The 144,179-nt window shown below is 41.4% G+C and overlaps 1 protein-coding gene across 1 annotated transcript; it reads right to left on the bottom strand.

Moving 5' to 3' along the window:
- Positions 1-29,058: 29,058 nt before the first annotated feature.
- Positions 29,059-135,044, bottom strand: adgrb1a (adhesion G protein-coupled receptor B1a). Its single transcript, XM_053432781.1, has 32 exons — positions 134,309-135,044; positions 103,583-103,741; positions 102,749-102,853; positions 99,961-100,128; positions 99,351-99,515; positions 98,738-98,902; positions 98,134-98,298; positions 97,914-98,015; positions 97,675-97,781; positions 96,512-96,706; positions 96,126-96,194; positions 94,003-94,111; positions 88,532-88,675; positions 82,021-82,096; positions 75,316-75,418; positions 75,131-75,174; positions 66,279-66,405; positions 52,966-53,069; positions 51,925-52,027; positions 51,253-51,403; positions 51,093-51,162; positions 50,741-50,807; positions 48,841-48,926; positions 47,084-47,143; positions 41,325-41,423; positions 37,583-37,754; positions 36,041-36,136; positions 35,878-35,917; positions 33,990-34,639; positions 32,267-32,302; positions 31,886-32,044; positions 29,059-29,878 (listed from the first exon to the last, which is right to left on the bottom strand). The coding sequence occupies exons 1-32, from the start codon at positions 135,042-135,044 to the stop codon at positions 29,684-29,686; spliced, it is 4,827 nt and encodes a 1,608-aa protein (XP_053288756.1). The 3' UTR covers positions 29,059-29,683.
- Positions 135,045-144,179: the final 9,135 nt, after the last annotated feature.

Here is a 144,179-nt window from a genome sequence, read left to right as displayed (position 1 = left end):
GGGAACTCTGACTCCTCTTATTCGCCCTGAGCGGGGCTGCTGCTAGGGCCGTGGAAGAGGCCGGACGCTCGGGTCGAGTGTCTATGTGGACTATAGCTCTCGGTGCGGCGGCAGCTTTTACGGCTTTCACAACCGCGGCGGACACTACCGTGCGGGGGGGTACGCTCCCTTTGTTCGATGAATGGAGAAACAAGAGCCATTCCCAGTTGCTTTAGGAACACCCTCCGCTTGCCCAGCATCTGGTCTGGGTTGATCTCTCTCCATATCACAAAGGCTTGGTAGGAGGAGATGTCGATAATGTTGTGAAAGACAACCAGGGGCCAGCGCGCGGTCATCCTCCTGCAGGTGTTTGTTCCGATCACCTTGTCTAGGTTGTCCACGCCACCTTTGCTGCGGTTGTAGTCCAGGACGATGACAGGTTTCCCGTCCGGGCAGTCAGTGATGTCAGCCTTTGTGTGCAGCGTGCTCAGGAGCAACACACCAGAGTGGTGGTGGGCGTGAATGCAAACTTGGATGAGAACACCTCTTCCCCTGACCGTGAGCAGCTCAGACTTGTTTTTCCGAACTGTGCTGACCACGGTGATCATCCTCTCCCGCAGCTGCCGTGCGAGTTCGTAGGAGGTGAAGTAATTGTCGCATGTGCTGTTACGACTGTGTAGTCCCTCCGTTACATCAAGCACTACCTGCAACCCCACGTTCCGTTCTGGGCGTCCGTTGCCTCACTTTCCGAAGTACACTTGAATCTTCCGAGCGTAGCTGGATTTTGCATCGCAGGTCACCCACGACTTGATCCCGTATTTCACCGGCTTGCTGGGCATGTACTGACGGAAAGGAGATTTGTACATGACATAACACAATAATAATAATCTAATATAAAGACTAACCTCTGAACAGAACCAGTTGCTCATCCACGGTCACTTCAGGTCCCGGGTTGTAGACACGGTAGCCGCGCCACCAACGTGTCCCAGACTTCTCGCCAATTTGTCCGTGGCTCGTCTCCAGCGTTTCGTCTCGCGGTCGTCGAAGCGCAGCAGCCTGGAGTAAGTGTGGAATTGTTTTAGGGGCATCGTGGCACGAAATATCGCTCGGCCATTCTCGGAGTGCCACAGGCTGGCGGCGGCCTCCCCCCAGGACCTGTGCAAGCACGCTAAGATCAGCAGCTCTACGTAGGCGCGCAGTTCGGTCTCATCCATTCCTTTCCGTTTGTCACCGTATTTTTCGACGACCCTCCCGGTTCGTCATCTCCAGATGATGTTCTCTACCGTCGGTGCAGAATGGGTAATAAAAGGGTGCATCCACTGGTCGTTGCCCAGCACAGCCGCAGTGGAACCATCCATCACACTGTGTGCAAGCAATCTGGAAGTAGAGAAAATAATCTGTATGGCAGTACCATAAGTAAGACATGCATTAACTGAAAGTGCTTAAAATCTGCCTTACCCATTGCACGTCATATGAAAGTGTGTGGTTCATATGCCGAGTGTGTGTCATATGAACCACACAATCTGCATAGGTCGGACAAATCATCTGTTCATGAAACGATTTTTTCCCTTATAATTGGAACAAGAAACGAGTGGAAAACACAGGGATGCGTAATCGGTCCAAACATTTATTTCTGCACTTGTTGATTCAAAGCACCTTCACTTACTTTACACACAATAACCCCGCATGAGGTTGCATCCTCTTGACGAGCGTGTTAAACGGTTTCACCGGATTAGCGGGAGCAGTGTTGTGGCCCCGCTGCCTCATGAAAGCCCTGTGCAGCATAGTAGTAATAATTAATACCACGTAAAAAAAAAAAAAAATGAATCCCCTCCACACCGTGGCCCCCCTTATCTGGTCACTGCACTGCATTTTTTTTTAATGCGTCCTCATGTGCCCCAAAAGGATCCACATACAGACTGCCTCTGTTTAGGGTACATCACCTGGACAAATTAGAAAAGGCAACAAGGAATTATTCCTCATCCAGGTCACTGATGACTTTCAGCATGGTTACCTGAAGAGAGAAGAGGAGACGTGATAAGACAACACTATCAACAGTTTGTGGGGGGCGACATGTTCTGATGGAGCAGACAATACCTGAGCACAGGAATATAAATAAAGACTTCAGTATCCTACCTCATGCTAACAGAGTCTCAGATCTCAGGATGCTTTCAGACACATTCAGATCTGTATCGTAGCATCGACCACTTGTGATTGGATAACTCAGGATGGATGTTGATCACCTGGTGTGAGCTGTGACTTAGTGATGCTCAAACCCTTCATTCCACCCACAGTTATTCTCTGGTGTTCTCTCACTCTTAAGGCCTTTTTATGCTTCTCCGTTATGACGGACAAGGACAAAGCACGAATGGAGATCGGTACAAAGACGCACAGATGACCGCAAACTGATGGAGAGAAATATCGGCTGTGGTCGGTCTAGATGTGCCAGAGTGCATTAAGAGATGGAGGATTCGGGACAAATTTGTCCGGTAAAGAAGACCCCAAAAGGCAGCAGTGGCGATGCAGGGGGGCAGAAGGTCCCTGCCTTCTATAAGTTTTATTTTGTGGTTGTCCCCACACATAAAACATCGTGAGACCAAGTCAAACTACGACTATAAGGTAAATAATTTATTTTTTAACAGCCTCATTGTGCTCGAGCATACTGCCGATAAAATTGTCATTGTAGGCTTCAACATTTTGCAAAACGGAATACGGGAGAAATGCTGGCAAATGAGCCGCATTGATGTTTTGCAATTGCTAAAAGACCAAACTGTTGGTGGGCGAGTTGGCCCACTATCAATGCTATTAGAAATTAGCAATACCCGCCAGCTCGTTCAGGCTTTGGTCATGAACACAAAATGCACGGAACAAAGACCAACTGCCTGTTCTTAAAGTGCTTACATTGTTGATGAGCTGAATGCAGTTATGTTACTTTCATCATTGTAGCCAAATGCAATTTGTATATAATATATATTTATTATTAATATATATTTGTATTTGCAATAATGGGTCAGGTAAACTTCCTGATGCATAACAACCAGCCCGACAATGTCCTGAATATTTCAAGTTACTGTAATTTGTAAATAGTTAGTACAGTATATAGTTAGTTAGTGTTTACCTATTTTGCTCCTTGGTTTTTATATCACTTATTTGCACCTTGTTCTATTACTTATTTTGTATATACATTTGTTATAAATAAAACACTAAATTCAACAGTTTTAGCAACGGATTTTTTTCTTTTATTTACATGGCTAAAATACAGCATTAAGTCATTTTTCACATCTATAGTTGTTCATACAGCCTGCAGTTTGAACAATAGGGCTGGCCATATGCAAAGACACTATGCGGCTTCGTAAATAGTTACTTACATGGCTAAAAGTCAGCATAACAGGTCATCAGGTATGAAAGAATATGCTGATCGAGGCTTTAACAGGGCTTTGGCCAGGTTCGTATGGATGCAAATACCTTTGTCTGCACACATCTCGTCGTGGCTGTAGACAACTATCAGGTCCTAATAACTCCAGCTCTGAGGTACACTAAAGCCAGGAACCATGTCTGATGACTCTCTACATAGACAAAAGGCCAGGAGCCAAACTGATATTATGCAGCTTCTTTGCAAATTGTAATTGTTTGTGTCTTGCACCATGTTTGTATGCAAACTAAGGACAAAATAACACACAAACAGGTTTTTAGACAGTTGAGATGTTTTATTTACAATGTACAATGCCAGCGTATCAGGTACGATCATCAGGTCAAGATCGGGGACCAAGTGTGCCACGCGAGTCTGTCGTTCGGCCATGGAACTGCTCCCTCAGGCGTCAGAAAGAACTGCATCAGGTTGTTCCCCACATATAGCAGCTCTGGTAGAACGGCTCCTTGACATCTGAGGTGCCTGTGACAGATTGGTGTCGCCAGCCACTACTCTGCGCCACTCACCAGGCTGTACATACCTGGCATCGCAGGTTGCCATCAGGACAATAGAGTGACTACCTTTTATAATTGAAGAAGTCACTCCCGGCATGAGGTGGTGCCTTGATCCTGACATGCTTCCCGTCGAGGCTGCCAACGCAGTTCGGGAAGTTCCAGAGGCGCCAAAAACTCGATGCTACCGATGTCCACTGGCTGGATGAAGGACAGGGCAGGTAATCTGGCTGCAAAGCTTTCCACAACGCCTTGCACACCTCGTTCAGAATGTGGGTCAACGTGCTGGATGCCAGTTTGTAGCTCGCCGCTACAGCCTGTTGGTTTCCACCAGAGGCCAAAAGTCGTAGCGCCACAGCGAGTCTCTGGGCGTCTTCAACCGGCATCCCTTGTGTGCTCTGGTGCCGAATGTGTGGCTCCACACGACGAAGAAGGTCATCGAATCTGCCAGCTGACATGCGGAAATACGCAGAGTGCATTTCTTCGTCAACATCCCTCAGGTCGAACAAGAGACTCATATTCTCCCGTCCTCTGCCTCGACTGATTTAGTGGACGTACAGACCACCTCAGTCTCCTGTTTCTGTCGTCTCACAAAATGCTTTACAAGCAAGTCCTCTGTCCTTTTAAGGAGCTCCAGATCCCACTCCATCAACAGCCTTGGTCCGTTAGTTGCCATGGTTCAATGTGTGTCAGGGTAGACGGTAAATAAACAAACGTGGACTTCTTCTTCTTATAACTACATCACGAGTACGTTACTGGTCTGGCGGTGAATTGATTTCAGTAACCAGTCATCGCAGAAGCATAAACGAAAAAGGGTCCGTCCATCCGTAACGTACACGGAGGCGCATAAATAGGCCTTTAGTCTCCAACAACTTATTGAATCTCAGCAGGTCCTCTCACTGCAGATCCAAATATTAAAAGTATTAAAACCATTTAATGTATAAAAAAGTACAAACAAATATTTGTACAATGTATATAGAAAACCACCAATAAATAAATAATTCAGTCCTTTCGGAAAACAGCAGCATATGAGGCATGAGAAGAATTTACGAATTCTTTTCAGCAGCTTTCTTTCCGCCCGAGGAAGCTTTGGATGCAGCGGTGATGCCTGAGGCCTCGTCAGAACTCCAGGAGACTTCCTCACAGGTGGCTTCATCTCCGATGGACGACAAGACCGAGGTATCTCTGGAGTTGATCATCAGGTCAGACCCTTTGGAGACTTCCTCACTGGTGTCATTGAAAAGTGGCGTCTGTGGACACTATTGTCAGGTCACAGGCTATGAGATGCATATTCTCCCATCCTCGGCCTCGATTGATTTAGTGGACGTACAGACCGCCTCCTCTTCTGTTGTGGTTCTCTTCTCATAAAATGCGTTACAAGCAGGTCCTCTTCCATGTCAAGCAGCTCTAGCTCCATCAACCTTCTTTGTCTGTTAGTTGCCTACGTTCACGAGGAGGAAAGTCGGGAGGAGGTAAATAAACAATGTCCTACTTCTACATACAAAGACCTCATGAGGTAGGCTTATCTAAGCTCGTCTTCGACAAAAAAAAACGTTGCGCCACCTACTGTTCTGATGGTGAATTGTTTTCAGCACCCACAGCCTTCGGAGAACCATAAATGAAAAAGAGTCCGTCGTATCCGTCTGTCCGTAACGGAGTAGCATATTTCAGCCTTTAGGCACGTGGAGGGTTGACATGCAGGGCTTTGTCAGAGTCCACAGCTCACTCTGCAGGATTGGCAGATGGAAAAGGTGGCACTGTTACGTCCCCCAAGCTATCTAGGGTAGAGGGACAAACAATTAGAAAATAAAACCGGGCAATTAAACAAGGAAGCAATAAGATTAGGTTTTAACAAGGAAATAAGGATTAAGTCATCTTTCAGTTAACAAAAAACACCCTTCCTACACAGGAAGGGGGAAATGAACACACCAACCAATACTATAATACAGCACACAGCACAAAGCCTGCCCAAACTGCACATCCATCCAGCAAGTCCACACAGCACGTCTCTTCACTACGTCTGCTCCCGAACTGCTGCCTCCCGCTCTCACCGGCACAGCTGAGGGTCTTTATTGGCCACACCCTGATGCCAGAGTGGCCTTAGCTGTGCCAGTGGAGGTGCATCTGGAGCTCCCACCTGGAGGAGATATGAGAGGGGGATAGAGAGAAAACACGGCACGTAAAAAGCACAAAAAGGATTCTTTGCATAAATGAAGGAGCAGAGTCACTAGGGCTGCTCGTAAGCATTGCTTTCTTCAAATGTAGATGATTAATCTAAACACTGGTCGGCACTTTTCTGCGTATAGCAATACATCATTTCGCCCGGATTACATTTCCCATTAACGTAGTGATATGTTAATTTTTTTTGTATGTGGCAAGTTGCAAGTATGAACAAATCAGAAAGATGTTCAGAGACAACGATGCATTTGCTTTCTACCAAAATATCTTGCAGACCAATATTTATTTTTAGTCAGCATAGCTCTTAAAAATCATACTTTGATACTACATTATGTGAGGAATACTTGAATGTGGAGCTAATGTTCTACATGGTGGTTCATCTATAACTATAAATCATTTAACGACCCGATCATATATTTTGTGTGAATTCTTCCTCTGGAACAAGAGCCTTGGTTTTGGAAGTAATACTTGGATAGGAAGATGCATTTGTAATTGTCCTTATTCTCAAAACGTGCTAAATATTTTACAATTTTGATTTGTTGCTCATTTAATAATTTTCTGGTTAAACTATGTACTTACACAAAAACATGGTAGGATATTTATATTAGGTATATGTGTATAATTTTTTACACTTAGAGTTGGATGCTGGATGATGAAACGGACACCTACAGGAATTATAAGTGCCATACCAAAAGGCAGGGGTCTTCAACGTTTTTCAGGCCAAGGACCCCCAAACTGGTGGAGAGATGGCGCAGGGACCCCCTACTATATATATTGTATACAATTGTGTTTTATATTAAACTGGGCCTAGTGCCATATATAAACATAGCTACCCTGTTATTGTGCATTCAATACTAAGCTATTCAAATATTACACGGGTTCATATATTCATGTATTTAATTTAAACATGTGCACGGTACAGGATGGCTATGCCACTGCCATTTATAAACATAACTCTTGCATACAAGTATGAGCTATTAAAGATTCATGTTTTTATTTTAAACATGCTGCTAAAAAGTTTAATCTGGATGATGTTTTCCTACACGTGGCATCTATTGCACTTCTGTCCGTCCTGGGAGAGGGATCCCTCACATGTGGCTCTCTCTGAGGTTTCTACGTATTTTTACCCTGTTAAAAGGGTTTTTAGTAGTTTTTCCTTACTCTTGCTGAGGGTTAAGGACAGAGGATGTCACATCCTGTTAAAGCCCTATGAGACGAATTGTAATTTGTGAATATGGGCTATAAAAATAAAATTTGATGGATTGATTGATTGATGTAGAAGAGACAGTGAATCCTCAAGCCATCTATGGATGCCACACATACTCCCACATTAGTGAGATGTCGGACCCTTATGGGTAGCACACAACTTATCTAACCTTGGACGGATGGAGGTTGTCAGGCAGAGGGTCATATCAGCCTCACAATATGTCCGATGCATGTTAATGTGTATTTAAACACATTTAAATTTGTGGGGGGAAAATTGGTTCGTAAAAAAAAAAAAAAAAATTAAAATAATAAAATGGGCTTGGTTAAAAAGGAGAATTATCCAAAGTCTAGACAACTGAGACCTGCTTAGCAGAAGGAAAAACCAAGGCACAAAAAACCAAAGCAGTTCTATGGTCTTTCAAAACTTATCTGACAGCTCAGCACCGAATAAAGTCTTAAGCCAAGAAGCCGAGAGGACAACTAAACTGTATTGGGGGATTATTCTGAGTTTTGCTGAAAGTGGAGTTCTACTCAGTGGTCCATATGGTCACAATTAAAGCAAACACTATATCCACACTAACACAGCATTTCACTATTTTCAAAAACCTATAGTTTATCCTCCAACCTTTCCAGATTGGATTAATTAGAACAAAACAATAATGTTGTGTGTCTCCACAGATCTGCATCAGCTTTCTAACCCTCTGTGATCACACATCTCGGGTGTTGTCTTTGTTTTGCTGTAGTAATTTTGTTTTAGTTAAATGAACTGATTTACATGAAAATGTATTTCAGTTCATTGTGGAAGTAAGGATTTGTTTCCTTTTTATTCTATTTATCTGTCAGTAACAGTTTAGTCTGCACAGACATCCTGGACATATACTTGTATCTACCCCAGTGTTGTGTTTGATGGGCTACATGTATGATATGTGAGTCTTGTGTTTTTTAATTTCTGTTGAAACAATGCAATACCCTCCCATCGCTATCAAATGTGCTCCCTGTACATTATCTCTGCCCCCAAATGTGGTTTCCTGGGAGCAGGTCATGGTCAAGCATTACAATATGCCGTCTCAGCAGCATCACTCTTTTTATGGTACAATGTTTATTTAAGACCGGTAGGTAAACAGCTGACAACATTAATATAGCAACACATATAGATGACAACTAATGAGCTACCATACATAAGACCAGAGCAAACAGGGCTCTTTTGAAGATATAATTGAAATTTGTCAATGAAAAGCTCAGTGTTAGAATTAAGTAACTAAAAGCCAATGCTGTAATTTTAAATGCAATTTGATGGATTGTGTGTGTGTGAAATTGTTCTAAAAGCCATATGCTACATGCACTAAATTGTTCTTTGATGGTAGCTTTCCTGCAAACCTTTAAACCCTGTTTGAGGACATCCTCTAATCTAAAGCCCAGACAGGATAAAAAAAAAAAACAATCTCCTCAGCAGAGAAGACATCATGATATACCAGGTCTCTCTGGTGAAGATATTTCTTTCAATGTGTTTCTCTTTTTTTTTAACTCGACACCATTTTGAACAGTCCGATTCTTGATCATAGATCGGCTGAATGTTAAGTATGAAATCAATGTTCACATAATACTGGTAATGTGCAATCCTTTTTTGCCGACAAACCAAAGACCATTGCTCTCTGAGGCTCTGACACTTTGCACATTTGCAGGCAGGGAGACCCGTTGGGACTGGCTAGTGCAAATATGTGGCTTATTGGTAAATGTACAGTATTGGTGGTTAGGTAGATGGTAGTTCACCAACCATTCCTGAGAGCAGTCACTACCTTAACCCCCTTTTTTGCTGTGTCACTTTGTGGAGGGCTTTGCAAGAGAGGGGAAGGTTTGTTATTTCTTGATCGTAAAAGTCAGCTGAAACTTTTATAAGAAAATACAAGTTGTCTGATCTCGATGCATCTCTTTGCCTCTTGCAGCTGAGATGTGTCGTGAAATATATGAGATGCTAATCGGTTACGGCAAATGGAGGTTGCCCAGAGCCCACCCATGCTGCCTCCAATAAACCGATATAAACCTTTTTGTAAGGGGTAAAGAAACAGATATAAAAATAAAAAGGTTCTTGCTGACGTTATCTGGTTTTCCCTTAGCTTTCAATGTCCACTTTTACCAGAGATCCTTGACATCACCATCACTTGTGTAGATATCAGTTTAACATAAACTGAACATAAACGCTGTTCTATACATCCAAGATACAGATGCTGCATTGTTGTAATAAAGGTAAATCATACAGGACTGATTTCTCTCCGATGTCTTTATAGCAACTCAACCTGGGGCTACACTCTCTGCCTCTCCTTATCCCTCCACAACAAATATTGTTTGATTTCTCATTATTTTCTGTGTTTGAATCTAGATGATAGTCGAGGACTGTCACCAAGATCTACACTCACAGACGTTGCTATTTTCAGCGGCATCTTATTGATTCTGTTTGTTTAACCCGCATGCGAGTCCTGAACATGATTACGCCTGGGGAGAAATGCACAAATATATGGGGAGAAACAGAGCGAGAGAAAAAGCACATATGTCCATTAATAATCAGACGTGTAGCGCAGAAGAAGCATGCCTTTTATTTCAGTGTAATTGGTGATATAGGCGGCTCCTGCAGATTAGATTAACAGTAATTAGCCTCCGCATGTGGAGTGAACGCAGCCAGCGTCTCCGAATTGCATTATTAAGCCTCCCTCATATCAACACTGGTAAACCACAACAAAAACACCAACATGCTCTCCTCACCAGCAACACTGCTCAGCATTATTAGGAGGCAGTGAAATCTCAAGCTACCGGTATACAGTGTGTTTGGGGAGTGGAGTAGCTGGTGGATAGGAAATAAAAGCTAGACATATGGCAGCAGATCTACTACTAGTTTGAGCTGTTCTCTGCCATTGGAAGTGTAGTTGTAGAGATAAGCTCATGGCTATTGCAGCACAGGCCAGTAGCCCCCTGTCTGACTGCCTTATCTGCTACTGCTATAATAACCCAGCAACACCGTCAGCCTTGACCTCGATAAGGGTGTCAACATACATCTGTGTGTGAGTTAACTCCTAGAGAACAGTAGGAAATCTAACCCATAAACATATACAAAAATAGCTTTTAGTCTTGACAAATGCAGGGAACACGGAATGTGTGTCACATTTAGTGAACATGAAGGGGCCTTAATTACAATCAAGCAACATAGTTTATCAACAAATGTTGGATAACATCTTGGGTCTTAATGTTAAAGAAAGTGAAAGAACCATTCCTGGACCCAGAGAAAAATATGATCGGTTCAACCCTGATACAATCTCCAACAACTTTCGTGAAGATCTGTCCTGTAGCTTTTTCGGCCCGAGCACATAACCTACTTGGTGGAGGTACACTACCGTTCAAAAGTTTGGGGTCACCCACCTCCCACAAGTTGGATTGGCTAGATGGGCACTTCTTGCGTACCATATGGTCAAGCTGACTCACAACAGCTCAACAGGGTTGAGATCTGGTGAATGCACTGGCCACTCCATTACAGACGGCATACCATCTGCCTGCTTATTCCCTAAATAGTTCTTGCATAATTTTGAGGTGTGCTTTGGATCATTCTCCTGTTGTAGGAGGAAATTGGCTCCAATCAAGCGCTGTCCACAGGGTATGGCATGGCGTGATAGCCTTCCTTATTTAAAATCCCTTTTACCTTGTACAAATCTCCCACTTTACCAGCACCAAAGCAGCCCCAGACCATCACATGACCTCCACCATGCTGGACAGATGGCGTCGGGACTCTTCCAGCTTCTTTTCACCTGTTCTGCGTCTCAAATGTTCTTCTATGTGATCCAAACACCTCAAACTTTGATTCGCCTGTCCTTAACACTTTTCCAATGTCTGTGTTCTTTTGCCCATATCAATCTTCTCTTTTTATTGGCCAGTCTCAGATATGGCTTTTTCTTTGCCACTCTGCCTAGAAGGCCAGTCTCCCGGAGTCACCTCATCACTGAAGACGTTGACACTGGCGTTTTGCATGTACCCTTTAAAGAAGCTGCCTGTTGAGGACTTGTGAGGCATCTATTTCTCAAACTAGAGACCCTAATATACTTGTCTTCTTGCTGAGTTGTGCACCGGGGCCTCCCACTTCTCTTTCTACTCTGGTTAGTTTGTGCAGTTCTCTGAAGGGAGTAGTACACACCGTTGTTGAAAATTTCCATTTTCTTGCAATTTCTCGCATGGAATTGCCTTTATGTCTAAGAACAAGAATAGACTGGCGAGTTTCACATGAAAGTTCTCATTTTCTGGCCATTTTGAGAGTACAATCGAACCCACAAATGCCATGCTCCAGATACTCAACTAGCTCAGAGGAAGGCCAGTTTTATAGCTTCTCTCACCAGCTAAACATTTTTCAGCTTTGCTAACATAATTGCACAAGGGTTTTCTAATCATCCATTAGTCTTCTAAGGCGATTAGTAAACACAATGTACCATTAGAACACTGGAGTAATAGTTGCTGGAAATGGGCCTCTATACACCTATGTAGATATTTCATTAAAAACCAGACGTTTCCACCTAGAATAGTCATTTACCACATTAACAATGTATAGAGTGTATTTCTGATTAATTTTATGTTATCATCTTTGAAAAACAAGGTAATTTCTAAGTGACTCCAAACTTTTGAACAGAAGTGTATATTAGAGATGAGACGGATACTCGGCTGAAACGAGTATCCGGTATGGATAAAGCACTTTTGTCGAGCACGAGTATTATACGAGTAATACGAGTCAATATCTGTGCTCGGACTGAATGAAAATCCTCACACAGCGTCACAGCGCTCCTCCCCTTCACACACCGCTCTGCTCACTCACTCACAGAACAGCTCTCTGTCTCTCAGTGACTCAGGTTCGCGGGTCTTTTCCGTTAACGTTTAGGGTTTCTTCAGCTTGAAGTTTGTTTTTATTTCAGTTTGTACTTACTTATTAACCAGTAGAGTTCTGTTAAACGTGGGTTCGTTCAGACGTGGTGCTGGTAGAAAGCGACTCGCGTTGCGTCTCTCCCTTTCGGAGATTTTTTTTTTTAAACAGTTTGTTAAGTTATCCTTACTCACTTGGCGTAAAAAGTATGAGCAGAGCGTCTGTTTCAAAAATACTTTATTCTCTGTACACCGGCTCTGTTCATCCGTTAAATGCTCAGGTAACAAGGGGACCAACTGACAACACACGTGATACAAAACAGAAACCGTAACACCTCTAACAAACGGGCAATAGTGCTACCGTAAAACAATAAGAGCGTTCTCTATACTGATAATTTAACAGTTCTTTTTTTTTTCTCTCTCTCTCGTTTTTTTTTTTAAACCGTCAGTTGGCTCTAACCAGCTTTATTTTACTTCACGCACTGAGTGTCTGACACTTTCTAGGTAGTAGTGGTATAAAAAAATATTACATTTAACTTCATAATTGCAACAGCATGTTTTGTATTAATTGTTGCAAAACTTGTTCTGTAAATAGTTTGTTTGTTATTCTGATCTGAAGTTCAATGCTGATGATGTCCTGTAATAATTTTCTAATCAGCAATAAATATAACAATTTCTGATCAACCCATATCAATTGCATGCTTTCAAGACAACCCGGCATACTTCCGGGTTAAATCACACCCACTTCCAGGTTAGGCCCCGCCCACTCAGAGTACAGATACAGATAATTCATATGGTATACAGATAATGCTGTACTCGCTCATCCCTAGTGTATATCAATTATTTATTCCATGATCCTTCCGAAATCCAAAACTGCAACTAGCATAAATGATGAAATTGCATATATTATCATATCTTACTGTGCTAAGAAAGAGCCAGACCTGCTGTCAAAACTGGAGGCTCCAGGTGTGCCGTGCATAGGATACCTTAGGCTCGACACCATTAAATGGTGTGCCTTTGGGGCACCACCCTTCAAAGGAAGGGAAAGCCAAATATGGAACTGTGATTAATAATTCATCAAAATTACCATATAGGTAGTTAGTAAAGTTGAAGGATATGGAGTTTTTGACAGTCTAGAGGTTAGCAAAATTCACACAATAATGAAGACAACATTTTTCAAAGAAAAACATTTATTATAAAGATAATAAGTTTAAAAAACACAAACTACTAAAGGTGTACTACCTATATTGATTTGATTCATTTACTTAAGCCTCGGAAAACCCATTGAGGAATAAGACCCTCATTTAAAATGGTGCCGATGGTAAAATGAAGAGTTAATACATTCAAAAAAATAAGAATGAAATAAATATATATATATATACACAGTAATTCAAGGGAAATTAGTTAAAAATGTCCCAAGTTGCTCTGCCGGAGGGACAGCTCGGGAATGTAATTACATGTCTATTTTAAATCCACTTGCAGTCAAGAAGGTTGGTTGTTATTTTTGTCAAGGAACACCCCTGTCTAGCATGTTCATTGTTGTATATGGAGTTGAAAATCTAAATGCAACATAGCTTTTTTTTAAACAAAATTCCACATTAAAAACCTCTGTACTTAATGCTATTATTCAAAATGTTTAGGTATGCATTTATGTTTATATAACTGCATTCATTTTATATATTTGCTAGTGCGCTGTAGAGAAAGGTCGCACTGACAATGGCGGGACATCGCAAACTGCTGTGTGCTGGCGTTCACGGAGACCTGGCTGGATCCTATGGTGCCTGACTCCGCCGTCACTCCGGCCGGTTTTTCCATCTACCGGCAGGACAGAACCTCCGAGTCGGGTAAGAGCAGAGGTGGAGGGGTGTGCTTGATTAACTCTCTCTCACCAGACCTGGAGCTGCCATCGATAAAAGTGCGCCCTTTTTACCTTCCCCGTGAGTTCAGCTCCATTATAATCACAGGTGTTTACATTCCACTGCAGGCAGACAAAACGTGCACGTTAGACGATCTGTACGGAGTTATTAATGGACTTGAGGATGCACACCCTGATGCAGTCTATTGTTGTTGGTAACTTCAATAGTGCTTATATGAGGAAAGTTCTGCCTAAATATCATCAGCATATTAACTTTCCCACCCGGGGTGACCAGACTCTTGACTTGTTACTCGCAAATAAGGAACAGCTACAAACCCTGGTGAAGACAGCGTATTATCGGCTACCATCTCCAACACAAGATGCCTGAGAAAAGCATGGAAGATCATAAAGGACCACAGCCACCCAGGCTGTGGACTTCTCACACTGTTGCTGTCTGGGAGACGTTTCCGGAGCATCTGAGCACAGACTACCAGACTCACAAAAAGCTTTTTCCCCCAGGCCGTAAGGCTTCTGAACAATCAACACTGACCTGCTGAACAGTTACAATGTACATTCTGCTCCCCTACTCATACAAATACACTTGCTTCACATATGTTCATTTTATTTAATTTAGCCTCCTTCATTTGACTGTTATATGTTGTATGATATATAGTTTGTAATTTTTCTATTTTGTAAAGTCGTCTACTGCCATGTCACAAAAATTTCACTGCTCCGATGACGCCGTCATTGGTGCATGTGACAAACTTTGATTTGATTTATTTTTAGCAAAAGAAGTAGTCTACAGACTCTGCAAGACAGCCCCCTGGACATCGGCTGAGAGGAAGATGAGGAGAAAGCAGGCCCATCAACACTGGCTTCAAGGTGTTAAGGTGTGAGTTAGGTTTGGACCCCAAAGCAGACAGACGGGTAGATTGTAGAAGAATGAACAGTTTTTTGTAGGTAAGGTAGGTGCAGGTTGCTGGCTGGGAGGTCCTGGACGAGACCGAGATGAGGCGCCAAGCGGAGAGACACACGGAGATTCTGTGTAGAGGGAAATGCACAGGTTAGAAGGAATCCAAAAGATGTTTAAGGTCGAGTTTCTGCAGCGCACTTGCTACCATCGTAGACGGAATAATCTGGCAGTGAAGTGGAGAAAAAACCAGGCCTTTATGGAGGGGATGATGAGATTGGGCGCAGGTGTGTCTCGTCCGCAGCAGCAGGAGCAAGCAACGCCCCCTGCCACACACAACCTGAAACTAATAAAACCACACAAACAACAAAACACAATCCTCACACAAGGCCTGCCACTCACATCCTGACCCTCCTCTCCGTATCTCAGAGGTTGAGCAGAGAACTGCGTCAACCCCACAACAACCCAGAGTGCAGGCCTTGTCGTCGGGGTCAGCCACTAACCCCAGTAAGCCTAGCAGAAGGGAGAAAAGGCGGGGATCTTCATCTGCCGTGGCTACTGAGCAACAGCTCATACACATACTGCCTGCCACCCCATGTACCTAACGATGAGGAGGAAATGTACTTTTTCCCCCTCAGCCTGGTCCCCAAGCTGAAACGGCTGCCCATTAGGGCAGAGGCACAAATACATATCCTCCAGTACCTCACAGAATAAGCAGAAAAAGATGACCAACGCACCCAAAATCCACCTTCTACTTCTTCATCAGCAACCCAACAATGGCAGCATCATCATACCATCCAGCCATACCCGTCTATTTCACACTACCAGCAAGGTCACACTCCACCCCGACAACATATCAAGGGCCTTCACAACCCCCTACACTGCACCAACACCAGCAAGGACAAGCCCATCCCCCAATGCCGCAACAACAGCATGGAGGTGTGAAAAGGTCCATGCTTGAAGAACTGGAGGTCCGCAAATTGTTGGAGTAGAGTCCCATTATTATCCCTTTTTTTCATATTGATTGATAAAAATCTAACAAAGACATAACCAACATATGTATGTACATGTCTTTTTTTCATTTCTGTGTAATTTTATGTAACATTTTTGTTATTAAAGCTTCATATTTTAAGTGTGATTGTATATATCAATATTTGGTTCAACTGCTTAATCATAATTTGATGATTCCCTTTGTAACGTGAGGGAAAGCGGGGATATTGAGAAGTTGCCCAAACGCCACCTGGGGAGTTTCACCTCCAGGAAATACTAATATATGTTAAGTGCAGCAGCACAGGTTCGTAAAATCCCAGGGGCAAGAGACGTGTTTAAACTAATAGAAGATCACTTTAATATACATCAAATGTACACAAAAACACAACACACCAAACATTAGTTAACACATGAAATAAAACACTTGAAAATGGGACAGGGCTAGGACTTAGCGCGGCGACGAGAACCAAAGAAAAGGGGGAGGGATTAATAAACAAAACAGGTTGTGAAGAACCCCCACCACCAGGAATTGGGTCACCGCCCTTGGCCACAATAAAAAGAAAGTTAAAACAAGTTAAAAAAACAAGCAGCAAAATAACACATACAAAACTATCTAAACACAATATAACTGGGTTTAAAGGGTAACTTTAACATATGGGCGTCCCTCCGACATGTTCTCTCCAAGCGCCGTGAAGGTGTAGCGCGGAGTGTAGAACAAAGATATTTGTAACCATGGAGCAGAGCCAAGTAGTGTCTCTCTTACTCCTGGCCTTTGTATCGGTCACTCAGATACTTGAACTGTAGTTGAGGTCTTGTGATATTAATAACAGTATAAAACCAGAGCTTCAGCAAAGGCCCTAACTCCAGTGGTTCCAGAACAGCAGGTCCACGTCGTGAGACACGGGGGCTGATGGTAGCCGATGAAGGGCTAGGGCCTCACCCTATCAAACAATTTCAGTGATTGACCATAACAAATACACAATTTAGGACTTATGGGACCATACGCACCACCGTGTCAGGCCAAGCAGCGTCTCAGTAAAGGCCTGCGTCCTCCAAATCGCCCCTGTCAGAGGCAAGGCTAACGTCACTTTGCACCACTCCTCTTCTCCACCTTAATTGTGTTGGACAGAGCAGATGGCGTCATGGAGGCTGGAAGGGTGGACGGAGTGAGCGAGACTGGTAAAGACGAAGCTGGATTTGTTGTTGTTGATGAAGAGATGGATGGCTCGGGGGAGGCCTCAGGTGATTAGGAAGTGGATTGCGATCGTCCTTTGTCGATAGTTGGGGGCTGTTCATTATAACAAAAGAACATGTATTTGGTCTGTTAAAAACATGGGAATCGCATATGGCTACAATGTTGAAAGTAACATAACTGCATTCCTTACATCAACAACAGACAGTTGCCATTTGTCCATATATTTAGAGTCTATGACCAGCATTCTTTTATGGAATAGATTACTAATGACAATGGCGAGATGGAAAACGTTTGTAGCCAATACTCGCCCACAGTTCTTTAGTGATATGAAAACAGCCTGTAGCTACAATGGCAAAGGTTACAGGCAATTGCATTACATCTACAATAAGGCTCTTTTCCACCATTTATCCCGCTGCAATATGTTGAAGCATCCTCCAACCAACCATGTGAACTCTCCCACTCTGATTACACTGCTAACGTAGTAGCTCGAACACACGGAGGCTGTTCAAAAGCCAAGAACTATATATTTACCTTGTCGTAGTTGGACGACGTCGCCCGGTGTTTAATGTGTGGTCCCAACCACGATAGATATAAATACAAGGCAGGGACTTTCTTGTCCCCTGCATCGCCACTGCTGCTCCTCATTGCCTTCCTCTGGCGGACAAATTTGTCCCTGATCCTCGGCTCCTAAATAAGCATACTGTCTCGATGCCCCATGATACACCTGGATCAAGAAAACCAAGGAAACCACCAACTTACAAATTGGTACTGTGACGACCCCTTCCATCCTCACACTAGGTGTCCCTGTTCTTCCTTCCCCAGATCTGTAGGGGGAGTCAACGTCAGCGACAATCAGAGCACACCTCGGCCTGGTGTGCTCTGCACTTTTTAAAAGGCTGGCCAGATTCGTCTCGCGCTCTCTTTCGCACTACCTATGGGACGAGGTTGGCTCTCCTGGACGCCAGCACCCTTCTCTGTTTTGTTTTTGGAGTCTTTGGTTGTTGCTTATAGTTTATTCTGTTAAATAAATATCCTGAAATAGTAACAGTTCACCCTTGTTGTCTCCCTCCTTGTCACAGTCGTGAGCCGGGCTGTGACAGTACACACTAACCAGATTAAACCTTACGAACCCTCCTCTCTCCCAAGAGGGGATGCTGCCTCTGCACCTAAAGGGGGGGGGAGATCAGCAAAACTAATCACACCATCCATAGCTGCATGCCTCAACTCACCCAATCATCGTGCGCCAACACCTTCATCCCATGCTCAACAGTAACCAAGGTATGTTTGTTTCAGGATGATACTCTTTTGGATAATTGTAATTTTCCTCAGTCTACAAATGGCTCTTCCTGCTTAGGTGGTTGAACAAAGCCCACCAACCGGCATTGTCCTTCAGAACACACACTTGACTGAGGGGAGATTAAGTGGAATCCAAACTCATGACACAGTGGAACATGCCAAGCAGACCACTGTGTATATTCTCGAACAGCTCCAAAAGTTCCTTCTCACTGACAAAAGAATACCAAAGATGTTCCTTGGGTGTATAATCCTGGCAGCATTAGTTATTGGGTTCCTTTTCTCTTTTGGCCTATCAGCAGCCACTTCGGACAGTCTCAATACACTCCAGTGACATGAGCGAACTGGACGAGGAAATGCCGGAAATCCAACAAAGATTTAACCTCCAACAAGAGCAATTGCAGGACCTGTGTAAAACTGTAAACCTCCACTCCACTCCCCTAAACAATACCTTGCATGCCTTACAGACTCTGTAAGTAATTGTTAGGGATGACATAACATATTTGCAGGTAGCATAAATACCTCATCTGTTAGGAGCCTGAGTGATGGTAGGATCCCAGCCTATGTAATTTCCTTGGAACTCAAAGAGAATCCTGAAGTCTACTACCAATTATCTGTGGTTGCAAGCCAACGCCCCAGAACAAAAGCACCAAGGAAGCACACACTAGAGTAGAGCAAGCCGGTAACAGATGGCTGGTTAATACACGTGCAGGTCTATGGAAATAGGCGAGAACCAGTTTTGCGCCAAGACAAAGCATAATACAGACTTTATTTTATGCCTCAAAAGAAGCTGTGGACATTTTTTGAATTTTTTTTTTCTTTCCTGTAATTGGTTTTATCGATGGCTCTCAAACTACAGGGTTGATCAAAGAGTTGTTTCTGAAACGCAATACATTTTATTATAATGCTTGCAATGCATTTTCTCATATGATGTGTGTAATGTCTGATTGCATTATCAGAATCCTGGCATATCTATGCTCCCTGTGGTGTTGATAATGGATCATGACAGTGGTTGCTACTTTACATTCCAACTTCCCAGATCTTCATCTATCAGGACAAGTGCTTTGTGCTTGCATTAAACAACATATCTGGGGAATTTCATTACAGATCAAATGTCCAATAATGATGACAAGTATAGGCAAGAAAGCTCTACATGTGGGCAGACCATGTTAAGACCAAAGTCACAGCTGTGTTGTGCGGGTGGACCCAAAAGTGCAGAAGCAAAGTCCTAAAATTCACAAACAGAAAAGAATCTGGAACCAGATAAGATTGCCAAAGGCTAAGCTGAAATTTTTTTGGGGAAAAACACTAGGAACTGAGACAATGTAAATACACTAAAAACATGAAAGCAAAGACCATGACGAAGACGGGTCAAAGACGAACATCAACGACAATGGAGGCAGTGATGGTTGGACACAGGTGAAACGCATGAGTAACAGGTGCAATCTATCACGGGGGGGGGGGGGGAACAGGACAAAGACAGGTAGTTAAGCTATAGACACACAAGGAGTAAAAACTTCAAAATAAAACAGGAAGCTGAAATGTCAGGGAGAAGCAACTAAACACAACTAAAAGTCCATAAACCAAAGATTCCATAAAAAAATAACCGAAATACTCGCCATGACAGTAAGTCTCTTAGGAGCATATTGATTTTGTTTCCTATACTACCCCTTTCTAGTCAAATTAAAAAAGTCAAGCATGAATAAGCTTCAGGTTTAACATGACTGTATAATAACCATCTTCATTATACGGGAGAGCGTGGCCTAGGGGATAGAGCGGGTGTTCTGCAACAAGAAGGTTGCTGGTTCGAATCCCATCTCGTTCCCATCTGCATGCCTAAGTGTCCTTGGCAAGATACTGAATCCCTAAAATGGCCCCTCAGAAATGTTGAATGTACTAAAAATGTAAGTTGCTTTGGACAAAAGAGTCAGCTAAATGACATGTAATGTAATGCAATACCATTACCAAACGATCATCGATGACATACTGGTTGTACCAGTTAGTTGTACAACCTGTGACTGCAACACAAAATACTTTGGGTTCTAAGTGAGCCAGAAACCGTGATACCAGCTTTTAATCCTTAAATTTCATTGAAAACATCTAAGTATTCGTTAGTAGCAAAGATACTTGAACAATTTCAGTGCCAGATAAATATGAATTGATTTTATTTGAGCAAAATACTAATATCAACATGCTCACATTGGAAATGCTTATATGCCGATATTCCTCTGTGGAATCAGGTATGTTTGCAAAAAAATTAAATCATGGCTATGCATCCACAGCCCATAGATCCTTTCTTATAGCACCACTGCTCTTATCGTACTATGTTATACAATGTGCATTTCACCTTGCAGTTGAATGCTACAGCTGAAGCCCTAGCTGGCTCTAAACTTTTGGATTTGCAGTGAATAGCAAAAGTCCGACGATAGCATGTGTCTCTGCTGTGTTCGTACTTCCTCATCTTGAGTTTCAGAAGTCCTGTCTAATCAGTTTGCGGCAGGAGATGCTCATAACTGCCGAAACATGGGACTCATAAAATGGAAGCTGCAAAAACAGATGTCCTCATGAATTAGTAAGGCACCCATGAAAAATTTACAGATGACCTAGGACATAAAGCCAGGGGGCATATGCTCATTTAATTCTTCCCTCGACATGCATAATAATGCCTCCAGTAATTGTTTTCAGTGTCTGCCCCTGTCCAGCTGCAGCAGGGCTTTTTTTGAATGTGGCAAATTTATAGTGACAGAAAAATGTGTCCATCAACTAAACAACAGGCTCTTGGACAATTGGCTCCATCAGATTTACAGCTTAATGTCTGAAAATTGTTTTACAATTTTTTGAAAAATGATACGTTTTAGATCCATGGCCACGGTGAGCTCCAGATATGTCTCATCAGGTTACCCGAAGCAGACTTTCCCTGTTGGGCACCAGTGACAGATTTTAGTATGGGCACAGGGGCGGCATCTTGTTGGGTGCAGCATGAGAATAGTGATATGAGTGAAGACTTTTTAATATATTCATTCACACAACACATCAATGATGTCATCATGTTATGCTAATTAAGAGAGCAGCTTTAAATTTGGTGACACATTTACCTCTGCCCTTGATGTTGATCTGAGGTTTGCTTTGCTTTGTTGCATTTCCAGGAAAGATAAGAAGACTTAAAAGACAGGCATGCATTCACAAGTGCTGGTTTCTGTCATGTCAACAACATTTATAGAATCGCTTCCAAATTGCCAAGTTGTCCTCAAGGTGAAAGCACAATGTTGGTTGTCATTTTATTGCTTTCGAACGAGCTGAATTACAGAGCTTTTACTTTCAAAAACTGTGGAGATTACTTTTAACTCTCTCTTTCTATATATATAAAAAAATTAATTAACCACACACGTGAACAGTAATAAAAACAAATTGTTTCATTTAATGAAAAACATTGACAATAAACCGGGGAGGTTAATCACAGTTTTCTAACTTCACTCTACACCATAGACTGTTAATAAAAAGCTCTGCACAAAACGTCCAGCACACAAACAAGAAAAAGTGACGGTATATTGAAGAACTGTTTGAGGAGGAATCTACGGTGGCCCTGAGAGCTCAACGAACAGCAACTTAAGAAAACATATGCAAGTTGACAAAACACAAGCAAAGTAAGAAAACATCTTTATCAATTTCACAACACAACACAACACATTACAGAAACGCGAAGCAAATAGATAAACGCCCTGCAAATAGACAAACGCGCTGCAAATAGAGGAGAAAACACAACGGAAGTGTTTCCAGAGGACAGCTAAAAGTGATGGACACTGCTGCCACAAAAACGTCCAATACACCATACAAATTCGGTTCCACACAGGGTTCGGCCACCCGCGGCTCTGGAGCCGAATGCGGCTCTTCAGCCCCTCTGCAGTGGCTGTACAGTTCAGTGTTGTGCATATGTTTAGCAAACGCTGAACTTAACGAATCAGTTTTCATATTATTAACGTGAACGTTACGATGAACGTGAGTGAACGTCACGTTAATTTTTTTAATCATCATCGTATCAGGCCATCATGAAATACCAGGAGTGTGTGTGTGAGTGTGTAGCGAGCGCTCCGGTCCCGGGCATAGACTGTATAGGTCCTGGGTCCCGGGGCTCCGACCCCGCCCACTCGCTCTTTTGATAGTAAAGGTTTCCTACCCCTGCACACTATGGACAATATATTGCCTCACAAACAGGGGCTTGCTTGTTAGCACTGTTTATTCAGTTTAACAGGAGAAGATCGGACCATCTTCCGTGATCAGATGGGTCTCTCCAAGTGACTGGGCGGGGTCGGAGCGCCGGGACACACACACACACACGCCCGCTCTTGGTATTTCATGATGGCCTGATACGATGATGATTTAAAAAATGTACGTGACGTTCACTCACGTTCATCATTACGTTCACGTTAATAATATGAAAACTGATTCGTTAAGTTCAGCGTTTGCGAAAACATATGCACAACACTGAACTGTACAGCCACTGCAGAGGGGCTGAAGAGCCGCATTCGGCTCCAGAGCCGCGGGTGGCCGAACCCTGTGTGGAACCGAATTTGTATGGTGTATTGGACGTTTTTGTGGCAGCAGTGTCCATCACTTTTAGCTGTCCTCTGGAAACACTTCCGTTGTGTTTTCCCCTCTACTTGCAGCGCATTTGTCTATTTGCAGGGCGTTTCTGTAATGTGTTGTGTTGTGAAATTGATGAAGATGTTTTCTTACTTTGCTTGTGTTTTGTAAACTTGCATGTGTTTTCTTAAGTTGCTGTTCGTTGAGCTCTCAGGGCCACTGTAGGAATCATTCATGACGAGGAGTAATTCAGAAGTAGCAGCAAAGCATTAACACATGCAGGCCAACATGTGAATTACAAAGAGCAGTGCACTCGTGCATCATACAGTGCATTCTCCAGAGTGAACCTAAAGTTGAAATAGTGTAGGTTCCTGCTACATTAGGTGTTGCCAGGATCACATTTCACCATGATGACACACACACAGAGACTCAGAAGGTGAAAACAATGCCAACCCTGCTGTCATGGCTGGTAAACATCTCTCTGAAACACATTCAACTGGGGATGATGTGTCCACACGCTGCACTCATTAGCCCAGAGCTCAAACAGGGCTAATTCCAACGATGCTCAAGCTGTGTGGCTTTCAAGAGGGCGTTATAAAAAAAGAGTTCACCCTCACCTATAGAAAAACAAACAAAAAAACTATGCCATGGGCACTCAGTGAGACTCCTGACTACAAATTTGCACAAATTCCTGTTTTTAAATGTGTATACTTGGAATTGTTTTATAACTGTGTTTGTAAATTTGTCTGTTAGAAAAGATCTGTCGGCCCAGTGGTCCGGAGCAATTTGGGATTCACTAACTTGATCAAGGCACTTCAGAAAGCAGAGAAATTGGGGATTTAACCACTTTTCGACTTTCTGCTGACGACCCTCCCTACTTCCCGAGCCACAGCTGCCCTGTGTATGAGTATGTGTGTCAGGGTCTATAGAAATTGAATAAGAAACAAAAGCAGCCGAAACTGAGCATTTGTTAATATCACACATTCAGACATGTTTGGACCCATGCAGCTCTCAAACAAATCAAATAAACAATGGCATGAAAGTAGCTGTGAATAAACACATCTGAGTTTCTTTTTTTTACGTCATACTTCATCATCATGTCATCATGCATCCGTGACTCCTCTGGAAAAGAAGCCAGAGACCTTTACAGATTTTGCAGCACTTTGTTTGGAATAGTAATGCCCGTCATGACGGCTGTGTCAAACACCCCCCCGTATTCTCTTACCACTCATGAACTCCTGACTCATGGTGTAATCACTGCATGAACTGCAGTGACTTCACTTGATTTTCCTCACCTCGGAGGCTCATTCTGGGCAGCGGTGCCGTCACTGCTGTGGTGATGTAGCGTGATGAGAGATTGGCCTGTAACATTATTACTTTCCATCCAAACACATTAACCTCATGTCGTTAATTAGACCATTAAAAGGCATTAGCCTCACTGGTGCCATGTCGTACCAAGGCCTGACAATAGCCATTAATGGACTGCTAGTGCGATTACATTCGCTGACACTTGTGTCCGATCTTTTCAGCTGCTCATCGGACTTGGGCGTGTTCCGGCAGCTGCAGGCGATGGAGGAGGACGAGCTGGAAGCTGATGACCAGCAGCTGCTGTGCAGTCCTCCGACCTGAACCTCCACACAGGCTGCCACCATCAAAATGCCAATGAGCTCTCAAAGGGACATAAAGTGCTCTGTGTCTTCATCAGGACAGGAACAGACTTTATGTAGTGTATTTTTATATTTATATATATATTTGCTTTGGTAATTTAATGTATATTTATGGCTACTTTTAAACAGTGTATACATGAATTTATACTGCCCACCACTTCCTTCTGCTCCATAATTCACAGAAAATACTTTTTTAGTATTTATTCAAAAGAAAACTGCCCATTTTTTCCTCAGCTGGGAAATTATTCTGCTCCAATTGCACTGCTCCAGAAACATAAACTAAAAACTATTTTACAATATACTTTGTATGTTTATAGTCTACAGTAGCCTAGTTCCTCCAACTCTATGCCACAAGCACTTTGTTTGTTTTAAGAAATGGGCTTTTTACACTGCACCACGTTGTTGGCAAAGCATGTTGTGTTCACTGCAACTATAAAATAACACTGGCTCATGAGATTGTTTCATAATTCAAAACCTTGAACGACTTTGGTAACTGAGTCACTCAACAGCAAATGGTGCACCAATTGCAATGGCTGATCATGGTGGTGGATCATGATCATGGTGGCAGCTAATCATGGACTATGATTTCCACAACACTGCTTATAAAACACACTGAATACTCACATATTATTCAATTACTGGCCATGACTCCTTGAATGGTTTTTCATTGCTGCTCCCTTTATCTAAATCAATACCGTTCTCGTGTATACCTACTTTAAACATTGCACACATCTCCTTTATGTTGAAAACTGTTTCTTCTTATCAATGTTGTAAATATTGTAATTTTGTTCATGCGCTAAGGGGGATCCCTCACATCTTGCTCTCTCTCAGTTTTCTATGTTTTTTTTACATCCATGTTAAAAGTTTTTTTTTTTTTTAGGTTTACCTCACTCTTGTTGAGGCTTAAGAGCAGAGCATGTCACACCATGTTAGGCCATGAGAGACAAATGTTATTTTTGAATATGGGCTTGCTACAAATATAAATTGATGACTCAATGTAACAGTTTATATCAACACATTATCCAGGAAAATGACATCCACAAACTCACTGTTATATCAAATAATTTCACACGTATTGCATTTCAGTGTATTAAATTACCTGACTCAAATATAATAAATAAAAAATTAGCAACACATTAACAAGTATCTCCTGTGGTAATAGTAACATGATCCGCTCTTTGGTGGTATATTTATTGGTCTGTGATTATGTTCCTTTATTGTGGTGAATGGGGCTGTGTGTCGTTGTGTTGTAATTAACTCTGGTACCATGATGCAGAAATGAACCGGTAACATTTATGGTAAAAAAAGTCAGTAACAAAAGTGAAAGGTGGAGTGAACAGATGACCAAAAAGAAATCCATGCGGGTCCTGGTGTCATGACATTTTAGTGCCTTCATGAAGATATTGTTTACTTTAAATTAATTAGGACTTTTTAAACTATGCCATTGTAGTGTTGCTTTGTGATCCATTATTAAAATCCGGCGTCATTCCCTGAATAATTTACGGCTGCTGACAACACCTTTTTGTCCAGGGTTAGACCAAATCGATTTTCAGTTAAGGGGTGCGTGTAGTTTGGCTATTCACACTTCTAGACACAAATTTCTAATGATACAGTCGTCATGTAAGTTTTACTACTATTAGTATTTCAGCTGCTGTCTCACAACAGAGGAAAAGCTGGGACCTGGGACATGACAGCCCTGCTGCTAAGCCTCCAGCGTCCATGTCGCGACAACTGACTAATGAATCCTGGCTCAACATGCGATGTCATAAGAGAGACAGACAATTTAAAAAAAGACCCACTGTGTTGATCTCTTGCCAGACTTCCTCCTGTGTAATGGCAGAATCAGTGTGTAGGCGTTGTACATGTGTACTTAACTGGATTTTACCAGTTACCATGCATAGCCTCTCGGTGCCATGGCCTGAATGACTTAGAATCTTCACACATAACACTCTGTTGTTTAGTATTTTGGGTGTTAACAGATTTGCTCACCTTTGCTCTGCTTATTTGATCAGTAATGAATAAAATAGAAAATGCAACAAACAGATGTCATTACAAACAGTTAAATTGTAAGAATTAAACAAGTGAATGTTATTGAAGTTTTTCCTTTTCCAAAGTTAATGGTGTGTTCATTTAAATCATCACCTAATGAATAATTAACGGCAAAACAGAACTCCAGTACAGTTAAAGAAGATAAATATACAATCCTGTTCTACATCTATAGTGCATACACCCTCGGCAGAGCAGTGTCAGACCTACAATAAAACCACAAAATTAGCTGTGTTACGAACCGGTGCTGCTGACCACCAGGCCAATTCTCGATGAGGCTCATTTGTCATCAGTAGAATTCAAAACAATGCCTGTCACACACTTACTGACTTCATTTGTTGTTATTTGGACAATACGGCTGAGCAGCTTTCAACAAATGTGCCTTTTATATCAATGGCTGTCTCAACAGGCCATTTTTCTGATGTTGTATTTTCCTACAATGAACCTTCTATAAAAGCTGAACCTGAAGCTCTTAATTGAAAGTGCAGGATGATAAGAGTCAGCACTGATCTAAATGTCTCAGTATGACCTCAAGTCAAGGTCGTTCCACAGACCTCTCAGTGAATAGATGTAACTCAAACATAAATGTTGAATAAACAGTTATTTTAGAGTAATAAACTTGTTTTTTGAGAGATGAGAGAACTTGTGTATTGATATCAGCAGACACAGTCATTCTGCTTCACATGTTGGACTTGTGTGTTAGAATCCCGTCATGGCAACTAGTGAGCTGTGGTGACCTCTAGAGCTTATGGTGCTGGTCTGGCAAAGCTCACTGGTCCAGTGCACAAGTTCCCGAGCACTCACGTTTTCTGCTGGCACGATCGTCATAACCAGAACCAATCCCAGTTTGGGACACACAACATAGCTAGCTTTCATGCGCGTGCCACGCTATAGGGAAATAATATGCCCAACCAGTTTGATGTCAAACATGACTTGAATTTGCATTAACGTGACCTTCACTTGTCTATTTGATTAAATGCAGTTTAATTGGCTGGTGCCTGAGCTGCCAGGAGAGATGTTGAGGTTTTCTCAACTTTTCTACCACAACTGAACCAAAATGCAGCGGGTGTGACTAAAACCAGAGTTGATCATGTTTGTATTCCACTTGAGAAAACAAGAGAACCGATGCTTCATTATATAGATATGTTTTTTATTAGAAATAAGACACATTCATTTTGTGCTCTGAAAACTGTACATTAACAAAGAGTCAACCCCAGGAAAAACAAAAAAGGGGAGTGAGGGGAGGTGGGGCTATGTGTGGCAAGGTGGGTCACACATCAGGGGGTCTGAGGTTGGTTGGTCGGGGGTCGGGGGTCAGGGTTTACTCCGACAAAATACAGATCTGAGGGAGTGACTGGTGGTGATATCAAAACACAGTTACATTGCGATACAGAACACTCCTATAGTCCAGTAACCTGAAGGGACAGGGGGGGGATGAGAGGATCAGTATCAGAATAATTATGTTCATATTTATAGTAATGATAACAACTATCCCCAAGCACAGTAAGAAAGATATTTATAGGCTAAAATCCATTCTGTAGAACTCTGAAATAATTACAATGCTGTACATCAGGACTCCAAATGAGCCTTGTGCTTTCTCTGTGTGCAACCACCATCCCTCGCATAAACTCTGCCTTGAATTTAGCATCACTTTTAATCATCAAACCATAAATATTTATAGATCTATGGATCATTTACAGACGGGTGACAAATTGAAGGAAAAATGAGGTGGCGACAATTTCCCCGACCTCAGGGTGGGCGGGGTCAATATGGCCTTGATAATGACCAGGTGTTAGAGAGCACCATTCACACTAAATTAGGGAATATTCTTTGGAAGAGTGGTGTTCCATCCCTGCAACACAGTTTGAGAAACTTCCAGACACAGAATCTACGTCAACTTATCCTTTAATTTGGCCCCGTCTGTACCTTCTACTGCTCAACAAACATATACACACTCGCACACAAGCACCTTTTTTCCTTAGCATCTTTGAAACACTGTCCTATTTTGCACTGCCGTACCAAGCCTGCTTATACATCAAGAAACAGGATGCACTGATGTCCATGTTGTCCCTCCGTGTGTGGCTGAGGTTGAGGTTGACGTTGAGGGCCGCTTAGAGCGCAGGGCCCAGCGGCCTGCTCTCTGGCGACTATGAGGTCTCTGTTGACGAGTAGGAAACCTGCCAATTCTACTCAAGACGATGTCTAAGATTTTTTTTTTCTCCATCCACCCCTTTGCCTGTTGCTGCCTTGCCCTGCAGGGATCGGGGGTTGGCGGGGGATAAAGTCTTAGAGCCAAAATAAATGGCGAGAGCTGTAGGAGGGGAGGCAACAGCATTGAGGGGCACATGGATGTATGTTTGGCAGTCTGCCTCCTCAAACCTCTGTTCAATTTTCCCTTTCGAGATCGATGGCAAAGAAATGGATCCAGAGGCATCTTTAGCCAAGTACGACTTGAGCGTTCATCAGGAGAAAGAGAGAGCGGTAGAAACAGCAATAGTCTCAACAGTGAAAAAAAGAGACATAATCATGATTATTACACTGTAACCATTTAATGCAGGGGTAAACATTGCATGATTACCTTTGCTCTGCTGTCTATTACATGATGCAGATACAGCAGCTGAATCAGCGGCTTTGGCAACCTGTCTCCCATGTAAGCCAGCATGGTATCTGAGACCATTTTCGAGAAGATGACGAGTATTGTTTTGACAGAAACACAGTCCAAACGTCAAATGAAACAATAGAGAAAGACACTGTGTTCCCAGTGTCTCTTTTTAATTGGTTGAATTGATTTTCTGATATTGTGATGCTTCTCTCTCCTCCTCACCCTTCTTCCCCCTCACGTTCCTCGCCGGCAGCTTCATCCAGCCTTTGCGTATAAGTTCAGAGCAGGGCAGTGTATGTGGTGTCTGCTTGTTTGTCGGAGAGCAGTGAAAGAAAAAAAAAAAAGAGTTGTACGTATGAGGCCATTATCAGGGTCACACCTCTGTCTGCAGGTCCATGATCTCCTGACCCACTAGAGGAATGGTGGCGCTGGTCTTCTCCCACTCCACGGTCTGCAGCTCCAGAGGAGAGGCTGCCACTGTCTCCAGGTCCTTCCTCACCCAGGATGGGGGTGAGTGGGTCTTCCTGATGCCCTCCCACGCCCTCTTACTTGGGGTCTGCTGCTTGTCCTGATGAGAGGAGGATATAGTGAAAAGGCTTGTTTGTCTTAGATCAAAACTGTGATGTATCTCAGTTGTTTTGGCGGAACTACTTTACCTCATGCTTCCTTAAGAGAAAACAAATTTCAGTTTCTTGCCAAGAACGTTAAAATCGTTGCCACTCTCTGTGTTGAGCGCGGATTTGTAGCCTGGCTTAGTTTAATGCATGGAAGCTAACCTCTGTCTAAAGTCCAAATGATGCATTTATCAGAACTTTAAAAGTGCACAATTTAACAGGTTTAATTTGGATATCAATTGAAATGTACAAAACAATTTATTCAATTTGTGGTGATCAACACGAATTCTCGGTTCCAGCTGTTGAGCTAACTCTTGGCAAGAAAGTGGAAACAAATACTTTATACTAGTAAACAGTTTGACAAACCCAAATAATATAACGTAAAACTTGTTCACTCTATAAAATTGAATATGCAAAAAGCTAGCATGCCAATAAAGATTGGGATAAAAATATGATTGTGGTTGATGAGCTCATTTTCAAAACACACCACGTAAGGTTGACCTTAAGCCAGAGAATACCCTGACTCCAAAGCTGAGAAACAAACGGAGATCGAGGGATTTTGCAGCAGGAGGAAATGGGAACTGCTGCCTTGGGATGACTGCAGCTACAGAGCCATGTGTTGGTTTCCCCTTGTTTATAGTGGAAAAAAGAAAACTACACAAATCCGTTTTTAGCAAGAAATCACCTTAACCATGTTGCATATTTGGAATCTTAGTGGGAGGGGATAGTCCTGTTCAATCCTGCAACAAGGTCAGCAGAGTGGCATTCTGTGCTTTTTTGAGGTTTGGACAGGATTAAAACTCACTGGTAAAATCAATATCAAAATCGCTAGTTTCATTCATCTTTGACATTTATATTGCAAAATGATTGAGTATGTTGGCTAGTGTAATATATATCTTCAGCCATTCATAATTTCAACGTAAATTTAAAAATAAAAAATTTGCTATTGCCTCATCACGCTGTGTAGAATAATTATAATTAAATAATATATTATATTATAGACAGCCCTGTGCTGGCAATGCTGGTTCACTTTGAGCTTCTGGACCCACGTCAGTGTACCTGCGCTAACTCTGGAGCATCATTCCAACCGGGTTTGGCACAAGTGTGGCAACCAGACTTGGGTTGAGTAATCTCTTCTGGCCTGATGGCTTTGGGCCATCATTGGGCAAAACCACCTTGGCTACCTAGGTAACCACATTATGTGTTTTTAAAGGAGGTAATCCTTCTGAACTCACTCAAATAGAAAAGTCCCAACATTGAAAATTTAAGTAAGTGAAAGTATAACACTCATCTTTGCCTATGCACAAGATATGTTATACAATCTTAAAGGACCAGAAAGCCATGCTGTCCTTTAACACTGGTGCGCATGAGTCTGTCATGTAAAAGGGCGTCTTGAGTTATAGCCTGTTCGGCATCTGAATAGAAAATATATCAATAACATGGTCAACTTATTCGCTCAAACTTAACATAGGCTCATGTTGATGGTTAATGAAGCATGATTGGCTGGAAGAATATGTGAGAAGATATGCCTAAATGCAGATGTAGGAGCCCTATTTTCTTGCCCTGATTATGTTGGGCGGTGAAATACCCTTGACTGATTAATACGACTCATTCTGTGTCACAAAATCATCATACATTATGAGATATTGTTGATTATACCTTGCAAAGTGGGCAAAATTATAAACAAGTACGATAATGATTGTACACCTGGCAATGCTGATTTCAAGGTTTGTTTGGCTTAGTTTGGTATTGCCGTATGTATGACTAACCACAGTTAAGGCTCTAGATTCTCCCCACATCTAATTTCTTCTAGCACTGGCATTGTAAGCAGATGCAATTTCCAAATGGCTGCATCTATTTAACAACCTACTCAAGTTTTGTGATTTGTGCTAAGTAAAAAAGGGGGAACAATATTCGAAATAGGGGAGGGGGGCAGAACAGAATAAAGTCAAACTAGTTACACTCATGTTGGTCTTGTCACTGCTGGCAGAGGACACGCTCCATCTTTTGGCAGCTTTGGCGTCAACAGGTGGAGATTCTCTATCCTTGTCTGCACTGTGAATCTTCCTGTTCAGGTCCTGAAACATGTCCTGGTGGCGTTTCCGGGTGTGCATTATTTTCTACACAGGGACATTGCACGTTACGCACAAGGCAAACAGCACAGCCTACCATCAATCCTGCTTTACCCCCTTCACATGAAATGTCTTTAATCTCAACACTACAGTCCCGCCCAAAATTCTTGAATAATGAATATATGCAAACATCTAGAGGTCGGAATAGCTTAGAGACATCAGCTTTTTGGTCTAAAAAAGCTCTGTAGGAATCAAAAAGACTAAAATTACCTCAAAGTCAAGCTCTGCATAGCGTGATTTTCGTCTCTAGGGGGGAGATGAGACAGAGAGATTAAAGATGTGTCTTGAGTTCCTTATTTTTTAAGTGTTTCATTATGTATCCCCGCATCAGCCACTCAAGAAATGGTGTTTCTGGGACTCAGAGAAGAGGAGTGAGTCATATGGGTGGAAACAAGGTTTGCTGCTGGTCATTCTGACCCTGTTGGCACAAGTTTGCAGTTAACAGATTGTGACCGAATGACCTTTAAGTCCTCCGTCACAGAGTGATGAAAGAAAACCTGACCTTCAGGCTGCTTGGTAGCTGTGTCAGCTGCCGCCTCACACGGCATTATGGGATTTTGTTTTGCCCCGAAGTGAAAAGACACCAGCAGGCAGATGTCCAGGCTGCTGTGTGCTGATCACTGAGTCATCTCAACTTGCCATTGCTGTCTGAGCAAGGAGCTGAGTGAAAACTAACCTTTTTAAAGATGCTGTCCTTACATGGGGCCAGAAAATGCTGGGATGCTTTTCATGATCTAGTCTTTGCCATGAATGTAATAAGTTTTCTTGTATTTAGCATCAGAGAGGGGATGACCTCGGCATACAAGAGAAGTCGGACAGCAGTTCCCTGAGGGGACCTGTCTCAAATAACGGACAACTATTCAGTTTATCTGTGGCTCAGTTGATCAACTCTGATCAGACTTAAGCCTGTGGCTCCATACATGCCATATATATATATATATATATGACCGTAGCGCAAGGTTTTAAAATCCTACTATGTCGCTAATGTTTATTGTATGTATGGCTGTAGTCCATGCAAACTAATAGATGATGAACAAAAAAAGATTGATGTCCCTGTATCGAGAGAATGATGAGAAGAGTGATGTTTACCAACGTGATGCTACTGTAAATTCTCAAACAAAAGCAAGTTAAAAACACAAGGAATTATCTGAAATATATCTTGCATAGTAAATTCAGCATAGCATCATTCCATACAGCGCCAATTCCATCAGTAGAACAACAGAGTCTTGAGACACTTACTTGCTGTTACTGTTAAAAAGAAATACCTTTTTTTCCTTTCACTAATTTATTCCGATCAGTTTCACCATTACAGCCACTAACTGTGAAAGGTGCTTCACTCTAAATGCCTTCCAGTAAAGCATCATTTGTGATGATAAAGGAAGTTCGCAGCTGTTGAAACAAGAGGCATTAAGAGATGATGTATCTCCCTGCCACAAACAAAATATCAAAAGGCACCACCTCACCAACCTATTAAAATAAATTAATGTTTCACAACAACCTCTTTCTTACATTATGAATAAAAGTGCTACTCACAAGAGATTGCAATACATTAGTGAAAAAAGGGATGTGTTGAGCAGTGGGGCCTGTTGTTGTACTGATGGGATTGGTGCATTGAAGATTCATATTGTCTTAAATCTAGGCATTGTCAGCAAAAGGTATTAATATATAATTTCTACAACAGTTCAGAGAACAGGGAGATGTCTCACTAGAATATATTAAATAAATATCCTCATAATGTGGGAAATTACAAATTAAAAAACAAGTAAAGGCCTGGTTCTGAATACAGTTGCGACAAAAATATTTGAGAATTTATGGTAATTAGTAGCAGTACAAAACAAAACTTTACATGCATGTTATATTTTAAATAATAGGTATGAGGCTGACGATGCATTACTATAACAACAATATGCTAATTCTGTGAGTGGTGTCTTACCTCCAGTGAGCTCATGGACAGCGTGGAGATGGTTTCACTCTTAGACATCACACCAAAGTGTCCGGAGTCTCCCCCGTCACACATGATGTTTACCACCTGGGGGTCTCTGGGCTGCAGGTTGTGTGCAGGTGAGTCTCTGTCAGAGCATGACACACTGACCTGGTCGGCAGGCAGGGTCTTCAGCCCAAAGCCAGGCATTGGCTCCCCGCTGGCAGAGTTGGCCAGGTGGACGAGCCTGGTCTGAGGCAGCTGCTCAATGCCGATGTTATACTTGGCCGCCTGCTCCTCTTTCCCCTTGGCTGCCTTCAGAGTGCCCGTATTGTTGGTCGGTAGAATGACGTATCCCGGACCTTTGCCCTCAGAGCTGCTGCCCTCGCCGTTCCCTCGAGGCAGCTCTCCGTCCAGCTGCTTGAAGAGTTCGCCGTCACAGATGTAGATGGATTTGGCGCCTGGTAGCTCTGTACTGATCCCCTTAGCCGCGCCTTTTTCCCTGCGCAGCGTCAGAGTGTGACAGTTGTAGTCGGCCACGTTCTGGAGGTGAACCTTAGCCATGCTGGCTGGCATGGTGTTGAAGTTAGAACCCTTCTGAAGGGTGAGGGTCCCAGCCGAGGCTTTCTCCTCCCCCTGGAGAGACGAGCGCTTCATAGTGCCTGGTGGCAACAGAATGACAGAAAACCCATCAGAGATGAACTGTTGGGCCGTGGCTGGACACCTGCTTGAGGGTATGAGTGTCTGTGCAATTAGATGTGGTTCCCTACTGACCCCAGGACTTTTCTAACTGTGATTTATACTGTATCATTTCAGTAAATTCAACACATTTAAAACTAGATTTTGATAGTGGTCTTCTATGCAAAACAGGGTGTAGTTATTACGCAGCATCCAAATAATGTTTTGCAACTGTCTTTCATCCGGTACTACACTGTTGTATTGGTGCAAATGTTCAGATTAGCCCAAATCATCTGAACACAGTTAATTGTATGGCCTCAGTTGTCCCTTGGATCTGATCTTCCAGGGCATCTTCAAGCTTTATCATGTCAATAGTAATAGAATTATAAGAAGATAAAATGTTTAAATTAATATGGATAAAAATAACCATATATGAGTCCCTGGATTTACGCAATTTTAACAAAAATGTAATGAAGCATCGTGAGAGCTCAACCAGTGAATCGCTAAAGCAACACACACACACACACACACACACACACACACACACACTAAGAGGTTCATCACAGTATATTTGAGTCTAATATCATTATTGGATTCATGCATCTCTAGTGGATGTCTGCCATTGTGCCCATCTTGTCCTTGTGACCCAGCATGCATATCCCATATAAGATATGCATGCTGCTAGTGCCCCTTCCTTCCCATAAACAATCTCCTTTTTTCTGCCTTTTCTCAATCGGGGCCTGTCTGTGTCTCAATAGCTTTTCTTCTCCAGATGCTCTTCTTGATATCCTGTCTCAAGAGATAATCAGATTTTCCCTCCCAGCAGATATCAGAGCAGAGCCAGTATCTGATGTGGCACTGTCGGGTGGGACTTAATTATACAGCTGCAGTGTAGGAGACTGTGACAGCCCTATTTATCTGCTTATAACTGCTCAGCACATGCTCATCCCTCTCCCATCAGCCTGGACTAAACTGTGTTGTGCAGCAGTAATGGGCTGTATCTCTTGTCAAAACAAGTCCTTGGTGAAAGGAGGCTGCTGTGATGCTGATTGTAAGACACTGAGGGAGAACTTGTCTCACATCGGTTACGACAGCGCTGGCGAATTTGAAGTGGTGAAAAGAGGCACAAAGAGGCATCTGTAGCTCTTTAAACAGCGGTCCCAAAAGTCGAATCAAATCCACACACAAACACAGAATCAAAGTCACTCAACCCACAGCTTACCTGATCTGCAAGCTATATCCACGTCTTTCTCAAAGTCAGTCTGAGGAGAGAAAACAGTAATTATTGTGAAAACTGTACACATCCTGTCAATAATTAATAATAGTGGTTTAATAATAAAAGCTGAAAATAACCACAAAAAAATAAAGCATATCCACATCCTTACCATGAGCTGAGCATGGCCATTCTGGAAAGATCCTCCTGAATCTCCATTTGCATCCTCCTGCCGGTCGACTACACGACACTTCACCGCCTCCTGAACCTGCAACAAACCATGACATCTTAGTACTGGTTGGCAAATGAGTACTGATGTAACTTCTTTAATTAATACATCAGTTGGAAAACACTGGTGCAAAATGTGTTAGATCGAACAAACTAATTTATAGTGGTGGGGCCTGTGACTTAAATGTCCTGGTGGAGGTCAAAGTCCAGCAGAACTGATTATATAATCATTAAAGTCATAAGGGTTCTCCACATTGGGAGTTATCATAGCCCCCACAGCAGTCCCATTCAATACATGTTGAGATCACATACTTCACAGACCACAATCATGACCATGTGGCTTTCAGGGGAAATTGGAGTGAATCCTTAAGTATCAGGATACAATTTAACGCAGTTTAACTTTGCTGTTCTCATGTTTAAAGTTGCAATTCAAAGATGTTTCACATCAATAGTTTTCCACCAGTTCAGGGGGATATCTTACCAGGAAGAGCGAGGTACAGTTAAAGAAAAACTGCTACATAGACAGGAATAAATAAGTGAATGATAACAGCAGGGTGATAAAGAGGACATGACTATTTTACTAATGGAGGAATTTTTATCAACGTGTATATATAGACCTTGACAGTAAAAGACAAAGTCTCATGAGGATAAAACTGCTGATGGCAGCACTACAGATAAAAACGGGTCTTGAGGATCATTAAACTAAAATTAGTTTGTCTTATTAGGAGCCTGAATGCTAGGAATGTCACAGCCACTCAAACCTTCAATGATCTTGTGGGCAGAATTCACATTTTAGCATGTGTAGGTGGTGCCGGAGCTCACATCACGTTCTTGTGATCCATTGAGATTAATGGCTAAATAGACTATTGGCGAGGGATTAATCCAAAAAACAAACAATAAGATGCACTTTTTAGGGCTAAGGACACTCTGGCCAATGGCACATCATGACCATATTGATTTAGGGATCATTTGGGCTGTTAGTAAAGCCAGAGGCAAGGTCTAGGATTTAACAAAATCCTTAGTAATAATCCCTTAAGGATCCTACCCCATCTTCAAATTCCATCAGTCAAGATATCTTGTTCTAGACGAAGGTAATGTTGGGTGAGAGGCGGGGTACACCTCAGACAGGTTGAGAGGGCTAATATTACGGATACAAACAACCATCCACCATAACAATTACATCTAAAGGAAAATTAATCTCCAACTCCGGAGATTCTGTTCCAAGTCAGAATCAATAACCTTCACACAGAAACCCCCCGGTCTGTCGGCAGGTTCGGAACCGGAACCTTCTTGGAGTGACGTGAGAAATTTAACTTTGCAGGCATAACGACTATTCAAATGCTGCTTGAGTCATTACAGGTAGAAGGGACCTGCACCAGTTTTATGGAAACTTCAGCAAAATACCATCATTACACAAAGAGCATTTACAGTCCCATACTGAATCAAGAAGAAGTAAATACATAGGGTCAGTGGTGCAGTGAAGTACCTCTCTGCGCAGGATGCAGTGCACCATGACAATGACAAAGCCTTCCAGTGAATCAAAGACGGCAAAAAGGATCTGGAAGAGCGCAGAGCGCCGATCGGTGATCGCGAGGACAGCCGACATCCAAGTGAGGGCCAGAAGGGGCAAAACCACACAGGAGCTCCACAATGACGCCCTGCAGGAGGGGAGGGGAATTACAGTCAAGGACAGCAGAAGTAAATCTTTGACAACATGACACAGGGAAAAGCCTAAATGTTTCCTAACAAGTTTGCAGAAAAAACATTTAATGTTTTCCATTAGCTATGATTAGTATTTTTCTAACATTCTATGGCAGTCTTCAACTAAATTCCTGTCCAGAGGTTAAACTGGTTTTTTTCTTGTTAATCAAAAAATGCTTTACACAATCTCAAACCAACATCCTACGTACCCTTGATAACTGCACACACTATTAGCATGTGTTAGCAGCCTAACCATGCATAAATACATAACATCACAACAAGTAATTATGTTACTCTCACATACAAAAACATACATCCATTATCTGCAGATATATGCTCATAATTCACATATATTACATGCATGTATGTTTTAAGATGGTTCAGTCAAACCATAGAGGGTCTAGTGCCACAGAAAAGAGAGGAGGAGCGAGGGTGAGCAGTGGGGGGGAAAAAAATAAGTGTAATGAGGCTGAAACAGAATACAAAGACAAACAGAGGAGGCAGAGCAGAGAGGGACAGAGAGAGAGAGAGAGAGAGAGAGCCTAGAGAAGTGTTGTTCCCCCTGCCCATGTTGTTGGTCTCACTTTGCTGTTCTGACACTATTTTTTCTGACTCATTCTCTCATCAAGCCTTTTCAACAGGGGTTAAATAGATTTACAGAGGTGGAATAAGCACAGAGGACATTTACTCAAATTTTATTGTGGCCCTGCAAAAATAAAGCAATACTTCCTTATAAGTAATTGGTTTTACTTTGTCTTGTAAGTGTGAAGTAGCTGTCCATGAAACCTACTGGAAGGAAGTTTATGGAGCGTGAGATGCCACAGTGTTAAAATCCACGTGTCGTGTTTTTGCCTCACGCTTGACAGAGAATGTAAAATTGAAAACAAAGACTAAATAAAAGTGTTCTCTATTTAAAGTCAAAGTAAGAGCATGTTAATGACTGACATTAAATGACTGCTGCGGGGTGTATATTAATGTGAAGGTCAAAGGGAATCATCAATAATATTTCCCAGTTTCAAACTAAGGCCTTTTGATAAAAACACCATGATGTGGCTGATCTAAGAACAGGTGCTTCACGCTTCAAAAGGGACACGTGAAATGCTTATGACGTTTGTTTTGTTAAAACACAATTTTTGACAAACTGTTAAGCTTGTTAAGAGATCAGTAAATTATTGTTGCTAAAATGACAGGATATGTTTGAAGCTTATTGACTATATTTCCCATGCTTCAAAGAAAAAATATCATCGTTATGAAATAGTCTATTTATCTGTTTTATTCAAAGGCTACTTTGCATAATACACCTCATGTTCTACTGCAAATGTAGCTTGTATCGATGAATTAGTCTGCAAAGTAAAATGTAAAAAAGATCCATTAAGTAAAAGAAAAAGCTAAATAAAATGAAAAGTATCAGCATTAAAAACTATCAACTTACTTTCCACCTCTGGTATTAAATCGGGCTATCGTAGCATTGAATGGGTTTGCTGATGCTGGCCACCGTTTTTTCTCCCTGCCCACAGTGGCACTAACTCTACCACAACAATTGGTTTGTTTTGGTATGAAATTGATCACGGATAAAAATGCTGGAAATTGTCACAACAAATCAGAGAAAATAGCAATCCAGTTATTTTCAGTCTGGACCTGGTTCCTGAATTACGTCATTCGTCAGAGCACTGTTCTCTCAAATAATCACTTTCTGTTAGCAGTAATGAGAATATTACTGACTCCGCTATTTTCCCACGACATTACAAATTTGCGATCTCAATGCAAGCGTGAAACCAGTCATGACATGTAGCATGTGATCCACTGATGTTGGCCAGTAGAAAAAAAAATACTAATTAAAGCCTGTATTCAGAGGCTGACATTAATAACGTCATGACCCATGATGAGAGCAGAAGTCACATTATTAATAAAAAGGTATGATTGCTGTATTGAGACCAACCAATTCTATTTAAGAAGAGATTCAAGGTTGGTTAAAATGTAAGGGCGATGGTGGGGCCAGAGGAATGTTTTATATATTTTTATTTGAATGTTTAATAATGCTGGCTTTTGTGTTTAGCTATACTGATATACATTTAGGGGAATCTCTACATTGGAAATGGGTAAATGCCAGGAGAGAAACAGGATCGGGGCGCAAAGAAACGTAGTCACAGGATGAGGTTGGTGCCAACACAAGTCATGGACACGAGATGGAAGCAGAAGAAACATTATTGGAACATTCTAAAATGTTGCCTGGTGATTTTAGATCTGCCAATAATCATCCAGACTTAACTAGAAAATGTATATTATCCCCCAAAAAAGTAAAACTAAATCTGGACTAAAGGAGCAGAATCAGGTAAGACGTTTCATATAGTATACGTACAGTATACATCCTTGTGCAATCATTCTACCATCTGCACTTAACTCAAGTAAGTTTCTATACAAACAATATTTCTGCAGTCAATTTCTATTGCGATTTTTAAAATTCTCTTATCAATCAGTCTGATGTTCTTATCTTAACTTAGATATTGGAGATTATATAAAGATTATCATTTAAAATAATGCAGAACTACACAGGAGTTAAACAGTTTGTAGAGTCAAGTTTACAGGGACTGAAAGTGATTTGTATATCTATCTAATAGTGTTTACTATTATATTTAGATCTAGCAATCTCCTTAAGAAATAAACCTTAGTCATTATAGAAAGAAATGTGCATGTCTATAACAGGATTCAGAATAAAAAGTGATGGGGCTACATACATGGTACTGCCATACCCAACCAACATGTGAAATATTTACTGCAGTGCTATGTAGCTGATGCAGATTGTAATACACATTTCTGTATATTTCTGTATATGTATACAGCCTTCATGAACTAAGGAGTACTCAATGATGTGTGTGCAGTGCATCACCAAAGTCAAATAACAGAGTTTGATGTGTATTCTCTGTTGAGTCAAAGCTTTGCAAAACATGAAGTAGCTATTTAGATGTTGTAGATTGCAGCAGAGCAACACTCTAGAGGTAAAAGCAGGAACAATTAACCTATTCTCTACAATCAGATTCTATCAGCGCTGTAGTTAGAAGTAGAAAATGAAGGCCCAGGCTGAAAATAACAGATCTAATCAATCTAGGCACTCTGATCACAGCCACACACACACACACACACACACAGACACACACACACACACACACACACACACACACAGTGCTTGATGTCCTCTCTGCATACATAGCCAATGCCTACTCAACATCTGTTCTACTGAGCTCTGTCACTCTGATGATCTCTTCAGAGAAACACCCGCAATCAAACTTCAATCATGAACCCCATTTGCATTATTAATTACATATATACAGTTAAAAGTTTCTTTAGAGGAGAAGCACATAAGCTTCAGGCGTCTCTCATTCTGAATGAAGTACCCCCTGTCAGGGCATCAGGGAGAACAAAAAAAATGACAAGAGGAATAAATCAAGAAAGGGAGAAGAAGGGAGGCGTACAGTAGAGGAGAGAACAGAGGTAAGAAGAGTTAAGGAAAAATAATTAGCGGGACTAACATGGCGTTACTGGTAGCTGTGGTGGAAACGTCAGCCGAAGAGATAACTCCGCACTTGGCACATTTGAGCGTCATATTGTACAGTGGCACTGTCATCTGACTGCAAAGTCAAATTAACACGCTGTAACATACACAAACAGATACAAATGCACCTATACACAGACACGCATAGATGCGCGTGCGCAGACGAGCACGCACAAACAGTCACGCAAACAGTGTGTCACAGTTGTCTCGCACAATCTCTCTCTCAGGGCTACCGTCCAGCTCGGAGTTCGGTGTGTGTGGTCTTGGGTTTGGCTGAGTGTGATTCAGGGCACAGGGTAGATAAGGCTAAGATGATGTCTGACTCTGGAACAGGTAGATTTCATCCATTCAAACTTTTATCTGTTTTTGATAAGAAAAGATTTCATGCCGATGCCTAATTTCATCTATTTCATGAGCCTGATGAAGATTTACATCTCTGCTGCCCTGATTATAATGATGTGCCAGATGTGCCCCACCCCTGGTCATGTATATCTGTGCTACCTGCTCATTGTAAGTTATGCGAAGCTCAAATGCAAATATTTACATTCTCACAAACACAATTTTGTCTTATTTATATATAGCTCTGAGGACACTCCTTTATACCATGCGTTCCCTAGACCCTTACCATAACCTAACCATCACAAGAAACTGTCTGTCACCAAACCTTACTCTTACCTAACTTAAATCTAACTATAAACTGAAACTTGTACACACACACACAAACACACACCAGGCCATAACAGTCAGCGTTTACTAAGGAAAACAACCTTATTCGGTTCTAATGAACGTGTTACATTAACATCAGTACATTAGGTGCTAAGTAAACCATCTTCCCTCAACCAGCCTCTCCCATAGAGCTGCAAAGTTATTACAGAATCCTTTTTAGATTAAAACATTTAATCACGGAGCTTAGTATTCAGTTGCGAGCACTGCTAACAATGAGTGCAAGGAAAAGATTACACTTTCATTATCTCACAGTAACCCTCCGGACTCTGAATGAATTCAGCATCAGTTTTGTTTCCAACTGTTCCAACAAAGTTTCCAGCTGCGATTTACAAGTGTGGCTGACATGTTCTTTTCCAAAGGGGACCTGTTGGGAGAAATGCTGCTGGAACTGGTTGTTCCCCAATATAATAACTTTTCAATTCTAAGATCCTTATGCTAACTCTCTTTATCTAGATCCATCTGCTAAGTCGCTTGAATAGCAGTCGGTATGTGGCCGGCATATGGGACTGACACCAAAAACTGATGTTTACTATTGATTTTCTAGAACACTGAAATATATACGTTTCAAGATTCCATTATAGCTGCAGTACTCGCAATATCTCAGCATGACGCCCCGAAGTCTGCCCCTGGTCTGTTATTCTCACAAATGACAATAAGCTGCAAAATAGACCTAATGATGATGACTGAAAGCCGTTATTAGGGTTTTAATGAGTTCTCTGTAGAATATATTAACTTTCATTATGCATTTCAATAAGTATACATCTGTAGAAAAAAGTAGATAATACCAGGTTTGCCCTGACACCACTTCAGTCCTTACGTCAATTATTTTCCCTTCCAACACCCAATCATCCGGAAATCCATCCTTTAACTCTTCCCACACCATCAGCGTTCCATTTATAGCTTCACGTAGTTTGTCTTTGTCACGTGTACGACGCTGGAGTTATTGACAAGTAATAAACTAATCTGTTACAGTATGGCCTCCTGCTGAATAGCAAATAAAGCTGAAGAGAAGAAGGAATCAATGTTTGTAGCCTCTGGACGCCTGGATTAAAAAAATCACACGATGGAAGAAATTCAATTTCAAGTAGAAGGGCAATACAACTGCTAAATGTACACCGTAGGCAGTGATATTAAAAAGCAATCAACACTTCTGAAATACAACACCATTTCCTTGTACCTAAGGATCAGGAGGCAAAAGGTGGGTGGTGGGTTGGGAGGGGAGAGATGCATTAAGCTTAATAAATAATAAATATCTATAATGGACGAGCGTCATATTGGTACAATGTAGTCCTTAAGTCAAACATCAAACTTCTGTTCATGTCACAAGATGTTCTGCAGCACAGGGAATGCAAGGAACTGGAAGCTACAACAACCCATCTCATCTAAAAGCTTAATGTCTGATTAGCCTACTGTTACAACCTGTAAATACACAGGCGTGATGATTGTAATAATTTAAAAGTTTATTAAGGAGGAAACAAATGCCAACATGAATTGGAATTAGGTCTCTCTTGGCTGTTGTAATTGTCTTTGTGTATTAGCCTCTAAATGTAGGGGTAAAGGAGACACCAACCAGGGGGAGACCCAGCAGTGAGCCCTGTCTCAGGGGTGAGAGCTGACCTGCCTGGTGCAGATGCTGCCGCATTCTAAATTAGGTGTTGCATAAATTAATTAGCTACATTAAACATGTTTTGCATTTGAAACACAGAAGTGAATGGGTGGAAGGTGTTTGCACATCTTCAAAAGGGAAACAAGTCATTCATATTAATTGGTTGGTCACTCTCACAGACAAAAACAGCTACATCACCACAGGGCCGGCACAAATCATATAAGACCTCATTTCAAACCAGTGATATCCCGTTTAGATTACAAACTATCAACAAGCCAGAGCAGCCACGACATATCGCATCTTCAAGCTGGATTTGCATTCTTAACTTGACCCCTGATAAAGCTTGAGAGAGATTGTGACTGCATACTGTGAGCAGTATGTGGAGTGAAAGATACGACCCAAGGTCATTTGGCCTCGTTCACCAACCACTCTAAAGAAACTTACGCAGTTTTTATGAAGATCCTGACATTCACCGATGTTTTCTTATCTGGGAGTTGTTCTGATACATAAGAACAAGATCTACGCACACTGAAGAGCACTCTTCCGCAGACTTGACAACAGAAATGCTTGAGTAAAATAATCAGTTATGGTCCGTTCCCGATGGGTCGGTCAGGCTCAGGTCGAGTATCCACAGATGCTCATCTGAGGGTTCACCTGCACTGCTGTGTTTCCAATGAGGTGCTGCTCCGGATCTGACAACTTTGTGCAGCTTCCTTTTCTCTTCCCTTCCCCCTCTCTCTTCTGTGTTTCACAATATTTATTTTGAATCCAAATCTGAGATCTAACTAATGTATTACTAGGGTTTTACCTCAATTATGCAGATTTCAACAGATACATTGAATGCAATTACATTTTGTTGTCGTTGCTTGTGGTATTTTATGTTGACTGCTGACACTACAAAATATAATACATTTTTTAAAGTTTGTGTCCGATACGCTGCCATCTTATTATTTTTCGTTAAATCACTCCCGGGTTCTTTGATGTTCCTCTCAGCTTCTGTGATTACTGCGTTCACACAGCAGTGCAAACTCATACCCTTTTATGAGCATTAACGGGGGGGGTTACATATGCTAATTGGTCAAAACGGACACGCGCTTTCAACTTACAAACACATGTTGTTGGTGTTAAAGACACAAAGTTTGACAATGTAGAAAAAATAAATCTGAAATATGGTGTGTAAGTGGTTAATTTACTATAGAGTAGTCTTCTCTTTAATTCCATCTCCCAGAGTGAGTTTAAGCGGTTGAGCTGCATTGTGGATAATGAAGGCCATCAGTTTTGATCCTTCCATTTCTAAACTGTGCACCGTTATGGCAGTGCAATCTTATTCCCTCTGCAGGGGAAGCCCACATGATGGTGGCCCCATGTTGTTTGTGGCTGATAATGACCAGACCCCATGGGCCCTGTCAGCAGGCGCTTATCTGGCATATCTGCGGCAGTTCTGGCCCTCATTTCCTGATACATCTAATGACAAATGCTTTTTGCCTTGGGGGGCCCAACCAGGACATATGTCCCCAAAAATGCCACTTGATGCAGCAGGCTCACCATCAGAGAAAAGCTGAGGAGCTCAGATACAGTATCTGATAGGAAACTAAGGTAGAACAGCTACATGAGTTGGTTGAGCATCTAATCAATATTCTCAGTGTGGACAAACAAGCCCAGCAGAAGAGACACAGGAAACTGAGTGGTCTACATAGCCTGTGTGCCTTGGCATCCTCCTAGGACAGGATGTAGTTGATACAAGTGGCAGAACATGGTTACATGAGTTTACACCTGGCAGTGTATCACTTATTACATCTGATAAACAAGACTCATTGGAGTATTCTCCACTTCACTTGTTTTGTACAATGGACAGGATTGTTGTAGCCACTAGTCATTCTTTTTCAATGACGTACTGTAGCAGCCACATTCACAGGTGAAGAGGTGACAGCTGAAGTCCAGCTCTGAGACAGACAAGAGGTGAGCAGATGATGGAGGGCTTGTGTCAATCTTAAATCAAAATGTGTGAGAAAAACTCAAGGTCCACTGAGCTGTTTTCTTACTATTACACAGCGAGCGTTTACACCTCATGAACACAAAATTACTATCAGGCCCATTCAAACCGGCTCCTTCAGATTTTCTTGTATACATTTATTAATATTAAATATTATTTATACTGTAGCCTGGCGGCCTTTACTGAGATGTGCACCCATATTGCCCAGTATGGCCAGCTAATCATCATATTGCAGTCAATACTTTATCAACAGTCAATGTCAAACCACTATACTGTAAAGTATAATAAGTTGGCTTCGATATAAAATAAAGTATGGAAAATGCATGCATTAAACATTTTAAGTAAATTTAAGTTAAATGAAGGTGCTGAGTTGAAATAAGTTATTTTAACTCCTTATATTTTACAGGGCTCTATCCATCTTCCATTAATTGTTACTAAAGACAAGATAATAATTGTCTTGTTATCACATGATGAGATAATGATATCACGCCCTGACATTAAAACCTAGACTGTCCAAGCGCCGCAATTGCCATAAAGGTTAGTGAGAAAGGTAGACTAGGGACAGATGCACCTCAACTTAACAGGACTGTTATTTTACGACATCAAGGAGAGAACGCAAGTTTACTTTTTATCCGCCATTCATTGACTTCATTCACCTAAGATGTGAGGGAACAAGGGCTCTTTTTGTCAGTAACCTGTGACAAAAATCGATGTCGTATGCCTTAGAAAAGACGCAGTCCACACCGGCTTTTTAGAGTGAGCGTCACTTTTGCCAGGTTCACAAACATTATTCCACACGAATGGCTTCTCTGGCTGGCCATCATGAACCTTATACTCAGATTCCTTTGTCACAAACAATGTTATCAGGATCAAGAACTGGTTTCTAGGCTCCAGTCCAAACTGCAGCTGTTTAAGTTTAAATATAAGAAGGAATTATCTCATTAGCAACACCACCTTCCCATTTCAAATTCACTTGAAAGAAATGCAAATTAATCCATGCAACAATCTCACCAGTGCTAAATGTCAGACAATCTGACATAAATACCAGTTACTGCATCAGTGGCAGAGTACGCACCATATTGACTACCCACTAACCTCAAACACACACACACATTTCCACACCATTCAAATGATCAGAAAAGATTAATATTACTGCAACTAGCATTGTTATTGTTAAAAAAGTCGCAGTTTTACTAAAAGCGTACCAGGAATGGTCAGAATCTGAGGCACTAGTGTGTTATGTCTATCCAGCTAACAGGAGGTTTTGGTCAATAGTGAAATAGTGAGGTAAATAAGCAAGGGAAAAAGTAAGCCAATCAGAGTTGCTTGCTAGAGGATTCAGCAGTTTTGGTGATGGGCAGGGCTGGTAGCCATACGTTAAGAAGAGGGTGGGATGGGCAGGTATTTTTACCCAATCACTGATGACATGGGAGGGGGCTTCTGAGACTGAAGTTTTCCTGATTGGAGAGCCCTGAGTGAGAGAGAGGGGATTCTGTGCAAACTCAAACATGACATTTCAGACAGCAAAAAACAAATACAGTAGAACACAGAAATCATTGGAGAAAGCAAACATTTTTTCAGAGAGAGAAAGAAAATAACATTTGAATGCACCAACAATGCCAATGGAGACAAAACAGCCTGCGGGGTAAAGGGAAGCAGGGTGCAGGTGTGCTCTGTGCTCACTATTTCAGAAAGGGGATACTGACAAGCCAATGACATCATTAGGCTCAGGGAAAAATTGTATTTACCTAAAATCAACCATGTTATCAAAGCATTATTAACTGAGAACATTTAAAGGTGCATTGAAATTGTTTGACATCTTGTTTACTGCAAACGGTCAGATGAGCCCATTCAGTGTTTAGAAGAGCGCACAGTGGCAGAAAGCCAGTGAAAAAACAGCCTTACTCAAAGGCTTAGTGTTAGCAAGCAAGCAAGTCAAATTTGTACCAGGGTTTTCTAATGTTCGAGGTAGAACAGGTTTAAGACCACAGGTATCAGAGTATTTTTAAGATGCTGTGTTGAGCCAGAGGTTATTGGTCAAAGAATAACAACAAAAACTGCTGCAAAACACACTAACACTGGGTGTGAGTATCTCACAATTAAAATACACTGGCCCTGGCTCTCACGTGTTGCCTACTTGACAACGGACTACTTCACTAAAGCAAGCCTTTTGGGGGTTAAACCTGCATGATGGTTGCCCCACATTGTGGTTTCAGCCCCTCTGGACACAGGCCTGCTGTTACACCTTACAGACATTTCCCCTACCGGGTCTAGAAACACTTTTTCCAATTTTAGTTCATGTCAACAGTTTAGCCTGGGTTGATTTGCCCTGGCAGATCCTATCAACAATGCTATAAAAAAAACAACTGAACACACTCTCCAGCAATAATGTGCATTTTGTGGAGGTATAGAGCAAAGGTATTTAACACTAAATGCAATATAGTTGGAATACTTTTTGCAGGGTTTTTTTGTGCATCACCTGCTCACAACTGAAGCTTAATGTGCACACTGTCAAATGTCTGACTTGCTCTGAATCAAAGGAGGCTTTGTTAGGGTAACTCTGACTTTATCTCTTTAACTTTGCCGATATCTGAACGTCTTATAGAAAATAAATAGGATGTTTTTTTCTAGTTCTTTCTTGAATCTTACCCTGCTTCCCTTTACAAGAAACAACCAAAGAAGAGAAAAAAGACATGGATGGATTTACAGAGCTTTACATCGATAGCAACACCTGCAAAGAGCAGCTGGAGGAAAATGCAACATGTTTGAAACTTAAAAGAAAGCAATGAGATGAGTCATTATCTTGCTCAGTCAGTGGAGGACCAATAACCAGACTCCCTCCCCCACATATTCTCTCTACCCTCCATTTATCTCTAACTCAGGAGCATCGGTCATAGTCTTCGCTATATGAGAAAACACATTGTCTTTTGGTCTTTTATCTTATTTCTGATTAATTCAGTCACATTTCTCTTATCTTCTTTCTTTTCCCCTCATTCTGCTGGTGATACAAATTAGGTGTCATCTTCAGCCAATTTGGCAAAGTCTACAATAATGCCCTAGGATATATACAGGTAAAAAGCCAATAGCTTTGCTTGTCCCTCCCACTAGCTGAGTTTTCAGACTGGTTATAGGTCACTGTGTAGGATGGATGTGTGGTATAAGGCATACCCCGCCCTCTCCTTTAGTTTCATATCAGTAATGCCGTCTTTGGACACCAGTTTGTTAAAAACGAGAATCCCAATAACCATGTTAACCTGCCAAAGAGAAGAGGCACAGGATTAAAGCAGGGCAAAAACAGTTTCATCACTTCACAACATGCAGCAGTACTCTGAGGATGATGCTGATAATGATAATGACATGCACGCACACACACACACACACACACACACACTGCACTTACTGTAGGTTCTGCATTGTAAATAAAAGGAATGTATCATCTTAAATGTTAGACAAAAACTATCAGCCACGCGATGAAGCATGAGAAGTAAAGAATAGTGGAAAAGATGAGATGCTAACATGTACATTAATTTTTCAATATAGACAGCGTGCTGAAAAAAAGGGATCATACATTAAATATGAGCTGTGTGAAATCAAAGGCAGGGGGAGGGGGGAAACACCTGACTGTAGTAATTCCGACAATTTTAGTTCTTTGAGCATTTATTTAAATCTCTTGTGCAAGACACTATGATGCTTTTTAAAGTGAGCTGGGCCTCCAGTATGGCTGCCAATTGGAGCAGTAGCTCTTTATTAGAGGAGCAGCATGTGTAAACACAACATCCAAAACCAAGCTGTTCAGTTGTAGGTGGGAACACAGCACTAGGAAGTGCATCACTGAAACTGTATCGAATGGATTTGATCAGAGAAACCAGGACATAGTGTCATTGCATGGTGTACTCTGCCAGCGTTCACACATGAGCTTTACCTCTTGTGTAGGTTGTATATGAGGGAGCTGAGGTAAAGGTTTGGGAATGTTATGTAATTTGATGAATTTTTAACCAAAGGGAAGATATTAGACCTCCTGCTGCAAACAGACATTAGTAATAATCTTTAAAAGTTAATATTCAGCTACATTTAATTCAAGGAACATAAAGAATAGAGATAATTTAAACGGTGATTTTATGATCTGTAATTTAAAAGTTTTGCATACGACTGTATATTAATTTATCCCTAAAAGACTGTTCTTGTTCTAATTTAAATAGTCGCTAGTTTGACCCTGGTTGTGGAAAACATAAATTACATGTGTAAATAGTAATTAGATGTTAGGCAGAGAGGATGGGACGTGAAAAGGAGATAAAAAAAGAGGGAAAAGGAAGCAGGAAAGAAAGTAAAGTTAGGAAAAAAACGAAATAGAAAATTGGATAGGAAAAAAGCAGGGAGAAAATATGGGATAAATAAGGAAAAGGAAGCAAGGGGGAGAAGACAAAAATTAAGTGGGGATGGAAAAGAAAAGGAAATATGGACTCTTAAAAAGGCAGGCCAGAGGAAAAGGTAGTTAATAGGGAAAAGAGTGAGGCAGACTTGGGGAAGGGAAATCTTGATTAAGGAATCAGTAAAGCAACAAAAGAGCAAATGAGGAAAGGAGGCAGAAAAGAAGAGCGAGAATTGGAAAAGGAAAAGAATAGTTAAATAGCTGAATGTGGAGCAGCGAAGGAAAAGAGCCAGTAAACAAGGAAAGGAGAAGGTAAGGTAAGGAAATGAAAAGAATAAAATAGAAGACAAAGAGGGTAATTCATTTTGTAATGGACTTATTTTTTGGACATTACGCAGGAACCTGTGGAAGACAACATATTTTTAAGAATTGATTTAACAGTGCCTAATATCTGACGTGTCTTTATCTGATACTGTGATTTATTTAACAAGGTTTTTATTTATCATTGCTTATTTTTATTGATGTTGTTACCAACATGATATTCTAAGTTAAGAGAATCTCTGTATATTTAGAATCTTGTATAGGCAGACGAGATGGGCTGTAAAAACTGTTACATGAGCTTGTGGCCTTATTTGATTCAGTGTGGAGGTGTTAAAAACAAACCATGACGAGCGGACTAAAGACGAAAAAGGGAAATACCAAGACAACAGCTGCAGCAGGTCCAACAAATGCATAAAGAAGACCTCCTTCCAGAGACAGCCAGCAGCTACGAGAGAGGAGCAGGGAAATACAGGCGTATGGAGAAATTAAGATGATGGAGAGAAAAGGTAGAGGAGGGGGGAGGACCGTGGAGGGATTTAAAGAGGGAGTATAGAATGAGGTGAGAGGTAGAGGACCATATGCATGACATAAATGGGGATGGTAAAAGATAGATGAGACAAAGAAAGAGAGGTTAATCATCCTGCAACCCCCGACCATACGTGATATCCCTGCATTAATACTTAAAGAGAAGGAGGAACAAAATGGTAGATTTATAGAAATGTGTGCTTACTAGCTTGGTGTTCCATATCCCTTTGCCTTTGTGAATCCAACTGAGATCGCCACTACTAGTGCAGGGAGACCTGGGGGGAGGAAAAAAACGGACCTCAACACAGGGCAAACGACAGAGAGCATATCTGAGCCACACAGCCAACAGCACACAGACCGCTCACCCCAGCCGAGACACAGGAATCGCTTCCGTATGATACGATTCCTGAGGCGACCCGTCACCGCCATGTACGACTGCCACGCCTCTGTCAGAACCCAGCAGAACGAGGACAGGAAGAAGAAATGAAGGAAGGCGGCTATCAGGGTGCATAACACCTGAAACGACAGAGGAAGAAAAGAGAAGAACAATGATATATGATATCACTTATGATATAATCAGGAAACGTGCATCACTATAGAGAAACATCCAAGATTATAGCTGCTTTCAGACATGCACTGAACGACGGAGATCATCCGAGCATTGTCCAGATATTTGCATGTGTGAATGCAAATATCTGAATGAGAACTCCAGACTTGCTGTTGACTGTTGACTTTTTGCAAGAGACTGGCCGTAGACAGAAGGTCTGGAGGAGCTGACGCGAGTAGCAAGGGATCCTCTGCAGGATTCACCGCAAGTGGCTGGGTTTGTTGATGATGGCTCTAACACGCCGCAGCCGCAAAAATGAAGAAGTCAAAAAGTAAACAAATATTTAAGGATGAAAAAGTGGAGCCATACACGCACACAGAAGAGACCAATTAGATGTCTAGAGAGCTTAAGCCGGTGTCGATGTCCTGACCCAATTCTCCGGACATCCTCCAGAGGTCATGCCTGAAAAAAGCTTCTGACTGGCTCTTACCTTATTCCGTGTCTGCGTCTGTCCAATGAGAATAAGGGCATTGGAGGATATGATGGAGAGGCAGAAGTTGATGAGTATGACTGAGCGCTCAGACCGGATGTACCTGCAGGAAAACCAAACAAGAAAGAGCGCTTACTATGAGTGAATTTGACAGAACATTAAGCTCTCACTTAAAATATTGTTTCTGATATCTTTTGTCAATTTGAAAGAGCAACATTCTGCATCTGACTCTCTTTTCTTAAGAGTCACACATATCTTTGTCAGGGAAGACGTCCATGTGTGTTTTCTTCAGCCTGACCAAGACCTGACAGACATACAGCCACACCACCCTGATGGACATCCACCATTTTTATATTTTATTTTTTACCGTTAAAAAATTTAATTGCTGTCATGACTTTCCTAGTTTTTTATGGATCGTGTACAGCCTGGAGGGCGAAGGTCGTGCAGTTTTTTTTATTGTTTGCTCAACTGTTTTGCACATGTAGACCTAAATATATATACAGTACTTATGTATGTGTAGATGCGTTGTTTTGCACTTTCCAAGGAAAAATAAAATCCTCAGCTCACAGTTGTATAATCAGGAAATGTGGGGGAAATGCAGCCTATAATGTGCACTTTACTTCACTTGTCTAACTTTAAAAAGTATGTTGCTTTACACAACATTGTTTTTTAACTGTATCACAATAAAGTAAAACTAAAACAACTAATTTCAGAATCAAACTTGTTCACACAGAGTGTCCACACGAATGAGTAGCCTTCACAAATTTTTCATTGTTCAGAATTGTTGCTGAAATCCAGAGGAAAAACAAAATCACTTATTGTTTGTGACGAGAGAACAAAGAGGATTTGTTTGATTTAAGTGTGTTCCCGACAGTTAAACTACTTCAGCAGCGGAGCAATTGTTTTGTATTGAAGCTTCTTGTTTTCTTGGAGCACAATAATGTTCTCTTGTCCTTTTAGACTTTCAGTCAGTCAATTCATGCTGATGGCAGAGCTTTGTCTTGCTCTCCACACAGCGCGATGCAGGCTGTATTGTCTCACCTCCACACAGACACATAGATGATGATGAGGAGCAGCAATGTGAGTGAAGACACTCCACACCCCACAATCAGCGTCACGGACGGGAGATGCGTCTTGTCCATGTTCTGAAAATCACACAGCGAGAACACAAAGGATGAACACGTTTTCAGAGGTTACACGTCCAAACATCATGACACAATCAGGATTCACTGGCTGATCAGATTTGATCAACTAACTGCGCGCAGAGAGCAAAATGTACATATCGACATTTTCATGGAAATAAACCCTAAAGAGAAAACAAATTAGAAAAATATCACAACAAAACAAAGTCACAGAGGAGCAATGGCAGAGCCTCACAGATCCGTGATGTGTTTGACACGAGCTGTCGACAGACGAATGCAATAGCAGTAGAAGTCCCTGGGGTTGCTGAGGGCTCACCTCCTAACTGGGTCATTGGTGCAGTGGACTATTTGTTCCCATTACACCTCTTCAGTCTCTAAGGCCGTTTGAGTTGGTTCCGGACTTTCAGCAGAGGTTACCTTTCACACATGAATAAGGGCGGCAGGAGATTCTCCGTTCAGACGCATTCACAACAACACAAATCTCCAGAGCTTCCAGTTGAGGGGTGGTGCAGCAGGCAGACGCAGGATGTAACGTATAAAATATTGTTCATATCAACACTGGGGTCAGCCCTTATCACTGAAACCTTTCTTGACATCTTCTTCGGTCTCTTCTAAGTGTATGGCACAACTTTTTCTTTTAGAGATTTGAGTTATTATTCATTTTTGTGCCTTCTGCATGTTACAAACATTATCAGAACCCCCACTCGCTCACTGCGAATCCTGCGGAGGATTTCCAGTTATTTTCTGAAGACTCTTTGCAAATTTAATACAAGAGTTTGACCCGGACACTCTACAGAAACTGTTGAAGCTTTCAGTCGGACATGTGCAATCACACATACGCCCCTCCAGAGAATTGAATCCAGAAAGGGATCAACTTCTCCTGGATTTCTACCGACTTTATACAAGGAGGCCAGGCAGAGAAAGTCCATTCAAACTGTGGTCACATTTGTCACCACACATTCATCTCCTCCGGAAAGAAAACCTAGGAACTGCAGAGTCCAGTGAATGTCTGAAAGCAGCTTAAATTACTTAATTTCCATCAGATACTTCCATGGAGTTTGTGTCTACATATCTTAACTGGATTAATAAATACTGTAGTGTAGGTGGCTTGCAATAATAGTGCACATCTAACCAAATTTTTTGAATTTCAAATGTGTTGGTACATTTCCTCCAAAGCTCCATGTATAAGCCGTTTCTGATGTGATGCCACTATATCGTCAGCACAACTTTGCCTTGTCCAGGACAGCTTGTGCATGGCTATACCTAGGGCTTTGTTGGGGTTAGGCAAAATAAAACCTCGGTTAAGGGGAGAGAAAGATGATGGATTGAGACAAAGCCAATGCCAGTTGGGTACATTTGTGGTTTAAAGAAACTAACATTGACTGTCGGTAGGAAACAAGTTGAACATAATCTCCTCTCTCTGGATGTTGCAGCTCTATGATGAGTATATGACATAGCTGCCCTATTTAAATGCTTTGTAGGAATTTGTTGCCATTGTTCATTGGAGAACGGTTTTAACAATTGTAGTTTCTAAGTTATATGTCAACGTTTGTGTGTGTGTAGAACACGAGCAGATTGAAATGGTTACTGCACCAGGCTGCTGTACTAACCAATGGAGACTGATGCATGTAATATTTCTCATGACAGTATATTTTTTAAACTGTTGATATAGCAACAGCATGAGCTACCCACATATAATAAAGTTGAGAATATTACATTTTGAAGAAGATTCCATTGAGCAGCAGAGCCTGTGTGCTGAACCTTTACTACAAATGCCATTACTGCTCCCCTACTTTACACATTGATACACTTCCTTTAATGTTAGACTCTGTCTCTTCTCAAATAGTGTTATTTTGTTGACATGCCCTATTACACACGACATCAATAGCACTTCTGTTCGTCCTTGCGACCAGTTAAAAGGTTTTTTTGGGGTCATTTTTTCTCACTCTTGTTGAGTGTCAAGGGCAACGGCTGTTGCATCTTGCTAGGCCCTATTCTTTAAATTGTGATGGGCTATCCAAATACAATTTGATTGATTTAGTATAATTTTTTTTACTGGCACCCAGGTAGAATAAAGAATGCAATGGTGTTAATAACCAGATGTAAGGCCATGTGATATTATTCTACTGTATATGTATCCAGCCACAGATCCTTACTTGATAGCAGGTGGAGAAAAGTCATAGAAGCCATGTGTCTGCCTGAGTAACTTAACACAACCATGATGATACTGTGATTCACTGGCCTGTCTGCTCTGCTCCCAATGTGCCTCACATGCTCACTTTGCTGCAGGGACACAGACGTGAACTGGAGCAAAGTGCACAGAAAGTGAGGGTGGGTTTAGTCAGAGGTGTGATCAGTTGCACCTGTATACAGACTCAGCAGTGATGTCATGGTGAACTGATTCCTGACTCCTTCCAGTTCACGTCCTTGTCCCTACAGCAAAGTGAGCAGTAACCCAGGAGCACACAAAAAATGTCCACAACACATGATTAACAGTGTGAGGACAGCTCTCTGTATTATGGTTGTTGAACGGTTCTTTGTCTGCAGACTCGTTGCTCATAATCTGTCGTCCATGTGAGCGTTCATTTCATTATGGACATGAGCTTTTTACAATTCTACAGGAGAGACTGATGGTCTGACAAGAAACTCACAGATAGATGATTGGAGACATGGGTCGCCCCAGCTGTCTCGACCACAAGCGTCTAGAAGGGTGTTTGTTGTCAGTGTGTGTGTTCGAAAGAGCAAGTGTAAAGGTCAGCAGGTCAGCAGGACTACTCCATACACACACCAGAGGAGGCACGGCACAAGCTGGGAAGAAAATTCCCTGGGGTTGATTTCAGTAGAGAAAGATGCTAAGAATAAAAATGATGTGAAGAATACACACACACACACACACACACACACACACACACATATCTGGAATGGAATGTCGACATTGACAGGCCGGCTGTTGGACTCCGTTGTAAGGCAAGGTGACTTCAAGGTGATTCATGAATAAACGACAATACCTCAAATCGGTGTCAACACACACACACACTAACACACAAATACACAAACACACACGCTGACTTGTGCCGAGTCAATTTCCTGACATGAACATGCACATAATATAAGACGGACTTGCTCTCCCATCCTGACAAGTGACAGCCAACCACCATCCCCATACCTTCAGTAGCATACATTGTCTTGGTTGCCGTGGCAACACTGTATTATGGCATCAGCAGCTGCAGCAGGGAGCACTGCTGTGATATTTCAGTGTGCCAGTACTGGTCTTTAAATACTACTTTTCATCTAGACACACATTTAAAAGTTCAAATGAACTTATTCATATCAGCCTTTATCCTAATAAGAGATCAGAAGAGATGAAAAACTTTCCGCAGATCTTATCAAGACACACTCGATGGCAGTTTAAGTAACGTAGCAGTCAACACTATAAAAAGAGGCGACACAATGAAGAAGCCATTCAAAGAGAATACTGGAGAGTTCTGACAGAGTGCGTGACCTTGCCATGATTGTCTGACATTACTTCTCATAGACGCCTTTGATACAAACAACAGCATTGCATGAGTAGACACAGGCTCCTCATTCTGCACAGCACATCAGAGCCGCTGCAACAGAAGCCTCCAGTAGTGTTGTCACAAAACTCTGACCTAGCTCTGCATTATCTATTAATCATGGGCCAGTCAAATATCAATCAAATTTTACCATATTCATATTCACCAATTACAATTCGTCTCATAAGGCTTTAACATGGTGTGACATCCTCTGTCCTTAACCCTCAGCAAGAGTAAGGAAAAACTACTAAAAACCCTTTTAACAGGGTAAAAATACGTAGAAACCTCAGAGAGAGCCACATGTGAGGGATCCCTCTCCCAGGATGGACAGAAGTGCAATGGATGTCAAGTGTAGGAAAACATCATCAAGATTAAAGGTTTTAGCAGCATTGATGAGGGTAAACATTTTGAAGGATAACTTCAATACTATATGTCAAGCAGTCCTGCTGCAATCATAGTCTATGGTCAGCAGCCCTTGTCCAATGCCGCCAATTATGATCCACTACCATACGATGCCAAAGCGACAAGGGTCCGCCATTACCATTACGATCAGCCCGCACAAGACCATGAACGGGAAGGATTTGTTCCAAAATGATTTTGGGGTTGACAATGACCTCAAATCAGCCACAGTCATCCAGAATTTCCTCAGTAACAAGAAGAGCAGGGAGCCCTGCAACAGATGATGTGGCCCTCACAGAGCTGAGTTCTCAACATGACAAAGTCAGTGTGGGATCACATGAAGAGATAGTGGGAAACACTGGATCTACAGAAGAACAGTGGCAAGTGCTAAAAATGCTACAACAAATATTTACATGATTCAGGTTTTCTCTGTTACACAAAACCCCTTAAGGATCACTATGTGCACAATGTGAATTTGGAAACCGTTCAGAGCTCATACAGAGAGCTGTGTGTGAAAATGCTTTCTTATGCTATCTTACTCCTAGTGTTCTCAAAGTTAAGTCGTGAGATTTTCAACACACAAAAAGCTGTTTTCAAGATTTGTTGTTCTACATGTTTGACTTGCCTGCCACTCACATTCTGTCCATTAAAACGTCTGTAATGTGTGTCATAAATTATAGAGGGATGGACAGGTCATTAGAGAGCATATGCACATAATAGTTTCATCATATAATCCTTAAATCACATCTGTATTCACAGCCAAAATGACCTTTGATTATTATATCTGTCCACAACACTGGCTTATGTGCTGTATGTACATGGTTATAAACCAGTTTGATTGGTTCCAATCTATAAACGGTTTTACCCACAGACACACTACTAGATGAATTTATCTATCAGTAAAACCCATCCGTGTGTGATGGTGCCTTTTACAAGTAGGCTTATTTCTATTAATAGCACTAAAAGTCTGCTGTTTTTGGTGAAAGGTAGATTCTCATTGGTTTCTTCTGCTCCTGGTAGTAAACATTACTGGTTACATAATTTCTCTATTCCTCGACTTTGTCTGCACTGTGTTTAAGAAGCAAAAATGCTTAGTGCAGATTCCATGATTTCAAATTAGGTATTACATGAATATATATTTAAAATAGCTAATTTTGTCCTGTTCAGCAGATAAGAACAGCCACTAACTACTGAAGCAAAGCAGGTGACTAAAAACAAACTGTATTGTATGTCATCACACGTAAACTAGCTAATATATCATACTATATATTATATAATCAAAACTCGAAGAACTTGAGTTCTCGAAAAGAAGAACCTCGAAAACTCGGAAGACTCATCATAAACCATAATACTGCATCAAAACAAATTCTTGGAAGCGACTCACCTGCACGGTTCTATGTTTCTGTAACAAAGTCAAAGCAGACAGTTCTCACCTCAGGGGAATGCAGCATAGAAACGCTGCTCCTCATGTCTCCACCAAATAACAGAAAAAACAATAATAGAGTTGTGAGAAAACTTTCTTTGACATTTAGACATACTTCGTATTATGCTGCACTAACTTTCCGGCCATGGCAACAGTAAATAAGGAGCTAGCTTCACCTCGCTTAAAAAAAAGAAAGAAAGTTAGCCTCTGTTTTAACTTCTTCTTTTACTCTGCTTTGCTTTGAAGATTTAACATGTAAACTGTGTATAAATAGCAGGTTCACCACTTGTCAGTAATGTCACTAAAATGTATCCTCTGGGGACCATTAATATGTGCCACACGTTTCATGACAGTCCAGAAACGTCATTCCTAATCTGAAATGGCAACGTCATGATAGCACAAGAGGAGGAGTCAATTGGTCACCACAGTCAGGCGTGTTTATCATCTGGGGAACAGGAACCACTGAACCAAACTTCATGGCTGAAGATGAAAAGTTTCAGTCTTGACCAAAGACATTTCATAAAATAAAAAAACTAATGTGGCCCTACACAACCGTTCACCCTTGATGCTGGTGTGTGGTGTCACAAACATATGAAGACAGTTTAGGTGTGGAGAAGGGACAGGAAGAAATCAGCTCTGCAGTTGGTTTAGGTGAAAGGTTGGTGGACACGAGGGTCCCCTCCCTCCCTCCCTCCCTCCCTCCCTGCAGGAGATAATTGGCTGAGTTTATAGCCTGTCTTGTCTCCAGGTTTGATGTGTGCCGGGGCCAAGTTAATTAAATCCCTCTGATTAATCTGCACTGCAGCAAGTTCCTTCTCTTAACGCGAAGGGGGAGGGAAAAAAGAAAAGATTAGGAGGGCAGTGGATTGGAAAGGCGTCTGCTGAGACGGACAATTTTGTACTTCCTCCTCAGCCAATGACAAAGCTCCACGGTTAGTCTCTCACAGTGTACAATCCAAAAGACTACCATCCAAAATAAAGTGACCAGGCTGCATTATTCCACATGAGTAGAGGCAGCAATGCTTCAAGTACCACCACAGAGGAGCAGCATGGGAGGTAACCTCCTCCAGCTATCACAATAAGCTTCTGCCAGTATTACCAGCAAACAAACAGGACTACATGGATATAAAGGTTTATGTAAAGGTTGATTGATCATTTGTGTTTCAATAGTCAAATTACATAGGACTGAAAAATGGGAATAAAAAGAGGAAATATGTGAATCACTTCTGATATCTGGGACTAGCTGGTTATTGATCATGTATGTACAGAAAGTTGACTGATGATAGAGATGAAATCATTTATCAACAAACTGGTTGCTTATGAATCTACAGTTTGTTGACATGTGTCAAACAAAACTGACAGATATAAACAAACATCCCATTGGGCTCTGTACAATTGTGAATGTGATTTTGTTGTTGTTGTGATTTGTCTTCACACACATACAGCTCATCTGGAGGATGTCTGCAGTCACTCCAGAGTGCAGTGCCGGTCTCAAAGCAGCTTTAGTTACATGCAGGTAGGGTTTCTTCACAAGGAGAAGAGTGACAGTGCACTAATTCCTGGAACACTGAGAAATCACTGCTCCTGGCACATAAGCAGACCTGCACCTGATCCCCATAAATAACACAACTTGATGTTTTTTACTCTCTTGAACGAAGAAAATAGAAAATGCTAACTAGTGAGCCATAGAGCTTATTACTGGCAAGTAATTTTCTTTGGAGCCAGGCCTAACGTTTTCCCCTGTTTCCAGTCTTTGTGCTAAGCTAAGCTCTACAGCTCACACGGACAAGACAGAGACTGTTCCTTGAAGACTTTTTCAGAAAAGGCAGATGAAACAAAATGAAGAGTATGTGAAAAAGATACATTTCAGGTTACATAAGCTTCTCTTCTACAGAGCATAGGGCTTTACATTTGAAAATCACAAAAAACTAATATTATAATGCATACATTTTTTATTCCATTGTATCATATATCTGTGTTTGGTTCCACTTCAAAGGTGGAGCACAGATGACTTATACAGCGTCGGATCTTAGTGTGCTGACACTCAAGTCACCTGAAACCCTGCAGACTGCAGTGTCTATGTATTTGTGTCTGTTACAATGTGGACTAATTGACCAAAAAATCCTCGTCACTGCATCTACAGGCTCCTGACGCCACATTCAAACTGACGAGAAGCCTTACGCTGTCTTGCACCAGCAAAATGATCCAAACACAGGCATTTTCTTTCATCCACCTTCCCTCCAACACACAAAGGTCTAGCAGTGGCAGTCTACCGGGCTCAGGCTTCGGTGTGTGTGTGGTGCCTTTGGCTGCGGTGCATTTTCTCTGTTTTTCCTTCTAAAAAGCCTGCAGCAGAGTTGGACTGAGCAAAATGGACACGAGAGGTGGCAGTGAGGGAGTAAATGATGTAGTAAGCACAGGGAGAGAGGGAGAGCTAAAATATAATGCGGTCTCCGAGCATGAAAAATGGTGTGATGAAATGACTGAAATATAGAAGAGAGAGATAGAAGGAGGAGAGGAGTGATGGGGGAAGATGGAGAGGAAAAGAGAGGTTGGGGTGTTTGTCATGCTGGGGCTGTAGGAGGCTAGCTGCAGACAGAGCGGCTGGGCCATTTAGAAGCTACTGTTTGTTGCAGTAGGCGTAATTAGCATGGCAGCCATGGCTGTCTCACAAAATAATAGAATGTGGGGGAAGGGATAGCAGCACGAGGAGGGGCGAATTGCCTTTTCCTCCATTTCTGGCAGAAGAAGCCGTCACAATTTAGCTTCCCCCAGGGTGCATGGAGCCCCCAGGCTGCAGCAGAGCTGAACAGGCTGTCGTCTGCACAGGTGGAGGCTTGGCGACAAGGAGGACAGCAAACCGAGGTAGCCACATTATTGGTTCAGCAGCCATGCTCCAGGCCCTGTGACGCTTCACTACAGTTGGCAAAGCAGTGCTTTAAGCTAAATGCTAATGCACGCGTGGCAACATGCTCACAATGAAAATTTCATCTCCTATTTACCATCAGTGGTTCTACATGGATTTGTGCAGATCTAAGGAGCCCCTCTGGTGATATTTGGGCTTGGGGGGGGGGGGGGGGGGGGGTATTGCCTGGCCAATAATAACACATGGGAACAAGATAATAAGTCGTGGCCACAAAATAATAATGCATGGGAAGGATATAAATAAGCTGTGTCCACAAGATAAATAAGTCAGTAAAAGTAACAACATTGACCTGTTAGTGGCCCTGGGTGAAAACTTCAAACAAAGTCATTAACAGTCATCCTCACTATGGATATACATATTTCATATTTCATGACAATACATCGAATAGCTGTCCAGACATGTCAGTTACTACACAAATGTCTACATGATGGTGTCCATGAAAAGGAATCTGGAAAATGAAATTTTTTGCCAAATAATTATAATAATATGAAGGTTAAAAGATAACACAAATAATCATTACAGACAAACAACAGAAAATTATCTTTAGTCCCAACCTCATGCACAACATCCAATGGAAGGACCAGGGCATATAATCTGGGCCTGTATATCCTGTATACATTGGGTACGGAGAGTATTCAGACCCCTTTAAATGTTTCACTCTTTGTTTCATTGCAGCCATTTGCTAAATTCAAAAAAGTTCATTTTATTTCTCATTAATGTACACTCAGCACCTATCTTGACAAAACAAATCTGAAATGTAGAAATTTGGGCAAATTTATTAAAAGAAAAACTGAAATATCACATGGTCATAAGTATTCAGACCCTTTGCTGTGCCACTCATATTTAATTCACATGCTGTCCATTTCTTCTGATCCTCCTTGAGATGGTTCTACTCCTCCATTAAACTGATTGGACTTGATTAGGAAAGGCACACACCTGTCTATATAAGACCTTACAGCTCACAGTGCATGTCCGAGCAAATGAGAATCATGAGGTCGAAGGAACTGCCCAAGGAGCTCAGAGACAGAAGTGTGGCAAGGCACAGATCTGGCCAAGGTTACAAAAGAATTTCTGCAGCACTCAAGGTTCCTAAGAGCACAGTGGCCTCCATAATCCTTAAATGGAAGAAGTTTGGGACGACCAGAACTCTGCCTAGACCTCGATGTCCAACCAAACTGAGCAATAGTGGGAGAAGAGCCTTGGTGATAGAGGTAAAGAAGAACCCAAAGATCACTGTGGCTGAGCTCCAGAGATGCAGTAGGGAGATGGGAGAAAGTTCCACAAAGTCAACTATCACTGCAGCCCTCCACCAGTCGGGGCTTTATGGCAGAGTGGCTCGACGGAAGCCTCTCCTCAGTGCAAGACAGAAAGCCTGCATAGAGTTTGCCAAAAAACGCATGAAGGACTCCCAGACTATGAGAAATAAGATTCTCTGGTCTGATGAGACCAAGATTTAACTTTTTGGTGTTAATTCTAAGCGGTATGTGTGGAGAAAACCAGGCACTGTTCATCACCTGCCCAATACAATCCCAACAAGTGAAACATGGTGGCAGCATCATGCTATGGGGGTGTTGTTCAGCTGCAGGGACAGGACGACTGGTTGCAATTGAAGGAAAGATGAATGCGGCCAAGTACAGAGATATCCTGGAAGAAATCCTCTTCCAGAGTGCTCTGGACCTCAGACTGGGCCGAAGGTTCATCTTCCAACACGACAATGACCCTAAGCAAAATGCTGTCAACCTGACGGAACTGGACCTCTCCAGGAAGAATGGCAGAGGATTGCCAAATCCAAGTGTGAATTTGTTGAATCATTCCCAAGAAGACTCATGGCTGTACTAGCTCAAAAGGGTGCTTCTACTCAATACTGAGCAAAGGGTCTGAATACTTATGACCATGTGATATTTCAGTTTTTCTTTTTTAATAATTTGCAAACATTTCTACATTTCAGATTTCAGAGTGTACATTAATGAGAAATAAAATTAACTTTTTTGATTTTAGCAAATGGCTGCAATGAAACAGAGTGAAAGATGTAAAGGGGTCTGAATACTTTCCGTACCCACTGTATCTGTTGTCTATCTCAATCAATCAATCACATTTTATTTGTATAGCCTATATTCACAAATCACAATTTGTCTCATAGGGCTTTAACAAGGTGCAACATCCTCTGCACTTAACCCTCAACAAGAGTAAGGGAAAACTACAAAAAAAAACTTTAAACAGGGTAATGGTCGAGAAATGTTATATATCAAGCAGTCTTGTTCTAATCATAGTCCATAGTACCTGTGGCATTACATATTTATTTAACTTAACAGATCATCCATTATCCTTCATTACTTAATTAATCGAATGAATTTCTTATATGAAATGTTAAGAGAAAATAAAGTCAAGGAGGCTTATGTTCAAAATAATTTCCTAGATTCCAAGGTGATGTGATCATATTTCTTGTACTGTCTGACCAACAGTATATTAAAACTGTTGTGTCTTGTTTTGTTGTTGATCAACTAATCAATTAATCAGCTAATATCAATAATGTCACATAATTCTGTAAAGAGAATAAAACAAATGTATTTTGAAAATAACAATGAAACACTTTCATGCTGGATTATCAGTGGGATGTTCTACTGCCTGTCTATCAGACACATATGCTTTGCTCCATAGTCATAGTATTTGTTGTTTTCTGCTGCTGTCACTGATGCCGGTGGAGCTGCTCAGTGTGTCAGCTTTCAGCTTGTCAAGTTGTGACCCCTCTGCCAAGGCCCTGCCCAGGTATCTGAGCTGAACATCAGCTCTGGTCTGGAGACAGAACTACAGGTCAGCCACCAAGGAATGTTTTCATTTTTGATTGATGGATGAAGGAATTTTACAATAACATGATAAATCATGAAGCTAACAAGTTGTTAACAAAAAAACAATGGCAAACAGCCACCACACATTGGAACTACAGTGTCTTTAAAGTCCTGTGACAGGATTTGGCCAATCAGCATTGAACACACCAGAGGAAAGAATTCATTGATCCCTTTTTTTTTTAAACTGAAGGGAGGAGGAAGCAGCTAACGCACCAGCCAACACATCTACAGCTCAGACAGAACCAGACTGAAGCTAAAGACCTGTATCTCAAACAGAATTATTTGTGGTTTCAGGAGCTGTTGCATTATGGAACCACAGCCAGACACAGTGAATGTGTGCAACTTCACATGTGACAACATGACAGCCAACGTGAAGCACAGCCAAAACATCTGGATGCCCCTGGTGGTTAGCTGCAGTACAGGTCATAAACCCTGCCTTCTCCTTGATAGCAGATGGGACATGGATAAAAAAAAAAAAAAATCAAAGTTCACGCAATACAAATCATGATTTATGTAATTTTTGTTCTGATCCCACTGGTGTATGATCAAGTCTCTGGTTTCAGTTAGTTATTCAATGCTATGAAAATGTGATGAATAATCATGATTGACAGCTGAGTCTGACCCGGCTAGTCGAGTGCATGTATCAGTGGGACCTTGATGCTGCGGCGCAACCCCTTCATCACTACTGCACAAAATGACGTCACCAGCACAAGATGGCAGCGCCCATATCAAACCTATTTCAGCTTCATTCTTGCACAATGGAAGGAAGTAGTCTATGATCCCAGCAAATACAGTAACTCCAAATTGACGTGATTAGCTACGTGTTAATCAATAAACTCTAGATATCTGTCTCCACAATAGGCTTGTGCTTAAGGCTTAACAGGCTGAGCTATACCTTTTAAATTGCAATTGACTAATTCACTGTCGGCCATCTAATTAACCAATGAACAATTGGACCACAAAGCACAAATGGAACACACCACTGCAGCATCTGAACATGAGGACTGCCTGTGCCAAAGCCATCAAGCTGCACAGCACCTTGACTTCAAAATAAACAACCACCCTGAGCATAAAGAATCAAACGTGGCAGACTCACGGTGGCGAAGCCGAACCTTTTTTCTCGGTGCGATCCACAGCTTCCCCTGGCATAGCCTTCCTTCTAGGCCGCGCGGGATGAACAGCACGCTGCCTCCTATGTCTTTAAGAGAGCCTCGGTGCCCATGCTGTTACCAGGGCAACTAGTGAACAAATTGCTTCCGAGGCAATTTCCAGTCTAATAATAACTAATCGCACCGAATGAAAATTTCCCGCAAAGACACTGCCCTTTCCCCAAAGAAACTGGGACATGTTTGAGTCACTGGGGTTCTGCTGCGATTAAAAAATCTAAAAATTCCATTATCTCACACACACACACACACACATTGCTGGCTCGAGGTGTCCAGCTGCAGCAGCCACCATGTAAGGGAAGTGTGTGTTAAGCCTCATTAAAACATTAGAACATTTGGCATGTTCTCTGTGCGGCCTGGTAACCATAGAGACACCGGTGACAGTCTAATATGTTAACATATGCTAATATGGACATTGAATTGTTGGTGTTTCGTGTGAAATATGAAACGTGGTGGTTTGGGTGGGGGGGGGGGGGGGGGGGGGTGCATGCAGGTGATCATCAGCTTGAAGGAAGCATAAAATCCCACTCACCATGTATGAATATTAGCAGCTTACATCTGACAGCTTAATGCACAGGTTAGCACCGTCTCCCTCTAGGTGCAAACTGGACATGTATATATAGGAAATATATAATCTATAACGCCTATAATTAATCTATAAAGCCTATAATAACCTCTTTCAGGATGGTTTTGGCATGTGGAGAGGAGGAGGAGGAGGGAGAGGAAGAGAGGAGAGGAGAGGGAGGATCTGTTGATATGTAATGACAATGACGCCCTATGAAAAAAAAACAGCTGATGCATTCACACACACAAAAAAAAAAAGCCTCACAGAAAAAAAACCAACACGGTATTCGACACCTTTAACACCAAGGAAGTGAATGGAGGTAGTGGCACTTACCATGTCGGGATTGAGCCGTGCTAAAATGGCGAAGGTGGACTGTCTGTCACACACGCATTTGGTTCTGAATGAGTCGAGTAGCACGGTTTTGCAGCCCCTGGCAGACCAGGATCCCAGCAGAGAGGAGCTGCACGGGAGAAATACACACACACACAGACACACACGCGCGCATACACAAACACACACACACACACACACACAGGCGAACCACGGACACACAGAGAAGCGTTGCGGTGAATACAGAGACAGTCCCCAGCAAAAAACAAAACAAAAACAACAGCGGTTGAAATCCCACCGCGTCCCACCGTCTGGTTCACCCACTGTCCACCTCCGCCGGGCGCAGGCGACGGCGCACGGAGCGAAGTGCAGGCGGCGGTGAGGAGGCTGTGAGGCGGCGTGCTGCAGCTCTCTGCCTGGATACATTACAGCAGGCAGCCCCCTGCTATCACCAACATCATCCCCGTCCATCCATACATTATTATTCATTTTATCTTTATTAAAATGATAATCATTGATTAATATTGCAGGCATTTTAATTATTATTATTACGTTTATTTTTCGTATTCTTGTAAAATATTAGTAAACAATCAATATGCTACTAAATATAATCCCTACACCTAATTTCTTAATTCTGAATTGATTATTATCAGTTTTGCTTTATACATCCATTTTTATATATATTTTTATAAAGATAGTTTGCAAGTTTAGTCTTTTTAATAGAAGGCTACACTACGGTTTATGGCGTAGCACAGCTGAATTCTGGGAAGTCGTCCTACAATGATAAATAAAAAAACATCTGCTGAGCAAAGAGAGGCAAGTCAGGGAGAAATGACCATTTGAAGAAAAAGATAATCAGCTGTTAAAAATAGTTTGCCCGTGACCTCTGCTCCGATGTGACATGGGTGCTGATGAGGTCATGTGGAGCCTCATTACTGACAAAAGTTCAGGATGAAAAGTTGAGAATGTTAAAATGTTTAATATTATTTATGGCTCATTTTCCCGTCCTGTTTCAGTGATGATTAGATATGACTTTGTAACTTTGCACTAAGAGGTAAAGTAAAATTGTATGACCTTCCCCGTGTCCATATTTAGTTATATATTTCCCCTTTCCTTGCGTGTGTGTATGTGAGTTGTTGGGCGTGGCTCCGTTCTCCTGTTCCTAACACTTTTATGGCTTTAATCCATTTTCTGAGACTTCTACCAGTAACTGATTCCTGTTTGTCGGCACCTCAGGTTCAAGATCCAGCTCCTGTCAGTTACCTGCCTCATCCAGCTTTGTCCTCGTCCCCCGGTTGGGTTGCACCTGCCTGACCTGCTCTTCAGCTTACCTGTTCCCAGAACCTCAGTCTGTGCACTACCCGTCTTTTCTGCTCTTTGGAATCTCGTCATCGTCTCTAAAACTATACACTCATTACCTCGTTTAACAATAAAACTCTTAAACCTGTCTCTGATTGTGTTACTCCAGTCCAAACAATGCCTAACACCTCACTTTCAAATTCAGACTTTAGGTAAAAAGAACTGGAGATAGATGATGCCAGTACTGTATGTAACATATCATCTTGTAATTGGCATTGACTTAATCACATACTAGGCAGTTCATCATGATTTATGCTCACTTGTGCACAGAACACCAGCCATCCAAAGGTGTTTTTAATGTTTCATTGGTGAATCAAAGCAGTGGCCTATAACACATTGTTCCTGTAGGATTTGCTAATTTGACACCGCTGGCAATTAGACAGCAAAACTCCATTTGACTACGCCGCTGACACGGGCTGGCCACGCATTAATCTGCTTCAGCGCACAGAGAAATTAAGCAAATAAGTCAAATTGATGAAAAAGCAGCCGGCTGTTATGAATTAACAACAGGCAGCACCAGGCGACAGACTCTAATTCTCCTCGCACTCATTTACATCAACTTGATTGACCTGAATTTACATCGACTTGATTGAGCAGCGTGCAGGTTTTGACTCAAACTTGTACTCTGGCCATGGAATCCAAATTAATTTGTCAGGCACTGACAATAGCAGGCACTTGAAATGTCAATCACGCTGCTCTTTCAAAGTAGCTCAGATAAATATATAGACCCAGATAAAGGATAAGCCATTAGAACATGATGTATGTATGTGTTTAAACCTTGATGTACAAGTCTGATGAATAGAATTCAGTTGCAGTGTGTGACTTTAAGTTTAAACAGATTAGAAAAGAGAGACTGGCTTCGTATGGATGTGTCAGGTCAAAAGATGAATCTGAATTGATTATATCATAATCTCTGTGATGATAATATATCCTTGACACAGGGCTTGCTGAAGCTTGATCATAATTTTTCATAAAGGGGCAGATGGTGATTAGCTTGATGACTAATGAACCTGTGGTTAATGAAATTGACAGTCAAGCTTTGACAGGAGTGACGTAAGCTATGTCCCAATTCAGGCGCCCATTGGATTCTTCATTGACTGGGAATGGAAAGACAGATTCCCGAGGTGTAGAAACTTAGAAATGCTACAGTCGTGCATTCTTCAAATGCAGCCTCCAAATGATACAGCCCCTGAATTGGGACACAGCAGGCTCACTATTCTACACATGTTATACATACAAGTCCAATTCAACTAAAAAGTTCACTGGACACCGCTGCATCACTTTCCATCTCCATTGTGATTTGCCAGAGACGCTCTGTTGCCTTTCCAGTCAGTGCCAATATCAACCAGAAGCATGAGCAGATATCAAACCCGAGGCTTTCAGCTTTGCTCCCCTGTCTTCTCACTCCAGCTCCTTGTTTCCTAAAGCATCTAACGGCTAAGATGAGCCATTAATGGATCATCATTATTGTAACTGAAGACACTTAGAAAATGATTGTTAATTAATGGGTTCTTCCCACCCATTGTAGGAGGCTGAGGGCCCCTTAACAATGGTAAAGCTAAATTAATCAAAGTTGACTTTCTTAAAGTGACTGAACTATAAAGGGCAGCGAGCAGAACTTCCCCGTTCACTGCAGTGTGTGTGTGTGTTTCTGAGCCCCGGGAGGTGACTCAGTGTTGACATTAGCACATCACCTTTAACAGAAATCCAATATATTAGGACTCAGTGCAGTTTCTCTGTATGGCTGACGTGATTAGGCCTCTCTGTGAGCCACACATTGGCCTCCAGACAGCCTGGCCTCACCGTCTAATTGGATAATTTAGGTGCTGGTGTAGCAGCGCTGCATGGAAGAATGTCCTTTGCCAAGAGCAGGCCACATGGATGAAAAGCAGTCTGCCATCACAGAGGAAAATAGACAGTGGGGTCCACTTTTTATCAGAGCATTGAAAGTGCAAAGAGGTGGATGTAAATCCACCTTCTGTCAGCCTCCTCTGCTCCTGTTTTAACTGCTCTTTTTTATATCTGTCTTGCACCTCCCTCACCTTCACAGAAGTGCTACCATAACACAGAAGCACCCCTTTAAATATAGATTTTCCAATTTTAACATTACAAGAATATAGAGTTCCTTAATCGTGTTAATCATGGTCCTATAATCACCATTCTTTAATTTGACTTAATTTAAAACTTCCCTAACACGTCCGTAGCCAGCAGCTACAAGGTTAGCATTATTAGAATATTCATCCTCAAACAGCTGGTGAGTTGGCTGGTTAGACTGTTCGAGTTACAACGGATTAACATGCTCTGAATATAAATACAGTGGACTGTATGCAGCCTGTCCCCTGTAATGCAGCCTCTGTCTGTTCATATGAACTTGTAAACAAACATGACCCCTGCCCACTCACCTTCACCCGCTCTCCTATAATGGTAATATATAAATTGATTAGTCCGCAGAGGTCCGCTCCAATACTTTTGATGAACTGAGGCATCTTAACATAAACTAGACAGCAAGATTGATCTGTATATGATCCAAAGCAAGGCTGTGAGTGGCTGCAGTCTGCAAACACAAATGTGGAACCTACATAAAACAACTCTCTCCTCTCAAAGGACCCAAAACTGTGTCCTGTCCTGTACTGACTGTTTGAAGTCATGCAAGTATATGGAATGTTTCCTGTTATAAACATGAACCAACCAAAAGAAATCAGATTTTTGTTTTTTGCTTAAGTAACTTGTCTGCCTTGACCTACAGTCCTACAGGGCCTTTCTATGCATACAATACAGCACTGTTTCAAGTAATATTTTTAATAACAATAATGAAGTGACTTTAATTATTTGGTCAGAAACATTGATAACCAAACAGTAAAATCTTCAACCATTGCACGAAACAGTAAAATCTTCAACCATTGCACGAAGAGGTGAAAGTGACTTTTAGAAATGTTGATACCCAAGCATTTCTGTGTCAGTACGTTGGTTAAGCTAGAAGAGGAGATCTGTAAAACAATATTTGTAAACAGCCGAGGCAAATGAGTGTTCTTGATTTAGTTTTACGTTGCGTGATAATATGACTTTGAGTAAGAAATGAGGGAAAAATCAATGGGATCTGGCAAATGTTTGTCGAATTGGTCAAATTTGTTTCATTATGACATTTAATACAAACTAGTTCCCAGGTTTTCTGTTCTCGCAGTCACACATTTCCACCTGATCTAACATGAGACATAATCTGGCCAATGACATGTGATTATGGACTTTTGGTTTTAATAATCGTTCCCATATGTGCCTGCACTGTGATCGGATCTCACTATAACAATTATAAGATAAACAGAGCCGGTGAACATTGTGTGGTATCTTCATCAACCACTATGTACAAGACAATGAGATAACCAAGGACACCTTCTTGTGGTCTTGTGTAATGTAACCTATGCTGTAAGAAAGTCATCAGGGCTAAGTCTCAGTAAATACTGCTAATGGTTCAGTCATTTGAGCAGATGTTGAGATTATACCAAAGCAGGATAATTAAAAGTCAAAAAGAAGACTTGTGTGTTCATTACGACAGGTTATGATTTGATCATGTGCCTGTAAATTAATAGACAAACAAATCTTACATAGTGTTGTTATAAACATAATGATGCCCTTTACATTTGTTACTGTGCAGTAAGGCGGTCAATTTATAGTCAACTTTATTAGTATTGTGAAAAATGGGACAAAGTAAATACCGGCTCTGTAATTATCTTACAAAAACTCACAGTGCATAATGGCAGCAGTCGGCGCATCAGTAAACTTCAGTCACTGATGTATTGCATGCTCGATTAATCAGTAAACCAAGTTATTGTTCCCTTTGTTGAGGGTAAAATATTGAAAAAGCAGCAAGCTTTGCTGAATGAATAATCATGCCACTGAGCCCTCTGAGAAGTAATTAGTGGCATTTTGATTTCAACACCAAGGATGACAAAAACAAATGTACGGCTGACTTTATGAAATACAAATGACTTTAAGTTTGATCACCATAACTTCAAATTCTCATTAACTTTAAACCGAGGTAGTGCCACTGAGTGAAGCTGTGCTAGTTCTCCAAATGTTGTCATTCCTGCATAATGGGACATTGCGGTACAGTCTCTTATCCTGCACCACCTTTAATTTATGTAAAAGCGGAATATTTAAATCTGTCATCCAATGTTATTGTGAAGGGGTCACTTTCAAGGAACATCTCCAGGTCACGTACGGCGGGGGACCTGCATTTGCATGTTGTTCCCCATCTGCCTCCCCTCTCATTTCCTGTCGACTCTCTCTAATAAAGGCATTCAACGCTGCTGAAATTATGATGGAGATTCTTTATAATGAACTTACACTCGTATGAAAGCAATCGATTTGTCTTTGTGGGTTAGTATTGTCAGATGTTCTCTTGCCCTGTCTGGAAGCAGACTGATGCCAGATCGCATTAAGTTCAAGTATTTATAGTACATCAGTTAAGAAGCACTGCAAAAACAAAACTAAGTAACACTGTCACAGTGAGTGAGGCTGAAAGAGAAGTTGCTGATGGTGGTGTTATTGATTTCAGGAGATTGAAGCGTGGGGCGAGTGAAGGCCCAGGCTGCCTCACAGCTCTTATCAACACGACAAGGACGCCTCCTCCGATAAGAATTTCTCCCCCAAATATTAACTCATTAATCATAGCTGCTGTCCAAGATGGATTTTAATTTAGCATAGAACATGTCTCCCCGCAGCCCCAACCCCCAACCTCAATATGCCAGATTAAATTCTTTGTCCTTGCTACGTCTCTGTCATTGTCTCTCCTGCCACGTCGGGTCCCATGTTTGTGGAAGGTGGATGTCTGGGAAGTGGCCAAGGTCAACATTGTTCAAATATCATGGTAATAATTCTTGATTAAAACTGCTTAAAATGCATTAAACTGATATCAGACAGAGAGCATATATAAATTGCCGGATGAAAGTTATTTTTCAAAAATATTTCAATAAAGGTTTTATAGGCTGCTGGATGATAAAGGAAGTGGAAAAACCCAACGGAGGGAGCGAACTGTGTGTATGATAATTTACAGATTTCATCAGTACGACAAGAGCCATGTCTTACTCATCACTCCTTTGCTGCTCGGAAATTTTGTTTTAAATATTCTTCTCAGTCACTCATGAGTTGTTGTCACCTCTACGTTTCCATTTTGAATTTAGCACCTCTGATTCTCATGACTATTGACCTCCAGTGGAGGAGTTTCACAATAAAAGTCCATAGTAACAAAGGAAGGGATCACACCGGGGTCTTTAATGTCAAATATTGGTACAGGTTGTTGTGTTTAGTGGTTTAAAGGGGGAAAAAAGCCAACTCTATATTTCCAACAATAGAAATGTGATCAACATCTCATCCTGAATTTATCGACTTTGGATGAATATGGAGAAGGCTCTATGGTTATGAAGTAGAGAGTTCTCTTACCAAATGTTGACAAAATGTTTTCATAGAAATGTGGAATTAGATGGAAGATTGTGCCTTCGATATAAAGTCCTGGTTCCTCTGCGGTTGAGGTGAATTGAGCCTCCATTCAAGAGCTTCAGGTTTTTTTTAATGTGACATAACGCTGTAAGTAGCAATTATGTGTGACTGTGGATGTCTCAACTGTCTTGTTGAAGCCATGTATAATCTTCTATTATTAAGGCAGGCTGGCGCCTTAAAATCTATTCAGTCACTAAATATTTATCCACTTTTCCCTCGTAATCGTTCCTGTCTCTTTGTTTGGCTTGTTGTCTTGCTACAGGTCTATATGTGCCGAGCTGAACTTCTGTTAATCCCTTGACTGAGACGATGAATGTTCTGCTCTCCGTCTCTTTAACACAGGTGTATGCACCCATCTAAATGCAAATGTCCAAGCCTGCACCGCAAAAAAGTCTGCAAAATGTTCCCCTCGCTTACTGCCCACGCTCTAACTGCTCACACAGTTTTCTTGTGTTAAACAAATAGGACACTTAAAAACAAGGAGCAAATGAGAAGTGCTTTGAATCTGGCCACAGAGGCAGTCAAATTGAATATGTATATCTCTCTTTCTTCACCCTGCATGCTCACTGCCCACTCCCTCTCTCTGGCTCAGACAAGTGCGAACTGCTCTCTGTCGTGCGCGTCGATGTGTGTGCGTGGGCCGGGAGAGGGAGGAAAGCTGTGAGCGACACTTTTAATTTTCCACATGCTGCATCAGTGTCGTAGCGATGATAGCGTGGGGTTAGCGTTGTCCCAGACAAGAGCTGCCAAGCTGTCCCACACACTCTGCGGCGCAGTGACTTTGTCAAGATTAAAAACACTCCGGCCGGCCGTGGAACTTTCAGTGGGAACAGGGTGTCTCCAGAACGCCCACATGAAGCACAGGGAACTCCCGCAAGCGCTGTTCACCACATGTGGGTTTCCCGGTGTTTATGCCATTGATACTGGAGTAATTATATCTGCCCAAGAGGTTATGTTTGTCATTGCAGTCTGTCTATAAGCAGCATTATGCAAAACTCTTGGAACCAAGGACTATGAGGCAAGGAAGAACCCATTAACGTTTTTAAATGTTTACTGATTGGTCAGGGAATGTTTCATTGATATTGATGAAATAATCAGGGTATATTAAGGAGACTGAAATAGCTGCTCATTTTTGTGCCATAAAAGAGTTCAACATGTCTCTGAGCTTAGTGGCTCTTAAAGAAAGAAACAATTTTGATATATATAAAGATATAATTTTTTTGGCTTTATTACATTAAAGATGTTTCAAGAATCATGACAAAGAAAAATGATAAACTGCTGATGCTGATAAACCATTGCAGCAGAGGACATCTCTCCAGTGAGGTGGAGGCTTCTGTGAATATTTCAGTCCCATGCTTCATGTCCATCATGACTGTTCTCACTGACTTGTGTCACATTTCCATTAGACGTTTCACAACGTTTGCACCTCAGCCAAGCTTGAAAACTGGTTTGCAATATTTCAGCAGTGGCTGAGACATTTACCACTAGAAGGAATATTGTTAAAGTGAACAAAAAATGAACTGTGGGAAGCCAAAATCTTTGTCTTCTGGGTCATCTGAGGAGCAGGAGAGCACATTTCATGGCAATCTGCCACTTAAACTTTGATATTCCCTGAGTACAAGTGGTACCTTAGTGGTATTAAAAGATTCAATGATGGAGTTACTAAATGTATTGAGTTTCATCCTCTGGGAAGGATGGATGCACTTTTCTTAAAAATCTGACCAGCAGTTTCTTCCAGTATATTGGTTTGGGCTGAGGTTTTGTTGAAGTGCAACTCCATTAGAGATTTACTAATGGGGATAGTGCAGCATGGGCTGTGATATCCTGACATGGAGCTGGAACAAACTCAGAAAATGCTGGATTGCACATTTTCCATCACAATCACAACAATTAATAGTTTCATGGATCCATTTTTTAAGAGCTAGAACAATCCAGTTTGTCATATTAACAAGTTAGGGTGTGTGCATGGTCAGATGGCAAATTAGGAATATCTTGGATCTTACCTGTCACTCTCGTCCCAGGTAATACAGGTCTGGTTAGTGGTCCCCTAAAAGATGGATAATCAAGAAAAACAAATGGTCACCATTGAATAGAACATTCCTACTAGTCAAGCATCATATCACATAAGCCTAATTATGTGATATCATATTCAGAATGCCTTTAGTAGAAAATGTTATCTGTCACTCACGTTGTACAGGTGAGTGAATTCGACAACTACCGGAGCAGAGAGGGAAGCAGGGGTGGGCTTGATCGTCACTGACAAAACCTTGGAGTTGAGGACTGTGGTGTTCCTAGAAATGAAGAAGAGAAACCTCAGCATTGTAATACGTCTTACAAGGGTCCTATACAAAAACCTGATGCTCAGGGCACAGAGTGTAGTCAAGGACAAGGAGTGTACCAAGTACACTTTGTTATTTTCAAAGTCAGTTGTGCCTGGTGCACCAGCAGCACAACTGGAAACAGGGTGGACTCAGAAAGATTAAATCTTCTGAGTGGGCCTATTAGAGGTTGCAACAATTCAGGCATCCACTTGAAATTCAGAATTACTCCTGTCATGACGAGCTGGCTGTTTAGGAAACATATTGTTGTCTAGAAGATACAGAGCTTGGAAATTGGAATATGTATCTAGCTCCCGGTCTAGATTGATCTGTCTTACATGGAAAATTGCTGGCATCATGTAAATAAATATTAGTGAGTGAGTTATTACTGAATAGGTACATTTGTCTAAATAATTTAGCAACACAGCGGTGCTAGTTTTTTATGGATAACAATGGATCTATCATGCATAATTGGTTGTTTAGAGACTGCAAATAGAAAAGACACCTGCTGCATTCAGATGACTGTAAAGAGATCCAGTATAGAAAAGGCAATTAAAAACACATCCTATTAACTGTCATTGATTAAACACCGCTGGTAGGAATCACTGATTACTTTTTATTTTGTCACTCATTACTCTTTAACCAGCCCAGCAAGCAAGCATCAGTCCTTGCACAGACGAAGCATGGCTGCCATGCGACTACTGCCTGGTGCTCGCTGGGCTGGCTGACGCTTTGCAATCTGTGCTGGATGTGGTGAAAAGGTTCCTCTCTAGTGAAGATGCAGCCGCCTGTGATTCCACCATCTCCAGGCTAAATGGATTATATCTGTTGTCTACCCACACCCTAGCAAGTCAGCAACAACCAGGGGTCTGATGTTGCACTGCTCCACCTGCGCCACCTCCCCCTTCTAAACTCAGCATGGGGAACTTTACATTAAGCTATGTGTCTGCCTCTCTTCCACATCCTTTACACCAACTCTATTGGCCACTTTCGCAAGGCTTTCACATCCGCATCTAAAAATTATGGAAACAAAAAAAATATGTCTACAGACAAGCAATTAGATGAAAGTGACAAAAACCAGGAAAGTTAAATGAACTCATAAGCAGGCCTTGTCTTAATAACACCAGAGAAATAAAGAGAAAATGCAGAAAAGCAGAACATAACTGCAAAAAAGAGAATGTTCCTCTTATCATGAAGCAGTGAAAGACGGCAGGTCCTAATATTTCTCCCACATCCCAGTAACAAACCCAAAAAAGCTGCCATGACCCTTGATTTGAATCACTATTGACCCATCTTCAAATTACCATTTTATCAAAAGTTTTAGATAGGATCAGGGGCGAGTAATCTTTATGAATAATGATTTTTATCTTATAACATCAGATTTCCACTAACATCATAGCTCTGGAACTACCCAGATTGACTGGATAAAATGATACTTTGCAAACAGTATCATTTCACTATATCCTATACATATTATTTAATACCATGGATATCAAAGAAACAATCAGGTACATCAATTTGCTCCTGCAAAGTAAAAACAGACTTTACCAAAACATCTCTTCTCCCTGTCTGCAAATGCAAAAACTGCAACCTGAAGTCTGGCTTCACAGTTTGACAGCATTTGGGAAGCCAGTTCCAGGAGTCACTGAGTCATGCTTTTAAATCAACTGAGGGGCATTTCAAAGATCAGGTCTTCAAACACAGTCAAGCTGTCTCACTTCCATTTCTCTAATTCAAAGTTGAGCCAAAAAACAAACGTAGGCCTTCAGCTGTACAAAACATCTACTTTGGTTTTAACACAGACTAGAAGAAAATATAATTTCACCACTGTTTGAGCCTCTCTTTGATTTGAATATACTTTACTGACCCTCTAAAAGCATTTAATTGATTTTGCTGCAGTTATACTGCTGACTTATTTCTCTTGTATATACCCCATCACTGCCTCAGCTCTTCGGTCTGACTTAAGATGACCGAACCTTTGCAGTCAAGGCCCGTCAGCTCTGAAGCTCCCTGTCTGAGGATTTATAGAATCAGTAACATCTCTTTTTATTTCTTTGTTTACTTAGCACCCTGTTTTTTTAATAGTTTATTTAGCTAATATTTGAGTGCTTGGTTTATTGTTTTAGTTTATGAAAGTGTTTTGGTTTTGCTTCTTAATTATGTTGAAAACCACGTGAAGTACTTTATAATTTTGTTTTTACTACTATTATGAAGCTAGCAGATCTGGGGTTGTGTATTTTGTGAACCACATTGCCTGGAGCTATGAAGTAAATGCTCACAATAAACATCAGCCCACAATCACTATGCAGACGTGTTCATATTCAGAAGGTAAAGTCTTTGCAAAATTCGCCTAAGATTGCTAATGAGCAATATTCCGATGTATTGGATGATGACTTTAGATTCTAAACTGCTGATGCTGCGGATAATCATACAACTGCTAATGTATGCTCCACATTACTGATCTGTTTAGTAGATGAAGAATCACCAGTATCATCATGATTCCCTCTTGGGGGATCTCAGTGTTAATTTGTATTGCTATCCATCAAACAGCTGAGAGAATATTTCATTTGAATTAAAAACTGTTAAACACATGGAGGCAAAGAAGGTTCAAATAAATAATAGGATGTACTATGATTGAGGTATTTTAAAGTTAAAGTAAAAATCTTTGAATTGGTTGTGATGCTGGATAACAAGTCAGAAATCAAAAAATGTGTCGCTTTGACTCATCCTTTGGGAAACATGAATGGTTGTAACAAATTTTATCACAATCAATGCAATAGTCATGAAGCCATTTCAGTCAAAACCCACTTCATGGTTCAACTACAGGAGAATCAGTATAAGATTTGCCCGACTGGGACCATGAATACAAGAAAATTCATTGCAATTCATCCACTAACTATGAGCGTCAAGTGGAGAACCAAAATGGTGGACGATGTGGTCCAAAATTGCGAATAAATTCTGAATATTAGGCTGAGGAATAATCGGAGAGCAAACTGTGACATCCATTGAAATAATATCAAATGCAACTGGTCCCATAAGCTTTTAAAAAGCGGGTTGACATTTTAGACATTTTACAGTTTAGAAAAGGTCACACAGCTGCCACCCAATAATACAGCATTTCATCAAATCCACTTTGAACAGTGAAAGGCTATGTTGTGTCTGGTGGGATCAGAACCAGTCATAAGCCATCATTGCTAAGCAAAACATGTAACAGTTTGCTGACTCAGCCATGTCTGGTTGCCGGAATCAGAGCAAACATACATATAATCCAAACTGCTAAGCCCAAAGAAGGATTTTTCTGAAGTGGTCCACATTTCTTTTCAATACCTATATCTTATACCATTTATGGGCATTTTTATTTAACATTCGTCCTTGCTGCTTAGTATGTATTGCAATTTCTGCCTTTTATAGGTACAATCAATCATGTGGAAGGAGACAATCAGTAAAAAGTGAATTGCTGCTGAAAGTACTGACACCGAAAGCTTCCAGTCAGCCCGACATGTTCAACAGCCCATGCTCCGTTTTCCAGCTCCTCTCATCATCACCATATCCTCTATGCACAATCACACCCTCACCATTCCAAAACACAATCAGTCAACTTAAACTTTTGTGTCATCGAGTCTCTTGCCTCAAACTCATCTCATTTTCCTCGAGACGGGACTCAAATGCAGAAAGAGGAGACAAAGATGTAAAGGACCCCCCCCCACACACACACACACACAAAAAAAAATGAAGAAAAATGAACGACAGCGATCAAGACATTCTGAACTAAGTGGGAGTACTGGAGAGAGAGAGAGTGAGTGGCTTTGCTACATTTCCCTGTTCCCATATGCTACCACTTCATTATGTGCTTTAACAACATTATCATAACACAGAGCTTTTTACCACGGCCGTGGATAACAGACTGTTTCTCACAGCAGCCTGCATGTATTCTGTATACACACTCAAAAACACACACACACAGGCACATAAATATATGTAATTACACAGGGCTGCACGTACACTGCTCTACTCACGGAGATAAAAGAAATACACGGGGCCACCCACCAACTGTGCCGCTGTTTCTGCATCTAATCCTTGTTTCCATTTTGCTGTAAACATTCTCTCCAGCACTGATGTAAAATGGCCAGACTGTGCTGTGATGATCCATTAAAAACCTCTGTGTACTAGATCCTGACGCACGGTTCATCGCTTTCAGCAGCAAGTTCCTACATTTTAATTCGAAGCTGGTTCAATAAAGGGATTTGAAAACATTGCGATATTGCATAATCATTGTTGTCAACTGATCTATGTGACTTAAACTCTTTCAACTTATTTTATGTTTTAGTCTTTTAAATATCACAAGTTGTTCTTGTTAGAGTAACTTGGAGTAATTTCATACTGTAAGAGTTTGTACTTTGTACATCCTTAGTGTCTTTTAATCCAACTGGACGAATGCGTATCAAACGAAAAGCTCAATAGAAACCCTCAACTAATGTCGTAGCTGATTTAACTGACTTAACTGATTTAATTTAGCTGCGGGAGATTTTCTGTAAATTTTTCTTGCAAAAGTACAACTTTGGGTTTCTTCCAATCACGCTCATGGTCTTTTGGTAGTTTTCTAAAATAGCAATGGATACAATAAATTGAAACAATGAAAATTTGAACCTGATCAATCCCTTTTTTCCTATTCTGTCTTTGTCTTATTCAGTCCTTTCTTTCCTTAAGTGTCTTTTCTGCAGTAGCTGACCACATGGGCATGTTCCTCTTGAGGAGCAGTTCACTATCTTCAGGTTTATAATGAGGTTTATCAATCTATGGGTCAGTATGGTTGGTTTCTTTGAGTTTATGAATCACCATTCCATCTGTAAACTCCAAATATCGCACTACTTTTGAATGCCCCCACCAACCAGTGCAGTTTATGCCAACATAAGGTCAGATTTCAGTGGTTGGAGGTCCAACCACTTTGACCTTAAACCACTGAAATCGATTCACTTTATCTTTGAGTCCAAGTTGTTTTATCAGACTTAAAGAAATTTCCTCAAGGCATTCCTGAGACATGACGTTCTAGAGACAAATGGATGATTGGATGGACGAATGAACAGACAACCCCAAAAACAGAAACCTCCAGCTACTGCCTGTCGCTGGTACTGAGGCATGAAAATGTAAAATCTCGGTTGTTCACCTTGATCTTAACCATGATCTCTGCCTGACGCTATAGTCTGCCTCATGCATTAATCCTACTGAACCTTCACCGAAGCTGCCATAGATCAAAACACACTAATGATAATGACCGTATTTTTTAAGAGAACACAATTGCACTCAAACTTTTTAACCAGGCTGTTTTGGTTGTTATTGCGTTCATACATCTACCTGTCTGTCTCTACATGTCTGCTTCTCAAGTCTTTTGGCCCTTACTTGTTCTCATTCATGGCACATCAACAATAAGATGGCTGAGTTTGGGAGAGGAATCTGCATGAGTTCAGCATCTGATTCACTCAGTCAGTGGCTCATTACACAGTCAGCACAGACTGCAACTGGCACGGAACCTTCAAGACGTACCTTCCTCTGAGGGACAGGTCACAGGTCACTTCATAGAGGGAGCGAGACAGAGACAGAGACGGGGACAGAGCAGGTGTTGATGTGGATGTTATTCTGCTCTCACCTGAATGTTTTGACTTAACAAAGAAGAGTCTAGTTGTTCACAAATTATATGATATCACGGATAAGCGCAAATCCATAATCAGTGAAAACCCACCACAATCACCTTCTCTGTTCATTGATAAAACAAAAATAATACTACATGTACACTTATTTCTGCCCATTCATTTCAGGGGTGCACAATTTCCCGTGTGAAATTGCCAGTTGCAAGTAGCTTGACCTTAGTTAACCCAGCACACTGCAATTTAATTCCATTCACATGTCTCCTGTTATTTGCATGACACTCCTATTATCATGCAATTAAGACTGACACGTACACTGCTGACCCTTACACCAGCGTATTTCATGGAACTCTGTCCAATTAATGTTCTTTCAGTGTGGACCGAAATTGTTGGATTGAACAACACCCATAGCACACAGCAGCTAACGTGGCGGCCACGATAAGGATATATTGAGACTGTAAAACTAAATTAATCTAGCCATATCATAAAGTACAGCACTATTCAGATGGGACAAGGGTTCCTAGCACCACAAAAACTGGACCAGTCGAAAAGTACAGTTTGGTGTATTTCCAGTGACCACTGAAGTAAAAATGCTGCAATGACCATCACTCAAGATCATCTTTGTAGGAGTGAACTGATGAAGAACATGAAGGGCAGCTGAAAGCTCCATTAAAAAAGCTGGTAAGTAGACCATAAAGTTTTCTTTTATTAAAGCTGTACAATTAAGTATATTTAGCACTATTTATTTTAAATTCTACAAATCACTTCTTATATTCTACTGATCAGCAGCAAAATGTTAAATCCACTTCCTTTACTATGAGGAAGTGTAGTTTGGTTACATTCGTGTTAGCTCTATCATCACATTCCCAGTCTGTGAGCCTGGGTTCACGACCAATCATTCAGTTGAGGTTGCAAAGCAGGCAGCAGTCTTACCTCTGCAGAGTCAGAATACTGCCAAGGTTTCTGTACAGAACGATGCCGGTTACGAATGTTGAGGAGTCGTCCGAATCTGCAGAAGGGAAGAAACAGAGGTACATACACTGAGCACAGATGTCGAAGTCAGGGAAGACAGGAGTGTGTGTGGAGACCTAAATGGTTCAGTGTCTGTCAGTAGAGCGGCCTGCTATACAGGAGAAGGCAGGTCAGCCATGCTGCCTCCACTCCTCCCGCCCCTAGAGCTGCAGCGCTCTTTCCACTGGAGCTGGCCTACATGACTAGTCAGCTATAAACACTGTCTCTCACACTGCTTTAAAGTCACACACACACACAACTGCACACTCACAACTTCATTCAGGCAGGCACTGACAGTAACACAGACAGATATCAAAAGTTAAAAGCAAAGACTTGCTTTTTGAACACATACACACACACACACACACACACACTATAACCATCCGTGCATACACACAGCATTGTTTATCTTTTTCTATCTGATATGACACTGCTAATTTCCATAATAATGTCAGATAGAGGCAGCAGAGCCTGACACTGTCCTCACCCTGGGAGAAAAAAAAGCAATGTTGACAAAATTTCACTTCGGCAGTGAAGCAGTAAAGAAACATGAGCTTGGCTGAAAAGTGTCTGAGCCTCTACACTGAAGTGCTCGTCAAACTATGGTCCAACATCCTCCGAATTTTGTTGTTGTAATTTGTCGTACGAGCCCTGACATCACATTGCTTTTTAAAAACATTTGCATATATATATATAATTAGTCTGTATGTTTGTCTGGTCGATTAATCATCCTGCCAATTTACTAAAATAACCCTTATTAGCCTTATTAAATGTAAAATCCTTATCTTTTCAGTTTGGTTGAAGCACAGGTTTCAGTCCTTTTTCTTTTCTAACAATATTTGTATCAACATAGCTAAACATCACAGGGTTTCCATCCATAAGAAAACCTTATTTAAAATCCCTCTCTTTTCTGGATATGCCAATATTTAATATCATTCTGCTCAAGATAAAGCCTTGGATCAGAACTTTTCTCAAAATCTTGTTCTACATTTCATCTCATGTGATTACATGAAGGATTTTGAAAAAAACACTAATATTAGTGTTGATTTAAAATTCATGGTTAAAGCAGGGATATTCACCATCTTGTCCTACATTCTAAAAAATGACAAACACTATTTCCCATAATCCCTTGACTGTTGTGGGCTGGACATTGGGGCCTGACAAGGCAAATCCATGTCTGTAATAACTGCAGGACAGAGAGGACTGAACCATGTAGATGACTTTAGACAGCTACAGAGATTACAGCTGAAGAGTAGGAAAAACATTACTCCAGAAAGGGGGTTGGTGATTTTTATGTATAAGGACAAAACCAAGTTATGATGGGAAAAAGCTGTATTTATTTTCTTTCTGTGATTACATAGTTGTTATTCTAATTAACTATATAATCTGCATTCTTTGTTATGTGTGGCATAATGTCTAGAATGTGCATGCATCATTTTCTGTGAATCCCTTGTGGTTGTGTAGGCTCTACTACAGTCCACCGTATCAGTGATGGGTTCTGTAACAAAAGTCAGTTACAGAATGGGTAAACAATGATGGTTTAATGATGAAAAAATTATCCAATTAATTGGGTAAAAAATAAGTTGTTTATAACAGCTTAACTGGTCAAACCCACTGGTGCATGGTGTCGCTACAGTCAAGATTGATCGTTCCCAAAGACATAAAAGGCAACAAGAAATTCAGCAAAACACAAATACACTGCTCTGATGGAATTGAAACTACAACTAAACATCATCCCCACATGTTGGACCTGTGAAGACGTGCAGTTGACACAGTGTAGTGAGTAGTTCTCCAGTACTGTCTGACTCAACACTGTGCTGACATTGTGCAACTCAGATTCACATTTTAAGTTTGCGGTATTTGCCCGGGGGCCTTACCCTCGGGTCAGCTAACAATGAGGCTGCCATGGTTACCTGAGTGACACCTGAGCTCATACACATTGACCCAGTTTGGAAGCCCTCCACTGAAGCGGAGATAAGCCAATCATAGAACCTACATTACTGAGAGTAGGACATCTATTGGATGGTATTGATCCATGCAAGTGGCTACAGCCGCCTGCTGCAGTCGGGGGACAACAATGTTCCAGTACGGGAATACATTTGTCAAAATGTGACTGCTGGGTTAGATAGAGGCAGACGCAGGCCTTGGGCGAGGAGAGGCCTTCTCTTTTCGGGCTACAGTGTCAAGGGCAAAATAAAAAAAATAAAAAACATCTTCGGGGCCATCTGAAGACATCCAGCTCTTCTGCTCCAGCACACCACATGGCTGCCTGAGAGAATGCAGCAGTGTGCCAGGCAGCAGGCAGAGGCTGTAGCTCCCAGGCAACAGCTGAGCTCCCGTGGGCATCGGGGGGGCAACCAAGGAGGATATTTGCATGTGTGTATGTGTGTGTGAGGGTGATGAAGTATTATGTATCCTGTTCATCAACCCTTTGGCTGGCCCATCCAATATGCTCAGCCAGACTCAGTCTGTGCCCGATCACAGTAGCCTGCAGGGACTTTAACCAGTGACTCAATAACTTATGTCTGTGTGCGAGAGCTGAAACCGTTTGTAGCCAAGTTTCCATCTATATAGATTAGTTTTTACAAATTATGTGCCGATGATTTGTTTGCATATGTTGGGGTGTGAGTATTAATTTAAGTCATGCAGAAGATTTCCCTACTCGCGCTGCTTCAAATGTAAACTGAAAAGACAAAAGCATGAACTCCGAAACTCATTAGGGCTCAGTCGAATTCCTGCTTCTGTCCAGGCACTCCACTCGCATTGTGTGCACACTGAGAGCTCTCTTCAACCAGTTAACAGTGGGAGCAAGTGGACTAGAAAACTCACTTTAGCAGTGAGTGTGCACTTGCACTTCTCCAATATTACTCCATTACCTCTTAACAGAAGCACGCATTAAGAGCGAGGTAAACACCATACAAATTTAACGTCCATCTCGATGCTTTGTCAGGTCTGATTCTGTTCATACAAATGAAGCTTTGCTGTTTTTTGATCAAGGTAAAGCTTAAAATGAGGAAAATATCCCTTTTGTTTCTAATTTCATTTTATCTGTATTACTACTTGTGAAATGGGAGATTATGTTTTCTGTCCATTTGAAGGGACGTTCTTAGTTATGAGCTAGCACACGATGTAATGCAACATCTGGGGGAGACAGATGTTGAGTGGCATTCAAAAGAAAAAACACATTCTTATTTAATTAACAACACTAGTAATGTTCGAGTCTTGTTGTGTACAGCAGCTAATGTTATCTACACAGCAGCATCAGTTAAATGTGGGCGCACATTAGCTCACATTTAGTTAAAATTCCCTGGAGCAAAGTAAGATTTTGAGTTTTGAGATCAGTCAGTCTGAGCTGAGAACACACAGAAGCTGTGTCCTGGCTCCGCGTCTGCATCATTCACTTCCAGTCTTTAGAGACGGCAAAGGCCAAAGATGTTCTCGTGTACGGAGGATTTCCTGTTTGCATCACCATGTTATCCCACCCATACTGTTGCATCTGTAGCTACTTTGAGCTGCTGCCCTTACTGAAGCTCTGCTGCCCACTGTTAGCATTGTCAGGGGTACACAATGCATTCTGGGATAGGTTATCCTGAAAAGGATCTTCCCACATGATCCTTTGTTGCCCGATGATGGAAGGAAAACAATTGGCGGCCATGTTTATTTGCAATGTTGTGACACCACCAGTCTTCAAATGCAGCCCCTAAGGGACACAGCCCCTGAAATGGGTCAGGTTTAGATTGCTAGCGCGCTGTAGCCTACATCTGTACAGATGTTACCTTGGCTGTGGATGAATAAACACTGATTAAATCAGTGACTGAAAAAAGCTTTACACAACATTTTAGCTCATTATAGATACAAGTAAGAAAAGAAACAGACATATCATAGAAGATATGTGAGTGGTTACCTGCTTGTGGTCTGATTCAGCTCTCAGGCAAGTGTTCTTATGGTGTCATAGAGCATATTTCATTAAAAGGGTCAGTGGTCAAGTGTGCCTGATTTTTTTTGTCAAGTGGCTAATATTCGCACCAGTATGGTTATGGTTTAGATTTTGTATTGCTGTTTTAACCATGATTGTAGGTGATGGTTTTTGTTTGCATGTTTGCACAGTGTAAAGTGGAAGCAAATCGAATTCTGCTCGTACAAAACACTGATTTTCTACTGCACAAAATACATTGTCTCTGTTGTTATGGAGGCCACCACTTCTCCTTTTCATTTGAAAGAAACGGCTTATTTCAGAACATTTCCAGAGATGTGAAAAAGGGCGATCCATCAGTGTAAACAAGACATCACAGAGGCTTTTTAATCTGTGGGAGCGGGTCCAGGCTGTGTGCATAAAGAGGGCTGGCTGCTGGTGTGACATTACCACCGTGGAGACCTATCTCCCAGCTGGGGAGGAAATTGTTTCTAATTGCTCCTGATTGGCTCCTGTTGACTCCTGATTAGGAGTGACAGCCTCATTAGCATGCGAGCAGTACGCTGCTCTCTTTAATGGTGGAAAACATCCCGGCTGACAAATAACCCCACTGCTACTCAAGAACTGGGGCCGTGGCACCTGACTGCCGACAGCGGTGAGGCTCAGCTGGTGCCGTTTGTCACATTTACAACTGGTGGTGCACACGTTTGCCTCCCAAACCATTTTTCAATGATGGTGGAAAGTCCAAGAATGTATTTAGTATGAATGGTTCCTATGTGTTCAACGTAACTGGCGGTTAGCAAATAAATAAATAAATATAAGGTATCTACAGCACTAATCGGCAGTTTTCAGACATGAATTCCGGAGCATTTCGGTAAAATGGGTTCAGACTTTCACACGTGAACAATGCAAAAAGAGATTTTCCACTCCGACACATTCACAACAACTCAGAAGGGAGGGATGACACAAAAGTATGTATAAATTCCACTGCAGAGATCATGTGTTTTTGTTGATACTGGTGTCAGCGCTTATCACCTTAAACTCTCATTGTGCGTGTCTTCTACATGTATGGCACCGCTTTTTCAACCAGAGATATGTAGTCTTTGGCTCTTTCCTGCTCTCACATCGGCTCATTCAGACAATCTAAAGGGTTTTAAGTTGGGGGCTGGCAGGAGAAATCTGGAGAGAGTGAGTCTCTCACTCTGAAATTCTGCGTCTGTATGTCAGGAGATTATCCGGAGTTCCGAGCATGTCTGAAAGCAGCTGGAGTATAATATAGTAATAAACCCCGTCCCCATCGGTGAATTCATTAAGGTCATTATGTACCGAGCCACCAGCCTCCTCAGTCGAGCCTCCACTCATATCACACTGCTGTCATTTAAACGGAGCTGCCCAGTATTATCAGATCTGTTCAGGGAACAACCGAAGCACAAAAGCTACTTTGTCAGCTCTACTGATGAGTAGAGTGGCTTTCAGATACACTCCTGAGGTCTCAGCCCTCACTCCAGTGCAAATTAATACATATGGAATTTGAGTGCGGAGCTCAAAGAAGTTAGAATGGACCAGAAAAGACACCCTGAGTTTAACGACGCTGCATTGTAATACTCAGTGGTGATTAATGAATCAATGACTTAGTCTAAAATCTTAAACAATGATAAGAGCTAATCAGATGTGACTAAAGGCAGAAAGTAATAATTTATTTAGCCCCAATTAACAATATGTTGAAATTGAGGAAATCAGCCAATCCTCACATATATATTTTCACAAGAGCATTATGGCTCTTTAATCATTGTTTTATCTACGACTCGAGTTGTATAATTCCTTATGTCTATAAACAAATAAGTATGTGAATGCTCCTGTTTGTGATTCAGGGCCATCAAGTAGTTATGGCAGATGGGCTTTGTATTAACATTTCATGAAACTTATTCTGTCCTTATTGAAGACAACGTGCCTCTTTTGTTGTTCAGCTGCTTAACAGCGGGCGACGTTAAATCATTTTGTTATCCTGCATTTTTTATTTCTACCATTAGATTAAAACAAGTCTGTGTGCGCTTGTCTAAGCTGATGGCATCACTTTGCAGATCAATGGTTGTAAACACTGTTGTATTCTTAGGCCTGGTGCTAACTAGAGGATTTTCAACCCTTGACTGATTTTTTAAACGTGAGAGATCACAGACATAATTTGCGGCTGTGGCTGAGGGGTAGAGTGGTCGTCCTCCATGACTGCTACCTTCTGAACTTTAGTGTGGAAAACAAGAGTGTGTTGTGTGTGTGACTACAGAATAAAATAAACATGGAGGACAACCGACATCCTGTGTTCTGTGTTGAAGCGAAAAGCAATACAAAAAGGGGAAAAAATGTGGATGAAATAAAGGCGGAGTTGGCTTAAACATTTTGCAGCACTAGCTGGAGGTGAGTTGTATTGTTGTTTTAGTTGTAGGTGTAAAAATACACAGCATCCTGGTGGTGACGCTTACTGATTGTCCTCTACTGTGCAGCCGCCCTATGTTAAGCTCTCACCTGGCTTTCCAGTGGTCAGGATGTTTTTGGAGATGGTGACTCTGTCCTCAGAGCTGCGGGCCCAGTCCACCATGCCCCTCCAGCCCTTCATGGGGAAGTTGATGTCTGCATGGCCCGCCACTGGACGCTTGTGGATGCTCAAAACTGTGGCAGAAAACAACAGAAACTCTTTAATGCATTACAGTTAACATTATTGCTCATCAAGCACTTTATTCGGAATGCCTGTAAATATGCAACTATTCATGCAAATTACCAGCAGTGCAAAAAATCATACAGGTGCTCAGTAAATGGAGCGACTTTTGCGAGCAAGTAAAGCCACGCTCACTCTCCACAAACCTCTATATTACACACTATCCCAGTTTGGCGACCTGTTTAAGCTGCAAATATTTCCTGTCTCTCGCTGTGCTTGTCAATGCCTCTGCTGCCCTGCATTAGTTTTGCTGCCTGTTGATCCACCACCCCAGCATCCACCTGTGTAAGATATTTGCTCATCACTCCACATTGCAATAATGTTGTCTTAACGGGGGAAGGTCGGAGGCAAGACGCCAAACTTTGACTGTTCTGCTGCTGCAATAAAAGTTTCAAATTCGAGTTGTCCAGCTGAATTGCCCTCATCATCATCATCATTGATGGAGGAAAGTGGTGATCTGTGACTGTGGCAGATTGTTGATGCTTTTTGGTTTGAGGGTTTCTGAGAAATCTGAGGCTGCAGTGGGCACTTGGTCACACACACTGGGCAGTTGAAGACTGGATCTCTGTTCAGGCTGCAGATGGTGAGGTCAGAATGTGGCACCAACACCATGAAGCCAGAACTGCCAGTGACAGACCGGGCTGGTGGTGTTGGTGTAATAGTAGGGGAGGGGGAAATGTTTTCTTGCCATGCTTTGGGCCCCTTCAAAGAATGATGGTTTGAATAAATGTCACTGTCTATCCCAGTATGATTGCTGATGATGTTCATAACTTTAAAGCCAGAGTTTAGCATTTTAACGTCTTTTTCCAGCAGGATAATGCTACAAATTAAAAACTAGTTTCAGGAATATGACAGTGACTTCAGTGAATATGTCAATGTCTCCTTTCACCAGATTCTTGATAGGTCTCTAACTGACCCGTTGTTCACTTACTGGAAAGCATAATCAGTGGAGGCTTGCGAGCTAGTGATCACCCATTTGTTCGTGGCACCAAATCACTACAGACTATTCATTTAACCCAATAAATACACATATGTCTTACATTTAACCACAGTGCGATTTGATGGAAAGAAAAACACTTCTTAATGAAATGTTTAGAGCGCAGTATAGGGTAAACCACTGCAGCAGCTTCAGTTCAGTATCACCATTTTCCCAACTTTACAAATGGGTTGGTGTATCTTGCCTTTCGTGCGAGCCCACTCATGCACTCGACACAGTTTGTAATGGTGTAAATATGGACCAAACGTGAAATGAGACATGCTGCAGATCTGAATCCAGTAGAATGCCTTTGGGATGTAGTAGAGGGGGAAATTGGCAGCGTGAAATGTGCAGCTGACAAATGTGCAGCAACGCTGTGATGCAGTCGAGTCAACATGGAGCAGGAATGTGTCCAACATGTTCTGGAATTGATAAAGAGCCGAGGCTGTTTGCAGAGAAAAGGCTCTTTAACACACATTAGTAGGATTACTATGGTGTACATAATAAAGCACTTGTTAAGTGTACGTAATGATCATGTTATATCTATTTACTTAGCTACAAGCTACAATCCACAATTACATAAACATGCATATTTAACTCTTACATGTAAATGTGAAAGATTTGGTCATGCAGGCTCGTTTTGCTATGCAGCCCCTTGTTATGTAGATTATTTGCTCAATATGAGTGAGGTCTAAATATTAAAATCTGAAACCAAGTATATTGTTAATTTTTCCCTTATCTGCGAATAGGATGAGTGCCAAAAGCCCTGAGAACACAATTGTGCGTTTTGGCCTCTTTAAATGGAATTGCACCCCAGCCTGTCCACTCCGCTCTGCATTGGCCAATCAGCCTGATGCTCTCTCTCTGCGAGGGGACAGCTAGCCAATCAACAAAATCCCGACTGTTTGGTGTCCTGTCTCCTAAATGGTTGAACGAGCTCCCCATTGACGTCAGGACAGCAGAAAGTCTACACATCTTCCGCCACAAACAGCTGACTACACCTTGGTTAAGAAGATGATGTCTAATAACCATTGTCAACTCTGGTGTTTCTATAAAAAATAAATAAAAAAGTTTAGTTGCATTTATATATTGTCTTGGATATTTGTTAAATTTAGTTGCACATATTCTACTTACATGTAGCACTTTGTAGTTTGGCTTTTTGAAGCTAATGTACTTCTTGATGTTCTGGGTTTGATAATTCCAGAGTAAATGCACTTATTCTAATTGACTTTTGATCAAAGAGTCAGCTAAATAATATGTAATGTAATGTTATGTGGTCTCTATGGTCCTTTATATGAACTCATATGCAAGACAAATTTTTTAACAAAAGCAGTGCAGCATACTTTTATCTAAAATGTGTACCTCGTATAACGTCAGCATGCTCAAATTAACCTACTAGGAGCTGCAAAGATGAGCTGCTGGGCCCCTATTAACCTCGAGCAGTAGTGGGACTAAACAGGGATATGCAGACTATGTGTGCAAAAGGGAAATAATAAAGGTCGGAAAACTCTTTAACACAGGACCTCAAAGTCAGGCAATGACGCAGAACTCTTCTTGTAAGCCTCACTGTTGACTTTGTGCTTCGAGAGCCCATACACCCTTTCTAACTGTGCTGTACCTCCAGGATCAGTGCAGGCTTAATCATGTTGTCTGTTCATATTATGAGTAGTTTTATATAAGTACTATTGCCTCTTATTTATAAGATATGGGAATAATAATGGATCTGTCTTTCTTTGTTTCTTTCTGTCCAGAAAGAGAAAGAGTTCCGTTCGGGTGATTTCCCACCTCCTTTATAACTTGAGTATTTGATGAGTTTGGAGGAAGAAACTCCGATCAGACTATATGTTGGCAGATGGATGAGCGCTTCTGTGCGTGGCTCTGCTTATGTTTGAGGTGTGGGAGGAGCGAGGAGGTCAGATACGCCAGAGGAGGTACGCTGTTGATGTGGGCGGCTATTTGGCACCAGACAGCGAGGTGGCAGCGCTATAAACAGGACCTCTCAGCTGGCCTCAATTCCCACATATTCTCTCTTGACTCAACTCAAACTCTGCCTTGTTTTTTATCTGGAGGTCATAGACGGCAGCAGAGGCGCTGTGATGACTACAATACATTGGTTTCCCCTGTTTGAGGAAAAACACAGCATTTACAGTTCCTAGGCAGTGGAGGGAGGCAGTAAGTTGTTGTGAATGTGGATTTAGAATCCCAAGAGACACATCTAAAGACCTGCTGCCCTGGAGGAGGAAAATATTCAGCATGGGTTGTTCTGTTTATGTTAATACAAGGGAACAGAAACAGGATGCAGCAGAGAGAGAGATTCTGATTCAATATATTATCATTCAAATTGTCGATAGAGAGGATTTTCAAATTCCCCCCAAAATTAAAACATGTCCCATAAGAGTTGATCAAGGTCATGAGTTCAAACTCCCATGGTTTACTAGGCTGGGCTTGCTGGTGTAACAATTATTAGTGATACTGAATTTTAGGGTATGGTCACATTAGCTATATAATTAAAAAGATCTACTGTATTTCATATGTGGTGAGCCCGAAAAAGGCAGGGAAATATAAGTAAGTACTTTATTTATTTAATTTATCTGTATTTGTTCACGTTGTTTATTAACAAATATCTCTAGGTGGGTATTGTCCTCTGTGCATAAATAAATTGAATTCTCCTAAATGCACAATTACAAATGACTGTAGATGGATGTGCTCTCATTGTTCGATAGCAGATGCAAACGTTAACGCTGTCGATTCGATAATATGACACACGAACAACTGCAGATGAATAATTCTTCCTGCACAGACTGACTCCAAAACGAAACAATAACAATGTGCAGGTATTTGTGTGTAGGTCTCATAAATCATGTGGAAATCCATTTAAAAAGTCTTGAAGCCTGCTCCTCCTTTCCTGCAGGTCACTTTGAAGTCGGCATTTTGCATTTTGGGTTGATTACAGATATTAATGTTTGATGGTTTAATGAGAGTTTTATGAGAGAGTTATGGTATTCGCACATCATGTAAATGTACCATATTACCTGTCTTTACATTTGTATTTTTTTTCTTTGATTTCCAAAAACTTTATGAAGATCAATAGTACTGGCTATTTAGATGTTACACAAAATTTATAATAGCACTGTGTGGTTAATGCGTGTTGCTGTAAACTGTTTTCCATGGCCTCATGTAGCAGCAGATGGTCAATTGGTTATTGAAGTGTTGTATCAATGTTTTCCTGCTTCCTGTCTTGCGCCTGCTGATTTTGTTGCTGCTGTTGTCAACACTCTGCCGTCCCGCAGAACGTTTGGATTTCTTAATTTGTCGCTCCATTGGTTTTAGAACATCTTGTCACAGGACTGCACTGTTATAAATTATCTAACTGACTCACACTGACACTTTCACAGGCACGTTCAGTAACGTGCAGTGTCCGTATAAATAAAGTATTTAAATCCAAAGGTCTGATAACCAGATGAGAAATTTGATGAGTGTCCTAGATTCTTCTTGCATATCTTGTGCTCACGGTACTTTCCTTTTAACTGAACGATATATTTTAAACAGTAAAAATTCAACGTAAATGAAACAACACATAAAACAAAACTTTTTAAACTTGACATGAAAATAAATACATTAATCTTAATGTTTCAGTTTGTGAGGATAGTTGTAGAAATGTCCTCCTGTTTCCATCAGTTAACTTGGTTTGGAGTTTTACAGATGTGTGTTAACCAGGCAGGGGGTGATGCACGCTATTGACTCAGTTCTAGGGCAGCGTAGGATTAGATGCACACTGGGGACTGAAGTTCATGATATCTCCACATCTTCTGCCTCGACTCTGACTCTTCTCTAAATAAAATTAGCCTTTGGGCAAGATCTTATTCATATTCCATGTTCATGCATTAAACAAATATCTGATATTCATCGTAGCCTGTGACTACTTCATGTGGGTTTTATCATTTATTTTAATCTTATCCTTATAGTTAAAGTAAAGAGAAGCTTCTTCTAAATCGAGTTAGCAGCGCTGAAGTTTTAGAAAGTATTGTTGCCTACTCACATACACACCAATACTGATATACCTTTTGAAAACATCAGGACATAAGACTCTCTAAATGTAGCAACACTCTCTGTAGCTAAAAGTGAAACTCAAGGCACATAAAATGTCTGTTTAACTATTAGCTCTCGTGGCCCCTCCCTCTCTCTCCTATATTACTATTGTAGTTCAATCTACAGAGACAGAAAAGCTGAGATGACAGGGATTTTTTTTTTCTTCTGATGAGCAGAGATAGCCTTGGAGAAGTCTTGGATGGAGATCAGACTGACCTAGGTTATCAGTGACTTCATACATGTCTTGAAAGTCTTTCATCCTCAGGCCGATAACGTCCACAAAGTCCTCGACCAGACGGAACAGCTCTTTGACGTTCGGTCCCAGCTGAGAAAACAGAGAAACATGAAAGTAGACCGAAAGAGAGGGATTACGGATTTGGTGAAGATTGTGAACAGCTGTGCAAACAAAAGAAAGTTTGTGGCACATATTGTCGCACTTCTCCTCAATAGTTTAATTCTTCCACTTCTCATAATGCACATTTCGATGCGATGCACTCTACATGTTCGTGGTCTCATTTGTTTTAAATGGGGATAATATGTTCTCTGGAAACCAACTATGTCAAGTCTGGGGTACTTTCTCCAATAGGACAGGATTGTTCAACTACAAGGAGAACTTTTATTTATTATTCCATTGATTCATTCTGTTCTCTTTAGTGACAGATGCCTTTTTTCAGAGAATATGCAATTTTTCCATCCGCCTTGGCAATTAGTTTTAATCGCTGTTTTTGTATGTAGCTATTGTCTGTCTATCAGCATGATAACTTAAACAAAATTAACAAATCAATTTCCATTAAATTTTGTGGAAGGGTGAGTCATGACGACACAAAAGATCCCTCTCAATTTTGGAGCAGATCTGGAAAAATGTGCTGATTGGAAAATAATTTCTTTCACTTTTTTAAACACTTCAAAATAAGTAAGTGTAAGTGTTTGCAGAGGTTTATCCTCACTTTCTCTATAAAAAGAAATCACAAAAAGCATTACTCACCAAAGTAAACAGTAAACACTATGCTTAGTAGTAATCTAGTAATAATACGGTTATACTTTACTAAAGCAGTTCTGGAAACACTGCTTTCCAAGTAGAGTATAGGTGTTGAAGACTGTGTGTTCAAACTAAAACATTATGTTAAGTTCCTCTTTAAAGATTTATAAGACTTATGTTGTAGATCACCGACGCTATTGTTCAACCATCCAGTCTCCAACCTCGCACACTTTCTTCAGATACCAAAACCATCACAGTGAATGCCTGCTTCTGATTTCCTCATCATTTCTTTATTATTATGATTTCTTTGTCATTACTAGTATTATCATTATTGTTGTTCTTTACATTTATTGTCACCATATAATTACATTTTAACTCAAACATTATTCTCTATTTGATCAGGTAACACTTTACCCTAATAGCCATTAAGGAAGCCTAGTACCTCAAGGACCCCGTGTCTTTTCATTGTGGCTGTATTAAACACAATTGAATTTAGTAAAGTTTGAAATATAAGCCCAATATGAGCTAAGGCAGATGTAAACATCTTAGGACTAAGTTGATAAATAGACTGTGAAACTTTTTTTTTTCTAAAATAAATATCTCTCTCAAACTTAACTTTAAAAGCAGATATGGTGTCCATCGTGATAAATCCCCTCACCCAACCTTCAAGTGACTTCAAGTTGCTATTGATTTTACCATAGAGTAATAAAGGGACACCTCTGGCGGCTCACAAAGCTGCTACATACACATTCCATGAAACAACATATTGTAGGCACACTGAAAATAACAATCGGTGCTGTCAAGTCTGCTTTGAAACAGAAATTACCATTTTTTTGTCATTAATAATTAAGTAAAAATAAACTATAATAATAAAATAAGTGTTTATTGGCCTGAAGATGCATTGGCACTGAGGTACCACATTATATGTGTATAAATAACCGCTAATCCTTTCATGGTGGGGGAACAAAATGTCACACTTCTTATTTTATATAAGTCTGATGAGACCAGGGTGGTTTATTTAAAGTCATTGCGATGCCTGCTCGCTGACACTCCTGAGAAAAGGACGAGCGGCTGGATGGATGGTTGGAAGTGCAGCAGATGGGTGAGTAGGTGTTTGCGCTGACTTGGTAACTCATTAGCTCTCGCTATTTCTGTACTTCAGCAGCTCTCTTTCCCATCTACCTCTGTCAGTCTGCAAAGACACAGGTGGGCTGGTTGTCCACCTGCGTCTTTGTCCCAGTACATGACTCACTGAGCTTCAGGCTTGTTATTATTGTTTGTATTATTATTATTATTATGCACTGACCGAAGATGTGATTACAGTTGTGGCTGGTTTAAGAAAAGACGGCGTGACACTTACCAGTTGTGCCTCCTCCCATCTCTCCCTGTTCTCTTCTATCAACAGATTGCTGACAGACTGCACAAAGTTCTGAAAGAAGAGTCACACAATGTCACATTAGCATCTTTGAATTCTAATGTTTTTTACAGGATAAAGCTGGTTATAGTATGCATTTTTACTTGTGAAATGAAAAGTACCACAGCATCAATAAATGAATCAAACTAATACGTTTCCTGTGTATCCCACGCTTCATATATCCTATCGTTCTTGTTTTGTATGAGCTCTGTTGCTATCGAAAAACAATGAAAATCTCATAAGTGAGTCACACTGTTGCACTGGGTGACATGCATGGGCAGATAACACCCTCAAACAGCACTGCAGTAAATCCAGAGAGTATATCCACTCACCCTCATATCTACACTGCTGGGGCTGTAGTACGCCCTCCTGAAGATCTCCGTCATATTCTTCAGCACATCCACGATGGCCAGCAGATCACCGCTGTAACTGGTCCCATCACTGGACGTCACTCTCAGCTTGGTCATCACATCAGAAACTCCATCTCCCACAAGGCCGCGTTGCGCTTTGGACAAATGCTCCCGTGTCTAAGAGAGAAGTGGAAAGGAAGTAGCTTCTCTTAACTTAACACATCTCTGTTAATGGTTACAGCTTGGGGTACAAAGTGTTGTTTCAACAAATCATAATTCCCAATACCATAATGGAAATATGTTAATATTGATTTTTGGATTGGTTGCAATATGTCAAATGGTTTAGAATGCTTTGTTTTTCCAGTATTTGAAAGTGAAATGTAAAGCTCAAACCGAGTAAATAAACTTAAATGTTACAAAGTAAAGCTAAACGGCCCATTGTTAAAAAAATATATATTTTACATACTAAAATGATTTCTGAGATTAAGATCTTGAACAAAAGCAAGATAATGGTATTTCTCTTGTTGTTTGCAAACATTGGAAGAACAGAACTAGACTGTAGCTTCACATAACTCCAGAATCAGAGCCTCATAGAGCTGAGCTGATGAACCAGACAGAAGGTGAAAACAAAGCAAAATGTTAGATAACTTTAAATTAAGCAAGATGATTCATGGTTATATGAATTTAAACAGTTTCAGAACTACCAATACTGAATGTCAGTTGTATGCCTCTGCAAACCAGCACAGTTTCCGTCTACATACTTTACCTTGACCTTAACTTTGACCGCTAAAATCAAATCAGTTTGTCTTTGAGTCCAAGTGACAACTGGTCAAAATGTGATGAAATTCCCACAAGACAGTCTTGAGATATCAAAGTCCAGAGGCCAAACGTATGTTTTGTGAGGAAACGTTGACCTTTGACCACCAAAATCTAACCAATTAATCCTTGAGTCCAAGTGAATGAGTCTGCCAAATTTGAGGAAATTCCATTAAGCTTGTCTTGAGATATTGCGTTCACAACAACGGGACAGACAAGCCGAAAAAACTAAATGTCTCCGGCCACAGGCTGTAGTCCTCCTTGAGACTGTGCTGCAATTAACATAACAAAAAACATCAAGCATTGAACCAGTTTAATTATATCCTCACCAGAGTTTGAATGCTGCGATAGTCATTGGAGATGCACTTCATATAGGTGGGATTCTCCCAGTAGGCGACGCCCTCTTCATCCAGGCTGCAGCGGCGTAGGATTAGCCCTGCATAGGGACACATGCAATAAGAGTTCTATATTAGCTAAATGTTTTTTCTAAACCGACTACGAAAAGTACCGGTGGACATCTGAGTCATGTGCATGGTATATGTATAAATGTATACACTGGTGAGCTCACCCATGGCATTAGGAGGACAGCGTACTGCCGCTGTGTCCCCAGCTGGAGTCATCTTCCATATGACGTTGGAGAAGTTGTCCTCGCCACATATTTCATGAGGTTCTGTTCACAGAGGAAACACACATGATATTAGTTTCAACTCTTACATAAGAAAACTGTGCTTCCAGTAAGGAATGATGTAATTTTGCAGAAAAAGCAAGCACTTTCTCTATGAACTCACCCGGACATCTCTTTTCATTGCAGAGCCGGACCTCCTCTTGTTCTCCAGGACAAGTCTGCCCCTCAAAAAAGGGCCCATAACAAATCCTGTTTCTCTGCTGGCTCCCCCCTCCACAGGTTTTAGAACAGCCCGACCACAAAGACCATGGCTGCCACTTGCCATCCACTGTCATAATGAATGCAGCAATTACTCCATTAAGGACAGTGAAACACACACACACACACACCAGTCCTACAGACCATACCAGTATTTTAGTTGTATTCTCTTTGATAGAAAATATTTATACAAAAACACAATATATGGCAAGATGTTTACTTAACACTGTTGCCGATCACTTTTTAAAAAATATTATACCGTTTTGATTACAAAAAAGAAATTAATAATATAAATGCGGAATAAGCTTTACAATAATGTATATACTTAAACTTGTTCATGCTGCTATACCCGCATTGTTTACCTGTCTTGATGCTCTATGGCTTATAAATCTTAATCTAGTTTGTTTTGTGTTTGTATCCCTGTATCAGCTTGTTTTTATGCTTTTAATAATTGATTAGACCATGGTAAATATTTCTGATATACATGTAGCTCTGGCCCTTTGTCATACCCGGACACTCCCCAAGGAAGCAGTCGACAGTCTCCAGCCACTCTCCTCTGCACTCCGAGCCTCCGAACGAAGGGCCGTTACATTCCCTGGTTCTCTGCGTGGTCCCATTTGAACAGGAGGCGGAGCAGGAGCTCCAGTTGGACCACTCATTCCACAATCCATCCACTGAGGAAACCCAGGGTCCCCACGAGCGAACAGGGAGAAAAGAAAAGTTATTGTTCTTTTCGGATGCATCAAGTCTGTCTGCATTTCTTGTGTTTTTGTAATACTGAGAGAAAAATCGTTCACTGCAATATGTCCATAGCTGAGATATTATGTGAATTACCCACTACATTGTTGAGACAATCCTTAAATTAAATTAGATTACATTAAACTGTAAGTGTTCAGTTCAAACATACTAGATAAAAGCAAGTTAAAGGCAAAGGTGTCTATGGCTTTGTGGTTCATGATCCTGAAATACACCACTGAAAAGTACTGATTCCACAAAAAAAGAAAATGCTTGTTAGTGTACAGACACTAAGGCAGAAACTTCAGATAGTCTGGTAAAGTCTTCAATCCTTTTGTTTGAAACTAAAGTGAGTCCCCCTTACGATTAGGCTACTGTGTTCCTTACCTGGACAGACAGCTATGTTGCAGAATTTGGTCTGCTTCTCTGGGCCGTCACAGGGATTTCCCCCGAACTGAGGGGGCGCACAGCTCCGTGTTCGAGACCTGTACCCTCGGCCACAGGTTGACGAACATAAACTCCAGGGTGACCACTCGTCCCAAGCACCGTTCACTGCAATCAGAGCAGCTAGGGTATAATTTAAAGACAGATAAACACAGGCAACCTTAACACATAAACTTCTCTGAAACACTGAACTGTATCCACAATTAGCAGTTACTCTGTTGGTTTTTACTGCCTTCATCTATACGGATCCATTGTCCTGGATCTGTATCCGTATAGTACTATTGATTCTAAGTTGAGGAGTCTCCCTTCCTGTCTGGATGAAGAAGAGCCTGAAACGCCATTATATCTCTTATGATACTGGGAATCAGTCTAGACTGCAGGCAAGCAAATTCCTTCCTGTAAGGTGAGGGTAGAAAATAATCCCAAGGGTCAAAAGTTTGCCAAGTGCCTGAGGAAAGGAGTCATGTGGGTCTTGTATGGGTGAGGCAGGGTCCAGGAATGGGCTGGGCAAGTGCAGGATGGTGGCACTGGAAGGGGGATGAGGGGGGCTTACCTGGACACACAGCAGAGTTGTTGCAAGGTCTCTGCTCTCGCAGTGGCCCACTACACTGGGTGCTGTAAGAGGAGTACACGCAGAAACGAGTGCGACTCTGCCAGCCCTCCCCACAAGTGGCAGAACACACACTCCACGCTGACCACTCATCACCTGAAGCTGAGTCTACTGAGGAGGAAGGGGTGGGGGAAGGATTGGTGGACAGGGAAAGAAAGAGGAGGAGGAAAAGGGAAGGAGAGGGCCATAACTAATTATCATGCAGGACGCAGCCTCTGTGGGCAAAAGAGGAAGGGTGTGATAAAGGGTAGATTTTAGCTGTGCCACATTTTAGGGGCCGCCTCCTTGAGAGACTGAACAGGTGCTTAACACCGTCCGATTCCAAAGCATCTCCCAAATGTGGCTGATAAATTGAGGCTTCTTTTGCAGACACAATGTGGTCATTGATGGCCCTAAGGATTCCAAACCATTGCACTTTGGTCAGTCCAAAAGACAATGACAGGAACTTGCAAGAAGGCCTAAATCCTCTGCAGACCATTTCTTTTTTTAGAAAGGAGACAGGTCCAACTATCTGACGTTCTGTCCAATGTCACACACTGTGTCCTTCAGAGAAGACGTACCCTAAAATGGACCCCAGCTTCTGTTCTACATCTATGGGGCTCTGCTGTCATATCCTCTGCATTGACTTCCAGGGGAATTCAATGCCACTGGCATAGGATATGTCAGTCATCGTTTTAAAGGGTCATGACTCCTAAGTCAGTTGACCTATAAGGGAACAAAGGTAGTCAGAAGAATAAGGGAGAAAACTAAACAAGGTGTGAGAAATCAATTAGCAAATTAAAGTAATACTTCACCCAAATATAATGTCGTATCAAACGTTCATCCCCTGTAAGCTTTATAAGTTTGTTCTTCTTTTAAGGGCCATTGGCTGGACTCAATTTAGATTCATATCAGTTATAACTTTTTCCAAAAGAGAAACATTCATCACACACATCAGTAACTACTGCAACAGGATCCTCTTCTCCTCGGTCGATCCATGTTTACATATGACAAAATACTGACTAGTGTCAACCTTATTAACAATAACTATGAAGATATAAGTCCGTCAACGACTCTTTTCCCCTAGCCTAAGATGAGACAATGATAACACATCATAAAACATTAACTGAGATTATATTATTTTACAATATTGTTGAATAAAAAACAGAGGATTAAAATATAATCTCCAGATTTTTATTTGCATATTCTTAATGTCTCTTTTTGAATGGCTCTGCTGCATCTTATGTATAGATAAATATATAGATATCACTGTGAACTTTAACTGGATACGCTTTTTCTTCTTGTGAACTGAAAAGCACTACACTTCTGTTACGCAAAGTAAAACTTAAATAAAAAGGTTTTGACTTAAGAAAGAAAAGAACGTGACGGCAACAAAGCAGGTTGACATGTGGACCCACTTCGAATACAACACTAGAGAGAAAAAGTGAGTATAATGGTTGGCAGTAAAGCTACGACGCTACCGAATCACTGGGGAGTAAACCAAACCAGAAGAAACAGCTTGAGCCTCAAAGAAACTGAGGTAACCTCACATTAAGATATCATTACCACTAAAGGCAGTAGTGTAACATCTGTTAGCATCACACTGGGACACTGCAACAATGTTTGCAGATGAAGGTTTATCCTCTCTTAGAGTTAGTTATTCACATAACATTATCTTTCTAGCACATTCCTCACAAAACTGGACTAAAAAATGTTGGATTCTTTGCCGTTATTGCAAGAGTTAGGTTGTCATTTTTTCTAGTCCAAAGTTGAATGGTTATTCTTGGTCTGGACTGACACAGTGTTTTTATTCACATGACCAATCAAATGATGAAAACAATGTAAAACTGTTATCATTAAATATACTGGAAACCATCTTTTTTGCAGCAGCTGACAAAATGAATACTGGCATGAATCCGAGCTGATCACAGCCTTTGTCAAGAAATACACAACGATTTCACAGCCACCCTTGAGAGTAAATATTCAACTTTTTGGGGAATGAGCTTATTCACTTTTTTTCCAAGAGTAAAGAGAAGATCCATACCTATCCTCTGTTTGTGTATTTATGGAGCTGGAGCGAGGCAGTGAATAGACCAGCTAGCTCACATATTGACACAACTTCATGGCCTACACCACTCGGCCGTAGTGACTTGCTGGAGCTTTGCAAGGTTGCTATGTTTGTTATCTTCGGACACCAAGCAACCCAGCACAGAAGACTCAACTTATTTTATTAGATACCAGGAATTCTCTTTACCTGAATGTATTTATTATTGTTAAGTTAGGCTAAACACATCTTGCCAATGCTTCCATAATTACCACACAGACATGAGACTGGTATCGAACTCTTGGAAACATCAAAGTAGTGAATAAACACTCTGCCAATTTGTTGAACAGTTTCTTTTGAGCTTACGAGGGGTTGAGCGCTTTCTACTCTTGATTCTGGGGGGAGTATCAGTTTAACAGAGAGGGAGGACTCCGTTTCATATCGTGTTTTACACACAGGGCACAGTGTCCTGTTATGACCTCACATAAAATACAACTTCACTATGTTCAGTCAGGGTCCATGTTGGAATTAGTCCATTTCGGACGAGGCACTACATTGGGAGATTTTGATAGATGTGTATGTGACAAATGTGTAGAACTCTCTAGTTTTTGGTTGTTATTTTGTATGTATGTCCTGCACAAGTGTTGTGGTCACCCAAGCTGTTGATGTGACTGATGCATGGGATCCCTCTGCGTCCTGTTGTCTTACCTGTCTGAGGGCTCTGCGGTCCACTGCGGGGCTTGTCTAGGTCATCACGCTTGCGGCTGTCCACGGAGCGGAGCGATTGGCTGCGAGAGGGATGGCGACCTTTGCCTAAATGGGGTGAGGCAAGGCCGGGGTGGGGTTGGGGGTGGGGGTGGGGGGGGGGTTGGGGGTCGAGTTAGCAACCAAAGCTCCTTAATTAATGGCTTATATTTGGGACACAACCGTGACGTGATTGGTCACCCAAAACAGCATCAGCCAAACTTGGGACTTCTGTGGTGCTGTCGGTGTCGATGTGCGATGTGTTATTTGATGTTTCTGCAGTTGTGCTGCTGATGTTTATTTTGACCAACCGAAAAAAACTCATCCAAAGATTGTCTGCGGTTTTGAGCTATTCGTGGAACAGAAATGTAAAAAAGCAGTTGTTTACAAACATAAAAAGCCTTATCCTGTCTACAGTCTCTTCAGGTTAGTGCTCCGATGTTATTTTCTAGTGTCCCTTTAGCCATTTGTGGGTGTAATGATTTTGACATACTGTGCATGCCTGGTCTTGAAAACAGCTGACCATGTCATTGTTATTTCTCATCAATCAAAGTCCCCTTTCCAACATGCACTCCTTAAGTCAGAACACTGACTTACAGAAGATGGTTTCACGAGTAAATGAACACGATGCCACAAAGGAAAAGTTGAAAAAGATTGCTGTAAACACACACTTTTGAAAAGACCACACAGTCATATTGAACGACAAAGGGGAACAAGGGCACACACCAACAGAAATGGATGTATAGTACACACAAATGCACAAAACCCCCACACACACCCACAGAGTGAGCAGCTCACCGGTGCAGGATTGCGAGTTGCACGGCCGGCCCTCCTCCACCACACCCTCACACAGGTATGACTCCTCCGGGGGTGACTGGCAGGTCCTGGTCCGGGTTTGAATCCCACCACCGCACTCGCTGCTGCACTGCGCCCACACACTCCACACACTCCAGCCACCTATGGACACACATAGTAGTGATCATTTATAAAACACTGCTTAATTATCCATCGCTCAACAGAGTGCTGAGTTGTGGATCAAAGAGTCTCAGCAGGTCAGTCCAAGAAATCAGGCAAAAGACTCACAGTGGCAAATTTTAAGTTCCTTTTACATCAACTAAGAAAATATATTTTCCAAATGTGATGCCATGTATTTTTGAGATCATATGATGAACCCAAAACACCACCATTTTTCACTTGGAAGCTCATGACGACATACAAGAATAAGGAAGCCAGGAAATGCGCAATAACATGGCATGTGTAGTTGTCTTCATGAATGACAAAAGCCACACGTGGAGAATGCACATGGTGAATATCCATACTACTGTACAGACCTGTGTGTAAAAGAATGCAAAGGTGAATATTCTCGGATGTAGTGTAAAGCAGGTAAATTCAGTGTAAACCCCACAACACTCCTGCACTGGATAATAGGCTGGGGGTATCTAACAGAGAGAGAGAGAGAGAGAGAGGATGCGAGGGGAGATTTGTCCTTTAAAACAGGTGTGATGAATGCCACTGTCACAGTGAAATTCCCTGTTTGACCATTCTGATTTAATGCGCTCCATTAAGATGTGTGCTGATATGGAGGAGGAGCGGGCAAAGAGCCGCTGAATGGCTCTTTCTCTCGGCATCCTGCACGCTCATGAATGTTTAATGGCACAGACAGATGCCTTTCAGCCCCCACAGGCAACGACAAATATGTATTAATCTGCATGAATAGAACATGAAGTTGGCCAACATCCAGACACACACGTTGTTAATTACTCCCAAATCAATTTCCTCTGGGGTGAGGGCCCAGATGAGGGAGGCCGCTGACAAGAGGAGTTCACTTCAACTTACCAATCCACTAAGCACAGTGTGTGTACGGCCTCTCTGTCGAGTGTTAACTACGACCTTTTGTTGCCTGACCCTTTTTCTCCTTTATTACTTTTCCAGTTTTAATCTAATGAGGTTGATCTTGTGGCCGACAGCAAAAAGGGCGATGGCACATTGACTCTGATTCTGTTGGAGATTTCCTCCTGTTAATAGGCAGATTTTACTCTCCACAGTGTTTGCTCATTGTGGGAACCTTATGGTCTCAGGTCCTTAGTATGTAAAATGCTTTGAGACATGTAGATTGGGGTTTTGTCCAGCAGACAGAGCGTATTAATTCTGCTGCAGAGATCATGCTTTAGTTTACAGCACATCAACACCAGCATTGGCCCTTATCACCACAAATTATCCTGACACCGCCCTTTGTGTCTTCTACTTGTATGGCATTACTTTTTCATCTGGAGATATTTCCTCTCAGTTAATTCATTTTTTCATCTGTCGTGTGTTAGAAGCATCCTCAAAATCCCCCTCTACCATCCACTTTCTGCCGGCTTTTTACTAATGGACGGGGCGTAGAAAGTCTGGAGGCTGTTGTGATCACACATACAGCCCCTCCATTCTGTCTGAAAGCAGCTTTACTGTTATAAACATAACAAACACAAATTGTCACTCATAATGTCCTACAATATCAATACTATATAAATCACTCTCGATGTTTATCAGAATGCTGATAAAGAAAGACTCATCTGTCAGTCATTCATGCTGTGTTATATACAAGATATTTGATAAAAATGCAGACGGCAGGTGATCACAGGAAGAAGATCTACAATCTACCATCTACCCACTGTGACCCATTCTAACACCAGTGCAGACAGGAAATTAAAAGACAAAATAACAGGGTCAGACCGTGTCCTTGTTTGTGGAATACGTAAGGTCAACAGTGTTCAGGGCGGGAATTAGTTTTGCTGCTTGAAAAGGTCGTTGCACTGTCCCTCTATCTGGTTTTGCATTAATGTTTATTTATCCTATCCTTGCTAATTGTTAAGTTTGCACTGTCATAGATGACAAAACAATGACAAGACTATAATCTATTGGATGTCAGAAAACCGATCTGAGGAGTGACTGGGACGGGTTTAGTGAATTTAAACGTTGAATTTGAAAATGTCCCAGTGGAACTGTTAAAGGACAGTGACATACTCCTCAGCTGTCAATCAAACAAGCCATTTTCCTTTTGAGTGAAAAGAGCTATCGTGCATTCATCGTCATGTCACTTTGTATTGTGCGATGTTGTCCAAGCATAAATGGTTTGGTTGTGTCCAACGTGGGGGAAGAAGCAGTGGTTGCTCATGTTAATAAATCGTTATGATGCTTTGTATCATGTATCATGACTCTAGTTAGGAAATTAGCCACAATGGTGACTGATATATGTATCGATTCATTCCCACATACACAGTCCTGCTGCCTGACATACACAGACTAGTCCCCAGTATAGGGATGGCTGTGGCTCCTCTAACCATAAGGTCTGAGGTCCAATCCCAGTCTCTCCCATTCCTCAAGCCGAAGTGTCATTCACCAGATCGCCCTTTGACATCTGTTTGTGTGAGTTATTGACTGACTGTGTGAAAGTGTGTGTGAATGGGTGAATACTGTAAAGCACAAGACTACTAAAGCGCTTGATATAAATAAAGACAATGTTACAAATGAAATGCATTTCCACCTGTTGGATTAAGGTTGGCAGAAAGAGGGCAGCTGATCTGGAAAAGTACTAACTGCTATTTGAAAAGAAAGAGAAAACATCTATAGGCCTATAAATATATATCACATACAAATATTTGAATCAAAAGTGTAACTTAAGATTCGAAGATGGCTTATACTTTAACTAAACTTTGATTTAATTAGCTCGTAGGAGCAATTATTTCCCTCACCACTTGTCCCTTGTATGTTTATCTTACACATCACACCACATTCTTTTCTACATGTCATCTTTACTTTAAGTGACGCTTACTATTGGGACATAGCATCATTAGTCCTAGTCTGTGCTACAGTTCACATCTGAGCACATGAGTGGATTGAAGTCAACACACAGTCATAAGTTAGTTTCACATATATATGTCATGTTTATACAGTTTATGGTTTGAACATGTGCTCTTAGAAATGTAAATGAGCTTGTGAAGGAGTCCACCAATGTGGATCTCTTTGTGTTGAGATCATTGAGGAGGTCAAACAGCTTTGTTATGGTTCTGGCTGTAGCAGTGAAGACGTGAATTAAACCATACCAATAAAGAGTTGGATTGTTTCCTTAATATATGTTTCTTTTGAGTTTGACGTGTTAGTGAGAGCTCTGTGAATAAAATATTCACCCCTGAGAAATCAATATGTCTGCTGAGTGCCCACCCACCATTTTCCTGACCTTCAAGCCGTGCGATTTTACAGGCAGTCATTCCAATGTGAACCTGAACGCATCTCTCTGTGCAGAGACCCTGTTTTGGGGACTGAAGTGAACCTGAGCCAGCAGAATAACCTTCAGCCACGACTCTGAATCATTCAGGGTTTATTGTGAACAAATATGCTTTATGAATACAGAGGGAGATTAACTGCGGTTTGGAGCAAAGGGCAGAAGCGCCTGTCAAATGAAGGCTTCGGCGAGGCAAAAAAGAAACTGTGGGGGAGGGTCCATTTAAAGATAAGATTCATTATTCTAAAGGGAAAATAAAAGAAGAGATGATAGGACTGAACTTTTTGTTCCTCCTTTCCTGCCCAATCATCAGACTCAGGCAGGAGGAAAAAAATGGGAGGTGTGTGCCACAGTGTTGTCTTTCTGTCTCTCCCATAATGACATTTCATTATGTTCTCAATAATTCAGAGGGGGGGCTTTTGTCAGAGCACCCCTGGTAGCAGGCAGGAGCTGCTGCAGAGTTACCTCAGTAATCCTTAAACTCATCCTCTCTCCTTCACCTCCCAAAATCCCCTTTTCACACTGACCTTCAGTCTTCTCCAAAACACACACACACACACACAGTCCCCTTCAATTACTCTGTGCACTTAGCAACCCATTCTATGCATGCATGTGAATTATACAATTTTCCGCGTGTGTGTGTCTATAATGAACTTCCTGAAAGTCACCTTTGCCTCCTATTTGGAGCAGTGGGATGAGTGGATGGGAATCTCCGATTACAACTCCACTCTCACTCTCTGCCATCCCCCTCAGCCCACACATCTAAACCACACACACACGCGTGCAAACCACACAGTTATGGATAGGGTTACTGCAGAATTATTGATTGTGTGTGTGTGTGTGTGTGTGTGTGTGTGTGTGTGTGTGTGTGTGTGTGTGTGTGTGTGTGTGTGTGTGTGTGTGTGTGTGTGTGTGTGTGTGTGTGTGTGTGTGTGTGTGTGTGTGTGTGTGTGTGTGTGTGTGTGTGTGTGTGTGTGTGTGTAATAGGGAGAGGGTCGGTGAAATGAAGTACTATTGTGTGGAAAAACTGCAACAAGCAGGCGGCTGAGGGGCGGCATAGCGGAGGGTTGGGGTGTGGGGGGATACATGTAAAGAAAGACAGAAACAAGGGAAGACAGAAACATGAATCCTCATGGAAACATGAAATACAGGCAGAAAACTGGGTGATTGGTTCACACAAAGCTGCATGTGGCTGAAGGAAGGATAAGGCGAGTGCTGACACCCAGAGGACAGAAGCAGTCAACTGCATGGTGGAGATAACAGGCGGTGAAAGGAGGAGGAAAGTAGGGGGGAGGACAGAGGGAGATGAAGGGAGACAGGAACAGAAAGAGGGAAAAAAAATGTTGGGTCAGATAAGAAGAGAGGGGGAAATGAAAAGAGGGGGAAAAAAACATAAAGGCTTGTGCCAAAGTGAAGCGACGATAGAATTGCACATCAATGAAAATGCTCACATATTCTTCATGAAAGAGAGAATTACATTTGGTTTTATATTTTTTATTTCTTTTCATTTCCAATTGTCTAAGATAATACGCACTGTGGGGTATTTCTTTGAATGTGCTGAATGCTCTGTTAAAAAGACTGAACATGTTTCATGTGACTCGCAGTAGTAAGAAACCCACGGCCAATTTACTTAGTATACCTAATTATATATGTGTGTGTGTGTGAATAACAGTTTTACTTTTACTTTTACAGTGGGATATTTTCTTTTCCCACAATAAAAAACGACAACATTTTTTTTTTAAAATACATTTGAAAAGACGGCACATCACCACAGCTGCATCCCATCGATCAATCTCTTCCGGTAGCGGGAAGCTTAACCTGTGGGTGAACTCACCACGGAACACTCAGCACCCACTCAGCTCCCCTGCCAGGCCATCTCTGACATTAAGCAAAAGCATTTACCAACATTAACCTTCCATCAGTCCGTCTCTTTGGTGTACCCTCTGTTCCCCACAGAGATTCAATTTGACCTAACCCTGTTCCTTAAAGCAGGACCAATTATTCTTAATTAAAGATGCCAAATTTCCAATCAGAGAAATGTATAATAATAGAGTAAATAATAAGCCTCATCCTGGTGGGTTTATTTTATGTATTTTATTCTTTAGTCTTTGTCAACAAATCCTGTGAAAGACACCAGAACCTTCCAACATTATGTGTGGTTCTACTAACAAGGTTCATATTGTACACATACAGTGGAAACTGCAGACAGTGATCAAGTTTGTCCCGACCAAATTGATTAATATAAGCGCTTGATTACTTTAATCATATTGCGTAGCTTCTGTATGATGGTCCCTGAACTAAAGGGAAAGGTTACAGTGATTTTTATGATAAGGGTCTCTTCCCCCCCCCGCGGGGTCTCTCAGACACAGAGAAAGACACACCATCTTCCCTGACCCGCGCCAGTTAAAACGTCAATGTGTTTGAAATGACGCCACAATATCGACACTGATCACCACACTGTGATAAATACCTTTCTTCAATTAGTCAAAACTTTCTACATAGCTGCACACATTCATTCATTCAGCTTGACACACAGACACACACAAACACTGTCATCAGACCCATGTGTAAACTCAGACTGGGGAAAAACAACTGAATTTGTAAACCTAGTCAATATATGGAGAGCCGGAGGAAATGGCGGGGTGCGCTTGGTTTGGCTTTATTCAGTTGGCAGTGCACAGCGCGAATTATGGAGACACAGAGAGGAGCAGCAAAGTACTAACAGAGCTGGAAAAACATTGTTCTAGTCCAAACATGTATGAAAACAAATAAACACTGTAATTGGAGTTTTGATCACTATGACCAAATTATTTAAAAAGAATTTCAATGGCAACCATTCTGTCGCAAACTTTTTGATCCATATAAAAAACGGTTGATCACTATATCTGTGATCATTATATTACATTGCATTGCATTACATCTAGCTGATGCGAATGCGACTTACAATAAGTGCATTCAACAGTAAGGATACAAAACCAGAACAACAAGAATCAAGAAAGTACAGTTTTCTTCAAGAAAGCTCTATCATCACTATATCTGGTTTCCGCTGTATAAAGTTTCATTTCCCAAAAGGCTCAGTAATTTCCCACATCAGTAGATCGGTAGCTCTTTGGACGAACTGCGAAAGACAAAGAGCACATTGATTGGGGACTACTTTCACCAGCGAATCAGAACCCACATGCTGCTCAAGTCAGTATTTCTAGCAGTGAGACAGTGTCAAAATAGAATCAAAATGTTCCCAAAGGTTCCTGAAACCTTAATTGTTGAAATCCTCTGTAAGCACGTAGCCGTCAATCAATAAATAAAGTTGTCCAAAAAAAAAGAAAAAAAGGCTGGTGACTTCAGCGCTTGATGGACTGTAATGAATACGATTGAAGGATAAGATTGGCCGGCGTACCTGTCAGTAACTAACTGACTTGCCTGCCCGCGCTCTCACTGCACATGACCACACTCTTCTTAAGCCGGTGAAACATGAACAGCTGAAGCAGAGACGATAGTCAGAAGTAAGCAAGCGGGTCACTTAAAAGTCGCCTTCTCGCATTCGTCAGTCAGTGCACGTTGATCTGTTTTGGGGGCGGAGCTTTGTAGAGCGGGCCAATGGGAGGGGGCGGGACGTATCCGTTCCAACCAATTTAAGGTGCTAAATTCTATGGAGGTTTCTGTTGGTCATTTATCATGTTTACTGTTTTTGCTGTTGTGCTTGAATTCTCATACTTGATGTAATTAGCTTGTTAATGGGCTTGCTTGAAAACATGACCGAAGCAACACAAAACCCTCAATAAAACCCATTTCCTTGGCTCACATCAAACCCTACTCTGTGTTACATCTTTTTTCTCCTCCTCCTTCTCCACACTGAGTGGAAAATCATAGCAAACTCCACCTGTAGTTCCTCCGCTCTTTTAGTCTTGAAAGGGAGAAAGAGCTGGTTGTGAAACAGCATTTAGAGCATCACAAGACTCAATCTCTCCGTTGAAAGCTGTAATTCTTTCAGGCAAGTTGAGGCTGCCTTCACTGCAGCTTTTACACAATGTCTTCCCACTGTACAGGAATCATTTCTCTGATCAGAGATATCTGAGCTATAACACAACACAGTGTAATTCAGAAGAAACATTGGCTATTATTTCCATTGTTGATCAGTCTGTTCATTATTTTGTTAATGAATTGTCTGCATTGTGCATTATTGCAAATCAGTAAAAATCTGAAATATCCTGATCATATAAAATCTTTGTATAGCCACCTAAATGTCCAAATCTATTGAGATATTCAATTTGCTGTCAGAAAAAAGGATAAGATACAGTCTCACACTAGGGAAGTTGGCACCATGAAATGTTTTGTTGAATTGACTTGACCATTGATCTAAAGATCAATTAAATAGTTGATTAATCGACTCAGCGTTGCTGCTTTAGACAAAATATAAAGTTCTGCTGCCATTTCTAAACTAAACAGTATTTGTTTACATGCAGTGTGGAATAATCTATAAATCATTCAGAGAACAGATGCAAAGGCTACCAATGTACACCTGCATCACCTCGAAGGATTTAAAGAGATTAACATGCATATACAAACATTACGTCCAATCAGCCCAGTGAATGTACTGGTCGAGGTTCTTTCTCTGTGCCCAATGTACCGGAAATAAAGCCCGGCTAAATAAATAATTATATCGTCAAAGAAGAAGGCCAGTGCTAAAAAAATAGTCAATGCTTGATTTTTCCTTGTGGATGATATGTTTTCGACATTTTTGCACATATTTACCAAGGATGATGATGGGGTATATGACCCTTGAATAGTCAGCCACTACATCACTAGAAATGTGAAGGTTCTTGTATCAAATGACTAAAATCACCAGGCTGCTTTATGGCCTTAGGACTATGCTTTTACACTTTATTTATGTTGGATTTAAGTTGGATATTTATGGTTTAAATAGTTGAGTGTGATGGTTTGATGTGTAAAAAACGAAAAATCCTATATTATCTCTGTGCGTGAGAAATAAATAACTAGAATAGCACTCAGTAGAATGTGGACCTCTACCAGGGCCCAGCAGTCCCTTTGAATCCAATCAAGCTGAAACAAATTACACACGGTCATAGATATTAGTCCCCTGTATGTGCCTGATATTTCTCGTCTAAATCCATGAACATAATTTGTTTTTAAATACCAATATCAATATCTACTATTAATAATAAAGAAATTGATAAAATATTTAAGGAAGTGAAAAAAAATGGATCCGCACCAAAATTAAATTGGTTCTTTCCCGACTCATACCACATCCTTCAACATGTCAGACCCAAAACGTCAATCGAACTGCTAATCTCCCATACACCAGCCCATCCTTGAATCGACGCAACGCTGTGCCATCTTTTTAACCCCATCAGACATGGAGCGAAAACCATTACCCCCCCTCTCCTCCCACAGCAGCGCCATCTCTGAAACTCCCTGCCCAAACCTATTGTCTATAAATACATATCATGTGGGCAGCTCCTTGGTTTCAGGTGCAGGTCATCCAACTAGACATTTCAATTCCGAAGATGGATGCCCCATCTCAGAGGGAACGATAAGAAAAGACTTGAAAGGTCTTTCACCGCAGGAATCACATGTTTCTCTTACTTTTTCTCCAGCCTGACTGACAGCTCACAGAAATAAGGCCTTTTTTTTCTGATCTTTGTCCTGCTTGACACGCATCCATCTTAGGTGGAGCTGACTGTTGATAAAGCCCTACGTGAGCAGACAGCAATAGCATGTGCTCCATGTGGGGGTGTTATCGTTAAACGATTCAGTGCAGTTATTCTGAAAGTCTTACCAGATGGGATTTCAGTTGTATTTTTTGGTTGTTGCTCTCCACAGCAGCTAAAGAGCTTCGGAGGAGCCGCTGAGACGTTCTTTAACTTCAGCTGGATTTTGTTTACAGGTTGTCTTCCTCCCGGTGCCCCTGATGCGCTGGGCATCGCGTTCCTATGGGAACTGCCAGGGCCACTGTGTCTATTTTCTCCATGGACTTGAGTGGATTCCACACCCCCTCAACCTTCCCCCTCATTGCGATTAAGACAGAGAATCGCCCCCGCTGTGCCCTGGTGTGTCCTTAGCTCTCCACCGCTTCTTCTTTCACTCCACAGCCGATGGATGCGTCACTGTTTTTCTCCTCAGTGTTTCTCGAAGTTACTCAGGGAGTGCATTTAACAGCTCCATTTAAACCCATACGGCACGCTACGTATATGAAATATATTCACAGGCACCCAGGGATCACTAACCCTTCAGCCTCGGATCCACTGACACGCATAGGAAAAGAAGCGGACACACACAATCACACACACACACATACATATCTCTGAGCAATGCAGTTTACTCTTCCCACGCTTTATAACACTCTCATACATCAGAAGCCCTTGTCTCCCCACACAGTGTGGGATGGTGACTGCATTGTGACTCAGAGACAGAGACGCAGAGTGAGAGAACCAGAGAGAGAGAGGGAGAGAAGGATGCGGAGGTGGAAGGGGGCTGCTCGTGCTCGGCCCATGAAGGGAGAGCCTGAAAGGTCTTTGCGGATGGATTACATACAAGGTGTGGAGATCAAAGTTCTTAGATCCCACCTCCACTCTGGTGGGCCCGACTATGTTCTACACTCTTGAAAACAATAACTCCACGTGTCACATATGACTGGACGTAGAATTGTCCGTGCAGCAAGGTTTGGGTTTGGCCCTTTTCTTCCAAATCAGCAATTTCTTATTGATGATTTGGAAGAAATACCCTGACCTTAACCATCGCCTCTCCTTCTTCCATCAGTTTGCTAAAATATCAGGTTCCATGTCCGATGCAGCACCTCACTTGTCGGAACACACTTCAAGTAACTTTTGTTCACTTGATTGAAGGCCCCCGTTAATGATTAGATGTTTGTGAAGAGCTTAACTTTTCAAGTTTATTTAAATGATCAGGTATGTAACAAAGTATTGCAAAGAAAGTATAACAGTACATGAAGCTGAACAAAACAACAAACAAATTAAAAAGACTGCCAGATATGAGATAACATACATGGTTTATCAGAAATGTTCTCGCAACAGTCATCTCAGAAGTAAGGCCAGTAGGTAACATGGATAAGTGAACTGAGTAATATACTGATGTGGCCGGCTCAGAGTCACTGTGGACATAGGGAGATATGACACGGTGCCATAACAGGTCCCCATGTTCACTGGAATCTTTTCTGCGTGTTGCCTTTGTGCAGATGCAGATTTTCCATTTGTATAACAGTCACCATCTCCTTGTGCCAATGTGTAAAGCAGGGTGGAGTGGAAGACCTCAAAGTCAGAAGCACAAGTTTCTTAGCAACCACAATTCTTAAGTGCAGAGCAATCTGTGTATCATATGTAAGTTTAAGAGTCTCCGCAGAGCATCCAAGGGTGGCCAGATTGTGGTGTGGCTGAATGTCTCTAGATTAGGCTTTTGAGAGCTACTTTAAAATTGTAGTCCAATAGTTATACAAAGTAGGACAAAACCAAAGAAGGTGCACTATTGATCCCTCAGCGGAATCACACTTATCACATCAAAGAGATACTGATGAGAAAGTGAGGTTCAGTTTTGTTTTTGAGTAGTGCAATCTATGCACCACTTTATACTGGATTAAATTAATCTATCTTTGAATTTTGCTGTCTTTTTGGAGATATAAATCCATAGTGGCAAATCCAACACTGGATGTTTTTTATGTGATTATTTATCCATCTCTCCAGATGTTGTTGTTGTATTAATAGAACAACAATGAACCGAGTCATTGCCACTTCCCAGAGCTCTGCTGAGGTCCGAGTTCAAGTCCCTAGCCCAGGCCTCCCTAAAGGGGTCAGAAGAAACTGGACCAGCCAGACATTCTACACATTGTGATATTGTTGGGAGTTGGAGTCCTGAGGGAGCAGGAGATTTTCCAGAAAAGGGTGAGTGGTGTCGGGGGACTTAAAGTCTTGGCACGCTTCCTATACGAAAAATCTAGCATTAAGATATCTAAAAAAAACTGGAATTAGTGAGATTAAATTTAGAACCTAATTGACCAAATTGGCAATCAATATCCAAATCTAGTTGTCCAGGCTTGAATGTGAGATTTTGGCATATTGGTACAGTTTGACATTTAGTAATTAATGCTTCCAACAAGGAACCCTGTCCTGGTCCATTTGTGGGTGAGAAATGTCAAAAAAAAGTGAAAAGAAAAACTTCACACTGATGAAAACAGAAACACACATGTGGTGGTAGAGACTCAGACTGTCCAAGCATTTTACCGCTGTGGTATGAGTATGGTGATAGGAATGGATCACAAATAACGTTTCATTACAGATTATGTTACACTGCTGAATAAAAGAGAATCTCCTCCATGTGTTAAAACTTTGAGGCAGTTGCTAAGTGGAAGAACCTCCCTATAAATACATGTATTTTTATATATGTTTGTGCTGTGATGTGTTTTGTGTATGAGCCGCCGGACATTTCCTGATACCTGTATCATGGCAATTAAACATGAATCACTATGCCAAGGCTCTGGAACTAAGTGAGACACCAGATTTAAGCCAGTTGGAGGCAAATAAAAATAAATTTATACATTTTAGCAGAGTGAAATCTGACAAAAGGACCACAGAGTTCAAGTTTTCCATTTGTTTGAGATTGCTCTGCCAACAACAGAATTTGTGCAGGATAAAAAACATACAAAGTTTTGAGAGTTGTTATTTGATTTCAGATTTTTATTATCTTTTCAATGTGTAAAACAAAATGCTGAAAAATGGAAAATGAAAATCCAGCACAGAATCCTCAGTTTATCAACACTGAATACTTTTGCATTAGACAGGGCAAGCTAAAATTACCAGGTTGCCTTTTATACACAATATTTCAAAATGAAGGAAATCCTGAACATAAAAGTGTCCTTTATGCTGAAAGGTAAGTTTGGAAATGCTTAAAGTGAATGTGTTGGAGACACAACACAGCAGGAGAGCTGTTTTATTTCTGCGCTCCTGTTGGTATTGTCTGATCAGCACACTATCTGTTCACTGCCGTGGAGCCCCTGAACCACAGGGGCATTAAAAGCCCCGGGTCTAATGCGGAAAAATTTGTATTGGTTAAATGGATGCATTTCAAATTTGTTTGATCACACCCCGTGAACCGGTAAAGCACTATATAATATCAAATGCAGCAAGCCTTAAGGCAACATTTGTATTAATACCGTATGCTGAGGCTTCATTTGTCATGTGGCTATGAACAAAAATATTGTATTAAACATTTTATTGCTTCAGTTTTCGCTGCGCTTAAATTGTTCACACTCCTAAAATAAATTTGTTTTTAATCAGGTGATCGCTCACAAAGAGATGCAATCGTCAAATGGGAACTTCAGTAGATTTTTGAACCCCGGGGACTGTTTATGTGCGCTCACACTTGCAGACTCAGACTACATCTTACAAATATAGATTTTTTTATTCATGTCAAACCCTAATCATCAACATGACAAAGAAGCGTAACGATTTAGTCGGCTCTAGCTTACACAGTATATCTGCTCTGTAAATCACTTGGTCCCCGTGGAGCAAAAAAGTCAGACACCAACTTTATATTTCCATTTTTATTTTTCAGTGGCCTTGGGATACTGCCCTCTTTTTTTTTATATTAATACCACAGACGACTGTTAGCTCTCTGTCTATGTAGATAAAGAACTTGTTTCCGAACAGCCAATCACATTGCTCAATTCTAAAACATTTGCTTAAAGCGATAACTGCAGCATTCTAGATGGTCACACTGACAAACAGCCACACAGCAGCCAGCTGCACAGCACTAGAGCCACACACTCGGAACAACAGCTCACATTAGCCTTCCTGCTTCACTCTTTTTCTTATCTAACTGAAAAATGCCACCAAACTTTGTCCTGCACCTTAGTTTTAAAGGGAAAGCCACCAAATAAACCAATGTAAAGTCATTAGCTGCGTTAAAAAGCCTGTAATGTCGATGCACCTGCAAATGTTCCGGGCCTGAATAGATGCTGCTGTGCTCCCTGCTCTTCAATAGCACTCACGGCTCTCTTCTTTTTATTGGGACAACATATGTCTAACTGTCTTTTTGATAACAATTTTCTCGCAGCAACTTCTTAAACTGTGTTAAAAACCCCAATGTGACCGTCCTCTTCTAAATTTAATATAACAAAATATTCTGCTCAAGCTCGTCCAACCAGAGCCATCAAACAGGTTTGTTGCTCTCACCCTCTGACCGGACCCGTCCCAGTGATTTCTGTATACGAGCCCCACCAGCAGCAGGAAATGGTTTTTTGTTGTCACCAATGAAATAATAAACACGTGGTCAAGGTTATGGAGCAGTTATACATTTATTTGCTTAGTGTCTGCATAATGATTTCACCTGACGTCTTCCTTTGTCCCCTCTTCATAATTACCACTGACATAGATATCCATTTGAACACAACTCAGTTTAGGGCATTGACATGGATGGATAAGAATGTGTCATGGTTTTGTCTTTTGAGGGTTTAGTTTCCTCCTCTTTTTGAAGAGTGTTTTCAGTTTATTAGTACCTCCTTTGTGTTTCATGTATATCCTTGTGTTTATGTTTGTATGTGTTGTTGTGTCTGTGTCTCTGGTTTTCCCACTCCCTGTGTTCTGTTTCCTGTTTTATTTTGTAGGCCCTGCTCTTAGTGTGTTTTCTTTCTTCACTTCCTGTCTTTGTAATTGCCTGCACCAGTCCTCATGTGATCCACCTGTGTTCGATTACCCCTGCCTTCCCTGTGTGTATATAAGCCTCTGTGCTTCTTGTTGTCGGCTTGTTGTCATAATGTTTGTCGTGATCTCCTGTCCTTGTCCCAATTCTCCGTCGTAATGCCTGTCGTCATTCTTCGTCTCCTTTGCTCGCCTCCCCTGCTTCTTCTCGTCTCCTCGTAAGCTTCCTGTGTTTTCCCCTGTGTACTCTGTGTTTTGACTGTTTTTGAGATTCCTGTGCTTACTGTTAATTTTCTGTTAGACATTTACCTATTAAAAGAACACTTTCTGTTTAAACTCTGCATCCTGGGTCCATCTGCCTAACCAACCCTGACAGTATAAGAACTTCATCAGCCCCTCCATCAGGTAAAAACACTGATGCTGTCTCAGACGATGGATGGATGTCAAAACAAATCTATGAGCTGTAACAAGCTAGCACAAAATTTTTTTGTAGAGAATAGTTGTGTTCCTTTCTATTAACGGCTTGGTCTGTTCCTGTTATTTAATTTCTCTGTGTAACTGTTAAAATGGCATTGCTCAGCAAATCTACACTGGATAAATTACGTACGACACATAAAGGTGAGCTGAACGGATATAAAAAGAAGTATGACGCTGCAATATTGCAGAGCTGATTTTAGTCTGACACATGACAGTGATGGTTCCAGACTTATTCATGAGTGAGAATTTGATTTAGCCAAAGCCAAAAGAAAAGATTTACTCACACTTGAGCCTCTGGGAATCGGAGCTGGTTTTTGGATTCCCCAAAAATAATGAACTGTAATTTTAGTTTGAAATAAGATTGGGCAACACAATCTACAGCAGATGTGAAAGCTGTGACAAGATAAGAATCCTATTAAGCACATGAATGAGAAACTGTGAAAGGGCATATCCTAATCATGTTGTGATGCTCAGATTAGAAGTAAATGTGAGTAAATGAATCAATCTAATCTGGGGAGAAGTAAAGAGCAGTGGCTCCTCTAAATTTAGTATCAAATCAGTGCATTACACAGAGAGTTGAGATATGTTTTCCTCGTATTTAAGATTTAGTTTGAAAGATGTACAGCTGAGAAGAATGTAAAGATGATAATTATTGGGGGTGCAGTGAGAGAGTGATTCAGACACCAAGGTAGCAGTGGCGGGTTCCCCTGTAGAATCGTGTGGAGAGAACTTGTATTGGTAGCACATTTGCTTATAGGGAAGGTCACTGTCATTAAAATGACAATTTCCCCAAAGAAAACCGCCAAAACCAATTTTTTATCCTTATCTTCATTAAATCCTGCCATTTTCTGCACCTGTCTTCCCAGCTCACAGGTTGTTTCGGTTTTCTGTAGTGAAGGAGATCTTGCAAACAGCAATGGCAGGCTTGTCACCTCCAGTGAGTCAGACTATTGCGGCATTCATGTAATCCTCAAATGGTCAATTTCCCAGGGAAGTCATTCTTCCGGCTTCACTGTTCTTCCAATTATAAATTTGGAAACGGCACAGACACTGTTGTTGCAAAGCAGTCAAATAACTTCATTGTTAAATTAAATATTTTGGCTCTAGCAATGTATCTTTCTGTTTTTAAGCATTTTCTTAAGCCTTAAAATGGCTTCACATGTGTACTATTTTTATCCCGAACATTTCTGTACTTCATCACTGGAGGGGTCACAATTGACAAAATTCTTTATAAATAAATGTTTACCCTCACATGCAACAGCCTAAACTACCCTTGAACGGATTTGTTGTTTCCAATGAACTAGACTGGACAAAGTTTGAGAATATATGCACCGACAGAGCTCCGGCCGGGGTGGGCAAACTCACTGAAGTTGTGAAAGGGGATAAAGATGTGGCTTACTGGTCAGAGCTGTCCACAGAGAGTCACTACTCACAAAGATGATTCTGCCGATTGAAAGACTGAATTTCGATTATGCATAGAGATGCAGACTTTTGGATGTTAGGAAGTAAAACTCCAGGAAAATGTCCATAAACTAATCTTGAGTGGCTTTGTGACATTGTTAGCTCCTTAAATAGATTCATATTAGTCTTTTGGCAATAGCCGAACGAAGGGGCAGATCTTGAACAGCATAGCAGGTGGCATCAGAGTGTGCCTGCAATACCTCGAGGAGGTAGCTCCAGGAAAACTTCCATGTGTTCAGCAAGCAACCCAATTCAATGCAAAGTCCATGTAAGAGCCACTATGCAGCAAGTGTGTGTATAGTTAAATATTTATGTTGTTTTGACATTTTCTTATATTGTCCAGGTTTTGTAGTTTAAGTTTTGTACAGTTGAATTATATTTTGTATATTGTGTTTTCTATATTCAAGTATATTCTGTTTTGAGCGCTGTTTGCGTCTTTTTTGCAACAGTTTGAAGAGGCCGTTAGGCGGTGCTTCATATAGGTGCGGGGTGGAGCCAGCGCAGGTGGTTAGTGACGCGCATGAAGAGTGGTGAGTGAGGAGTCTGTAGGAGTAGACTCAAACAAGTTTTGACCGTGAAATATACGTGACATTTGTGTGGACTGTGCGGAAAAATGTGAATGACATTTACGTGAAGATGATGGGAAAGTGATTGTTGACGTCAGTGATAATAGATAAAGTGACAGTGACCAGCATGGAATTAAGGCACGCTAATCTTTGATAATGGATCATTTGAACGGTGTTTCTGAACTGTGCTGGAAAGGAAAATAAAATCCATCACTTCAAGTGTAATCAGCCACCTGGATTCGTTTAACGTTGGGTTACAACGGGACGGGGTCTGATGTTTGGACACGAGTCGGCTGTGAGAAATTACTCCTCAGACACAAGCAAGTGGCCATCGTATTGGAACTTAGTGGAACGGCCACTACAGTCCATTTGCCCACTTTCTCTCACTTTGAACAAACCAATTTGACGAAAAAGGTATTGGTGTCTGTGGCGACTTTTGCAACCACTATTTGTGTAAAACAGTATTTCCAGCACATGCAACTACAAGACAAAGAACAGGGCTAAACTACTGTACGACAAATTCCACCTTCAGATTTGATGTGTTATAGGTAATGCAACATGACGAGATTAACTGTTTGCAGGTTGTCTCACAGAGAGTGGAGTCAATCTTGTGCTGTTATGGACGTGTGAAAGTCAGTATATTGTTTTGTCCTGATTTAGCATTCCAATTATTGTCTGTTGTCTGTCCTCATATTTATATCAGGTTGGATATTTTGAAGTTTGATATTGAAATATTTTGTTATCGAGTGTCAAAACATCCAGAATGAAGGCTCAACAAATAGTTTTGTGTATGTGGGTGGATTATTATTTTGAACTGCATCGCTGTAGGCCCATATAAATTGTTCTGTTTATGACTAATAACAACTCTACAGGACGATCCTTCATCTTAGTCTATAATAATAATAATAATACATTTTATTTGTAAGGCACTCTTCATCCGAGAATCTCAGAGTGCCACATAGTTAAAATCAAAGTCATAAAAATAAAAAAATAAAAACTCAACTCAAAGTTTTCGCCTTCTTGAATAAAAAGGTTTTTAGGCCAGTCTTAAAAGAGTCTAGGGTCTGTGTTGCCCTCAGGTGGTCAGGGAGACTGTTCCATAGGCGGGGCGCAGCTGAGCAAAAGGCCCGGTCGCCCATGGTGCGGAGCTTGGTGTTTGGAACCCGAAGGAGCGAGCTACTTGTAGATCTGAGGGTGCGGGTGGAGGTTTGGGGAGTGATGAGTTCTTGTAGGTAAGGAGGTGCATGTCCATTTATGCATTTATGGGTGAGTAGTAGGACTTTGTAATCAATCCGGGTTGAGACAGGGAGCCAGTGGAGTGACTGGAGAATTGGAGTTATGTGCTCATATTTACGGACTCTCATCAGGATCCTGGCAGCGCTGTTTTGAATGAATTGCAGTTTTTGGATGTTCTTGCCAGTGATCCCAGTGAAAAGTGAATTGCAGTAGTCCAGTCTAGAGGAGATGAATGCGTGAACAAGCTTCTCTGCATCTGACAGGGTTAAAGTGGGACATAGTTTGGATATGTTTTTGAGATGATAAAAGGAGGTTTTGCACAGGTGTTTTATATGGTCATTAAAGGTCAGGTGAGGATCAAACCTAACTCCCAGATTAGTGACTGTGGAGGAGAGGGGTATGACCTGACCGTCGAAGGTAAACTGAGTTATGGAGGATGACTGAACCTGGTGTGGAGTGCCAACAAGGAGGGCTTCAGTTTTGCTACTGTTTAACTGGAGAAAGTTGCTGCTCATCCATGTCTTTATCTCCCCAAGACAGGCGGTGAGACATGAAATGGCTGCAGAGGGGTTTGGGGCAGTTTTGATGTAAAACTGTGTGTCGTCAGCATAACAGTGGAAGGACATCCTATGTTTGCTGATGACACGACCGAGGGGGAGCATGTAAATAATGAAGAGGATGGGGCCGAGGACCGACCCTTGCGGAACACCACAGGAGACAGGGAGCAGTCTGGACTTGCATCTTCCCAGTGAGACATATTCAGTTCTGCCAGAGAGGTAGGACTGAAACCACTTGAGTGCAGAGTCTGATAGTCCAACAGCGTTGTAGAGGCGCTCTAGGAGGAGAGTGTGATCCACTGTATCAAATGCAGCAGTCAGGTCCAGGAGGATGAGGAGTGAGGGTGATCCTGCATCGGCTCTCATCAGCAGGTCATTGGTAACCCTGAGCAAAGCCGTTTCAGTGCTGTGGGCTGAACGAAATCCTGACTGAAACTTTTCAAACAAGTTGTTATGTTGGAGGTGGTCCTGAAGTTGAGAAGCGACTACCTTCTCTAACACCTTGGATAGGAAGGCAAGGTTGGAGATAGGCCTGTAATTAGCTAGAACCTCCGGGTCCAGGGTGGGTTTCTTTAGAAGGGGACGGATGACCGCAACCTTGAGAGTAGGTGGGACACAGCCAGACTGAAGGGAAAGGTTAACAACCTTGGTGATAAAAGGACTGAGAGTGGGGATATGTAACTTGAGCAGAGCAGTGGGAATGGGGTCCAGGGTACAGGTACAGGATTTCATTTTTTTTGAGGATTGCCTCAACATGGCTCTCCTGAACCTCAGCGAGATGTAGAGGAGACTGCACACTCGTAGATAAGGTGTTGGTGTCAGAGGGAAGCAGAGATGGAGAGCTGGACATCAGAGAGCGAATGGTATGTATTGATCAGAGTTGTGATGAAAGGTTAAGGCCACTTTTAGATTTCAAAGTGGGCTGCAGCATTCTTGGAATATCTGCATTATTTGTAATTTTTCACAATCTAAAGAGGAATGGGGCATAAACAGCAACATGTAAGTTTTGCAAATGCATATTGTATTTTGGGCAGTGTGAAGACTAAAATAGATTTAATTTAATTTGCAGATATGAATAAAAACCTCATTACCATCTGTGTCGTTTTGGATTATTAAGTATGGATTGATTGCTGAAAATACCATTTTAATCAATTTGAAATTAAATCTACAGCCAAATCTAGAAAAAGTAAAGGGGTATGTAGATTTCTAGAGCCCACTGTACCCCAAGGTCTTATGACAGGAACCCAACACAGGGAGCCAGGAAGAAAGAGCCACAACTCCTGGGCTCCCTGTAGTTCAGATAACTGATTTCAGCTCACATGCTGTTATCAGGCATAAGTTATCCTCAAACAGATAGGACTGATTTATTCTCCCTGCATTACGTTTATAATGAATACCAGAAAACTTTTGATTGGAAAAAACAAACAGGAAATCGCCTTTTCCCCCCCTCTGCCTTAACCCCTTGGGTCTGAGGGTCTCAGTGTCACAATTAACCTTTAGGATCCGAAAGATTTAAGCTATGATGACACACAGAGGAAATGTGCAAATAAAAGTAAAGTGTATCAAGATGTACAAAATAATACTGTGGGAATTCTGCTTGCGTTCGTAACCACAGGGTGTTGGCAAGATGAATGGGAAGGCAGCTTTATTTTTAAGAAAGGGATGTAAGCACCACGCTCGCATTAAGTTGTTGAAGGCTGATACTTGTACAGGCTGCAGAGATAACATCTGCCCCGAAACATAAGTTTGACTTGGTTGAGTACTTTCTTTGTTCTGCACCACATTTTGTCGATAGGAAAACAGGATTGCTGAGCTGCGGCGTATGACCGACAATTACGGGATGAAACACTCAAGCATCTTATCTGACTTAAACTGAGCAGTTATGTACTTGTCAGTGTTGATCAAAGAGCTTTCTAATTCTGTAATTGTAGTTTCAAGCACTGCGTTACTTAATGCTAAATATGCTTGGAATAAGTTAAATGCTTCACAATAAATATGACTGCAAAAGTGAAATACATCATCACACAAGAAATAATAAGTATATATGGCTGGATTAAGGATTCTAGTTGGATTTCACATGACCCAGTTCTGACTCTATTGATCTGCTTTACTGTCAATAATGGTGTCTCTGTCTCTTTCAGTGTACAAGCCTGTATTGTAGTTTGATATTTCATCAGTTATAATTATAGCTGATAAAAAAAGTTTCCCATGTAAAAAAAATATCTATTATTCCATTACATTTTTTTATTTGACTTGTGTCCAATCTTTGTTAGTTAGTTATTTAATTCACTTATGAATTTGAGATGAGTCAGACCATGACAACAGACAGAACAGACTACATACATACATACATACACGCATGCACACACACACATATACACAGACAAACAAACAAAGCCTCTACTATTGGGTAAAGCTAACCTCTAGCCGCTGCACTAGATGTGTGGGGCGAAAAAAACAGGTTGAAAAGAAAATCCATTTGTACAAAAAAAGAAAAGCACAAACAACAGACGACCATTTGCATCAGGTTGAGAAATTCAATTTTTGTAAAGCCTTCCTTCAGTTGAGAGGACCGGACACCTCAAACCAACATCTGCTGATAGAATAAAATCGAATTTTTCAAAAAAAAAATCTTTCCATTTTAGCTGTGTAAGAACTACATCTGTGAGTTGCCCAAATAGCAGAAATTATTGTGGCTAACTCCAAATGTGGCAATCAAGACTAAAGTCTGGAATATACAACACCAGATATGTCTTACAGTGTTCATGGGATTCAAGGTGTTTTAGCTTCCACAGTGATCCCTCCTTTTCCTGGCGGGTTAGCTTTACGGTCGGTCGACACATTTTCTAATTGTGTCTGTGTATTGTCAAGAAAAAACTGTCATCACTAATGACTTATTTTCTTGGACCTGTCAGGCGGTGGCCAAGATCTGCTGAGCTTCTTGTGGGTGTGTATCAGTGTGTGTTCCTGTTTCCAGTGAGGGTGTGTGTTTTGACAGGGTGTCACCTCTGGGTGTCATTCCAGGTGATACCGCCGAGGAGAGCCGCCTTTACAGTCATCCCACAGAGCTGCCTCCTGCTCTTAACAAGGACACTGAGGCATGCAGATCCAACAACACATACAAACACACACACACATAAAGGGCTTGATCTAGCGCACAGCAGCCGTAAACTCATACATTACAGTCTAATCCGAGGTAATTCATCTTCATTGTCCAAGTCATCATATCTGGAAAAAGACGCTGAGACAGCTAGCATTGAATGTCCTCACAGCAGAGGAGACTGGCAACATGAACACACACTCTAATTCCCTATTTTCTCCCTCGCTTGCACAATTTCACCCTTCAAAGACACAACGCAGTCTGTCAGTAATAGAGCACTTTTTCTCTGAGGAGAAATGGGGTTTCAGGACTCGAAGACTCAACCGGATTCCTCCAAAGTAATAACAAAAAAATAAGTGTCTGAGGGTGTGATGGACTGAAGGGATGTAAAATGGAGAAGACGAAAGAGAGAGAGCGGCAGAGAACAGGTGAGCGGTGACAAGCTGCCTGTCAGACAACAGAGAAATCCCCATAGCATCTTAACATCACCTATTCTCCTGCAGTCACATATGAGTGATGAGGCAGGGGAAAAAAGTTCAACTTGTCTTTTCTCTAATTTTCACACTTTTCTTTATGGCAGGAAATTAATGACTTTTACACACACACACACGTATATACACACACACATTTGTCTGCTCGCTCATCCTGGAGCGGTGCTTTTATCATCACCTGGTAAGTAGCAGCAGTAAAATTGCTTAATTAAAGCATGAATGTTTAATAAACCCTCAGGCTCCGTGAGGAGGGACCTGAGATAGGCCTTCCATTTATGGGCAGCCTCTGGGAAGGAGACAGACAATCCCTCAACTTGCTTCACACTGACTTTAAGTTCAAGTGAGTCCTCTGACAGAGAACAGGTGGAGCTGATAAAGGCCAGACACTTCACGAGGGGGGAGGTCACTGCCTTGAACTTTGTTGAAATGCAAAGTTTTTAATTTCTTCAGTAGCTGGGAGTGTCAGCGTCTGATCCCGTACGGTGACCTTAACCCCATGCAGGGCTAGTTTTACTTGATTCTGCCTCCATACAGGCTTAGTACATGTCTTAGCTAGGCCGACCAAATGTCTTTTTTTTTCAAATTCCTCCGATCAGGTAGTAACATGAGTCAGGACTCATTTGTGGTGGATCAGGCATCTGATTAGGATGCTTTTCATTACAGGTTTTTCAGGCACATTCAACTGACGGGAGGCCCTGAACATGGGGGAGAGATTAACGCTCCCAACTGGCCCAGGAACTTTTTTCCGGATCCTCCAGGAGAAGCTTGAAAATGACGATGGGTGACAGAACACCGGACTCCTTCACCTGACCTGCTGCAGCTACAAACTGAGCCTCTATAAGCAGAATAAAAGGTAGGTGGATGGATGGGTGGATGAAAAACTAGTCTAGTGGACTTTAAAACCCCTGATATCAATGTGAGGACCACCAAAATCAGTTGAATTTATTGACAGTAAACCATGAGTGTCAGATCGAAAATAATGTGGAAGATGTCGCGATGCTTCAGAAGATAAGTGAAACCTTTGAGCTGCGGGTGGTGCTTGATGAATAGCAAGTCGCGGTAAATGGGCTGCATTTATACAACACTGTTCTAGTCTTAACAACCACATAAAGTGCTTTACACTACAGGTCACACTCAACCATTCATACAGCTCCTCTATATGCAGCACTTTTCTATCACACATCATTCACACTCTGAGGGCACAGCTGTCAGGTGCAAGTTTAGGGTCTTGCCCAAGGACACATTGTCACAAAGGACGTGCAATCCTTTGTAAATGGATCATTGAGATTTTTCATTGAGTTTGGAGTACATAAACTATGAAGAGAATCACATCATCAAGACCTGGTAATGACAAACACATCAATAATACTTAATGTGACTGAAAATTTCAGCTTTAAACAGATGTCCAACTTTTTTACCCATATATATATATATATATTAACATATACATTCTAAAATATGTAGATATATTGACCAAGTGAAAGGTCATCTGATGTCTGTGTTCTGGTTTCATTGACAATTCTTGATGCAAAGGGCGACCAATGGAAAAAAATGGAAAAAGAGGTCCTCCAATTTATTTTTCCCTTTAGGAAAGTTGTCATTTTTATTTCAATTCAACTGCTTCTTATTGTCTTTTCTCTACAAGGGCAGAGATGTTTGAGTAATTAATATCAGCTTTCCATTAAAACAGTGTTTTTTAAGAGGATATTTGTCATCATTCATTACAATAATTAACATGTGGTCAAGGTCAAACAATGATTGTGGTCATGAAGATAAACAACCTTTAATGGTTTGATAAAGGCACGATACAGAGGCCAGTGTTGTGTCCATCCATTCACCGTGACCTCCTCCCAACACAAATAAACTCTGATGCTAAATAAAATGTTTATTAGACTTCCTCCTTCACCCAATCATCATAAGACTGAGGCTTTGCATACCCTTCTGAAGTTAATTTTTTTTTTTTTTTAAATCTGTCAAATTATACAACACAATGAAGATCACAACACGTGAGGGAGCCTGAATACTTTCTAAAGCAAGTGCATGTTTTTAATCGTGGTGTCTGACACTCATGCTGGTCCTTTTACGAAAAGCGTAGCAGTAATGATGCCAAATGTTTAACCCTTAAAATGTATCAATTGAATGTATTGATGATAATAAATTTGCATTAATTATTACAGTATTAACTTCAGTCACTTCTTTGAGGTGAGGTATTATATAACATAATCCATTCACAGGTAGGAGCGTGTGTGTGCGAGAGAGACGCTCCACATGAAAACCTCCCAAGCAGGCCTTTGGGCTCCCTGCAGGCGGAGCGACCTCTACACCAGCATGGAGCTTCTCACTGCTATCTCTCCTTCAGTGTATTCCAGCTCACACACGCCCCCTGTGGTGAACACCACACCTCACTCTCCCCACACCAACACACACGCATACACACACACAAATAATCTGCTTTAATCTTTCTCTCAGTCAGCCACCCACATTCAGTCACGCGGGACCAGTGCGCGGTTGCACCAGTGTATATGCCATTTTCTGCTGTGACATTTCACCACATGTGCACGAGGGCGCATACAGTGTGTGTGCGTGTGCGTCCTTCCACGCATGAGAGAGATAAAAGTGTATCTAATGCATTAGCCTCCTTTAGGATTCCTCAGTGCTCAGAGGTAGGTTGGAAATCCCTTAGTTTAGCAACAATGTGGTCCAGCCACACCGAGGCGTGCAGGGAGAGACACTGCACTCACATTCATCTTCCTCATCTGCAGCCGGCTGCCAGCAGCAGGAGACAAAACTGCAAGTCAGGAGGGTTTATGAGTACTGCTTCTTTTTTCTTATTGTTTTGGACTGTGGGCGGGTCTGGTCCTTTGTATATTTACCCCACCCTTCACATTCAATACGTGAGACAGGTCTGATCAGAGTGTGATCAAAGCAATGAAATTACATATGATAACACTTTTCTGGGAGCTCCTGATGGTCAGTGGAGGCAGTATTTGTAAAGCTCAAAGAGACAACCTCCACAGACTCATTTTTTGAGTCACACATGGCAAAACAGTAGAGGACTGTAGAGACCCGTGCTGGTGGAGCCTAATAATGATTGACAACACTTTTCAATCAACTCATAAATTGCTTTGATAATGACTCTGAATTTGGATCAGCAAATTCAAACCCAGAACCTTCTTATTGTGAACTAGTAGTGATGTTCAAGGGTTTTGTTCTAATCTTATAGCATGAGTTTGGCTTTGATCATCTCATTAAAGGACCGATGTGTACAAGCTCTGTGGAGGAAGACTTGCTCCATATATAGATATGAAGCGCTCATTTTAAGCAAAATAAACATTAATGACATAATATTAAAGAATATATCCATTTCTACCAATAGATCTCCCTTAATGCTAAACTTGTGTCCAATAAATGTGAAACGTGTCAGACTTCACATGTTTTGACGGTATCCCTGAAGTGGTTGAGTCAGAAGATTCAGGATTTGAGAAAACTGGAAGCTGCAAAATACAACTGAGGATAAAAAAACGAGTAACACAATAAAAAAAGATGTAAAAAGGAAAAGTAAAATGAAATGTGTTCAGTAAGGTGGGTTGGGAGTTGTTGTCAAATGCGGATATGACAAGATCGTCTTTGTTCCCTCAAGCACCTGTAACTGTGACAGTCTAGAGATACATGGTGGGCCAAACTCACAGAAAGTACATTTCTCTCCAACCATCCGTATTCTAAAGCCACTTATCCTTTGTCTTATCCCAGCATGAACTGGGTCAGGGGAAAGGACCATCCAGCCCCATGACAGAGTGCTAAGACAAAGCCTTTATAAGGGTGGATTCATTTCGATACAAGAATGGCACTCAGTGTAGCGCAGACGTCCACCGAGGCTAAACAGTTCCCTTAAATTCAATCAAGCGGACACCAAATTTCACACACTCATAGACAATCTGTTCCCTAAAGAAAAAGGTTTATTTTCATCAAGAATCATGAATTATTCCAAGGGACAATTGGGAAAATGTTTGAACAACTGTCCAGTGCACTTTAGATCATATAGGGGAGAGATGGTTGTACAAGATACAGCAGTCGTAATAAGAAAATAAATGCAAACCTCAAGATTTTCGAACGAAATTGGGATAAACCGCCGTACATGTACATTTGCACATATGGCTAATGTGGATTTTCAATTATTTCAGATATAATGTTGCATTCATACACCTAAGGAACATGCTAATTCCACATAATGATTCCCCATAACAGTCAAATAGATTTCTTATCCAGGTCTGCTTTCTGCTGTGAGGCGTCACTGCTTATGGCCGAGGCTCCTCTCTCTGTCTGTGACACTGTGTCCTTGTTTGGTTATTTTCAAAGCTTTTCTGCTTTATTACGTATTTCACGCTTGAAAATGACTGAGAAGCTGAAAGTGAGTTTGCATAATATGCAACCAAGGTCACAACCCAGATAATCCAATGGCACAGTGGAGGATTTCTCTTCTCCTTCACCTCAGGTTAACACTGCTGGTCACTTCTGCTGCTTTTTTATTTTTTTTAAAGCTATCACAATCGTGTCTCTTTTGTTCAGATTGAGTCATGAGCCTTCTCATCTCCTCACATCCCTCTGATCCACCCTTTAATCACTCACTGCCTCCCCTGCCGTCAACCGAGGGCAATCAAATGAATACTGCCCCGCTCTCTCCTGCACGTCACGACACATTTCCCCACACCCGCATAGATGCACCAACATATTCTGCCACCATGGATTTTCATGGACAGCATTTCTGGACTGAAGCTACCAACAGCCAATCATTTGTTCCAAACCTTTGACTGTGTCCATTTCACTGTAGGAGCATTTCCAAGCATAGCCCCAACATCACCACTCCTCTCGTCTTAGGGTTATGGTGTTAATAATGACGTTTATTTATACAGCACTTTTCTTAACAATGTCACAAAGTGTTGTACAAGAAGAAATAAAACCAGACGGGCAAATAAAATGAGAATAAGACAAACGGCCATGAGCAGAGGAAAATGGAACAATAAAAGAGATGAGATCATAAATAGGATTAGTCAGTGTAAACAAAAGGCAATGTCATCGGTAAAAGCTTTCGCGCAAAAAAAAGTTTTAGGACAGGATTTAAAAGAAAAGATATTTAATCTGTATAATGATTAGAAAGTTCCATAACGCAGGGACCGTAATGGAAACAGACCTGTCACACTTTGTTATTAGACGAAAGCTGTTAGTGACTAGCAGGACTGAAGGTCATATAAAAAGATTTAATACATGAAGGCAGCAACAAAGTGGAGTAATGATGGCAAGAGGAGAGAGTGAAGTCACTCTCCCTCTGTGCTTTTTGGTTTTGAAGATGGTGTGGGTGTGCTGTTATGTTAGTGCATGTTAGTGCATGTGTTCCCTGAGGACATTTATGAAGTGAGGTGGCTCGAAATCTTATCATCAGTGATTTAAGTGAAACACGTGGGTGAACAGCCTAATTCTTGACCTTGTCTGTCCTGTGACGTGTAGCTGGATTGTTTTTTGTCTTACCTGCACACAGGGTAACTTTGTTCAGTTGTGTGTTCAGGAACCAGCACATATATACTGTATAATCAACACCTTGCTGATGACACAAAGAGGAGAAGAGTGTGGCCGATGGAGCATTTGATGGTTAGTGCGACATCTGATGGCATTGAATATCTTATATGCCTTCAACTATTTCTCACACAGCTCAGGGGTGAACACAGTGAGTCGTCATAATGTTAAATAGAGCTGTGGTCTCTAATACACAATGTATTAACTAACTGAAACAGTCTCCTGCTAATATTTTATAATTCTATAACTTTTTTGGATTTCTTTTATTTCCCCCAGATTCCTGCTATTCCGAGCCACTTCGTTGAAACCAGAGTAATATTAATCCATTTTGTGTGATGCATTATTTCACCATTTAATCATGAAAAGGTCACATCAGAATCAATACAGGAGCGTTGTATTGATGAACCTATTGACATTGCAAAGCCAACAAGCAAGCTGTATCATCTCTGTCATGCCAGAGATCACATGGACAATGTCCCATTTAGCATCACTAACAAAAAGTTGATAATGACCCCCACCTACACACAGGGCTTCCCCTACTGATGAAGAAGATGCAGAGATACTGCCATGCCATCATTGCAAATTGTCAGCTCGTATGAGACAAATGGTGAAGTCACTACAGGTAACCTTTCTAAATACATCATCTTCCTCAGTTGAATAAGCTGTGGAGAAGACAGAGATTTATAGGCTGGATTAAGAGTTGAGACGTCATCTTCCCAGCAAGCCACCTGGCTACATCAGTGGAAAATAGAGGCAGAAACACTGTTGCAACTCAAGCTCAAAAACATGGATAGGATCGCTGCATCCAGACCACCTGAGTGCCAGTGAGGATGATTCACATCAAGATATTAAATCTGAAAATGTCTATTGCGGCAAGTCTGGCGTGTCTTTATTTTGCCTCCTGTCACTGTTTATTCAACTTGAGTCATGTAATCATACACAGCTACTCTGGCCTGACGTGTTTGATTGCCTTTTGAAAAGTAACTGACATAACGAGTGAATGACATCATTAGAATTTATTTTAGACATTACGCATCAGACACCCCTTTACTTTTATACTTTAGGTTGAGGAAAGACAAGGGAGTTCTCTCATACCACAGACAAGGAAACTCCCCATCTAGTCCCATCAGCTGGACATGATCCAGCGTTCCAATGCTCCTAAACTTTGTCCTATCCCTTCTTACGGACATCAGACTGAAAGGTCTCTGGTTGGACTCCATGGAGTGACAAAAAAAAAAATCACATACCTGGATATGGACAACACCTGGATCTGTTCAAGTCCAAGAAGACTCTCCCTACCCCACTATCTAAGTGCCCTTGAGCAAGGCAACTTACTCCCCCAACATCTGCTCCCCGGGGGCCATGCATGGCTGTCCACTGCTCTGTGTGTTCACTGTGTGTTGTGTCCTGCTGCGTTCACACAGATGGGTTAAAAGCAGAGGACATGTGGTGTCCCATTTTAATGTAGTGTGTCTGTGCATGAGTGTGGGACCAATAAACTGAATCTTGAATCTTTGCTGCCAGGCTGGACCCTCAATCCCTCTGCAGAGAGGGAGTGAAACGGTCCAGCTGTTTCTTGCCTGAAACAAGCAACAGTCATCTATCCACATCAAGATGGTCCCACATCAGACAACTCAGCTCTCTCAGCTCTTATTAGCCTCTTCACTCTCCTTTATTCTCGTCTGCCAGTCTCTGTATCTGCTGGATTCTCCTCATTCATCACTCACAACTATCACCCATCTCTAGACCGCACAGCAGGCCATAACCACCCGGCTCCCCAACCTATTTCCACAAAGAATCTATTACATCTCCCCAGCCTCTCTTTTTCTTCATCCACCAATTCAATCCATCCAGTCATCCATCCGGCCAAATATTCACCGACTGCCCGCCTCAACCATTTGAGCTCATCATAGAGTTCCACAGCCATTCGATCACTCTGAACCCAGGATTATCATCGAGGAGACACTTTGCCTTTGTGAGTTTAAGTACACGGAGGGAGAAGAAAAGCTATAATGCATCGTTCAGTGGATGGTATAATTCTTGTTTTTTCACACCTTAAGGCAGAACCAGTCCACACCCACTGTTGAGTTACATAAGTGCAATAACTAGAGGAGAGGAGGCTGGGGCAGTGAGGGGATATCAGTCGCTCTGGAGACTGGAGGAGGATCAGGCAGGAGATACCCACCGCAACATGCCTGCTTGGCTGGCTTCCCACGACTGGCTCAGTATCAGCCCACTATCCGCCTGGGGAGGGAAAGATGGGGAGGCAGCGATGGTGGCTAAGAAGAGGAGGAGGAGGACCGAGAGAATAGGACCAGAGGCTGATTATGGGAAGCGACTGACAGAAGCAGTGGAACAAGGAAGAGATAGATGGTGGAAAGGTTAGGGGGAGAAAGGGGAGCCGAGTAATGTTCCATCCCCCTGGCCATAGTCCTGACGGAGCCAGGATAGAGATGTCAGGCCACATCCTGTCTACCGAGGGAAGGAGAACCGGGATCCAGCAGCAGACAATTAGACATCAAGCCACAGGCCCTTATCCCATCTTATTTCTGCCTCTCTCCTCCTATCTTCCTCTATTGTCTCCCCTTACCTCATCGCCCCCTCTGCTCTAAGAATCCCCATAGCTATCAAATATCAGCACTTGATTCTCCTTTGTTTCTACTGGCTTCCCGGATTCCGATCGAGTGTCCCTCCCTGGACAGCAGATGGGCAGAATATGGTGCCGACCTTGCAAGGTCACAGAGCTTGCTTTCATTTGCTGAAACCCTACACCTTCCATTTCCCTCTCCGTCCCTTTTCCCCCTCTACTCCAGCCAAAGCACACCACTTGCTTTTTGCAGCAATTATTCTCACTTTTTACAAATCACAAAATGTTTAGCCCTAATTGCTGCTGAAGATGTTATTTCTCTTTTGATTTTCTTGGCACATGCAAAACTCCGAGGTGACCTTGAGGTCAGACAAAACAAAAAAGATAAATCTGTTTTACCCATTGGAAGCATGACTTGTCTTTGCCTATAGCTTTACAGAGAACCGGAGATAATTGTTTAACTTTGCAGTTGATGTATGAACAGTGAATTAATCCTCTTACGAAGAAAACAATTTTTTAGTTAAACAAATGAAAAAGCTTTTCAACTCACCATTTATCTCAGCATCTTTTCCACCGTCTTTCACACTTGGTAAACAGTTTTCCAGGTAAACTCCATTGTGATAACAGCCACCCCCCTCAATGAGCTGTGGTGGTGGCTCCCAGCACAAACATGGCGTCTGCATGATGCCACAGGGCCTGTTAGATGTGCTGGAGGCCAGACAGTCCTCCAGCCACTGGCACAGCATCTGACAGGCTGCCATGCTGGGGTTGCGCTTGCCCACTACCAGGTATTCTGTTTTGAAATCCCTGTCACCAGTGGAAATGGCTGTGGCCACCTTGAGAGGTCCCTTCCTCATTTGGAGGAACTGCTTTCCAGCCTCCAGGAAGGCCACCGGAGCGGAGGAATCACAAAGCTTCACCACCTCGTCGAAGCTCTCCATGCCCAGGTAAGTGCGTGTGGTTTCTAGGAATGATTCGTACTGGAAGGTGCGAAGCTGTAATGGCACGCAGTCCTCTGTAGGTTTGGTCACCTTAATGAAGATTGTGTAGCGCCTCGGATCAGGGTTCTGCAGGGTCCAGGAGCAAGGCATGCTGGGGAACACTGATGATGACAGGAAGAAACCGAAGAAACGGTTCTGGACTAAGGTGGAACATGAGTCTGACTCTGGGCCAGAGAGAGCTGCATGACACCAGCCATCCATCAGCAACAGAGGGGCAAAATACAAGAGTATCACCGGGAGAGGCCATCTTGCTTGGACGCAGATCTGAGAGAGAATTCTTGCCATGGTTTGCAGGTAAAGGGAAGGAGAACCTATGATAGGTTGATGCCTGTTTTCAGCAGTGCTCAACTAAAAGCGGTGTATTGCTAAAAAAAGCAGGGGAGGGGGAGAGGGCAGAAGAAAAGGACGCGGTGGAGGAGGAAGGAGACAACAGTTGCTCTCAAAGATCCAGCAATCGGCCCATGGCTGCATCAGTCGAGCCCGAGATTCTCACGAACCTGTGAAATGGAAGAGAAGAGATATGAATTACACTTTGTATCTGATCAGACAAGGGAATGGGATTACACTGATTCTGTTTATCTCCACAATGAGAAATCTCTTTCAACTGTTATTGTTGGTGCTGTAAGCTGAGAGCTACTGCAGTGACTCGAGCCCCGGAGAGGAACAACAACTCTAATAGAAGCAGATAGAGAGAGGGAGCCGGGGATTCAGTCAAGTTTTTCTTCATTACACAAGTCAGCACTCGACTCCTTGCATATTTATCTGTCAGTTCATTAATTTGTCCAATTATAGGACTATTATTTACAAAAAAGGCAACACCTGCAGTCACTCATTACGGCACTTTATCAGAGCCATGGACAGTGGTTCCAGGTATATCAGTCCTGTCCAAAAATAATTAGCTGATGTGATGTGTTAAAACAAAAAATAAAAAGCTTTTTTGGCAAATTGCTTCTATGACACATCACCTTCCTTGAATAGCTTTGACGTTTTAAATTATTTAAATCAATTTCACTTAAATGAAAATTTGTGATGCGGGAAATAGTTTCTGGATGGTAAACAAGCTCGTTCGTATACAGTGCATTCGTTTTAGTTGCCTCTTGAAGTGAGATTTGTATGGTTGCAGATGGACACATTGACTAAAGCAAGTGCATTTTAGGAACATTTCATACATTGTTAACTTCATTGAGTGAGAGACAAAAGGTGTCAAGACCTCCGTACTAAGAATGACAATATTGAAGTCGCACGGAATAGTAAAATCATTTATTGAGAAGCGGTCACATTACTTTCAGTCGTACACAATACGGAGCTAAACTGACAGAAGCATTGGGAACGTGATTCATTTTATTTCCAGCTGGAAGTTGAACAAATACATTTGTTGTATATTAATGATCAAAATGAAAAGTTGTGGCTTATAATGATGTGCTTGCAGAGATTTGAGTTAATATGAGAAGAAAAATTACTTTAAAATGATGTGTGTTTTGTTTCCTGATAATTTCAAATAGAATAGAACAGAGGTTTTCAAAGTGGGAGGGACCAATGGTTTTAGGGGAGGCTCAGTGAAAGGTAATGACATAATATTAACTAATTCTTCAAAAGAAGATTACGTGGAACAGTCTAAATGTGTGTGATGTGGTTAAAGAATAAAGGAGAATAAAGAAATATGAGCCGAAACATATCTCCAAATAATTGTTAAAATTGTCTCCATGTTCACCATTTTCATTTGAAAAGGATGTAAGTGTTGAGGTTAGTGGCCAAAGACATCACTTACTTCCTGAGGCTTTTGATATTTAAATGAATGTCGATACAAAGACAGTCTTTGATCCAGGTTTCAAGACTGAAACACACATGGACACAAAGTAAAATGTGGTCTTAACTATGACAAAAGGGATCAGTTGATCCAGGTCCAGCTCTGTGACATAGATTTCTGATGAAGAAACCCACCACACCAGTGGGGAGTGGGTCTGGTGTGTGTGTGTTGGGAGACTGAAGTAAAATATAAATTGGCAGAAACCAATAAAATAAGCCTTCAGAACCAATAAAACAACCTGAACAACGGTGTGCTACACTGCTGCACAACAGAATGAAGTTTCCTTTCTAAACAAACTTGACTAAGCAAACTTTAATCAAACTGTTCATCTGCTTTTGTCAATAAGAGCATGTTTTAATGATTAGCATATAGAAAGCCACTTGGCACAGCTCAAGACCCACATGGTGTAGAGCTGTCAATGCAGCAGGTAATAAACAGAATGTTACTTCTCTGTATTTAGTCTTTTTCTATTGGACGATACATCTATTACCTAATGAATTGCATATACAAATTGGATTATATAAAATTGTCATCATATGTGCACTTTCTCTTTTAAAGCTTGAAACACTTTATGTCATTGATAGCTGAAGCTTTAACCCAACACAGAACAAAAAATATTTACCCCAATACGTGCATTTCCGCTACGTTCAGTGCCAGTTTACCATGCTGCATGCCCTCCCTCCTCCCCCTATGTCCTGCACTCCCATTACATGTTAACATTAAACACCGGTTAGTGTTAAGCTGACGTGAGTTCACTTTCAAAGTCAACATCTTGACACTGAGCCACTCATTTGATGTGTTTTTCCTCCCGGTACGTCCTGTTTAACTGCCTCTGAGCCAAGTTTACTTCAAGTCAAATCCCAACTTACATTTTCCCAAGACACTAAAGGGCTGATTTTGCACAAGTGACCTGATCTGAATGTAAATTATTAGAATCTACAAACACTCCTGTTTTACACAAACTGCATGTAAATAACAGACAATGGATGTTGGATACGTACATGGTTCAGACATGGTTTTCTGTTAAGTATGACACTGGTTGTTTGAATGCATGGATCTGTGATTAATTCATTCTGAATGACCCTAAACTACATTTTCACGTGAACATCCAAGGATTCTCAAGGCCATAGTAAATTTGGGACTTCATGTAGGAAGCACTAAGTAAAGGTTTTAAAGAGTCATTTGCACAATAGTTGAATAAATCAGTTATTGAATTGACATGTTAATCATGGCCAACCTGCCCCTATTGTCCAGTCAAGGCTCAATGGGAATGTGGATAAGACATTTTCCTTAAAACAATGAAACGCCCCCCTCATGAGAAAGAATAACCCCTGGTTTGAATCAACTCTGACACTTCTCAAAACCAACTTCATATAATTTGCCACCAAAAGGCTTTTCTCTTCTGACACAGCAATTCTTTCCGTCTCGTATTATCTCAGCCTGGATCATATCTCAGTCCGCCTCATCCTGGCAGCTTGTAACTTCACCTCGTACCAAACAGCGTCCAGGGAAAACTACTCAGGCCTCTTTCACCAGACAAGTCTGACAGTAATGAAAGGAATAGAGCTTTAACAGAGGATAAACGGCTGCCCTTTATTGACAGCTTCGCCTCATCTATCACACACACACACACAGACAGACACACACACGCACACACTTCCAACCAACCCCACCCTCCTCCTCCTAACCTGCCATGAGGTAGTCTGATCAGCCGGCACGCAGCGCTCTGCTGGAGCTTCCTGTTCATGTCAAGCCTCCCCTCATTATTAACACAGAGCACCGGTCCCTACCTCCAACCCTGAAACACACACACACACACATCCCCACAGTCCTCGATCGATCTTTGTGTTTGAGGGCCTAACAGACAGCGAGCTGCTATTAAAACACTTTCATCTACTTTGCAGCACAGGAGAATAGGCTATGGCAGTGAAAGAAGAGATTTGAGCCACGGCTGCACAGCGTAGTCAAATCTGACCTGAAGATTAAACTTGATGTTCTTTGACAATTAATCAATGCACCTCTTTGAATCTTCCTGACACATGTTGCATTGTGGGCTTCCAAAGGCTTTAAGGAGCCAAGTACTACAGGATTTTCTCCGCTGGTCTTTTCTAAGTAGCGCAGGATGGTGTCGATACGTGAAAAAATTGTATCTTTATTACATGAAAGTGTTTTTCCTTTTTTTTATTGTTGAAAGAAGAATGTTCAGTGTTTGTTTTTTGTTTTGTAAGTATACCTACAGCCATTTTTGTATTGTCTGATTATTTCCTCTCGTATGACCTCTGCCTGTTGAGGTTTTTCTAACTTTGAAGTGCATTTGTCCTCTTGAGTTTTGACACAGAAACTTTTTGGGGTCATCTCGTCATTTGTGGCAAGTAAACTTTGGAACTTTAAAACTGAATCACCTTCATTGTATTGTGAGATATTTGCTACTGAATCAGATTCTGTGTTCGGGTCATCACAATTTCTCTCCTATTGATGTATTACAGAATGTAGCTGTGTATATATATATCCACATAGGTCATTTGTCACTACACCATATGAGGGCACCAGATCTTCATCCTCATAATTAAGAGAAGTCTACCAGAGGCAGCGGTAATGCAACCTTACCATCATGCTAACAATAGCTAAACTATGGTTTGCATTGAAATACGTATTTCCTTAAGGTTACAACTTATTGAACATCATGGTTACAATAATACAAATAAAATGGTTAAAGATCTTTAACAGTCAGAGTCAAAACAGGGAAACACTGAGCAGCAGTTTCACACTGGAACAGAAAAGTGGTCTCCTGAACTGACTGAGTTTTATCTCATGGTCAATTCATTAATCAGGCCGACCTTTGGCGTTTTAATATGGCCATTTATTATATCGATGCCGGCGCTCACAAGGCCCCTGAACAGGAAAAAAAACATCAGCGAATGGACACTGTGGATTGAACTGAGTTTCTCCCTTTGAGTCATTTTCATTTTCATTTTCTCTATAAAGATACTTTGAACATGGAATAGGCAGATGTCAGTGGGTGCTGTGAAATAGGTAAAACGGTACCTCAGAGAATATTGTGAGACTTAAAAATATTAGCTTTCAAAGCTCACTATGCTGTTGTTTTTGCCACTCTTAGTGGTATATAAAATGGTTACTTTCTGTAAAAGCGAAATTATTCTGCAGGTCCATTTGGGAACAGTTCAAAGTCTTGAAAACGTCAAACTAGCCTAATCCCCACAAACCAGGTTAAAATAACATCCCTGAGGTTTGTTATTTGGAATAGTTGACGTTCATATGGCCGTTTATTGAGCCTATGGTCTGTCTTTATTATTATTATTATTTTTTAAACCCAACAATTCCCACAATGATCAAGCACTCTGTGGAGAGGAAAAATATTGTACATTTATATAGGCTATTGGATATAATTATCCAATGTCGTCATTTTACATAAACAGAAGACAACAGTTATGTGAAGCCATGTGCCTTCCTGGTATTACGCTGACTCTCTTAAACATGCAAAATTAATTTCTACTGATGCAAAAGGGTCCACTCTTTTTTGCCAGATCTAGGCCACTAGTAATTTATAGCAATATCAAATGTCAACTAAAGGGGCCAAAGGAGGTCTTGTGCTATTTGGGCCTTATTCACCATTTACCACATGGGCCACTTTAGATCCACTTCCGGATTACCCCTTTCTGAGAACACCCCATGTTTGCCTAAAAAGGCCCACATTTGTTTAAGAATATTTTTGCGACATTTGCTATTTTACAAGTGGGCAACTTTAGGCTCACATCCATTTTGTTTGGGCCACAAGAGGACCAGAAGTGCCTCATCGTGGCCTGAAGCGGCCCACATCGGTATGCCGTCTGAGTAGAGACCAGACATGGACCAACAGACTCAAAGGCGGTCTTCAGATATAGATGAAATATCAACAGAAAAGGAGGGAGGACTTCCTACAGCCCACTGCCTCAGTGAGGTCATGGCAGGGAAATGGCTGAGAAAGAGGACAAAATGTATGAGTGGAGAAGAAGAGGGGGGTGATGCTAGCCATGAGATTATAATCAAATTATAAAACAGGCACAGCAGGAGGTGAGGGAGTGACGACTTTATTAGATCTAGTCCGGAACAGGCCTTTGGGGTTGTGTTTACTGGTGGAAAATAAGATCATCTTTAATCATGTTGTTAAGCTCAGTTAAAAGGTGCTTGTAATAAAACCAGTGAACATGAGGCCCAGTGGATTATAGCAGTCACTCTGCCCTCCGACATTTACACTGGAAACAACAGATTCATTTAGCCACATGAATGAGTTAATGATGAATTGGCGGAGGGGGTAAATGGCATTTTAATAGGAGCCACTTTATCCAAAATGGCGGAGCAATGCGAGTTAAAAGATTGAACAGCGCAATCTTCGTGTGCATCAGAAGACAGCAGTGCCGCGGAAAACCTTTCAGCGGAGAGGTGATTATAGATGTGAGCGCACTAAACATTTGCTGGGCAGATAATCTGTGTCGGCTCTTCAAAACAAATGGAGACTATATTTGACCATGTTTTAATTTGTATCTCTTAATGTACGAAGCACCAGACTCTGTGCAATGTTATTATGAAGGGTAATGTTCACTGAACTCATTTCAGATATGAAAGGATCCCAACAAAATGTTATTTCGACAATATCCTCACATCCTCGTCTTGTATCTCACTGTATCTTACTTTCTTCCAATATCAGCTCGCAAGCAATCAGATCATTGTTTGCTCATATTGCTGCTGCGGGGTTGCAGCAGAAGTGGCATCACCTAAGTTTAAAATCAATCTGCAATATCAGTTCAATATAATACACATGGTTTCATTTGTTTTTCTGGATTATATTCAGGATTTGTGTCTTTTTTACATAACATTTATATTAACTGAACAAGACTTTGGCAATTTCTTAAATGTGATCCAGCAGAGGTGAAATGCGAACATGAGCCATATTTGTGATATTTGTTGCTGCTGGTGGTGGAGCGCAGTGTTGGCTCACAGCAAGACGGTTCCTGGTTTGAATCCTGATTTGGCTGATGTTTGCATGTGTGGAGTGTGATACCCGTGTCTGCGTGGGCTTTCTCCAGATACTCCAAGGACTAAAGACATGCAGATTGAGGATTAGATTCAGTGGAGACTCTGGATTGTCTGTAGGTGTGTAAAATGTGACTGTGAAGGGTTGTTTGTGTCTGAATGTTGACACTGTGATACAGGGTATCCCCTGCCTCTCGCCCAATGTTTGCTAGAGTTGGCTCCAGCTCCCCCCACAAGGATTAGCAGTATAGATGATGGATGAATGGGGGATTGATGATGTATGTTGTTTAAAATCTGCTTCTATAAGTGAATATAATAACACACTAACTTGTTAAAATGTTATTGATTTTAGAATTATTTAAAATTAAAATAATGCATTTTGCCAGATGAGTTTTTCACATGGCAGCAGCTCCACTTCCATAAAGTGTTGAACTGCTCTCATGTGGAAAGCCTTGTTCACATGACATCTTAGGCATACAGCATGCCGCCTGGGCACATTTTGTATTCAGAGTAAGAAAATTTCTTCACTGAGTGGAAATTTTAGTATTCTGTAGCTGTGGAATTATTCATTCCTTTCAGCCTGTGGCTGGAACAGCAAGCAATTAAAAGAACAAAGGTGTTGCATTAGCCAGCAGCCCAGAAGCATGAATCCATGTAAACATGCCCAACAGGCTGGCTCTGCATGTGAGTCAGAACAATGGGCCAATCAAAGAGAAGCAACAGTCCCTCAGACAGCCATGTAGAGGAAGCTGGAGAGAAAGAGGCACAGACAAAGAGGGCACTGATGAGAAAATGATAGAGTCGCATGGAGCATCGTCTTCTCACATCGGCAGCACAGGAATTACAGGCTGATTAACAGAGTAACACAGGGAGCGGCTGCCACACTCTGCTGTGTAAACGAGGAGCCAAAAAGCCACGGGACTGTGAGACACATGGATTTCCTCTTCTCTGAACTACAAATTGTGTAGAATTGCTCCTCTGCGACTTCCAACTCTTTCTCATGCAAACCAGGTTGGCAGGGACATCAGTCACAGCAGTTTGTGTCGGTGGATATTGATCATGGACTGATCTCTCCACGTGTATAGAATCAGGTGAGAAGGTAGGAACACAGGGGGAGAGATGGAAGAGACACAATGATGGAAGATGAAAAGGAATCTATAATATTCGCATGTTTATATGAAGCTCAGAGTAAGTTCGGACAGGAAGACTTTTCAATCAATCTCAAATCTCTCATTCTCTATACTTATTGATCAGCTGATGGTGGGCTTTTCTAAAGGGCCCATCAGATTATGCCACAGTCTCTTCCAGCCAATCATGCGGCTGCTGTCAAACTTTAAATCCCTTTTCCTCTCTTCAGCAGTCAGCCGCAATTCAGTGACACACGCGTAACACACCTCCATCCCAATCTCCTCCAGTCTTCAGGAGAATCATCATCACCTTATCTGGATCCTCAACCACCACCACTGTTCCTTGCTCCATTTACAGTCTCAACCATGATTTCTTTTTCATGTTTCTTTGCTCCAGAGAGATACAGTTTCAAGTAAACTCCAAGCTTTTCAGAACTCACTGAAGTTTTAAGAGGTTGTTCTAAAACAACGCTGGTGTTTTTGCAATGATTCTGTAAAGGGCTTCTCAGGTCTTAATGGGTTTGAAGGTCACCTCCTACACAACTATTTACTGAAATAATAGAATTCTTTACTTCAATTCATATCAAACTCAATTCAGCATATGTAGGTTTGAAAGATAGCTCTGAAAGTGTGCAGCATAAGCAGTGCATTTACCTTTGTTGAATTCTGTTTGTTACTGAAAACATATAGATTTTCTGCTCAGTATTCAACATTATATATTTTTTCAATGGTTAGGGATTCTTTCCATTGCACTCCTGCATGCCAATATTCCATTGCGGGAAAATTGACTTCAATTCCGCCAGTGCCACTCGTTTACAAATGATGTGAATGGATTTCTAAGTTGCTCTGAGCGAAGACAAACTGCTGCAGCTTCACTACACCTCCGCCCTGATGACAGCAACGACAAAAATCTGCAACGTCTCAGCAGGCTGCAAAATTAAACAGATAATCATCTGTCTCTGCTGATAAATGTGTTTACTGTGGTAAATGTCAGAGCCTTTCTAATAAGCAGAGGGAAGGCATTTCTTACGCCTGCACACACACGCACACACACACACACACACACATAAAAACCTATTCACATAAACATTACATTTCAATGGAAACTACTCCAGTGAAAGGGAGGAATGTTTGATAATAATAAATTACTTAGGATATAGTAATAAACTGTAGATGTGAATTATAGAATATAACTTGCCCGATACAAATAAGCAAATTTAGTTTAATGTCAAATTATAAGTCTACTGCCTTATGTACAGTTTATGTTCTTTGTGTGTGTGTGTGTCTGTGTGTTGTGAGTGTGTGTGCGTTTGTTATCAGTCCAATAAATCAGCTAGTGTGTCTGACAAGATCATAATAGAAAACAATATAAAAAGTCATAGTAAAGATATTTAAACACATCCCTGCCCTCTGCAAAGGATTGTGACGCAACTCACAAGCACTGACTCACACTCA

The sequence above is a fragment of the Pleuronectes platessa genome, chromosome 10, assembly GCF_947347685.1.
Source record: "Pleuronectes platessa chromosome 10, fPlePla1.1, whole genome shotgun sequence".
NCBI classification, from domain to species: Eukaryota; Metazoa; Chordata; class Actinopteri; order Pleuronectiformes; family Pleuronectidae; genus Pleuronectes; species Pleuronectes platessa.
Note: the sequence above shows the minus strand (reverse complement) of the source record. Positions and strands in the feature narration are given on the sequence as shown.

What these genes read in the sequence shown, in the direction of transcription:
- adgrb1a (XM_053432781.1), bottom strand. Translation starts at nt 135,044, where the DNA reads ATGGCAAGAATTCTCTCTCAGATCTGCGTCCAAGCAAGATGGCCTCTC. An exon ending in CCTGACCACTGGAAAGCCAG is followed by an intron (nt 82,097 to 88,531) that starts GTGAGAGCTTAA and finishes TCCCTTCTGCAG; the next exon opens with ATTCGGACGACTCCTCAACA. An exon ending in ATGCAGAGCTTGACTTTGAG is followed by an intron (nt 32,045 to 32,266) that starts GTAATTTTAGTC and finishes GTCCCTGTGTAG; the next exon opens with AAAATAATGCACACCCGGAA.